This window comes from Parasteatoda tepidariorum, chromosome 4 (assembly GCF_982258835.1).
Source record: "Parasteatoda tepidariorum strain Cologne lab strain chromosome 4, Ptep-v5.0, whole genome shotgun sequence".
Taxonomy (NCBI): Eukaryota; Metazoa; Arthropoda; class Arachnida; order Araneae; family Theridiidae; genus Parasteatoda; species Parasteatoda tepidariorum.
Genome location: NC_141758.1, coordinates 10,356,592 through 10,478,487, shown reverse-complemented (window position 1 = coordinate 10,478,487; position 121,896 = coordinate 10,356,592). Strand labels below are relative to the sequence as shown.

General features: G+C 28.9%; 3 protein-coding genes and 1 long non-coding RNA gene across 8 annotated transcripts; 3 read left to right on the top strand and 1 right to left on the bottom strand.

The window, feature by feature from the left end:
- Positions 1-1,458: 1,458 nt before the first annotated feature.
- Positions 1,459-33,448, top strand: Gyg (glycogenin 1). Of its 2 annotated transcripts, none has more exons than XM_016050780.5 (7): positions 1,459-2,019; positions 15,873-16,014; positions 20,048-20,222; positions 24,083-24,245; positions 25,626-25,752; positions 28,202-28,376; positions 31,206-33,448. In XM_016050780.5, coding segments are annotated over exons 1-7 (966 nt in total). In that variant the 5' UTR covers positions 1,459-2,018; the 3' UTR covers positions 31,389-33,448. The 2 variants fall into 2 exon arrangements, with proteins under 2 accessions (XP_015906266.1, XP_015906265.1); XM_016050779.4 differs by lacking the exon at positions 1,459-2,019 and adding an exon at positions 13,289-13,431.
- Positions 33,449-42,809: 9,361 nt separating this feature from the next.
- On the top strand, positions 42,810-78,817 carry LOC107442473 (solute carrier family 41 member 1). 4 transcript variants are annotated; one of them, XM_043050849.3, is made up of 13 exons: positions 42,823-42,928; positions 45,099-45,198; positions 49,231-49,311; positions 54,275-54,644; positions 56,549-56,656; positions 59,723-59,794; positions 60,037-60,181; positions 62,816-62,962; positions 63,807-63,951; positions 64,560-64,633; positions 65,997-66,131; positions 71,066-71,214; positions 76,318-77,186. In XM_043050849.3, exons 4-13 carry the CDS (start codon positions 54,291-54,293, stop codon positions 76,501-76,503), a joined length of 1,515 nt encoding a protein of 504 aa, XP_042906783.1. In that variant the 5' UTR covers positions 42,823-42,928; positions 45,099-45,198; positions 49,231-49,311; positions 54,275-54,290; the 3' UTR covers positions 76,504-77,186. The 4 variants fall into 4 exon arrangements, with proteins under 4 accessions (XP_071038067.1, XP_042906783.1, XP_042906781.1 ...); XM_071181966.2 differs by lacking the exon at positions 45,099-45,198 and having other exon boundaries at positions 42,810-42,928; XM_043050847.3 differs by lacking the exons at positions 42,823-42,928; positions 45,099-45,198 and adding an exon at positions 46,615-46,724 and having other exon boundaries at positions 76,318-78,817.
- A 17,280-nt stretch (positions 78,818-96,097) lies between these two features.
- On the top strand, positions 96,098-103,501 carry LOC107442472 (uncharacterized). The gene is made up of 3 exons (XR_001583868.4): positions 96,098-96,307; positions 98,274-98,350; positions 100,883-103,501. It is a non-coding gene; the product is annotated as an uncharacterized LOC107442472 (long non-coding RNA).
- A 2,578-nt stretch (positions 103,502-106,079) lies between these two features.
- LOC107442475 (uncharacterized) lies at positions 106,080-116,167 on the bottom strand. The gene is made up of 5 exons (XM_016056051.4): positions 116,045-116,167; positions 115,803-115,962; positions 112,795-112,869; positions 110,496-110,590; positions 106,080-106,491 (listed from the first exon to the last, which is right to left on the bottom strand). Exons 2-5 carry the CDS (start codon positions 115,945-115,947, stop codon positions 106,204-106,206), a joined length of 603 nt encoding a protein of 200 aa, XP_015911537.3. The 5' UTR covers positions 115,948-115,962; positions 116,045-116,167; the 3' UTR covers positions 106,080-106,203.
- Between the last annotated feature and the right edge of the window lie 5,729 nt (positions 116,168-121,896).

Below are 121,896 nucleotides of genomic sequence, written 5' to 3'. Positions count from 1 at the left end.
TAATATAGCTATGAAATCAGACACAAATATCTACTCTGAAAAACACTTCTTAATAATTACTTCAAAAGTATTGAAAGTCTTGCGGAATTTTGTTTTTAATGTAAATTTGTAAATTTTTCTCCTTTTGTTTTTTACTTACAACTGTAAGCCTCATGCTATACTTTGTGGTGCATGAGGAGTTTTAAGTCGTTTAAATAAAATAAAAATAAAAAAAAAAATAATAATAATTACTTCTGAAAAATACTTTCTCTGAAATAATATTAAGTTCTTATTTCAATATGTTCTGGTGGGCAAAAGGCTAATATGTTCTGGAAAAAAATAAACATTTCGAAATTAAAATTGAAACACCTGAATAACTATTTAATGATTGGATTTTTTCGTACTAAGATGTAATGTATTTATGTTGTTCGATAGATCACCTTAATTTGAGCAGTTACGGAATCAGTCACAATTGTGTACTTCCCCTGAATTCTATATACCTTCTTCCCGAATGTACCTTCTTTGATATAATGTGGGGAAGTATCTGGAAATTATTGTCCCTCTATTACTTTTTACCCCCTCCCCCTCTGAAAATATTTAAACTAATTAAAAATAATTGTCTCATAATTATAAAATCGTTTATACAAGAGGTTTTTATGCAAGTTTTTTTTTTAATATTTATTATTATTGTTTTTGTATAATGATCGAAAAATTTAAGAATTTTAGAGTTCATTCATAAGTTATCCGTGGTTTTAAATGACTGAATTCAACATTTCTAAAAACATCAAAATCTGTTTGAAGGCTTGTTTAAATTGAGGAATTAAAAGAGCGATAATTAGTTTCATTAGGCAAACTGGTTTTGGTGTTTTCATCCCTCGTACCTCACTTGTGATTCGAGAGGTTTTGATATTGTTTTTATTTTTTCTTTACTTAAATATTAATTTGTGATCCTTAAAATTACAAACTCCCTGTATATTATACATTCATGATTTTTTTTTTCATCAGTAGCAAAAATGTATTAGAAATTAATGCAGCTATTACGCGAAAAAGTTTTTACTTATTACAATTTTATAGCGTTTTTGAGATTTAGTTTTAATATATATGTATTAATATTAAACATTATACTATTTCGTTTACTACTGTAATTAAAAAATAGTCTTGACAAATTGTTTTTTGTTGCTTTAAATTTATGAAAAAAATTTTAATATTTTAAAATTATTAAAAAGATTTTTTATGAGTCATCTTAATGAGCTGCTTTTCGCATTTTCATTTCCTACGTTCATAGAATATTCTCTGAAAACGGACAAAAACTACATTAATGTACAATAGTGAAATTTTCCAAGAAAAAATAATTTTTTTATTAATGTGGAGTTTGCATGTTTCAACTAGTTTTAGTAAAAAAAGCATAATAATTTGGAAAATGAAGACTGAGAAAGATACAGGCTTTCATTTTTTAAAAGCATGTGGCATTAGAATTTCATTCCCAATTTTCCACCTCAGCTGATAAGACGCCGATAAATTGACGTCATTACTACGATGAAGTTCCCGCGTTAACAGCAATGCAAGTACAAAATATATAATAGTAAAAATACGCGCATTTTATTTCGTAACACTACACGTTTTGATTATTCAAATTTAATCTACTTTTTTCTTCTTTTACGTATCACGTGGTTATCAGGAAAGTAACTTCTTACGTTTTGAATTGAAGGCGAAAGAGCAGACGATCTTAGAAAAACACGCAGAAGGCCGAGCTATTTTCAGTCTTGGAAAGTGATAGGGAATAAAAAAAAATACTCTTCATTCTCAAGTTCTTTTCTTGTGGGCGTTGTTCGCCAGATGTGAATTGGTGCATAAATCGAAAAGTTTCAAACTTATTTATCTTGTCTATTTGAAAGAAATAGCAAATTAATTTCAGTTCGTAGAATATTAAAGAAAGAACAATAAGTGACGTCACTGACACGTGACACAATTTATTTGCTGATTATCACTGGAAGGATTATAATTTGCTACTAGTGACAATAGAAGTCGAATTCTTCCGTAGTAAGTTTGTTTTCTTTCTTTTTTATTGAACAAATATTGCTGAATGTTTTTTTATTGTATGTTTCATCATAAAATTTAGTTTCTCTATACAATTACTTCCATTGGAATCGTAGAATGATATTCCTCAACACATTTTTATAGATCATGTTTGTTTGGAAGGGAAAAAATTATATTATTTTTTAGAAAAATTTATATTAAAATAAAGGATGAGCTCCCAGCCAAATTTGTCATATTAACTATATTTTTAAATCGGTTCTTTTATATTTGATTAGTATATCAGTTTAAAGAACATTTAAGTTCAAAAAATGAAAACATTTTATATAATTTTAAAGCTTAATAAAATGCCGAATAAAAAATTTATAATTTCTTAATATGGAATATATCATTCAACATATTTTGTATACATCTAAGCAGAGGGCAAATAAGTGTTAAATTAGGTCTATGCTCTAATCAAAATGTCAGACCTTAGCAAACCTATTAACTTTTCTAAAAAAAGTCTGGTGTTCACTGTGGCAGTTTAATTTTCCAAGTACTAATTTATAATGCACATATTAATTTAATTTTATTAAAGAAACATGTAACATTTTAACACCCAAATTGTTTATAAGATTTTTGATCATTGACAGTGATAATAAAATTAAAATTTTAAAAAATGTGAAACTTTAATTGAAGTATTTCTAAATAGCCTTTTTTACTGTACGAAGTTAATAAGGAAATAAATTCAAATACTACCATCTTGTAAATTCTTCTCTCTTTTTAATTTAAATTTTTTGTGGACGGGAAATATTATTGTGTAATTAACCGATTGGACGATAAAGGATCAAAATTTTGTTAGCTAAAACTGGATTTACTATATGAAGTAATGTAAATTTATTTTGTAGTAATATTTTGACTTATATTTATCAAGTATGGTCATATTTTATGTCCAATTTTGATGTTTGTTTTTTTTAAATCTCTTAAATGGAATTTTACAATATTTATTTATTATTAATTTTTTTACTGTCTTATATTTTCAAAAACTCATAAACATGGGAGGATTTCGGAATTTTCAAAGTTTTAGTAGGTGAAATACAAAATTTAGAAAGCTCCTAAAACTTCTTTTCACTATAAATTAAAAGACTCTACACGACTTTAAAAATATTTGTGAAGCTGATATGATGTTATAAAAGGCATAAAGGTTCTACAAGGCATTAAACATATTTACAAAAATTGAGCAAATTACTGAAAACTATAGATATAATAGTTATAATTAAGATTACCTCTCATTTGGATTAATATTTATTACATGGTTTTAGTAAATGCTTATATTTTATTTTTTAAATTTTTTATTCGAATCAGTATTTAAATACTGATAATTGAGAAAGAATATTTAGATAATGCAAGAGTATTTCGTGTATTTATCTGCTTGGTATTATGCTTTCACCTGTATAAATGTACATTTTAATCGATCGATAGATTAAAAATCACTTATATTTGTTTGAATGTCAAATTAGTTTTGATAACTATTATTGCTAGATTGTATTTATTTTATTAATTGTGTAATGTTTATTTTTAATTTTTGGTTTCATATATATATATATATATATATATATATATATATATATATATATATATATATATATATATATATATATATATATTGCATTAATATTGCAGTTAAATTTATTTATTTTTATAAATTGAAAAATTATGATAACATTGTAAGACATATTGTAGGTAGGGAGAAGGATTACCGTTGTGCTAAAGTTTAAAGGATTAAAAAAAAGTGCTAAATGTAGAAAATACTTATAAATAAAAGTTTAGTAGATAGTAGCGAAAGTTGTCCTTGGGGGCCATGGCAGCTCAGGGGATAGAGCGTTCGCCTTCCACTGGTGTAAACCTTGTTCGATTCCCAGCGATGAGTCGATGCGACCCCAGTGCCGACGTAAAATATCCTCAATGGTTGGCAGATATGGGTTAGTCCCCTTATCGTCAGGCCATGGAGGTTTTCGTGGTTTTCCTCTCCAAGCAACGCAAATGGGGGTTAGTTCTATCAAAACGCTCCCCGCGATGGCAAACTTTCTCCCTATACTTGATCTCGCCATTTTTCAAAAACCATTTTCTACTCCCCGTTTTTTAAATTTATTCTCCCTTAGGCCGGTGGTAACTGTTACTTTTGCCCAATATCATCTACAATTTTTACTTTTAGAGGCGAAAGACTTGGAGGCCTGTTCTCGGAGCAGGTGACGAAAAATTTTAGTGATAATTTTCATCATCCTGTTGCATTAATTTCGATAAAACTTTAATCTCTGATTGAACAGAGCTGAGAAATCAGTGACTTCACCATAAAATGCTAATTCAGAAATTGTTAATTTTCATTGATCAACAATTTTTTATGAACAATCGGAGCGATATATTTTATTCTTTTAGATTCGATAACGATTTTTTTTTTGTATTACAATACAATTTATAAAAGAATGAATATGACAAATATATTTTTCGTAATATTCGAAAGGACAACTAAAATTTATTCCGGTTTGCCCCAAAATAGGAAAATTATATTATGGTAAAACTTTTAAAACTATTTGTATAATTGTAGACGTTTTCGATTTGAATACTCACCACTAGTTGTCTTTAAATTTGGCATTCTTTCAACTTCCTCAATAGTTACGTAACTGATTTATTTTCCGACCTACTTTTTTTTTATATTTGAGTTTGCAAAATTTTTCTACACACTATTTGTAATTCTCTTCTACTAAGAATTATTCCAGAAAATATTCCCTAAATTACCTGTAAAAAAACTTCATTTGCTTCAGCCGCCTATAAATGGCAAATATTTATACATTTCTGAATTATTAATACATTTTTGAAGTAAATGAAGTTTTTAATCGGGTAACGTCTGCTTCAGTTTCTTGGAATTATTTATAAATCCTTCCCTAATATATTTCCATTAATTATTTAAAATAACCGGCATTATTAAAAAAAAAATTTGACTGAAGATTTTTTTTTTTTAGAATTACTTCTCAAAATTTTTTAATATATTTTTAAAGGAGATCATTTCTATGACTAACTTTTAAAGTAAAAGTTGAAGTTAAGAGTTAAAGAAAAAAAAAAAAATTCTTTTTACTGACTCAAACGATTTGTTTCCCAAAAGAAACAAAATGATAAATATTTTTTTCCTTCAAAGTAAACGGATTTTTTTTGCTGACTGAAATTATTTGCCCACCCCCCTTCAGAAAGAAGCGGTAAATATACCTTTTAACGTTATTTAGTACGTTTATTTTAACAAACATAACATTGTATATAAAACAGGTAGCAATGATTTCTTTGAAATTCTTCCAGAAGCATTTATTCCTTGAACTCCTTTCTCGGTATTTCTGCAACAAAAAAATATTATTTCTGTTTAAAAAAAAAATTTAAAAATCAATTCAAATAGTTCTAGCCATGCTCGAAAGAAAAATGACTTGTAATTACAGATAACATAAAAAGTAATTTGCTTTTTTTATGTCTTTAGTTTTGATATATTAAAAAAAACGATTTTAATATTATTCTGCAAGCATTTTAACTAAATTTAAACTAGTTTAAAATGAATTTAACAAATGTATGAAGTTTTAAAGTCCTTTAAATTTTATATGTTTTGTATTTTAAAAAAATTGCATCATGCATAATTTTTTAGTACAAAAATATATTAAATACGTGATTTACTAGATTTTTGTTTCTCATACTTTTTTTTTTCAAAGTCTCTTGATTTACAAAATTGAACTAACTGATATTGTAAGATGCTATGCATTTCACATCAGTAGCGTTCTAGACCAGAGTTACATAAAATTTTTATTTATTTTCATTTTTGGATTAAATTTTGAGAAGTAAAGCTTTAAAAAAGTATTATTTTAATCGCGTTAATCTATTTCTTTGTACTATTATTTACTAATTTTACTACATACTCATAACATTCGCAAACATTTCAACAGACAGTTAGTTTTTACTTTAATTTTTTTTTTGTTTCTAAATGTATAGTTATTTGTTTTCCTGCAACAGGGTTATTAATTCTTTTAAAATCTTTATCTTAACAAATAAAATTTTTATTTGAAATTTCTAAATAGATGAGGTTCTAAAATTTTTTTTTGCAATTTAAAATTAAATGTGTTTCAAATAATTCAATTTATGATTAAAAAAAGCTAAATTATTTACCAATAATTTAATTTAGCAAATTATATTAAAATATATAATTTTATTTTGTTAAGTCACCTGCGGAGCCACTAAATATAAAAATAATTGTATTCCTTTTACAAGCTCTCGCTTCTCAGTTTCCCGTTGACCCCATTTTCATTAATTAAATAAAATTCAATTATCCAAAAAATTAATCTTAAAATACTTGACTGAAATGTTTAACAAAGCTACAAAGGTAACATAACGTGAACGTATTATGAATAAAATTACGTTTTAATCCAATAGAATAGTCACTTTATGGTGCTACAAATTAAATAAATTTTATGCCACTGACGTGAAAGGTCTAATTTTATTATAAAGTTATACAGTGAAAAAAAAAGTGTTTAGATCCATACATGGTTTGAACAATAACTCCTATACTCATATATCCAAAAGTACTTGGAGCCAGAATCCAGATCTATTTGGAATAATCGAAATATTGATTAAACTCATTGTTTAATCTTTTTTTCATCAATAAACTCTGAAAATAGAGGATTCTTTTTTAATTTTGAGACTGCTTTTTGACATGATCAAAAACCTGTCGAAATATGTAATAAATTGGCAAAATACGTCGAAAACTGTCAAAAACCTGGGGCAAGTTTCTTTTTTGAAATTGGAGACATTTTATTAGATACTAAATCATACAGAATACTTGCATTTCATACTATATGATTTATATCTATTATATGTGACATATTTATTACATATTATATTATAAAAAATGTACCCAAAATCATTGAAATTACTAATTGACTTTTCTAATGGTATTCTTAATACTTTAAGGCCCATATTATAACAATTTGGTTTATACGAGTATTATTGGTAATAACTATGAGTTGTTAATCATATCAATTTAAATAATGATTTTAATTCTTTTATGGCGAAATTTTATATGATTTTTTAGATTAAGTTGAATTAAAGAGTTCGTCAATATCTGATAACTATTTTCTGATCTCAACGTTTTTTTTTTATTCTCAATATTTGTTGTTATTAATTGCATTCAGGGAAGCAGAATATGTCTGACCGTGCGAATAAAGCTTTTTAGAAAATATAGACAGCCTTGGGGGAAATTTTTGGTCTAAAACAATTCCTTCAAAACTTTTTGTTAAAATTGTCACTTTTGCAAAAAAACATTTCTTATTCAAAAAACACATGTCAATTTGTGTATTTATTAATTTAAGTTCCTTAATTTTAATTCATTAAATTATTACTATTTCAATATATTTTGACTCTAACGACGTAAGAAAATTGAACGCTTTGAGCTCAATAAATGTAACTAACTATTTTTGCTTCTCTAGTTCTATTTAAAAATGTGAGGAAGTTAAAAAGTAAGCCGTCTCATCAACTTCCTCAGCTTCATTTGGCAAGGTGTGATAAAAATCTTGTTGGGGTCATGCAGATGCTTCCTCGTGTTAAACAAATGCACTTCTGTCAATTACGTGTTAAAGAATAGGTTTTGAATTTCTATTATGCAGAAGAGAATGCTTATGTATTTTATCATACTTAATGAGTCATTTTATTTAAGCAAGCTGTTAACGCTATTTTTTTTATTTCGTTTGTATTTTGCTTTCGTGTTTGACGATGGAATATTGCAATTAAGATTTCTTCTCGATTAGTTAGAGCAGTAATTCCCAAATGGTGTTCTGTGGAACTCTAGGGTATCGTGGAAGAGACTATTTTTAAAGTTTTTTTTTTTATCCTTTTTGAAATCTTGTACTATATTTAGATTCTATGACAGTGGGGAACCAATTTTTTTCGATTTACACTAGCTGAGATTTTTTAACAAATCTGATATAGGTTTTCCCTCCCCAAAATATACTAAAATGACATTTTTAGTATATTTTTATCGAAATATACAAGTTTAAAAACGTTATGTGTATAAGAAGAGGCTAAAAAAATGTCATTTTAAAAAATCTAGCTGTAGTAGCGAAACTAATTTCAGATTTAAAATTACCACATCCGAATTAGGCAATATAAATATGAGTATAAATGTAACAAAAAAGTTATTCCCCAGTATAAACTATTATTAATTTATTATTTAGATCGACTTTACAAGATTGAAATAAAATTCTAATGAAAGCGAATCGGAATATTTTTTTTATATAATTATGAAAATGGCATGCAATCGTGCAAATTGCAATAGTGTTTAACATTGCGCTTTTCAAATCATTACTCTGTTTAATTAAATATAAAAAGTCTAAAAGCCAAAATAAAGTACCGTCATGTGGGGCTACTTTGTGCAAATTCGAATTTGGCACTTTTCAAGTGCTGCTATTCAGTATTATGTTTTTTTCACGTTAAAAATGTGTGGAATTTGTAGATAGAAGTCTCCACTATTACTACAAACATTTTTTCGAATTTTAAAACAATCTCTGAGTGTGTTTTGTTAATCCAATGTCAACAACTTTCCGAAAACGTCGGTTGTCGAAAAGTGTACGTGGAAACTTTACCTGTGAAATGCAAAGACGTTAATAAAACAATTGTCGTAAGTGCAAAATTTTTTATTTATTAATAAACAATTATATCATGTTAGGGTTAAAAAAATTAGAAAATTAATAACAAATAAACGGAAAATGAAAAAAAAATGCACCGTGGGGCTACTTCGTGCAAAGTTTCATTCGTTTTTTTTTTCGACAGAAAAATTGTTAGACGTTATAAAAAAAAATACCTGGAGCGAGAAATTATCGCGATTACACTTTAGAAAGGCTGCAACAATGTTTGCAAGCAGTTGCTGGTGGTATGTCGATTGCAGAAGCTTCTCGGAAGTACAAAATCCACAGAAATACTGTCTCTAATAAAATTCACAAGAATCACGTGAAAAGTGATGGTAAACTATTTTTCTTCTACAAAGATTTTTCTAATGAATTAATCAAAAGATTTAGCAAATAAAAATATATTTTATAGGACATTAGGTGATTTTGACAGAAACTGAAGAGCAAGTTCTGTCATGTTCATTCAAGCATGTTATGTTCAAATTTATCAATATTATAAATGTTAATGAATATGTAATAATTATTATTTTTTAAATTTCATCCATTTCAATGTTCAAAAATGTATATGGTTTCTTTTTGTTTAAACTCAAATGTTTTGAAATAAACATTATTTTTAAGAAAAAATTCTTTATAAAAAATGGTATTTTAACGCTGAAAATTATTATCAAACTAATATCTTTTCATATCTTGATGTTTTTGTTATTAAAAATGTCAACAATTAACTTTTTTAACAATTTTATATCAATACTAGGGGGCAAAGCCCCCTGTTCGCTACCGCTCACCAACCCCAATGATTGCTTCGCAATAATTGCTTTTTCTTGGCAGAAAACAGTTTTCCCACTAAAGTTAAAAATATTCACTTAACATGTATGTACTAAAAGGAATTCTGTTTACTTACGCTTTTGCGCCTCTACTTCCCACGTCTAAATATTACTATCTATTAATATTATAAACATTTAGATCTCTTGGTGAACAGAAGTGATTTTTTTAAGCATCAATTTTTTAAATAACATTTATATTCTTAATACATTATATTGTTCAAACAAATTTGATGAGTTCTCAACCATAATTTAAAATTTTCGCTAATAATAGCAGTACTGAAAAATAACTTTAAGTTAGGGATACAAAAATATTTAAAGGAAAACAATACCTTTACGACTTTTGTTAATTTTATGCTGATGACAGCCTAAACAATAAGGAAATGAATGGGGGAAAACTGGATCCTACCACGTGATTTTCTGGCCAATAAAAATGAGCCGACAACAATGGAAAACTGCGACACCATCATTAGAATTTTATATATAGTAAGATTTTACTAAAAACATGATTATTAAACTGAATTCCTATTTCTGCACAAAGTAGCCCCACTTGGGGGCTAGTTTGTGCAAGGTATGTTTTGACTTATTATTTGTAAATAGTACATGCAAATAATGCCAATATTGATCAAATTCACTCGTCTGAGTCCAGTTATAAATATAATATTGATAAATTTTACTAAAGTTTGAATTAACATAGTTTTTTTACATGTCAAAGTTCAAAAACTGCGAAATCCTGCACAAAGCCCCACATGATGGTAGTCATTTTAAAGTCCAATACGTTAGTCTTCATTTGCTTTTCTTCTGAAGTCTGGGTTCCGTCAAAAGAAGGTAGATTAGAGTTCTGTAGCCTGTACTTAGCATTTCGGAATTGTTTTCCCTAATCTACCTGATCTAATATAAAATTATTTTTCATTAAGTAATAACAATTAATAAGTATTTAAAAGACTTTTTTTATTATTTTTTGTAGTTTATAATAGATTTTATTTTTATTTTCTATTTTTTTTAAAATTATTTTCTTTATTTTTTTAGGGTTTTTTTTTTTTTTAATGTGTGATTTAAAAATGAAATAGGAACGAAAAAAATTAAACTTTATTAACAGTGCGATGGAAAATTTGCACTCCCCGTTTTTGGCGTTTAAATTGAGTATTCATTGTTAGATCGCCAGTCATAATTAAACTTAAGCAAATGTATCTTTTGTTGTTTTTTCATAAGTTAATGTTCATTTTACTTAACTACTGCTTTACCTAACTGAAGCGACTTCATAACCTCCACGACTTGAAACTTGATATTTAACTTACATAAGTTAATGATTAATAAGATTATTCTTTGGAGAAATCGATATCGATTTTCGCTTTATAGAAAAAATTGGCTTTTATAATGTTAACACATTTTCATAATATGTATCAATGAAATCTCTTTTATTGATCGAATAGAAATCAGAATAAATTCGTTTTTAATTCCGATCACCCTATTTCACTTGATCTATTATTTTTAATCTGTGAAAATTCAAAACTTCAGTAATTGCCGTCAGACAGCAATTTTCACTTTGTTTACCATCACTACGACTGAATTGTAATTTTAAGTAAAAATGACAATTAGTAATGCAATGATGATTTCCATGTCTATGTCCATAGTAGTTTGGTGTGTATTCAATGCAACTGGCTCACTATATTTAAAAGTTGTAAGCTATACCAGTGCGTGTTCAACTTAACTTTACACTTTGTTAACCGTTTACAACTGGTATGGTCACTAAACCATGAATTTCAAAACTATACGATTTTTTTATCCATTTACGACTAGCATGGTTTCGAAACCTCAAAAAAGAAATTTAACTGAATATTATAGCCAGGCTTTTCGTTAGGTAATGGACATTGGAGTTAGGTTGTGGTTTATCAAATGAACCGTGAAGCCTATCGTAAGAGATGGGAAGTCGTACTAGACTTTGGTATTAAATAGCTTTATGGTACTGTCGTCATCCTTGCGTGAATGAGATTTTCGTATTCGAATAGTCTAAGTTTATGAAATAGTGAGTGCAGGACACTGGAAACTGTTCATGTGTTGAAAGGAATGGAGGAAATATTCTGCTGACAAGGCTAGGACTCGAACCCCCGTTCTGTCGGTCATAAAATTGACAGATTAGCCCTCTCGGCTGCAAGGAATTAAGTGGCTTCATTTGATGAGTCCTTTTTTACACAATTTTATTCTGTGTGTGCTTTACGCTATATTTCGTTTTGCTGTGCATAAACTATATGAGCTAGAAACTTGTAATTACGAAGGAATGCAGAATGTTCAAGGAACATGATATAATAAGCTAATCTATGAAACTTAATTTTTTTAGAAATTATCAATTGTTTAACATTTAAAATATTTCATTTATAACTTATTTACTTAGTCGCATAGTCTGTGTTCGTAATTTTAATTTTTAATTAGCAGTTTTTTTTTCAAATCCACGTAATCGTTTATTTCGTAACTATTAACATATTAACTAAATGTTCTTTGATAAAATTATATGAACAAAATAATCTCTTATTTTTTGAAAAATATAGCCTTTTAAGGGAAAGAAACAATGGTGAAAGTAAAGCAATCACGGGCAGGGCCTTCTAAAAAATATACGAAGTTAAATAGAGATATAGATAAAAGAGAAGGCTTGCTTTATTTTGAGCATGCCTGGCATTTTTTCATAGTTTTATTATTAATAATCTTAAATTAGGTTATATCAGACAAATTCACAATCCTGAAAATGAATCTAGTCTTGTTTTGAATTTGTTTTTGGTGTAATAAGCGATAATAATAAGCGAAAAATAATTAAATGAGCCGAATTATGACTAAAACTAAAAACTGCAATAAACATTGAAAATGGTTGCGAAGAAAACATATTTCTTTATTAAAAATTTAGTTGTTTTCTTTTAGTTTGAAAAACTAAAATACTAATGCAATATTTAATAAATACACGTCCTTTTCATAGTTCATTCAATACATTGTTATTTGAAAAATCCTAAAATTTTTTTCCATGTGCTATTTTTTTTATTGGCATTTTACTTCAATGATATCATAAAGACAACCAAAATATTAAGTAAATAGGTCATGGATAACATCTAAATGTAATTAATTGGTTTCAAAAATGTTCTTAAAAAGAAGTCCCAACTTTCCGATTCGTTTAACTCTTCTACGGAACCTTAAAGTACCGCGGAACCCTATTTGGAAATCGCTGCACTAGAACCCAACAGTATTAATTGTGGGAAAATTAACATCACTTTAAGGTTAAAACAACGTTTTACGATCATTGCTTCAACGTTAAAATAAATGCATTACATAAGATTTTTAAGATACGAGGAGGCAGTGACCTAACTTTCTGTTGACATACTTAAGAGATAAAAAGGAGATAATTTATTTTTAAGTTTCAGTCAGTTTTAGAAGTTTAAAAAAATTCTGTGACGGAAGGAAGGAAGGAAGGAGACGCTCACTAAGTATTAGGCTATCTTCTTTCGGTATAATAAATTTGGTCCCGATAATACGTATGTTAACCAATAACTATAACCCGATAATACGTACGTTAACCGATAACTATAACATCCTGTTCATAAAATTGAAATGAGTTTAGATATTTTTAGATATTTATTCATCTTAAAATTGAATGATTGGAATTTCCATTGGTTGTAATTCGCGTTGCGAGCATGAATCATACGTTTGCTAACAGGATAGAAGGCAAATCAAGTAGTCTCTAACCATTGATAATAAGTGATAATAAATAATTTCACGATAAGAGTTGTAATATTAGTGTGGAAATATATCTTATCTCTCTAAAAAAAAGATAATTTAAAAGTAAAAAAAGTAAGTTAGGCAAAGAATCTTTCTTTTTCATGCCAAGGATCGGTTACGGTAACAAGCATTTTCAAATCTTCTCAATACGAAAAGTAATTATATTATAATTTCTTTTTAATTAAAAATGTATATGTTTATATATTGTTTACATTTTCTAGTTTTATTTTTTAACCATTCTTTTTGTTTCTTCTCTTTTCTGTATTAATTTCAAACTTAATTGAGATGCTTTTGAACTTTTTGTCCTTGTAATTCCTTGTTATCATTTACATGCATCTATATTTTATTTTATAACTGTCGTTGAACAGCCGACCGAATTTTCAGTTTACGACTACCACTTTTTATCCGTCGTTGAACAGTCGACCCAATCTTGGGTTTACGACTACTAATGTTCAACTCCGTAACCTTGTAATTTTGAACCAATCCAGAAGACAAGGAAACTCCGGGATCAGTACCCCTAGAGGTATTGATTTGTTATGGGAGTATGGAGGGCTTTGCGACTCGACAAATTTAATATGCATCAGTCACCATTTACAACACGGAGAGTCTTCGGCCTTCGGGAATCGAACCCACGAACTCTTGGACATGGGCCCAACTACGACTACCATTGTTCAACTCCGTTTCCCTGCAATTTTGAAACCATTTCAGAAGACAAGGCAACTCCTGAATCAAGTATTGAGAGAAATTTGCCTTCGCATAGAATTTTTTAATATAACTAACCCGCATTTGCGTTATAGAGAGAGGAAATTCACGAAATCCACTCACGGTTAGCCTGACGGTCTGACTGAGGATAATTTACGTCAGCACTGTGGTCGGTGCGAGCCGGGTGTGGAATTCGAATCAACCAGCCATTGCCAGAATTCGAACCCGGTTTACCTGATTGGGAGGAGAGCACTTTATCCTCTGAGCCACAGCAGCTCATTTATCTACATTTATAGCGTTTAGTAAGCACTGTCTTTAATATATATTTTTAAAATTCTTGTCAAAAATAAAGTAAAAGGCATTTGCTTATTAAGGATCGCAGTTGTCAATGTCCGTGTTTTGCAAGCAGTGTCCCAAAACTCAAAAATCTGGAACAAAACTACATAATTTTACCTTAAGTTACATTCTAAAGCACTGGAACTTATTTAGAATGTTTCAGAGAATGGATATCTAACTCTAAATCCGTACACTTGTGGTTTGAAAATAGACGGTTTTCCTTTTTTTTACGGTATTTCATAAATTAGTAACAATTTTTTATAATTCTTGGCGCAGATTGCATTCCAGAAATGAGAAACAAATTTCCTTAAAAATAATTATATTTTCCTCCAATTATGCGATTTCACTGTTTTGTCAGGTTTAGTTTATAACTCCATTTTTCCTGAATCGTTCATAATGAACTTTCATTTGAGTGCAGCATAGTCGCATCCCCTAAACTCTACATTCATAAGCTATTACATTAGTATTAATGTGCATTAAGATTTTCATATTATTTATAAATAATAAAGTGTCTTTCACTCCTATGACGTTTTGCTCTTTTGGCATACTTCTTTAGTGTTCTCTGTGCGGAGTTTGTAATTTGCGCTTCAAAAGATTTAAAAGTATTAAAACATTTAAAAATAATTCCTACTTTTTTATTTTTTTTTAAAGATCATTCAAATTTAAGAGACAAATGTGAATATTCAAGAAAAAAGATTTTTTGCAGCAATTAGAAAAAAAATTCTACTAATCAAACCTAATTCATCAGTGAAAATTTGTTCATAAACTTCATGAATGCATGATGAATCTCGTATTTAATATATAGTGATTGAGTTATTCATTTTTGAAGGAGAATTACGTGGCAGCAATTTAATTGCTGCAAATGTCATCATACGGATGGGGAGCTTATTTTAAGTTATTGTGCATTTTCGTAACTTTTATTTATCTGAATTATTTTAATTTTCATTTTTTTTTAATAATAGTATCAAACAGTCAAGACGTGGCTGTTTATCACGATTTACTGATTTGTCAATTTGCAATAAAATTAGCAAGCTCGCAAAGTTGTTCGCTTAATCAACAACTACGATAAAACGAGGCAATTTTTGACAACTTTTATTAAAAAATCATAAAATTAAAATTCATTCAGCCATTCTCTAGTGGCGAGTGCGAGGACATTTCCGATCATGGGTATTCTCATTCCTTAAAATGTGCCCTTAACCCCCCCCCCCTCCAAGTGTGCATTCGATATACTGACTCCCCATTTAGAACCGAAGAGTTATGTAGTTGTTCTGAAAGCTAGGAGGATACTAACAATACCCGATAAAGAAAGTTAAAATTCCAGTGGGCAATATTCGATTTTGTATTTATAATTTTTTTTTAAACTTTTCTAATGAAATTACTGTTTTTAAACAAGAAGGCATATTTTTTTTTTACGAAAAGTCCTGCTGCAGATAAATGCACAATAGTGCATGTATTTCCCTTAAATAAATAATAAATAAATAATTAAAATAAAATAAATGCAACTATAATTTATCATTATTTGTATTATTGGTTTTGAATAAATTTATTCTCTTTTTAGTGGATAAGCAAGCTTTTGTAACCTGTGTCACAAATGACACGTATGCTTTGGGAGCTTTGGTTCTTGCTCAGAGTCTGAGGAATGTTCAGACAACCAAAAAATTAGCCGTCATCATTACCCCACACGTCTCAGAGAAAATACGGTGAGTGACAGTTTTCCTTTTTTTTTTACTGTATTTTTATTAACTTTTTTTCATGAAGTCCTATTGTGAACTGATTGCAAGACACAGTTCCCAACAAATCACAGAAATCAAACATCTCAGGCAGCGATCAGGTCGGGCTATGTTTTTATATTGCCATGTAAATATAGTTGTGGAAACCAGCTTGATAATTAAAGTTTTTTTATCAATTGTCACGAACTTTTTTTAAAACTAAGTTTCAATGTTATATATTCAACAGAAACCTGTAATAAAATTAAGGATGACGCATTTCTCTAAGCGTTAGATTTGTTTACTTATCGCCAGCTGAGTATTTGTGAGAGTTTGAGCTCGACCTTTATTAGTTTGTAACTTCGATCTGGATATGCAATATAAAATATCTCGTGATCGAAATTCGTAAAAAGTGATATCTTATCACACTGACACTCTCAAAATGCAAGAAATCTGTGGCATACAAAAGATAAGATTTAGTGGATTTGAAATATACATTGATTTAGAGTAGTTATAATTAACTCTTTGCACTTATCTTTAGGAGGACTTTTCAAAAAAATACTGATACAAGGATTCTTAGATACCCTTGTGTAGCAATTCTCAAATAGTATTCCACGGAACCCTAGGGTTCCGTGGAAGAGTTAAAGGGGTTCCAATAGCTGGGAATTTTTTAAAATCATTTTTAAACCTGTAATCATATTTGGATCCAATCAATAATCTATTATTTACTCAATACTTCGGTTGTCTTTACGAAGTTATTTAAAGGAAAATGCAAATAAAAAGAAATAGCATTTTCTTAAACAATATTGAATAAAAGAAAGCATACATTTATAAAAAAATTTCATTAGTGTTTCGCATCGCGCTTTTAAAAATCAAAATTAATTATTTTTACTCTTTAATAAAGAAATTTGTTTCCCTAATAACCATTTTCAACGCAGAATTTTTTTGTGGTAGTTTTTTTAAGTTCTCATTTCAACGAAAATAATACTTTGGCTTATTTTATTCATTTTCATTTATTTTATTCATATAACTTACATAAATGTATCAAAAAGAAATTTTTTTCAATACTAGACTGCATTAAAATCCAGGACTGTGAATTCAACTGTCGGATATAATACCTAATTGAAAAGTTAAGTGATAAAACTATAAAATCATTTCATTTTTCTTATGAAATATTTTCAAAATAAAGCATTCTTCTATTTGTCAATGCGTTCATAGTTGTCTTTATTTTATAAAATCAGGGTTCCGCCGAAAGAAGGTTGATCATTCGGGGTTCCGTAGCCGAGGGAAAAAAAATTGGGAACCGCTGTCCTAGAGTTTTTTTCCAGTTTTTATTCCCAATTTCGTTTTTGCCGAAGCCTTACTGTTAGCTTAAAACAAAGTTTGTTTTGCTACTTCATTAGGCCGTTTTAATTAAAAGCTGTTAAACCTTTGACGCAGATAGGAAACCGGTGTCGCTTTTATATTTTTTTTTCTGGCGCTCTAATTGCAGGCAAAAATATATTTTGGTGTTTCTTATTTATAAACGAAAGTAATAGTTACTAAAAATATCTGTAAAACTATCAGAATTATTTTTGTACTAAAATATAAAATTTAAAAAAAAATCGCAATAATTATTTTTTTTATATTTAAAAATTTATCAACAGCTGATTTTGTAAATTAAAGAAATTTCAATGATGTATAACTGTTTCTCTTAGATTTAAATAACTGCAAATAAGTTCAAATTTGAAAAATCATAGTTTGGAAGATTTTACTGGTATCTCATGCTTTATTTCATAACCATGATTATTCAAGTGCTAAAAATAATACATTTTACATATTTTAACCTAATTAATGAAAATAAGAAAAAAAGTATGTTTGTTAAAAATTCTGCGTCAAAGGGTTAAGCTGTTGCCTGTTCTTCGTGACGTTGAACTAAATATTTCATCATTACTAATATTTTCCAAATAATTTATTTTATTCTTCGAATATTATTTTTTTTCATTCCATTTTAACAAATAAAATTTGTCGAAAAACATACAGTTTACTTATCAATACTTTTAAAGGTGTTTACTAAGTGAAATGAGAGGTTTCACGATCCCCAAATGCTTTAGGCGTAATCTTATTTATTTTTTTAATTTTATTTTCTCATTCTTTTCCAAATGTATCTTTTATTCGATACATTTTATGCTGGGTGTCTTACTTAAATAAAGCCGCATTGATTTTGTGCCATAGCTGGACGAAAAGAAACCAAACCGAACCTAACATTTATATTAAGAAAGTTCATATCTGAACACGTATTTAAAAGGAGTACCTAATTCTCTTCGTCTGAGAGAAAAGACGCATGGAATATGGTAAAGGAGGGGGAAAATACTTGCCGTAATCAAGTCTCCAATCATAACCAAAATATCCGCTACATTCTTATGACCTAAAATATGTGACGTTGCATGCCATTTACCGATCCCAGGAGAACAATATAGCATCAATATTATGTCAAGTTTCAATGATAGCAGTGTGCAATTCTGCCACAGACTAAAACTTTCTTTTTTGTATATACTGCTTCACTGAGGATAATCCTTCAAGTTTTCTTGGAGATTGAGGTCATGAGAAAGAACAAGCCAATCATGACAATTGCACCCTGCGATCCAAATACCACCACTGTGATGATTTGGCAGCGTAAATGAAGACATCTGGAAAATCCGATGTGGATTTACAATTCTTCTTTAAAATACTACCAAATGAGCCTCTAGCTTTTTCCAGCTGTTGGCGGAAATGGCGAAAGGTTAAGTTTAGTTTATCATCATAATCGAAGACTTCTCCAAAACATCTGTGAGCCCTCACATTGCTATCCATTTGGAGAACATTTCTTTTTCTCCTCTACTGTTTTGTTTTATGTGTCCTACAACAAATGTGCGATATAAAAACAATTTAGGATAGTCCATGTTGAAAACTATCTACCAGTTAAGGCTTCAGCTATGGTGGTAAACTTAATCTAGCCCCTCCCCCAGGTTGTTTGAAGGCTGCTGAACATCAAAATCCATTTATTGTCATTTGCGGAGAGAATCGGTTGCCCAAGTTGGATTTCCCAGAAGAGAACACTGCCTCCATTTACGTTGCAATATTTTCATGGTGTTTATTTTTGGTGCATGCCATGAATGGCCCGACCGTTTACCTGATCTGTTTTCCTAAGAAACGTGAGAGTTTTCCTTATCAATAGGACTATATATGCCAAAGTTTCAGTCTGTGTCAGAATTAAAGACTTCCAAAATTGATATGAAATTGAACATATTATCAAGTTTTTGTTCTGGGATTAGTAAATGACATGTAACATAGCATATTTTAAGCGATATTAAAATGTGGAGGATATTTTGGATTTAATAAGCCTACTTCATTTCAACAGGGCACTTTTTCTCATTTCTTACTTACGAAATGTTATTTTTTTTCTTTTTTTCTAGTTCAGGTGGAGCAGGAAGTGGCTTACTACCTGTAAATATATATTTAGATATAGACTTTAGATAAATGGCTTTATGTAAGTCGGGCATTGTAGCTGGAGCACTATTTATTTTTGCTGCTTTGAGTACGTAATAGATTATTATTGCCCCAACTCAGCATAGTTGCGACATCTTGACCTTAAACTGCAAATTCAACGAGCTTAGAAAAGTGTGCAGCTATATTTCGTATGTTTCAGTTAGTGTAAGGTTCCTGCAGGTCATAAGGTTTAAAATATTAGTTTAAATTTTTATGTTAATGTATTATTCCATCGTTCCAATTTTTTTCTATTTATTCCAATATTTTTAGCCCCCTATACAGTTTACATTATAACGCTCCTCTTTTTTGGAGCAACTAATCGGGGAGTTATCCATGGTATTTCCAACATTTCTGCATGCATCTGATTTATAGTTATTTTTAAAATATAATTATGCTAAATTATGCTATGTTTGATGCTTGTGGCGTCAAAAGTTATTCTATTTTAAAATCGTCATAAGTTATTCTATCTTAAAAAATGGCTGATCTGTATGAATAAGTGTTCCCTTTGCTATGATTTCAGAGGTCTATTAGGTAATGTGTACGACTTGGTGCAGGAAGTTGACGTCTTAGACAGTAAAGATGAAGCTAACTTGGCAATTCTCACAAGGCCGGACCTTGGCGTCACTTTCACTAAGTTTCACTGTTGGCGGCTCACTCAGTTCCAAAAGTGTGTTTTCCTAGACGCAGATATTTTAGTAAGTAGAGCACATTCATCCATTTGTAACACACTCATCAACAATGCTAAAAATACAAAAGACCTTTTGGAAAAGAAAGATAAATTCTTAAAAATTCTTCGTCACAGATGTGGATCCTTAATTCCATGTCGCCAGCTTAGAAATTTTAATAGATTTTCAAACACGCACCAAACAAATGAAGGTCTGTGCGATGTCTATTTATAAAACTCGTTTCTCTTTTCAAACAAAGATTGATTCGTTCTGTCTCTTCCCACAACACACATATTTAAAGTATTATTTATTAGGGGCTCTGCCTCCTCGCTCCGTTAAGCCAACTCCCACTATTGCTTCAACCATTTTCTGTTTCTTGACTATAACCAGATTTTTATATCGAAATCAGAAAGTAGTCAATTAAACTATCCGAATAAACACAGTTTAAATTGGGAGAAAATTTAAACATAATTATTTTTCCCAATTGCCATCGCAACTGGATGCATTGTTTAAGTTCGTGTTTACTTTCTGATTACTAAAAAAAATTTAAAAATCGTTGAATGTTTTTCGAAAAAGCGATTATTTAACAGTAGTGTGGAGTACTAATTCCTAATTATTAAGAATTCCTAATCCTATTTAATTTTGTATTCTTTATTTTAATTGCGTATGTTGACTGGTCACAATTTTGTATAAGATTATATTAAAAAATAAATATACCGTATTAAGTACTTACTGTTTATAATGGGATGCCTGCAAATGACGTAGTGTGGGTATCGCGATTCTGATTGGTTGTTGAAACGTGGCATTTGTTTACGTTAGCAACTGTTCTTCCCATTCTATTTCGAGTAAACCTAACTCCTCAAGTATCAATTCTCTTAAGTGACACATTCTACATTCTTTCACAAAGATTTCAATTCTTTCAATATATATTTCTTAACTTAAAGACTGGCACGAGGTTATGTAGAACATAAAACAAAATAATTATGTATCGAAGTTGCCAGGTACACAAATCAAAAATATATCACGGTTACAGTAAAAAAATTTAAAAAATAATAAATCTTTGTTAAGTAAAAGATGCAGACGAGAAATAATTATATTTCAACAAATTTGATGTGCGATACGGCTCTGTATTTTATTTACTTTTCGTTAATTAACATTCTAACTTACGTGGAGAAACTTAGCTCAAATTTAACACGCCATTTTGCTTATAAACGATCAGCTGATGCTGACGTCATAGGTCACATGTGTGGGTATTTGTGATCTTCTTCTAGAAGTGCAAGTACCCAATTGTCAAACTATTAAAACGTGCCTGTTCCAATTAAAGTGTGTTTATTTAAGAAAATATTGCTTAAGAATGTCCTATAATAAAAATATCTTATGAATAAGTAATTATAAAGAAAAACCGCCCTTCATTTTGAGATTTTTATTTGGAATAGAGACAAGTTGACGTTGCTTTACTTATCTGTCCACCCGCAATCCATCAATGATCAATAAGTTAGATAAAAAACTATAGGAATATGTTTCTATTGGGATGGGAATGCGTATTGTCCAATAGAAATAGTGCAAACAGATAGTTGCCATTTCAAACCACAAAATTACGACAATTTATTGATTTATTTTACTTAAGGATGAAATTCAGCCTCTGACTTGGCATCTCTACAATATTCGAAGTCTAAAACTTAAATAGACAGAATGTTTGATAAATATTACAGGTAATTATTTTTAAATTAGGGATAAATTAATAGTTAGTCGGTAAACATTACATTTAAGTTTTATTAATTTTGTATTGCTGACAACCTAAGAAATCTTGTTCAAATTAATAAACTGAATCATGTGGAATTTCGTCTTTGAGCTTTTCGTTGATTTTAAGAAAATTGAATTTTATCTTTATGAAAACTGAAATGCATGTTTTAGAAAATAGAAATGTATATTTAAGAAAATGAATACAGCTCAAAATCTGTTTTTATGAAAAAGGACATGTAAGATGTGGGATCCGTTTTTTTCAGCAGCGCATTTTGAGCAATGATCGAAATAAAAAGTTATACATAAAACAAAATTTTTAGCTAACTTTTTAAAGCTTTTCTTTAAATTGAGTGTTCAATGCGCAAAAAAAGGGACTACCTTGGATAACTTTTGATCCAATTTTGATTCTATCTCATTGGTTCGAGGGTTTGACCACAAATATGCTAATTAAATAGTGCAGCCGATATTTTAAATTGCGAAATCAAACACAAAACGCACATACCGTTTTTTAATGGATTTGGTTCTCTGCCCCCAAAATATAGGGGTTGGCCGCAATCTGGGAAATATCTTCTCCATAGTTCGATCAGGAAAGCGATCCAAAGTTTGGACCCCTTAATGTTTATTTAACTTATTGCGTATTTCGCCGTATCAAGAATTTTTTAAAGGAATTGAAATTTTTTTGCACACAATTATGAAATTCGTTTATCCAAAGATAATTCCATGCAAAAAAAAATTTTTGTTTAGTAAATATTTATTTTTAGTTTTATTAAAAAATAGTCGAAAGAAATTTTAATTGTAAGGTATACAATTTTTTACATAATTTGGTACGTAATTTTACGTGACAAAATACAAAATTCGAGGGATATCGTTCGAATAAGTTCCTGAGAAATCGAATTTTATAAAAGTCGTATAGTTAAAATTCGGTTTCTCAGAAACTATTCAAGAGATTTCGCTCTAATTTTGTATTTTGTCAAGTAAAATTGCATACTTTGAAATGATGTAAAAAATTTATAACTTATAATTCCAAAAATTTTTCAATTCAGGGGTCTGTTTAGAAGAAATTTGGGTATGTTAACGGACCCTTCACAAAATATCTTTTCATAGAAACAGACCCTTCACAAAATATTTTAACTTAAAAACCCTTCACAAAATAATTTATCTTTTAATCGGACCTTTCACAAATTTGTTTATCTTCATTATTGTTTTGTTAATCGAATAAACCCTTCCCAGGAAGGGGGGGGGAGAAAGACAGATGTAAACGAACTAAATTTTGCCTTCGGCAGACGCTTCTTCCTTTATTCGTCCGAAATGAATATTCTGCGTTCAGCAGTATAGGCTAAATACCAAATATTTGTAAGGTGCATAGCTAATTTAGTAGCTGCAATTGCTGTTTATTTATTAAAATTTAATTTTTTCAACTATAATTTTGCAGTGTTAAGCTTAATCTTGTATGTCTTTACAATTTAAAAACTCCTTGAAAAAGTTTTTCTGCAGTAACGGACCCTATTTGCACAAATTCACAAAAGCGGACCTGGTTGAAAGAATGTTTATTTTATATTCACAAATTAAGAGTAATTTTTTCACAATTTTACAAAAACGGACCTTTCACAAAATGTCTGGACAGACCCCTGCAATTGTAATAAAATAATATAATAAACAATAATAAAAATGTACTAGAATTATCTTTGAAGAAACGAATTTTTTTAATTGTGTGCAAAAAGTTTTCAATTCGTTTAAAAAGTTCTCGAGATATGGTGAAAAATAAGCGAAAATTAACATTAGGGAGTCCACACTTTGGTTCTATCTCCTGACCAAACTATAGGGACCCTATTTCCCAGATTGCGGCTAAGCCCGATATTTTGGGAGTCAGAAAACCGAGTCAGTTGAAAAAAAATATATGTTTAATCAGAGAAAAAGCATGTTTGTGTTTGATTTCGTAACTTAAATTATCATCTGCTTTAATTAATTAGCATATTTGAGGTCACCTCCTCGAACCATTAAGATCAAGTTCTAGAACGTGAAGATCCGATTATTAGATCAAAAGTCATTCAGATTGTTTCAGCTTTTTTTGGCCCTCTTTACATTTTCTTTTACCGGCATAACGTTACTTCTTTGTGTTATTAACTAACTATAACTTCTTCGTATAGGTTATTAAAAATTGTGATGAGCTGTTTGAAAAAGAAGAGCTTTCTGCAGTTCCCGATTGTGGCTGGCCAGACTGTTTCAACTCCGGTGTGTTTGTCTTTACACCCAATCATCAGACATACAAAGAGATAATCCAACAAGCCTTAGGAAAGGGAAGTTTCGATGGTGAGCTATTATTTACACCAACACCTGTTTCGCAGTATATTTTTTGATTAATAAAAGGCTATTCAAATATTACACAATCATATTTTTAGCAATTTTCGACTTCCCACCCCTTTTGCCAGAAAAATAAGTAAATAGTTGTCCTTTAAGAATGAATCGCTTCCGTAAATTTCTCGCTCCGTTTCTCAATGCAATAATCATTTTAATGTTTTTGTAAGTAATGTTCAAGATGTAAAATTACATTAAAATATCATGAAAAAATATCAACAAATGTTTATTATTAATTCTCTAAATTAAGATTTTTTTCTGTGTCATTTATTATAAAAATAAATAAACAAACAAATAAGTGAACAATATTAGGTATTTGCTGATTAAAAAACTTCATTCGCTTTAAAAATATATAAATAGGAAATAACAGTCTACATGATGCAAGCTCTCAAAAATAGGCTCCTATATTCAAGACGTGAATGAGAAGAAACAAAAGTGATATTTGCAATATAAAACATTAAATCACCAACCAAAAATGGAAAAATAAAGTTAAGAAAAGAAAGCTAAAAAACCACAGCAGCCAAGAGGGGCAAATCGGGATAAAATGCATTTCCACTCACTATGGAGAGGAACGAACAGAATAATCGGCATTCATATACATTCAGCATTTTAATTTTTAGCTCTTGAAACATGGCGACTGTTATTTCCTATTAATATATTTTTGAAATGAATAAAGTTTTTAATCTTACTGCTTCAGTTTTTTGGGTTTTATTTAAAACAACAATAGATTTAACCTTTAACGTTTTTCAAATTTACTTCCCATCGACCATGATTGTAATACTTAGTAAAATATTAATAATTGTATAATTAAGTACAATTAGGTAAATTATAACTATAGTTGTCATAAAAATATGGTTCTTCCTGCCATACACTTGGCATTGATTGAACTCATAAAAAAGTGCCATGCCGCTTATATGGCAGCATTGGGCCTTTAAGGGTGGGTTAATGCTAAATTTAAAGCCACCTAAAAATTATTTGAAAATATATTTATTTTGATCAATATGTTACTTAAACCGTAGGTGTTGGGTTTTTGCCAAAGCATTTATTAGGTACCATATTTTATAGTTAATCGATTTCACATTATTAAAATGACTTAAAATTTGGACAATGGTGTTAAGAAGATCTTATTTCATAAAATGTTTAATTTCTTAACTACTTAAATTGACATTGGTGACATTCTTTGAAAAACGTTTTAAAACAATAAAAATTCCAGTATTTTATATATTAACGATTAAAGACTGCTTAAAGCTTGCACTTTTCTTAAAAAGTAACAAATAAAATAAATATGAAAGTAATTTTAGACCTCATAGAGATAAACAATTCTTTTATTTCCAGGTGGTGACCAAGGTGTTCTAAACGCTTATTTCAGTAATTGGAGAACGGCTGACATATCAAAACATTTGTCTTTTATCTATAATATGAATGCTAACGTTGCTTATACATATCAGCCTGCATATAATCAGTAAGCCTGCTTTCAGATTCCTAATATTATTTTAATTTTATTTTGAACCTAAACTACTATTTGATCATTTCAATAAATTTATGATGATATTTAATTAATTCAACAAATTTAACTTAAAGAATTGCTCATTTTAATGAATTTAATCTACTATTTAATCAAATTATATATATTTCTCACACACGGTGATAAATGAAATTCATCCTCGTTTCTTTTTCGCGTTGGCAATAAAGAATTAAAATATCAAGCGTGTGAACAGTCACATAAGCATGAAAGCGTAAACGCATATGTTGAAACATTTCTGAATGAAAATTCACGTGGACAACGGAACACTGAAACAAACTGAACTGTACGTTGGGAAGAATTGAGAAGTTAAAAGCAAATAGATCAACTAACAGAGTGTTTTATATTATGCTTTAATTATACTTATGTAGGTTCAAAAGTAATTTTATTCAAATAATTAATTTAAATTAAGATTTTCCACTAGAACACATTTCAAATGGATTTAACTTAGTAGCGAGAATGTTATGCAAAGAAAACCATAAGATTTTATATATAGCAATCTTTGGGGTTGGGGAGCGTCAGAGAACAGGAGCCCACGAAGTTAAACTTATTAACCAACTATATTTGATCAATTCAATGCAGTTAATCTTCTATTTGATCAATTAATTAAACTTAGTAATTCACTATTTAAACAACTCAAATTCTACATTAAAAATTACTGGATTAAATAAATTTAACCTACTATTTGATAAATAAATAGAATTAAGATAAATAAATTAAGATTAATAACTTGGTATTTGATCTAATGAAATTATAATAACAAAAGAGCTTCAGTATTGAGATGTAATGGATCATCTTAAACATTAAAATGAAGAACGAATAACCTTGAATAACTTATGATCGAATTAACGAATTTTCGTACACTGAGTTTTAAAATTCAAATTTTGAATCTTCTGTCCGAAATATTTTAACAAATTCATGCATGCTGATACATAATCGTACTTCTCTGAATGAACTAACGTTTTTATGGATTTGAACGCGAGGTGTCCAAAATTTGAATTATAAAGAGTTACTTTTTATTTGACTTTACGAAAGGGTTAAAAAAATTACATCTTCTAGGAGGAGTTTGTATATTGATATAATGTAGTTTGTATAAGAGGTATTTTTGTTTTCCTATGTATCATCAACTGTATAAATCCATGGGATGAAGTATTGCACTAATTTGATTTCATGAAAAAGTTTTGTTAAGATATTTTTTCGATGATTATATTGAAGAGCTAAATGAATGATAATTCTAGGTTCATTTTGAGAGAGGGGAGAGAAATAATTTATTTTGCTGCTAAACATTAGATGTTGGAGCTTTCAGTGGATGAAATTACTTAGTGAAAATCTCTAATGATTTTTTTTTAATAGAGGAAACTTCCAAGCGCGTTTAGCCTCAAAAAACCCACAACTTAGAGCGAACGCTACCTCTCTTGTAGCTAATACCGAGCGCTAAGACTCGAACAATCCAAATGAATGTCGGAGATTTATAGATTTTGTTATTTGCGGACAATAAATGACAGCATTACGTAATCTTTAGTTCCTCACTCACAAAAAAGAGCACGATATGGACTCGGAAGCAAATTTATTTAATTCAATCAACCAATTTACTCAATGTCACTACGCACATTTAACAACTAAAATCTCTAATTCTTATTTTACCGTACAGATACTTTCTATTCTTTTTGCAAATGTAATAGGCGATGGTTACGCAATTTTCCAACTCTTCACTCTTTCCCTCTCTCTCTTCTTTTTGATAAATTTTACATTTTTCCAACGCCAGTGTATTGTAATTTCTTACTGATACGTTTTGCCATGGCGGAAAAAAAAACTTGATATGCCGAAACCATGATAACAGCAAAGTGTAGTGAATGGACAAATCACGATTATTATATTTTTAAATAACATAATTCGAGTAACAAGAGCCGTGATGGCTCAGGGGATAGAGCGTTTGCCTTCCAATGAGGTGAACCGGGTTCGAATTCCAGTTGATACGAATTCTGCATCCGGCTTTCACCGACCACAATGCTGACGTGAAATATCCTCAGTGGTAGACGGATCGTGGGTTAGTCCCCTTGCCGTCAGGCTAACCGTGGGAGGTTCTCGTGGTCTTCCTCCCCATGTAACGCAAATGCAGGTTAGTTCCATCAAAAAGTCCTCCACGAAGGCAAAATTTCTCCCAATACTTGAGCCAGGAGTTTCCTTGTCTTCTGGATTGGGTTCAACATTACAAGGCTACGTAATTGAACATTAGCAGTCGTAAACCCAAAAATTGGGTCGACTGTTCAACGACGGTTATAAAATATAATTAGAGTGACAATCTTAGAGCTAATTGTACGCAATAAACGTTGTTCTCATAGCTTGAGTGTGATTGTGCTAATTATTTATCGAGTTTAATATGTTGCAGGTTCGGAAAGGATGTGAAAATTGTTCACTTCTTGGGTCCCATCAAGCCGTGGATGGAGTTCTACAATAGTGAAACAGGTCGAGTACAACCTAACAGTCCACACTCTCAGGAACACCTGCAAATGTGGTGGGATGTCTTCATGAAACACGTCCAACCGAATCTCTCCGAAGAATGCGTAAGCACATAAGCCTTCCTATGAATTAATATCTACTTTGAAGAAGTTATTAAAGAGCTTAAATTATACTAAAATATGAATAGAGTGGAATCCAAGTGATGTGATACGTTTCGCCAAATACTCGGCACCTTAGACGTCGCGGGTTCGAACCCCATAGTAACGCTGGATTTATTTTCGTGCTGTTTTTCCTTCATTAGTTTAGTTTTTCAGCCATTATTTTTATAGAACAAGGCTGTATATGTGTATAAAAGAACAAGAATTCAGTAAAACTAATCCATAAGTATAAATCTTCGTAATTTTTTTATATTAAAAAAAGTGTACTAAAATATATTTATAATTTTTTTTCCCAATGAGCTGCACAATCGGTCTTACTGATGAGCAGACCTAGTGCGCTCTCCAGAAGTGGTATCCACTCTTTCAGGACCACCACAATGGGTGAGATACCGTTGGTCATGTTAATTTGAACGTCTAGTTTCTGCCACGCTAGATGGCAGCACCGAGACTCTATTTGGATGCTAAAGTGCACTAGGAATTTTTAATTTTTCCGGAAATGCCAAGAGCCAATAAGGCACTCCAGGGATCTTTTACATGCCCCATAATCATACGACATGGCCGCTGAGGATTTTCGGCATCCCGAAAATCCGGTGTCTGGGCCGGGGAATATGTAATGTATAATGTTTTATATAATGTATATTGAATATATACATTATATAGAAGATATAATGTATTAAATATATACATTATATCTTTTATATAATGTATATATTCAATATACATTACATAAAAGATACATAATTTATATTGTTTTCGTTTGAGGCAATACAGCTGATTCTCAGGGGTGATTGTTTTCCTGGTGTACCCCAAAATTCCGTAGTTTTCGTATCATCCTTCAGGATGTAAAAATTAAAAGCAGAACATATGAGTTTTCAGGGAATATCCCAGAATTCCGCGTTTCTAAGTACCGTTGGTTCCGCTAATCAAAAACTTCTAATCCTACGAAATTTTCACGGGATTCAGCAATCTAAGATTTAAATTTTGAATCTTTCGCTGAATCCCGTTAACGAGATGTTTACATACATGTAATTCTGGCGGTTCGGCGGATTTTCGCCATTTTGAATAGTTGGAACTGTACCCGGAATCTGCTAATAACGCGGTCCTTATTCACGTGATTATAATATCAAACATTGATTTCCGTATTTACCGAATTTAAAAGTCACACGTTGCGATTCGTATTCACCTGATTAAAAAATCGTACATCGTGATTCGTATTCACACGATTTAAAAATCCAATATCGTGAATTTGTGCTGAAATCAGTTTAGAGATTTATATTCACGCATTTTTAAAATCCAATATTGGGATTTATATTTACTCGTTTGTAATATCAAAAATCGATTTCGTATTTATACGTAATTTACAAGCTACACAGTTCGTTTTCAAGCAACCTGAAAATCATGCATCGTGATTCGTCTTCACTTGTTTTTAAAAACCAATATCGCGATTCATATTCACAAGTTTTTAAACTTCAATGCCGCTATTCCTATTCCTGCAGTATTGAAATCCGATAACACGATTTATATCCACGCGATTTTAATATCCAATATCGCAATTCTTGTAAGAACTAAGATTTTTCTCAACTTATTTACTATATAAGTGAGATATTCTTCATTTGTAGGTAAATATTAATCTTATTGCAGAAAATTATGTTGAATACGAAACATGTATGTTACATAAATTGATATTTTAATATCGATTTTTTAAAGGCTTTTCATGTTAGAATCATTCTAATATTTGTGCCATTTATCTCAAAAATTGTGACTTTAATCCATTTGTGCGTAGCATCCTTTTATAAGAACAACAGCTTTAAAAAAAGGGGGGTGCAGTATTTTATTGCTAGCATAGTTTTGTTTCGGAAAATGACGATACTTTTAATTCTGTCTACCATAATGCATTAACATGAAAAATATTTGTGATAGATCAAAGCATAGTGTCTTATTAAACCCGAAGAGGTAAGTAAAAATTTGAGGTGTAAACTTGGGGGAAGGTAGGATGCACTATAAGGATTGAGAATTGCACAGCAAAGTCAGGAATTGTCATTTTAATCCGCTGAAGACGTTTCCACATTATGAACTGGCAGTTCGTGCATATTTGAAACGATGCTTTTATTATTTATCTATACATTTTCAGCAATTGTCAAAAATCGTATTCGAATAGGTACAGAAATAGAGCATTCATCTTAATTTAATGATTTGGAGATCAACTTGGCGAGCTTGACAAGTTAATCTCTGATTCATTACGTAAAATGACTATTTATGAGCCTATTTGAATGCGATCTTTGACTATTAATACTAAAAAGATAAAATTAAGAATTAATATTCGTAAAAGCACCTTTTCAAATGCACATGAAGAGCCAGTTCATAATAGGGAAGCAGCTCTAGCGACATACAATGACATTTCCTGGTATGAGTTGCTGAGCAATTTTTAATCCTTACGTCGTGCTCTATCCCCCTTCTAAATTTGTAAGCTATACTGAATCACCCTATGCGTGCTACCACTTTTTACTTAATAACTTTATTTAAAGTCATGCATTAGACCAGTTGTTATTCGAAAAGCTGCCTTGAAGTTACACGATTTCTCCACTTCCTACGCTTTCTCCTCCCATGGTTTCAGCTAATCTTGTTTTCCCCCACTGCAATAAGTAATCAGTTGGAATAAACATGATACACCAAAAGCATGGTAATGGAGGAGGGAAGTGTGGAGAGTGGGAAAATTGCACAGTTTTAAGATACCTAATCCATTGACAGCAATTATAATTGATTTTTCTTCTTTAGACTGGAATAGCCGGCGAGCTCTCTAAGCTTCAACTGGGTGTATCAGGTTCAGGATTAACGGAAAGTTCTGAATCCCGAAGATATGCATGGGAGCGTGGTCAAGTTGACTATATGGGCAAGGATGCCTTCAGCAATATCGAAAAGAAACTTCAAGAATCTATCGACAAAGAACCTAAAAAGTAGATTGTCTGAGTGTGTGACTAACTAATCTGTGGTTTTCATCCGTCAAATTTTTATTTATTTTTTACTGAGTACAATCTTTTTTTTTTTGTCTAATATGTCTGCTCACTTTTTTGAAGGAGGAATTAATGTATCTCTCCAGCAGTGCTATGGAATTATATGTACAGTTGAAACTAACCTACGCAGTTTAGTACTCATTGAGAAAATTAATACTTTAGAGTTCGATTTATTTATTTATTTTTCTAAAGCAAACAAAAAAATAATCACCCCTAAATTGGCTAAAAAATGCAAGTGTAGCTATAATAAATTATTAAAAATATATATTATCAAGTGAACCTTAAAATGGCATCATCGTATTCTGTTTTTAATTGCTTCAAAAGTAATTATAAGATAAACAGCATTAAACACGAACGCAACTGATCTTCGAATTCTTTTAAAGCAAAAAATTGCTAACAATTAGGTTAAAAATTGTAGGGAATGTAAGTATAGTTTAAAATAGCACCCGTAACCCGGTAAGGCTATCTTTATGGAAATGAATTAAAAGAAGCGTCTATTATTCCTTATCAAACACAAATTAGTCGACAATTTGGCTTAAAATTATAAAAACACAAGTGTAGCTAAAAATGGCACCACAAGCGTTTCTAAAACCATTTTATATTTTATTTAAGCAACAGTAAAGAATTTTTAATTTATTCATTTCTGTTTTTATTTTTTTAAATTTTTGGAAGTTTTTGTTTGATAAAAAATATTTTTGAAACAGTTTTTATTTTTCATTTATTATACAAAGAGCTTTAAAACATTATGTTCCACCGCTCATATAAAGTTTTGTTTAGATTTGTTTTCGTTTGTCTTGCATGCATTATTGCATTGCATTGCATGCTTTGAAGCATATTTGTCTGCAATGCATGCGGTGTTTGATTTATTGCAAAGCATGCAGTTTTGAGTGGTTCAACTTTTGTGAGCTTGCTCTTACTTTTGCATTTTTATCAGCAACAGAAACTTTTTTTTTGTTTTGTTTCATCACTTTATTCAATAAATTCTTTTAAAAATGAAGATGCAAGCTTTTTTTTTTTTTCAAGCGTATCGGTTCTCAGCCATTGCTCGAAATTGAAATATATTTTACTCATTTGTATATTTTGAAAATAAATATAAAATCCCTTTGGAAAAAAAATAAAATCCTCTTGTTCACAAATATATTTTTTCAGAACTTTGGTCGAATGTTAGGTTTTTCAGTTTGCAATTTTTAAGTAGAAAATGAATGTGTCCAAAAAAAATTTCTTTCTTAAAATTAACAAAGTTTAACAGTTTAGTTGTTACACGCCATCAATGGTGTATCAATGAGGGTCTGATTACTGCTACATTTGGCATACTGTTCTCATTATAAATAGAATGGGTGTCTTAAGATTACGCAACTCTTCATAATTATCCTCTCTCCGTTACTATGGTATCCGAAAAATCTTTTCCACGCCTGTATATTCACATTTCTTACTGAAACGTACTACCGTGGGGGAAAAAGAAAGCTTTCCTGAAACCATGGTAACAGTGAGGAAAAGCGTAGGGAGTGGAAAAATTGCATATCCTTGAATCACCTACTTTTTTTACAAAATATAACAGCAGATATTGGAGCCCTAAAATGTGCCAATACCGAATTTATAAACATATTACAAACACCTGTGACATGCGCATAATATCAGGTGCCAAACGTACATAAAGATAAATTTATTAAAGTTTTTTTTTTAAAAAAAAATGCTTGAAAAATCGATTTTTATATTTTCTAGCTGTTGGATTTTTATCCAATTAAGTGATTACGGATACCGGACTGCCGTTAAATTACTGTTTAATGTGCCAAATTTTTTGCTACTTTACTGCGTTCTCAGTGGTCTAGTCTCGAGTGCATAAAATGAAATTTATTGTTTAAAATTGTTGTTTCTTAAAAATAACTTATCATTTCCCGCCAAAAAGGTGTCTAAGCCAAACTATTGTGTTAGAACGACATTTTTGTTGTTAAATTGGCATAATTTATGTAATTTACATTTGAGTGATTAAATGGTTTTATATTTTTACTGTCTGGAGTGAGTTATTGCTTTTATTAACTATGTTTTTATATTTAAAAAAAGTCGTTTTGTACTGTACGATTGCTTTGAATTACGGAAAAAAAGCACCGGAAGAAAAAGCCCGAAAATATAACATCAGAAAAAGCTAGCACCGGAAAAAAAGCATTTCTTTAATAAGCTCATAGATGTTAAATCCGATTTGATTTGGACCGTTAAACCGAATTTAATGTAATTAATTATTCAATCACAAGAAGATATTTATTAAATAAATTAAAATACAAAGTTTAATTTGAAGGTGGCTGAATAAAACTTTACACACTTTGTACATTAATTATAAATACAATTATATAATGTATAATAGTACTGTTATAAATAGTTAATCAATTAATAGTCGTTTCTCCAGGTGGTAAGTCTTTTGATGAGAAAAAAAAAATATTAGCAAAAGAGATCGAATATATGAAAAATTATTAGTTGTGTACTATTATATTTTATTTTATAACAGTCGTTGAACAGCCAACCCCATTTTTTGGGTTTACGACCACTAATGTTCTACTCCGTTGCCTTTTAATTTTGAACCCGATCCAGAAGACAAAGGAACTCTTGTATCAAGTATAGGGAGAAATTTGCCCTCTTCAACGACTTTTTGATGGAACTAACCCTCATCAAGAACAGGCAAAAACCTCCCACAGTTAGTCTGGCGGCAAGAAAACTCTTATGGTCCGTCTACCACTAAGGATATTTTACGCCAGCAATGTGGTTCGTGCGGGGCCGAGTGCGGAATTCGTATTGACCTGCCATCGTTGGGATTCGCATCTCATTGGATGAAAGACCCTTCAAAGCTGCTGGAGTCTCATACACTGTCAAACTTTGGATAAATTGATTAAACGAATGTCTTGCTTATGCAAAGATCTTATACAGGAACAAATGTGGACACTTTGATGAAAGCAAACTTACTCAATAATTTCTCTTAATCATGAACAAAATGCGTATGTTTGTTTCCTTAATTAAAAACATTTACTTTTAGAAAGCAAGTCTAGTAAACTAAGTTTTGAATCTATACATTGTCTATCATGCTAGTAACTTAGTGGGAAAAACAAAGGTGCACTCAGACTTTTGACAAGGACTGTAAAATAAATTCCTAATTTAGTTCACCCGGACATGTGAGTATTTAAACAGAAGTATGTACAGAGCAAGCACTCATAAAAAATTTTTATTATAAAGATAAATCTATTCAAATTCATAATTATAAATACAGAAAGAATTTTTTAAATTATCCTTTTGATTCTTGCCTTTTTACGAGGTACTTTCAAGAATTTGAAATGTTTAAGCTTCATAAACAATAGTAGTAGTTAAATTTCTGAGGTTTTCACTCACTCACGTGACTGTTTGAACTGTTTGAATCACGCTCACTCACGTGATTCAAAACCTAAACCATTTTGCAAGCAGAGAAGCTCTCTTATTCAAACTGCGGTACTAATGACCGTTAAAGCTGCAAAAAATCAAGTTATTTGGGTAGATTTACATTTGCTCTTCTCGTAACAATTTAAAACTTGTTAATGGTAAATTAACAAGTTTTAAATTGTTACGAGAAGAGCAAATGTAAATCTACCCAAATAACTTGATTTTTTGCAGCTTTAACGGTCATTAGTACCGCAGTTTGAATAAGAGAGCTTCTCTGCTTGCAAAATGGTTTAGGTTTTGAATCACGTGAGTGAGCGATTCCTGAGGTTGGATAGTGAACAGGAGTGTAGCCTACATTTTACTTAAAATAAAGGATAAAAGAAAATCAAAGCCAAGGTATTAAAAGCTTTGGTATTAAATAAGACTATGGTTAAATGAGTGAGTCATCTTGGAGGTATTTTGGCAGGGTTGGAGAGCTCAACTTTGTAAAAGAATATTCTTTTATTTATTACTAAGCAGAAAAAGTTTTTTTTTTAAAGGAGAAACTAACTTCAGCAGACGTAAAAATTGTTCACAACTGTTTTCAAAAATTTAAATTTTTACTACTAATATTACAGTAAAATCCGATAAAAAATCGAAATTAACTAAAGTGAAATGCCTACATCAGGTAAGACAAATAAAAAAAAAATAATATAGTCTGCTAAAACTACTAATATTTATATCTATTTAGAAATGTTCCCCCTTGGAGTGGAAATGACAGGAAAGGGGGCTAAAAAAACGCCGAACTGAGACTGCGTTGCCATTCATAGACGTATAGTATAGAATTCTTCCGCTAGATGGCAGATCTTCACAAAACAACTGTGAATATAGACGGCCTCAGATTGTAGGTTAACCTCTGAGCGTATAGTTTTTGTGTTTCTCTTACTGTTATTCCTTCCGCTTGTGAAATCGAAATGGAAGAACAAAAAGTCAGTTTAAAATTATGTTTGCTGCTAGAAAAATCCGCAACAGAAATTGACTAAAACACTGCAACAATCTCTTATGAAGACGCTATGCAACGGGAGAAATTTTGAATTACAAATTCTCTTCCACCGCCATTATTTAAGTAATTAAAAAATTTTATTGTAGAAAAAAAAAAGAGTTCTCACAAACCTGAAGTAATCCAAGAAGTATCAAATACTATTAAAGAATTTTTCAAAATATCAGGTAAAATCAAAGTTCTCTTCCAAGAATTTGTTTGCATCTTGATACGTACAATTTGTTTTTTCAGCGATTAAATCTTCATGGCTTACTTAAGGTTTGGAAGAAATCACTTTTTCTTTACTTTAAATATTTTATAACCGTCGTTGAACAGCCGACCCAATTTTGAGTTTAGGGGCACTAGCGTTTAACTCCGCAACCTTGTTTTTGAACCTAATCCAGGAAACAAAGTAACTCCTGCATCAAGTCTTGCGAGAAATTTGCCTTCGTGGAGGACTTTTTGAATGAACTGACCCGCATTTGCATTACATGATACGAAAATCACGAAAACCTACGGCAAAGCCTGGCGGTAAGGAGACTCTAACCCATGATTCTTCTACCACTAAGTATATTTTGCATCAGCACTGTGGTCGGTGCGAGCCGGATGCGGAATTCGTATTGATCAGCCATCGTTGGGATTCGAGCCCGGTAAAATAGTTATGGTGGGGAAAAAAAACAGAATTTGTGATGAAAAATATTTTCCGTGATATAACGTCCTCTTGAAGAGAATTCTATGAGCCGCACATTAGTTTTCGAGTGGTTTAGGCGGTTTATATAACCGTGATGAGTTGAGTGTTGAAGACCTTGCTGGTTCTTGCCATCATTCAACATTTCGAAACAAAGAAGTCTTGAAAAAAATTGTCAGAATATCCACGAAAATCGTCGTTTTACGATCGATCAAATTTCCAAAGGCACAGTCATAAGTTGGAGCTCGTGCATGCGGATTTTAGCCGAGGATTTGCAAATGAGACGCGAACTGTTCTACCGTAAAGTGCTCGACATCGCGTGCAGGTCGTCGGGCTACCGAAGCAGAGGTGCCATCCCCTCCGCAGAAGTATCTTTCCTCGTTAAACTGTGAAGTCCTAGACTTCACGCGCATGTTATCTGGCTACCAAAGCGGGGGTGCCATCCCCTCTGCAGATGATCAAAATTGTGATGGCATGTCTTCGGATCATCCTCAGGGATGTTTCCAAGACCGTTGCCAATAGCCCATTGTGCAGCTCTAGTGCGACGTAAATGAGACGCGTTTCCGCTAAATTGTCCCTCAAAAAATAAAAAAAAAACCTCTTTATACATTACCTGTCGTTCCCCATCATCTATAGTCGCCAAACCTAAACGACTTTTTCCTGTAACCGAGAAGGAAGAAAAAATCTTAACGATTATCGCTTTGATTACGTGGAACAGCTTCTCACCGGGCACTGAACGATTTGAAGCTTGAATAGTATTAGAGTGATTGCAAATCGTGGGGGGGGGAAAACTTGATAAGTGCATCACATCTAATGATGACAAAGGAATTTTCAGTGGTCGGAAATAAACCACTACAAGTAGTGAAACTAATGTAGTTTCTGCTTCTTCTTTTTTTCTCTTAGTTTGCAGGTAGTGTTCGTCTTCTTGTTGTTGTTGTGTCCAATCCTTCAGGATCTAGCGACAGCTAGATCAAATCCTTGAGACCGTGAATTTTAGCAAAATCAAGCACCAGAAGTGAGCTATCACGGATATCCGCAAGAGCAAGCCCCAAGCAATCGAGGATATAATCGGGGGAAGCCGGCTTCAGATGGCACTTGGTGCACGTTGGGAAGACTTTGCGGCCGCTTTCAAAGGTCACGCATTTTAGGTGCCCACTGATAAGTCTTGAGGCGGCCATGTTCGTCTTCTTAAAGTTATGAAGTAGTGAATGCAATTCCAAAGTAGTTTGCGTCGCTACATTTTAAGAAAAGTAGTTGCAGTTAACAACATTTGTAACAAAGTAGTTGTACTTAACTACAAAAATAATGTAGTTTTCTAACCACTTGGACTATTTTTTGAAAAATTTATAATTGTTTTTTTTTAATGAAATCTTTAAAAAAAACTTTCGTTTTGTTGAATCTGTGGTAGCTAATTATTGTGTTAATAATTAAAAGAATCGAATTATTTTGCATTGTAAATTATAAGTCGTAAAACAATCAGAATTTTTGCTTCTTTAAGTAATAAAAAAAAATACTTAGACTTATGAAGTCGGCTTATCGGCACATAAAAAATTAAAAAAAAACATTCGTTTGTTCTACTCAGTTCTATCTAAAAAAAATCTGTGGTCATTATCTGTGATCATTTTTATGTGATCATTAATTTTTACTAGACATTAAGCTGTCACGAGTTTTGATTTCATCAAATCATTTTGCTTTAATAATTGACAATGCCGATGTGAATTCTGGGTACAAAGTACCTAGCCCAGGGGCCTATTTACTCATTTACCGAAATATAATTAAATTGAGGGAAGAGAGGTGAGGGGAGTTTGCGTTTGACAAATAACATAATAATCTAATTATTTAAACCGTAACATATTATTTTTTGAATTTAACTGGAATTTAACATATTAGCGCATTACTATTTGGTGCTTATTTGTATCTCAGAATCTAACTTCACTTAATTTTGAAATTTTTTTCTTAATTTCAACGTATTTATTTAAAAAGAAATAATAAAAACTAAAATATATGTAATAAAAAAAACCTTGGTAGCTAGTTATATTTCATTTATTTCGAAAATAAGTTAGGTAGAATGAAATTATTTTTTTACCAATTTTTTCTCTTTTCTTTCCGTCTTAATGTACTTAGGCTTTCAGCTCTATTATTGTCATTTGTTTCTTTTTCTCTTTTATTTAAGGAAACAAAATTGAAGTGTATTTCTATATTGGTTTCGTACTCACATTTTTAAAGAGCAATGTAGGTGTTAAAGAATTGGATTAATTATTGAACACTTAAAAAACGCATTTTTTACTTCGTCCAAGTTCATCATCCCTCATTTCGAGATTTTTTAAAAATCACATTTTAAGAAGCTATACCTTAAATGAAAAACCTCACCGGTGACTTGTTACTTAACACATTGCTGATCGGCAAGTTCTCTGAAAATTACCCCATGTGCCCGGATATTGTTTTGAAAGCGAATCTGGAAGTAAAACAATATAAATAAACTTTAAGAACTTTTAATTTTTAATTCCGTATGATAAAAAGTATAACAATCACCTGTGTGTAATGGTGCACCATAAGTTTTGCTAATATATCTGGTTTCGTAAAGTTATAATAAATTGGCCGAGAATTAAATAGTAAAACTTGAAAAGTGAGGAAAATTATGCCTATTTTTTAAAATAGTCACCACGAGATCACTGCTAACGAAAACACGAGTTAACTCGTGACCGGTCACCAAAGCTTGACCACGAAAACACGAGTTAACTCAATATCGGTCAGCAATGTGTTAAGATAATATTTTAAAGAAAATAATCTTTAAACATAATTTGCGTAAAATTTATGACAATAAAATTATTTCTATGTTCATACAGCGAATTTTTACAACCGAACATAAAAATGAATCATGTGTTCCTCAGGTAAAAGCTAATTAGTTGCGATAACGCAAAATACATCTTCTGTTCATAACCTTAATCATTTTTTTATCTATTATCAGATGTCTATACTATAACCGTTATATGACCTTGATTATTTTGCTAACATTAAATCGGTAAAGCGAGTTAATTTTCTACGTTTTTCTCTTATTATCTTCATATAAAATATACAGGTGAATAAGTAAAATTAAAAAGAATGAAACAGAAGATGATTTTTTAATCTTGGTTTTCATTTACCTACCTTAAATGGGCGAATATTTTTGATAAATTTCTTACATATCAATACCTTTTCCTTGGCTGTGTTTTTCGGTTAAGTTTTTTTTTTATATTAGTATATTTATATTGAAGTTTAGATAAATATGTTAAAGTATTCAATGTTTTAAGAAAGGCGTACATAAAAATGCTCTCAAGTTTGTATCATTCCGGTAAGTTGGTTTATTTCTTACCGAGAAGAGCTAAATATTACTTATAAATCTCTGCTGAAACTTTTTACAAATATACATCTTCTGCATTTTATTCAGGTGCTGATTGTTGCTACGGAAACATGAAAAAACTCATTTTAAAAAAAGAGACATTTTTACATATGCTTCAAATCCGTTTTAAATATTTACTTCTCCACCTTTCATGAAATAGTTTCTCCTTGTGTTTACAGTTACCGTTAATGCTCTAAACCAGCAGTTCCCGAAAGGTGTTCCGCGGAACCCTAGGGTTCCGTGGAAAGATAACGGCGGTTCCGAGAGTTAAGATATTTTTAACCAGTAATATTAATATATACATCCGATCAATGGTACATAAATTATTTAATATTTCGCTTGTTTATATGAACTTCATGCAAAATGCGAATGAAAAAAAAATTATCAAAATTTAAATTATTTAATTTTTTTTTCAAAAACAATATATTGAATAAATTATAAAAGGTTTACGCATTTACAGAAAGTTCATAAGTATTTCTTATCGAGTTTTTCAATTCAAAATAAAATAACTTAATTCAAAAATAAAGTATTAAGTTTTTCTCATACCGTAAACCGGGGCGAGTCTACCCATCCAGGGGCGAGTCTACTCATTTTAATTTTATTTAATTTTCACTATTTTAAATTGCAAATAAAAAAAATTTTACCGACGGAGGACTTAGTTCAGACTCTAAGGAAGATGGCGCTGTAGTAGTTTGATCCGTTTTTATTTATTTGGTGTCTTTTTAACCGACCTGTTCAAACGTCTTTTGAGAGATTTGTATTGAAAATCCGCAAACTTTTAGTTGGTGCTCCGTAAGTATATTATTATTATTACTATTTTCACTTTGGTTAAGTGATAAACTTATCTAAGACTAAGATTACATTAATTTTATATGAAAAAAAAAACAAAAAGAATATAAGTTTTGCTGTTGTAAACAAAAAGCCAGAATTCGCAGGGCGAGTCTACCCATTCGTATTTAGTTTAAATAAAGCATAATAATATAATTTAGAACTTTGTTTATTTTAAAATTAAGTCATTTTAAATGAATTTGAGTATATTATTTTAATTCTGCATTGATAAATTTATCATTAATAAGAAAATTTATAGGTTAAATATAAATGTAAATATGAAATATGTTCATTTTACCTATTTTTTCAATTTTTATATTACAAAATTAACTTTTTTTATTTAATGCAAGTTAAATAAATTATTATTTATTATTACAGATGGTTCGAAATTATATTCGCAAAACAAATGGATTTAAATGTTACAAAAAATGCCATGATTTTGTTAATAATCTTTAATTATTATTATTTATTAATTATTTAATTGTAAATTTATATTAATTTTAATTTATTTTTATCAACAATAATCAGAAAAAAATGTTATTTAATAATGTTAATGATTATAAAAACAAAACTGTGATCAAAATGTGATAATCGATCAAATACTCAATTTGTGTTATTTTATAAATAAAAAAATGGAATATAAAATAAAGTTATGAATTTTACTTCATATATATCCTATATAGTAACTAAAATAACAATTTAATAGTAAAATTTGATTATTTACAATGTTAACATTCATTTTAGTAGAATGGGTAGACTCGCCCCATACGAGAGATTTGTCAGCAGTTCTATAAAAATATTCAGTAACAGCGTAACTGTTAATATTTTCTTAAATCGATTTCACAGCTTTAATGAGGGATAAATAGCAATTCCGAAACACCTATTAAAAGACTTTTTTTCTTTAATATTTACAAAAGTTTGACCACTTGAAAGTTGACGAACTGAAAAAATGGGTAGACTCGCCCCGGTTTACGGTAACTATTCTATAATATACCTCATCGTTTGAAACAGTTCTTTTTTAACAGTTCCTATGCATACACCAAGTAAAAATTCATAACATGAAATATTTCAGTCTACGCATTAAATAATTTCACAATAATTAAAAGTCCTTTTTTTATTAAGAAAAAAAAGCATTATTTTACTTTAACAATTAAAACGGCAACATAAATTTCATAATTTAGCACGTTCGTGCATTACTATTAAGTGTAAACTTTTTATCACTATTTGCTTGTTTTTGAACAAAAAAATAATAAAAAGTTAAAAGTAAATAATGAAAAAAACAGTAAAAAAGCTTGGTAATCGGGGATATTTTATTCTTTCTGAAAATAAGATAGATTTCAATTATTTTATTACCAATCTTGCCCTTTTCGCCTTGACATATATAATCCTTCATTGTGTGTTTTAAGAGGGGGGGGGGAACTTACGTGTACTTCCATATTGGTTTTGTACGCGTTTTTTCAAAGAGCAGCGTTAGATCTTAACAATTTGGGTTCATTGCATAAAATTGAAAAATCTGTTTTTGTTGCCTCCAGTTTCTTCACCTCTTGTTTTGAGATTTCTTAAAAGTCTGTTATTTTATTTAAGCTGGGTGCATTTTAAGCTTATGCCTAAAATAAAATAAAATAACTCACCGACGTTTTTTGTGACTTATGATAACATTTGAAGAAAAATAAGTACTTAAAAGTAATTTACGTAACGGAAAAAAAAAATCCTATGAGTTTATAGCAGATTTTTATAATCGTCCACGATCACTAATGGGTAACAATACACTAGTTGATCTAGCACAAAATACATCTTCTGTTCATAAACCAAATCTACTTTTTTTCTTCCTGTTATCACTCTTTAATCGTTATATGACGTCTATTGTTTTTGTATCCACGAAATCGGCTAAGCGCGTCGATTTTCTGTTATTTCTACTATTATCTCCATGGAAATTCCACAGGTGAATAAATAAAATTAAAAAGGAGAATGAAATAAAAGTTTAATTTTAGCTAGTTTTTCATTGAATGCGGGAATATTATTGGTAAATTTCTTACTAATCAATATAAATTCGTTGGCTGTGTTTTTCGGCCGAGTATTACAATATTTATATTGGAATATAGAGGAAATATTCTGAAGTATTCATTCTTTTATGACACGCGTACATTAAAGTACTCTCAAGTTTGAGTTATTTCGGTAAGTTGGTTTATTTCTTACCGATAATTAATAAATATTGCTTCTGAAATTCTGCCGAAACTTCTCGCAAAGATAATACCTCTTCTGCATTTTAGTCAGGCGTTGTTTGTTGCTATGGAAACAAGAAAACACTCATTTCAAAAAAGAGACATTTTGATATATGCTTAAAACCTGTCCTAAATATTTACCTCTCCCCCTTTATAATAGTTTATCCTTGTGATTAGATCACCGTTAATACTCTAATCCAGCGGTACCCAAAAGATGTTCCATGGCACCCTAGAGTTCCGTGGAAGAATTCGAGAATAAAAAATTAATTTTTTTTTTTGTTATATATTCACATTGTTTATAACAGTTCTTTTTTATTAACCATAACACAGTTTATTTTATTCATTTTCAGCACATGCATACACCAAGTAAAAATTCATAACGTTAAATATTTCATTCTACTCATTAAATAGTTTCACAATAATTTTTTTTTCGTTTTTGTTAGTATATTTACCGCTGCTAATGAACTTTTTTTTAATAATGCCAGGGTCGATGTTTTTTTATAATTCCGCCAAAATAAGCTCGACCATTTAGGGTTCCATAGCCGAAAAAAACCCGGGGACAGCTGTTCTAAACGGCTGCCTTGAAGAGTTTTTTCGCCGAAGAAACAATAAAAGTACTCATTATTTTTATGAAATATATTCCTACCATTTGTTAACTATAGGAGAATAAAGCGGCATGTTGTTTTAAGTGATTGTAATTGTGTAGTATTCATAATTGTGGAGAATATCAGCCCAATTTATAACACAATGCACACAGTAGACTGCTAACAGTGAGTCCCATTGTAATAAATCTCATCCAGAAAGTTTATAAAATTTTAGTTATCTACTTTTAACTTTCTAGTGAAAAGTCAGTTTAGTATATCTCTATCTATTGAAGGGTAAAAAATAACTTCTAAGGTTTGGGGACGGACTTGTAGTGTTTTAAAATTCCTATCTCCTATCAGTGGCCATTAGATAAAAACTGTGCCACTTATTCTTGTAAATAATGCAAACCAATAAGCTTGCTAAATATTTATCACTTGAATTTAGAAGTTTTAAATCAACCATTTTAATTTAAAATGTTCAACTATAGATGAAGCAGTTCGGTTTGTTTTGGAAGTACGTTATTTGAACATAGAGCTCTTACAGATCGATGAAGAATCCTTCAGCAAAAGATTTTATGGATTGCGAAAGAATTAAATAATTCTGCTTATAGAAATTACACTTATTTTCCTTTTATTTTTAGCTCACTACGAGATGACTGAGGCAGAGTGTCGTTTTATATGAATTTTTTAATTATTTACATGCAGGGGTGTGCAAGATAGCTTAAAATTAATAGTTCTAAGAGTTAAGATTCATATTTGAAACCATAAATTTTGCTACCATTAAGATAAAATTTTTCTCAAAGCTGAACAAGTTAGCTTCTTTGAATATATTCTTAACGAAAACTGTGATTTAAATTTTTTGCCCTGTAAAAGGTTAAGTACATTTTTACTTCTTTCTCTTTTTTTTAGTAAGTATTAAGAGGACCTGTTGGCAAATTTCAGGCAGCATGGTAACTTTGCCCATCAGTTGTACTGTATTGAAATCTGCCTTCAAAATCAACCTCTGGAACTATTGAAATTTTCCTCTCATCTCAATCAACCTTTAATAAAGCTTATTGAGCAAAAATGCGCTTGAGAACTAAAATAAATGTAACTAATTAATGTACGAAACATGCAATTAACACTTTACATTATCAATTTTGTTAATTAAAATAATTTCGAAAAAATTAGTAAATTGTCTACGAGAAATAAAAATTTAATTGAATTATTTAAAAAAAAAAAAAGAAAAAAGAACTCAAGAGAAAAAGAAAAAGGAATTATGTTTAAATATTTCTTCTCAAAACTGCGTTTTTCTTTTTTGGTAAAATAATCGCTTTTTTCTATTTTTTGCAAAATTTTGTTACAGAAATAAGATCAGTGAATCAAAATTTTCCTAATTAAAGAATTTCGAAAAATTCTCATTACTGTCAAAACTTAAAAAAAAAAAAAAAAATTAGAATACGTCAATATTTTTGTGCAATTTTATACTTCATTAAAATTTCCAATTTTGGGGATTCTGAAAAATGTTTTTAAAAATATTTTCTGCTATCTTATTTTAAGATTACTGAATTATATATCTGCAAGTGACGTCATCGTAGATATCCTGGCCTTTGTTGATTTAGAAATCAATCAGGTTCGACAGACAGGGCCGAGCTTAGAGGTAAGTGCTAAAATTTAGGGTCGCAAAAATATTTTAGACTGATAGTTTTATTACAAGTTTTTCTTTACATCTGCTAAATCTTAGAAATATTTTTTCGATTCCTTGGCTATATAATTCATACGAGTTGTCATAATTTACATTTCCAAATGGGAATTTCCCTTTATATCAAGAGTGTAATTTTTTAAATAACAGCATGGAACTTTTTCTAACTTTTAATCTTTATGTCATAGAATTTAATTGCATTAAAAATTTGTGAGTGTGTGTGGGGACCAATCCCTAAACTCTGCAATGAAAAATGTCAAGAAAAATAATAATTGAAAAAAAACTGGGTGGGCATGATTTTAAATTTAAAAAGTCATTTAATTTTTAAAAAATCATAGATTTGTATCACGTGATTTTTTTTAAATGATAGATTTATCTAAAAAATATTATTTATACACAAGCCCAATAACTAATTTTAGTTAAGGCTGTGATAATAAACCATTGATATCAAATCTCATTTATGATAAATGCTTTATTCATAAAATTAAGAAGCAAGTTAATAAATAAAGAAACAATATATATATTTTTTTGCAGTTAAATGTAGATAAGAATGCAAATTTTTAATTAAAATTTTTCGTTGTAGTATGTGGATTTTATTGTTTATTATCAATAGTTAATTTGTTGTTTTATTATCAATAAATATATATCACTTATACCTATTTTATTTTATACACATTTATTTTAATACAAGTCATTTTAAGACTTATTAAATATCTACTTGTAAATAAAGAATTGTTCTGCCAAGAATAATTTATTTTCGAAAATATGTTCAGATATAAACTAATTTACTTTTGATTCGACAAGTTGGTTCTCTGACTTCGAAATTCATTAATCTTTTCAGTTTGATAATAAAAAAAAAATAACTGACTTTATTTATTCAGTAATTAGTTTGCAATATATAAATAATAACTTTTTTATTAAGAATTTTAGTTACAGAATTATTCTTAAATAATATCAAGTATTATTTATATATAAACAAAGCGTATACGCTTTGTCAGATCGTTGAAAGCAAAAACAATTTTTTAAAAAAAATCTGACTGAAATAAGAAAAACCAACGTTTAATATATGCTTTGTTAAACAAAACATGATTAATAAAAATCATGATAAAATGCCGGGGGGGGGGGATTAGAACCCTAAGCACGAGCCTGTCGACACACGCGCTTGACATTATATAAAGGTATTAATTAAATCACATGGTTAGGCATAATCACTTCACTTCTTTAGTTGCAAGTGCGCAATTGTAATCCAAATTAAAAAATTTTCAATAAATTTCTCTAATGTTGCCTTAAGCTTAGAATTTTATTTAGTACTATCTATAGACCATTTTAATCGAAGAAAGCACATCAATCAAACAATTTCATCTCAATTTTTGTTTCCTAATATGGCAACACTAAAATGTAAACAGTGTCAGTAATGTTTCGTTTCGTGTTTAAATTGACGTAAGCGGGTTATAAATCATGAAATAATTTATAGTTTCCTGATGGTAAATTATTTAGATTATTTTTCTCAAAGTTCCTCTCTGGTTATTAATTTCTTCCGTTTTTTTGCAGCTTTCTGATTCGCAATTTCATTAAAAATTCTTTTTTTTTCTTCTCAATTCAACTTCGTTTCGTAAGTGTTATTAGTTATTTATAATTTCTTATTATTCATTGCTTTTCATTATTACTCGTTGGTTTTGAATTGTTTTTATATCTACATTATATAGGAATAGTTTAAAAAATAGATTCCGTTTTGCAAGTTTTATTTGTGAATGTTATTCAACTTGCTTCTGCGAAAAGGAATGCGATTGTATTTATTCGAAGTCTTACTGCAATCGTTCAATGCTATTTTTAAAAAGAAAAATTTTCTTATGTCTGAGAATTTAAAGATTTAAATAAAGTAGCATAACCCACAAATAAAAATGATCCTGGTTATGTATTTTATCATTAAGCTTAACATTGTTTACATTAATTAAAATAACTTGTCAATTTTTTTTTAAATACTATATTACTAAATTGCGTTATGATTTTACAAATACAATTGAGTGTCTGCTTAATCCTTTCAGGGAGGAAATGGTGGAATGAAAACTTCCCCACTAATTTTCTACATTAAAACAAGCCACTAAAATTTTAATATTTTTAATCAACAAGTTTAAATTTTGAAGAATTAACTGTTTTATTTTAAAAGTCCATAAGGTGATCACTATTCTTCTGATTGCTATATTATATTCTTGCAATTTTTTGGTCCTTCTAGAGTTAAACCATTTGTGAGTACAGGGTCTTCATGGGAATTTTCAAATTCCTAAATATTAAAAAAAATTAAATATGAGTTGTTGTGAACTGTTGTAAAATTGTAGATTCTACAACCTATAGGAAACTTGTTATAGATAATATAATATATAAATTATTGTAAATATGTATTATAGAGATATATATTATATAATATATATTATTATACTTTTATAATATATATTATATAAGTATAATAAAATATTATACTTATTATAAATAATATTAAAAATTCTAATTTTTACTCTTTCAAATCCAATTTTTTTTTCCGATAACCATTTTATGGCTATTATATAACTTGCAAGTTGTATGGCCATCAAAGGAAATTTTATTAGTTGTAGTACAGTAGGGAACCGATTATCCGGAATGGTCGGGACCATCGCTATTCCGGATAACTGATTTTTCCGGTTTTCTGAATCGCTACAAAAAAAGTTTTTTTAATTGTTAAACCCAACTAAAAAAAAAAATTTAAAATAATCTTAAAAATAAGAAAAAACGATGAAGTAATACACTAATGATTATTTCCAAAATGATAGTAAGGTAAACATTTTTTAAAAAAGAAAGAAAAATCGTAAAATCTTGCGAGGGAAAATTTATTTTTTTTAAAAATGGCGAGAAAATTTATCGAATTTTTGTTCCGGTTTTTTGGTTTTCCGGTTTTCTGATTTCCGGATAACGGGTTCTGTACTGTATTATTTATGTTTTAATATACATAAGTTTTGATTTTTAAATTTCCTGGTAAATATAAACAATGCTTTAGGCAATGTGTTGCAATCTTTCATCATAAGTGAAATATCTTTTTCAGAACAAATATGACTCTCTTTCAGGAGGAAATTTTTTAAGGTGTAAAAATTAACCTGTCATTTTAACAAAGAGAGTTTTCAGTGAGTGAAAACAAGTTTAATTATAGTGGATGAGAAAGACAGAAAAGATTTCTATAACTGTGATGAAGATATTTTTTAACAACTGATTAGATGATGTATATGAAATTTACGTTATCAATGAAAATGATGAAGAACGTAGAGTTGAAAATTTAAAAAATGTTTAATTATACCGTAACTGTTTTATTAAATTTATTTATTAACTTACTGTTAATTGAAAATTTATGCTATCTCATACTATGCTCGAAAACTTGAAAAGAAAAAAAGCTACAAAAATGAGATTGCAGTTGATGCCATTAAAAATTTGTTTTTAAATAATTTTCTTTGTACTATTTTACTTTATTTTTGTTTTTTTATTTCCTTATATTAATGTATATTGCGCATTAAAAATAAATTTAAAGAATGTATTTAAATCCACTAAATTTATTATAAGATAAAACTTTCCTAACTTGGTAAAGTTTTTTTACTAATTCTCTTTAAACACACGCTCTATTTAAGAAGTCTTTCCCTCTGAAGTCATTAATCAGCAAACAAACTGTATTTTTTTTTTTTTCGATTTTGATCAGTTCTTATTTATTTCAGCTTTGTAATTCCAACAGTATTAATAGAAAAAAAAATGTTTGATTAATAAATGCCTTGTATAGAATTTTCTTTTTAAACTTAAATAATAATTTTAAAGTGAAACAAGTTCGGAAAATCGATGTTATGTATGCATGAAAAATGCTGTTAAACCTGTTTTCCTATGAAACACAATAACTTTTGTATAATATTTTTTGAAAAGTTGTATAATTATTTTTATATAATGTGTGATATATATATATTAATCTTGTTTAACTTATAGAACATTTCAACTTTCAATGTGCATGAATTTTCAAGCATGTGACAGATAACTGGGATTATAAAATGATCCTTTCTTCTAAAAGTAAGTTATTTATTCATTGCACCAATTTAAGCTAATTTGATTAATATTTCTTTTTTTTTTTAGTTAAAATTTAGTTACATATTTTTCTCTTAATGAGTTATTATCATCAGTACTTTTCTTTTAAAATGTTTATATTTGTTTTCCTTGAGTTATTTTGAGAAATAAATTTATTTTTATTCGCAATACTTTATTTTTTGTATTTCGAATATTTGCTTAACCTATGCTGCATTATATTTAATTATGAATAAAGATACCATTTAGAACTAAAAAGTTTGCTTTGTAGATATTATTTAATTTTCCAAATTAGATAAAAATAAACTGCAGAATCATTCTTAAATTTATTACAGTTTTGAAAGTTATTTATAGTTCCACATTGTTGGTTTCTAAATGTTTCTTTTCTTATCTCATTATAATGATCAATTAAATTAAATGTATCAAAATAATTCGAATTTCTTATAAATATTCATTTAAATAAAATTTTAATTTTTCTAAAACTAAAGTTCTATATCATGTTATGTAGTATGGGTATGATTTTTATGTTCAAAAAAGTTAATGTTGGCATTTTTTTTTCCCGTTTTAGAATTGGCTTTGGTCATACAGTTTTTATAATATCATGTACTAATACTAATAAGATTTTTCAAATATCTGTTTTATTCATAATACAACCTATAAATATTTTCATTTTATTTTTTTAATTTTATCAAACTTTGTCAGATATTAAAAGTTTTTATACAATGATAATTAACTCTGATATCATATTATTTGAAATTTTAAAACTGCTTGGTTAAGAGATCAAAGTTGGAGATAGGTTGTGCAGGCCTCAAGACAAAATTCACTGTTGCCTTTTTTCTCCAAGCTCAAAATGTTTTATTTTCAAATTTTGTAGAATTTTTAAAAACCCTCTATTAAAAATTGATGTTAGTAAAAAGAATTATAGGTAATTTTAAAAATTAATAATTACATTTTTATAAGGAATTTTGCAGTCCCAGGCTAATGAACACTTGTCTCTATCTTCCCTTCTCCTTTAATTAAAGCCTTAAAGAGATATTTTAAGAGGATGCTATATGGCAAGAAAAACCTTTCATGGCAAATTCTGTTTCACCTCCAAAGGTATTTTAAAATTGAAACTTTAGAGAACTGAAACTTTAGAAACTGTAGGTAAACTTAGAAAAAAAAACAATAACCATGCAGCTCAAAACATTTTATCAAAATGCAAACAAAATATTGCAGAATAACTTCCCAATTAATAATCCTAAGTAATCCTGCCATAATTTGTTTACATTTTGATAATTTAAGAAAAAAAATCAACATTTAAAACTTGATCATTTACTCTAATTTTACCTGAATTCACTTTTTCTATATTTTAAATTAGTTTTGTAGGTGAAAGAAAATTTGACATGAGGGGTTTCTCCCCTGCTATAGTTTCCTGATAAATATATATTACTTTTGAGATAACCTGAATTTATATAATTTTTGTTTTAAAATAATCTGATTACTCTAGTTAATGTTATAGCCGAATGCATGATACATTTAATGCTTGTTATTTGCATGAAATATGTTTTTATATTTAATTAAATAATCTGTCCTTACAATGAATGTTATCGTAAAATATTAAGGGGTGAAGTTATTTTACTGTCAAGAATTTCAGAAAATGCATGATGACCTTTCATTACTTTTCAGTATTATTATTTTTTTATTCTTTAAAGCTTAAATGTTTTGTTTTATCATTAAAATAATAGTATTCTAGTCTTATAGTTTAGTGTATAATTTTTCAATTGTGCAATAATCAATCAAGTATTAAAAATTTTCTTGTCAAATTAAAAACTAGTTATTGTAGAACTTGCACATTTTATTAAAAAACTTGATTTACTCTATTATTTTAGAACCAAAGATAAATCTTTTAAACTTCTGTTTAAAAAAAATAATGTATTAAATTTGCGTTAGCTGAATTTTGAAACATCTGTATAGGTACAGATTATATATTTCAACTAGTGGGCTGCGCCCCCTGCTCGCTGACGCTCGCCAACCCCGGAAAATTGCTACGCAATCTTATATGGTTTGCTTCGCAAACCAAGCTCGCTTCGCTCGCTTCTAACTTAGATACATTGCAAATTCACAAAATTCTAAAAATTCAAAACAATCATTTAAAACCATATAACAACTTTTTTTAAAAAAAAAATTACAGCTTTTTAGTAAATACTAAGTCATTAAAATAAATTTGAATTCAAATAAATGACATGTAATTCGTTAAACCAATTAGAAATGTGCTATAGTATAAAATCTTAAGATAAAATTTCTAAAACTGATATCTCTTTAAAAAGGTTAAAATTTTGGCTATAATTAAGTCTATTAAAAATTGAAATAAGTGAATTGCAATGGAAAAACCTGCATAAACAAAACATTGAATTTCGGAAGAAATCACATTTGGTGAGAATGCTCTCTCTTGTCAAAAAATACAAAATAAACTGACCTCAAATAAAACTCAAAGGACTTCGAATCAAATAATTAAGGAAACTACTATCACGTATAATACAAAAGGAAAATTTATTAACTGAACAATAAAATTACAGCATCGCAGTTCCAAAAAAATAATATCACACTCACTCAAAAAAAAAAAAAAATTTACATTCTAAATAGTCACCATAGCAACCACAAAACTCTTCTCGTTACCATCTATAGACTGATATATAATAAATAAATTATTTAACACAAAATACGATGCGCATAAGCACATAATATTTTACACTCTGGTTATTTCAGTTTCCATTTTTAAAAGCGCTATATGTTGAGCCACCTCACCATGTGACATTCTTAGCTGCAATGATAGGTCAATTTTCAAGCGTTGCCATTCGGGGAGTTGTAATGAGGCTTTTTTTTATCGCCGTGTAAGAGAAATATATATATAGATAGTAAAGGTTCTAGTTTTCATAAATTACATAATTTTTACAATTCCATTTAAATTAAGTTATTATAAAATGACCTATTTATGTCAATAGGAAGTGAATTTCATGAAATCAATTATGTAAAAAAGTGAAGATATAAAAATCTTAGTACCTGTTTAACCTACACAAATGTGAATGGCGTCAATAAAAAATGTGTCTTGATTTCAAAAATTTTTTTAGTATCACTCATTTTAAAAAAACAAATGCTCATAATTTCCTTATTTTAGGCCTAAGTCAAGTCGTTTCTAGCATTACTCATTATAATCAAAAAAGGGTCAAAACTCACTATTTTATCTCACAGCAGGGTTGGAGTTTTTGCCGGCAAAAAGGGGTTTTTGCCAGGACAGTGGCAAAAACCTGGTAAAAACCGGCAAAAACCAAATTATCTAAATTGCTGATTAAATATTATTACAAAATACTTGAAACAAATTTAAATCAATCATAAGGAATAATAATTTTGATACATTACAAGAAAAAATTATTTTTAACATATTAATAATTAATATAATGGTAATAATTTTTAAAAGATTGAAAGTTTGTGAGAAAAGATTTCTTTTCATTTTAGAATCCTAAAATAAATGTTTTTTTACAAATAAATAAATATTATTATTTGCATAATATTATTATTTATTATAAAAAATTATTATTTGTACAATAATTAACTACACATATTGATAGATATTTTATGTTTTAAATTATAGTTATATTAATTTAAAATAAGTTCATTTCACTGGAAAAAAAAGAATAATCACAAATTTTCCAATCAATAATGTTTTAAACTACTAAAATGATATATTATTACATTATCATTTAATTATGGAATAATAATTTTGTTAATTTTTTTGTAATTATTTATATTTATAGTATATATTTCAATTTTAGGAATAATTTTGTATCAAAAATGTGTTTTTGTCCTCTCATCTTGGAAAATATAGGTTTTTGCCACTTTTTGCCAATTTGCTTGGCAAAAACCTGTTTTTGCCAGGACGGTTTTTACCGGTATTTACCATGGTTTTTTCCACCTGTGGCAAAATCTTGCCAACCCTGTCTCACAGTCAATATATTTTAACATCACCCAAAAAATTTTAATATTTCTCATTAAAAAAGAAAGTCAAAATTTTCCAATTTTCACCCACAGGTCATTCTTTTAAAGAATGTTATGAGAATTTCTCTCCCTCCTTCATGCAGCCACACTTTTTCTTCAATAATATCATTACATTTGACATATTATGTATAATAATCAAAATAGAGTTTTATAGAAATTAAAACATCTTTTAAAAAGTCAAACAAATTTTGTCAAAATAGGTGGCTGCATTAATACTGCAATATTTATAATGTATGAGTTTATAATTATGATTAAATTATTATAAGTAATTAAGAGTTAATTACAATTGCTGACAGAAAGTTTTTAATTCAGATTTTGTGGTCACAGAAAGTTTTTCATTTTATCTTAAGTCTAATCTGAGGTCACTGATCAACTCTCAATTGTTCTAAGCATTTAGTCTGAATGACCTATCGTCAATTTCAAGGGATGGGAGGAATCCCACACAATTACTATGAGGTAGACAATGATAACTTAACGGTATTAAAATAGATCATTCTTAATAATAGTGAAGAGTCTAAAATTACTATTTTCTTATGAGATTCTCTCACAATCTTTTTTTTTTTCTTCTTCCATAGCTACATGTTTTTTCTTAAATTTTCAAATGTGTCAGTTTTTTTCCTTTGTATTTTTTTCATAATTTTATTTTTCTTAGAACTCTTTAGTAAAATTGAAACTTTTATGCCATCTTTTAGTCATGCAAAAAAATAATATAATAATTGGATAAATTTAGTTTTTTTTTTCACCATCCGTTAATTCTTATTTATTTTAATTTCTAAATTTAATACTAATGGTTTTAAAGTTTATTTCTTATTTTTTTGCATTAGTTCAGGAATGTCTTAAGTTTAGGAATTATGTTATTAGTTCAGGATTGCATTAATATTAATTTGTTTAAAAATAATCAATATCTGTTTTACAGTGTCTTTGCCCGGAATATGACAACTGTTGAAAGTGAAGTCATTTTAAAGAAAAGAAAGATGGTGCCTCGAGCAGCAGCAAATGAGTTGGAGTGCCTGGTGGGTGACAAAACAGAAACTTACGATGAGAAAAATTCATCCAGGCAAATAACAATCAAATACAAAATGACAGAAATGAACTCAAGCAAAAGTGATTGGAACTTTGACGATGAGTTTTCAGATGGTGATACTCATCAAACTCTTTTAGAAGATAAAACTGTTGTGCTTCACCCCAAAGAATCTATGTTCTCTATAGCATTACAAGTATTTGTGCCTTATTTAATTGCAGGATTTGGGACTGTTGGAGCAGGTCTCGTCCTTGATATTGTACAGGTATTGATACACTGTAAAGTTTCAGTTATTAGTTTTTAATTATTATATCCTCCCAACTATTAATGAAAAAAGAGATTTTTTTAAATATTATTAATAAACATCCCTGATAACTCATCATATATATTAACTATCCTGATAATTTATTTAAGACAATGGGCACATTTCAATGCCATTATCAACAAAAATCTTGGTTGACAAATATATCAATAGTATGTATGTCAGAGGCTAATTTAATAACAGGTGCTAAATGGCCATTTTTTAGTTTGTGACAATCAGTGTTCAATTTCATAGTCTTACAATTTTGAACTGAACCCAAAGCACTAGGGGTCTCCAGAATCAAGCATGTGGACAAACTAGCTTTTGTAGTGGATTTTTGATTGAATTAAAACACATTTGAGTTAAATGGGGAGAAAAACCATGAAAAGCTCCCACAGTTAGTCTGACCTCAAGGGTATTCTAGTCCATGAGTTCGTGACCACTGAGGATATTTTAAGTCAACTTTGTGGTCTGTGCGACCCAACAGCAGAATATACATAACTAGTCATTGCTGAGATTTGAACCTGGGATACCTCATTAGAGGAATGGGAGCAAACTCTATATTCCAAGAACCACCACACTGCTCTGTTAAAGGCGAAGTGAAAAATCGGTTTCTTTGCCAAATTGCCAATCTCATTCTGCACTGACCCAAGATGAATGGAGAAGTTTGAAACAGCTTCACTTCTTTTAGGCTTCTTGCGTTCTCTTAGGTTTCTTGCCTAAGAACCTTTAGGCTAATTAGAAAATATTTCATTCATTATGCAATCAGCCTAATTTATTTCAGGCTGCATGCAGTGCGCCCAGATTAATATATAATAGATAGATTAATCTGGGTAACCCAATACGGCTTATAGTAATACATTATTAAATTTTTTATGTTTGCATTTTTGTATGTTTTTCCTTAACTTTATAGACAGTACTAGCATTTAATTGAATGGGCTCTTGATTAATGGAATGTTTAATGTAACAAGAATAATTATTGAATTGCAAGAAATAGGATTTTTCAACTTCAATCTTTGAGGATAGCATTCTGAATGATGAGCGAGAATTCAAGTGTCAATTTGTGCATTCAATAAATGCAAAATCTTCTATTTTGCAGCTGAAAATAGGGTATTAACTTGCACTATGATTAATTTGTACTATACTTTTTGCCTATGTATAAATTAACTAATGGTGTTTGTACTTGTGTTTGTATTATTCAATTTTAATACATTATAAAGTCTGTTATTAGATCTTTCTGCAGCAGTTCTCTCTAGTGCTAATGCCTTTCTGAGAGACATTTTTAATAGTAGCAAATATATATATTACTAATTTAAAGTAGTAGAAGCGCTTTCTGTTTACAAAAAAAGCCTTCATGTATAGATCAGAAAGGTACATATATATTTTTAACTATAAATGTAAGAATTTTTTTTTTTAAATCTAAATATAAAAGAATACATATTCTAATATTATTGGCCATATTCTCCTGTTCTGAAAAATATTAACCTTTTTAAATTTTTGCTATTTGGAAATTTCTTCTTATATTATCAATCTGAAATTCTAGCTCAAGCCTGTTATTGCAGAACTTTTTTATTCTCAAGAAAAGTCGAAAAAAATCACGAGCGTTTATTCAACCTCCGATATGCATGAATGACATTTTTTGCTGAAAGGGAAAAATTTTCTGTAGAAAAAAAATATATTTCAAAAAATTCTGCAGATAAAAAAACCCAAACTTCTTTGCTTCCCAAATAATAAATCTTTCTACAGGAACCCTGTAATGTTCTGCTACCTACGGTGTGGTTAATTTTTTCCTGTTTTGAGTACTTGTCCAAATTCTGTATGAATTGCGTTAGATTTATTTAATAATTTTTTCTCTATTTTGTTTTCAGCATTGGGATGTTTTTAAAACAGTATCAGAAATTTTTATTCTTGTGCCTGCATTATTAGGTCTTAAAGGAAATTTAGAAATGACCCTTGCATCTAGATTATCAACGCAGGTTTGTTATCTATATTTTTTCTAAACAGGATATTAATTTTTTTTATTGTTGTAGTTACATTTTTATTATTTTAAGTTATGCAACAATTTATTTTTTAAATACATGTCAGAAGCATTTAATCAGGGGTTCCCAAAATGCTTTGTTTTATGCACGCATTTCCCATTGCTTCAAGGGATGATCCCCTCTCCCATTTACGCTTTCTTTCTGTATTAATTATATCTTTCTGTATTAAATAGTTTTACCGAAAATAGAAATACTATTACTGATCTGTATAACATTGTGTCCCTAACTTTTTAGGATATTTTGATATACTATTAATTTGATTTTATTTTGGTTGCAGTAAGGTTAACTAGTACCATACAACAACAAACAAATACAGCATGTACGAACAGTCCACTATTATAACCAATTTTCAAATCACCATCAAAAGGCTAATGTTTAAAATACCAAAGATTAGTTTTATAATTAAAAAATTACTAGTTTTTTGCTTTTGTGACAATTTTTTGTGAAAAATACATTTTTCTGCTGTTTAAATGAGCACTATCTGGAAAAGAGTAAAATGGAAGATCTTTTTTTTTTATTTCTATCTGCTTTCAATGCAGAAAAAGGAATAGCATACAATCATTTCCCCTTATTACCTTCATACAACCTTAACCCTTTATGCTTATGAAGCAAACATGTGTAGGCAATAACTAACCAATTTATCTTTTTACAAAGGAAGCAATCTCCTGTTTTTAAGAATCCTGTTGCACAGTTCAAAATAATTTTTCTTTTGTTGATAACATATCTATATTGCCTTCCTTTATTTCTTATTCATAGCTTACCATTGAAATCGGCATTCAATGTAATCAAAAACCTTTGCACACTTTTACATTTGTGTTTTTTTTCTGCTATGTAAGAATCTGTATTTGTTTAAGAGGACAAACTCGCTATGATGGGAATTTTTTTTCTATTGTGAATTGTTATAAAAGACTTTTACTGTAACTCATATTCTTTTTCTATTGGCATGACAGCCCTTTGTGAGCCAGAGCCTTTCCTATGACCTCCCTCCATTATGATCTTTTCTTTGAGAATGTTCTCCAGTTAGTAATTCAGGGTGGCCACCAACCTGGAATTATCAAGGAATTTTTTTTATACTGGAAAAAAACCTGAAAATGTCAGGGAAATTTGGATAAAAAGCTGGAAAAATCAGGGAATTTCAAAGAAAAGCTGGAATTTTTCTCTTAATTTAATCTATTTATTTTACCATATGTTCTATGCATTTTTACTTAGATGGAAATTTATTGTCAAATGGTTGAAATATCATCAACTTAGCAATACTTTGCTTGCTTTAAAGTTCTCTCCATTATTACCTTGCTAAATTAAAATACCACATGAATTTAAGGAATCAATGGAATAATTTTTTAAGGAATTTATGTTCATTTTTCAAGTCCGACATCATGGAATTGCCCAGTTGTAAAAACAAAACAAAAAAAATCACTAATCTAATCTAAGGAACCATGTGGTTAGATTGGAATTCTTTAAATATTCAAATTTCAAATAAGATTTTAAAAAAAGAATAAAATTTAAAGAATTTTACATAGTTTTTTCCTATAGAATATGCAAGAAGAAATTTGACAATTTTGCATTTGCAAATTCTGAATATCTCATTAAAAAAAATAGTGCTAATTCAATGCAAACAACATTATTTAAACATTTGATTTTAGATATTAATTTTAAGGAAACTATATCAATAAATTTTATCAAGAGCACTCTTTGGATAAAACACAGTATAAAATGGCTCTAAATGTAATAAATATAACTGTAAATGTAAATAAATATACAAATTTATAGATGTATAATCGTCTGAAATTTTTTTTCTTTTGCTTAATGAAAATATATTAAACAGTACATTTCCAAGGCTTTTTTTGTCACTCTGTATTTGCTATTTGGTACATTTTTTGCAAAAACTACTTAGCGCTTTAAAAAAAATGTTTTTCATTAAAAGCATTATTTTCTGCAAACTAAACATATTGTTTCCTCCATATCTAATCAAGTTGATATATTAAAAAAATAGCATTTTAAATAAAATACCTTATGATAATTTTTACTGGAGAAATCAGGTAAATTTGTGACCTGATTTGAGTAGCCACCCTGTAATTTTTAGGACTTTGATATCCTTTTCCACACCATCTAGCCATCTGTTCTTAGGCCTATCTCTAACTCTAGTTTCCATTGACTTGTTATTGAAGATCTTAAATTTCAAGGAAGAAGGGCCCATTTGACATATGTAACCTGCAATCTTTAAGCGACTTATTTTGATTTATTTGTTGATATCAACTTCCTCGAATAGCCTATATGGTTCAAAATAATATTATCGTCTTCATAAGCCTTCTGCATTTAAAGCACCAAAGAGTTTTTTTCAATGCTTTAATTCATATTAATCCCGTTGAAATTAAAGTAACAATGCATTTTTAAAAATATTTTTATAAAGTTAACGTTAATATTTTTTTGTAAATTTGTTTTCATGTGATAATATGTGTTATAAAATTGCTTTGTCAAAAACTGGTGTGTAAGGCCAATAATTTTGCATTTTTTCATCTTCTGCAACCATTCCTTGAACCAACGCATAACCTTGAGCACTACAGGTTACCCCCACATTTACATCAATTAATGTATAAATATCAAACATGATGTTTGTTGCATTTACTCAAATTATCACAAATTGTAAATTTTTTTTCTGCATCTTTTTATTGTTTTTCTTTTCAAAAAAAAAAATACTTCTTTTGGTAGAATTTCTGAATGATAGATGCAAGAACTGGCTAATATCAAAAGCGATCTAACCATATGTAATTAACGTTATAAGAGTAGCATTCATGATGGGACAGTTAATACAAGATGATAGTTATGGGAAAGAGAAAGATGTAGGAATGATAAATCAAGGGTCGACTGCATATGTATTTAAAAACAGTTAAATTTATATATAATGTATAATAATCATATCTTGTCCTTTTTTGCATATTTTTTTATTTATTCAGCAATAATTGTTATATCTAATTAAATATTGAAACATGTTTAATATTGTAGGCTAATTTGGGAAACATGGATACTACAAAAGAACAGTGGAAGTTGGCAACTGGTAACATGGCACTAATACAGGTAATAAACACTGAAAAAAAAGGAATTTTTTTTTCGAATAAACTAATATGTTGTAGTTGTTTGTTTCAGATTTTGATATTCACTCACATTCTTAAAGCTTACATTTTTATTTTTAGTTATTAATATATTTTATACCATTTTTAGTTTGGCTGAAAGACTTTTTTTCCTAAATATTTGGTTTCATTTTTAAGTATTGTTAACTGTTTGTGGTGCTTTGTTTAAGATTTTAAAATTTTTTTCAGTGCCAGGCAATAGTTGTGGGCTTCCTAGCATCTTTATTTGCAATGATCATGGGTTGGATACCTGAAGGCAAATTTAATTTAGAGCATGCTGCCCTTCTGTGTGCTTCTAGTTTGGTAACAGCCTCATTGGCAAGTTTTGTGCTAGGTATGAACATTTGAAACATTATTATATTACTTAACTGCTCATGCTTCTGAAAAGTCACACATTTTGTTTATTTGAAAACATTGTACAATTGTGTTGTTCTTGCTTTCCCAAAAGAGTTAGCATGTGATCTTTTAAATCAAGTTATTTTCTTTTTTGAGATTGGATTGACATGTCTCCCTTGTGTTTTTTGTGACATTTTTAGGCTCAACATATTTGTTTAATGCATTCAAATATGTTTTATAAATTAATCAGTTTGTTAATAAATTCAGATAAAAAAAAATTATTTGATTTTAAGCTTTTTGCTCATTTTATGTTTTTTTTTTTATTATTATGCTTGACGAAATATACTCTCTTACAAGAATGCCCACACCTGGTATAAGGAATATATCATTATTACTTTACCCTAGCCAACAACAAAAAAAAAATTGGAAATAGAATCCTATATTTGCCAGTTTTTGGAAATCGGAATGTTAACGTAACACTTTAACATATTCAAAGATTGAGAAAGTTAGCTGTCATCACTTATCTGTATTTATGAAAATTAAAAGCTATTTCTTTTAAGCTTTGACAAATGTAAATAAAGGAAGTAAGCAATAAATATGTGCTAATTATCATGTAATTATCAAAAAAATGCAAACAAAATAAGGAAAAAAACTCAAGTTTGACTAGTAACGTTTGTAGATAAAATATACCCTTTTTTTTCTTTAAATTTGTCGATCAATGGAATGTTACATTTTCACACTTCTTCATTAAATCATTCCAGACAATCAAAAAGAGAATGGAATGTCTCCCGTTAATCCGCATCCTCTGCAATTCCTAATTCAGCACATATGCATACTAATGCAAGTGTACTGTATTGTGATCTGGTGGAGCTCTGGAGTCCAAAAAGCTCGTTTCATGTATGATGATGTGAAGGGAGAATGAAATTTTTTTATTTATATGTTTACGAACCGTTATTTGTTCATGACATAAAAAAATTTTTAAAAAATGTGATACTCCTTATATATTTAATTTGCATGCTATTACGATTAGCAAAAATTTTATTCTTTTACAGTATGTAATTTTCATATTGTACAATTTACTAGTTTTTTCTTTTTATCAAGATTAAGAAAAATGTGAACACTACGTCTAATCTAGAAAGGTTTATTAATTGTGAAAATGAACAAACGACAAGAATAAATAGAAAAGGAGATAAGAATGCAAAAAACTAAAATTAATCCTTCGTTAATTTTATAACCAGCAATTTTTGTTTAAATTTGTTTTTAGAAATTAATAGCTTATTCATTTTAATATAATTTTTCGCAATATAAAGTTCTAAACTCGTTGCTTAATGCAGATATATCAAAAATTATAGCAAGCTAACACACCCTTTGTTCAAGACCATACTTGAGAGGGGGGCAGGAAGAAACAGAGCCAACCCAACTATATTCAGTGTTGCAAAGTTACCAAAATTCTTTATTAAAGCGTTATATTAATTTTATGGCAATTTAATTTACCTGGAATCAAAAACATAGAAGTGTATTTTAAATATAAAGTTATTAAAAAAAACAAATTTCAATAAATTTTATGAATTAAATCTGAAATTTTCTATTTCCTATTATTATTATCCAAATGATAGAAGAAATAACTATTGTATTTTCCTGTTGTGCGCCAATTTTTGTTTTGCATTAAATTTGAATTATTCATAAACTTAATTACATAAATCATTATGTTAACTTTCCACCTTTTTTTTCTGGCATCCCTATTGAGTCATCTGGGCTTGCCTAGTGGATGGTTCAGTTCTGAGACACCGAGACTATTGTCCCAGGGTCAGGGCCCCGATTAGATTTTTTTTTTTTTACAAGTGATTTGAAAAGTGAATTATAATTTTTTTTATATATATATGTTTGTATATATTGTTAAGTAAAAACCTTTTTTTTCTTCATATATATGTTTGTATATATTGTTATGTTGCCTTTCCAAACATCGATTCTGTATAAATATATTACCAAGCCCTATTTGCACACTGTGTAATATCCAAGAAGAAGTGGACATAAACCACATTAGGCACTGCCCCGCACTAAACTCGGGACACTTGTGGGAGAAGTATTGGAGAGCCCGTCTCAAAATGAACGATCTATAGACTCGCTGTAGCTTTGTTTTTGTTGTATTGTTCATGTTTCCTTCTGCTTCTCATGTTATTGTCTGTTTTTCAACTACAGTTGTCTTTTGATCTGCCATTGGAAATAAAAAAATATATATATTGCTATGTATATAATTTAGGGAAGAAGTTTTTTTATTTAGTAAGTATGAATAAAAAATATAATTGCGCAAACATTTGATTTAGCTAAAATAATGATTTAGAAAAACTGGAAATTAGTTTTTTATTATATTTATGAGGATAGATATTTCAAGAATTTAGGGTAAACCATTGTTTTGAAAAGTGTTTTTAAAATGCTTGCAAAATGTAAAAATTAGACTTCTTGTGTTTGGAGGAAGGGATCCTGGTGCCTATAAAATGTGTCCAAACTTATTTTTTATGAGTTGTGTATTATTAGAGTTATTTTTCTGGGAAGCTATTTGAAATTTCTTTATTGTTTTATTAATTAAAATTAAACTTTCAGTTATAACTAATATAGTCGTTTATTTTTGTAGGTTGTGTTATGGTTGGGGTAGTTATTTGTTCAAGGAAGCTGCATATAAATCCAGATAATGTTGCCACTCCAATAGCAGCCTCTTTGGGAGATTTGACTACTCTATCTCTACTAGCTGGTATCAGCTATGTTTTATATAGTAAATTAGGTATGTATGCACATCACAAATATATATTAAATGGGCAGTTTTCCAAACATAACACAATCTAAATTTTGAGCTCTGACAGCAAGATAAATTTTATTCAGAATCATAATTTTTAATTCTGTTTAATGACAGTAAGTAGTAAATGGTGACTGATGCATGTTAAATCTGTCGAGTCGCAAAGTTCCCATGTTTCCATAACAAATCAAAACCTCTGGGGGTACTGATCCAGGAGTTTCCTTGTCTTCTGGAGGGATTCAAAGTTACAAGGCTACAGAGTTGAACATTGGTAGTCGTAAACCCAAAATTGGGTTGGCTGTTCAACGACAGATATAATAAAAAATTACAATAAGTAGCATAAATTATTGCAAAAGTATTCTATAAATTCTGTATATAAAATATTTTTTGCTTACCGAATGGTCAATTTTTGGCGTTCGTGGTAAATTTTGAGCCAATATAACACCAAAAATAAGTTATTAAATCGTGTCTGGATACTACAAATAAAAATAAAAGTTTAAAGTTCCTGCCATTTGTTAAAAGCCATGGATAAGTTATATTACTGTACGAATTTTTTTTTAGTTAAAGCAATTTTGTTTTGATGTATGTCCCAAAAAGTACTGTACGAACTATGCTACAAAGATAAAGATTAAAGTTGCTGTATTTACAGATAACCTACAAGATTTCTAGGATTAAAATTTTAAAAACTAAATGACAATATGCACTTGTTAATTTTGTATGGAAGTGATAAATTTTAGAATTTTATTTTTCATGAAAAAGTATTATAATAAGGCATTATAATAAGAATAAATAATTTTCAGACATTGTTTAATATTGGTTATTTTATTTTCAGACACTCCTGGTTATGCAATATCACTTATCATTTTCTTTCTAATATTAACCCCTCTCTGGGTAGTGGTTGCAAAAAACAATAAATATACCTGTGAAGTTTTATATTCAGGATGGACTCCTGTTATATCTGCTATGGCAATTTCAAGGTAATATATTATTTTGATATTATTTTTAGGAATAAGATAGTACGATTATAGGTTAAAACAATGTTAAAAATCTCAAAAAGTAACAGTTTTATATGATAAATCTTTATAATTTTCCAAATTTTTTTAAAATTTTTACATTTTTTAACTGTCAATACATTAACTGTATGTTTTTCAACTTTATTTTTATTAATACTTGATATAAGTCTGTATCATCTCTATTCTTAATATCTTTGCCATTTTTTTGAAGGTGTATACTATTTGTCACCAAAACGCATCGAAATTTTAATGAATTTTACTATTTATGATTTAAAATGTTGTTTTTGCTTAATCAGTCTTTTTTCCAGTTATAAACTTGAATAGATGTTCTCCATTTTCTCAGAATAAATATGCTGTGTATTTCATCCATTTGCTGTTGTTAAAAATTGTTTTTTTTAAAAAACTTTGGTTACATTACCTCTTATGAAAATAATAAAGTTAATTACAATATATTTTTTGGATCGAAAATATATTCTTAAAGCACTATTGAACAATTACATTTATTGTTTAATTTCAACAGTTTAAAATCTTAATAACCAGTAACTGTTTTCTTTATTTGTTCTTCAAATTAGTATCGGAGGGTGTATCCTTGATTTTGCTGTGGACAAATTTCATGGTATTGCTGTGTTCCAGCCCGTCATTAATGGTATGTCTCTACTTTATGATTTTAATTATATATGTATATACCTATATATCTATGTTTACCTATATATCTATGTGGGGATTTAGTTCTATAGTTTTTTTAGAAATGTTAATGACTCAGTCAATGAAATTAATTCAATGGTGAAAGACTGGATGAGTCCATTTCAGCGACAATCACTTCATCAACATCACTTCACCCGCAGATCATTTTGTCATTGGGGTTATTTCGTTGATAGGGTCTTTTAATCGAGAGCGAAGTATCGTCAACGGGGTCATTTCATTGATACGTTTTTTGTCGATAGGTTCTTTCAAAGTTAACATTAATACCCTTGTAATATATATTTGTTTAGGGGACTAAGGGTGCGCAACCTTTTTTTACAGAGAGTGACAGAAAAAAAACTTAGCTTGGAGGAACGGCTTCAGCAGCAATAAAGCTTTCTTCAGCAAAAAATTCTGTTTTGATGTCGATAGATAATAACTTAATTTTTCATTTATGTAATTATAGAAAAATTAATTTCTTTTACAAAATTAAAGAGAAATAACATCAAACATAATGATCATATTTTTGAATTAAAACTCTTTTGAAGTTTTATACATTTTATCATTTAAACGAAAATTTGAATTGTAACATGATTTTATCTTCTTTTTACTGTGAATAAATTTCATTTAGAAATTTTTTTTTAACTTTATGTAAATAACGTTAACATAAAGTTACGTTATTTACATAAAGTAATGCAGTACTTTTTTTTTCCTTCAAAGTTTAAAGTGACAGTTGTAATTTTTTATGCTAGTTATGTAAATTTTTTGAGTTAATATTTTGTTGCAATGTGGAAGCTACTCATTGACTATGTGAGGGTTGCATACGAGTACACAAACACTCACCCATGGCATCTATTTCCATTTTTTAGGGCCTCTATCTTTTATTTGCCTTGACCGACTTCTATGAGTACATATGTAGTTCTATCTCTTATTCTAAATGTTAAATCAATACACAAAGAATTTATTTTAGATTGTGGGAGATGGCATGATTTTTGCCATTAAAGCATTCTTGTACTAAGATGTAAAAAAGAAATATATATGAGAAAATTAATTAATATAAATCATGGATCTGTTTATTTCTTAAAAAACAAGCTTCTGAATTTGAAATAAAAGTGCATCTTTGTTATCCCAACACTATAACATTCTTTTAAATAACTTTATTTTTAATTTAAATGTGATTGCAATTTAAATGTTTAATGTAATTTAAATGTTTTTCTGCAAATTTATTAATTAAATAATGCAGTTTTAACTCATGCCTTCATTTTAATAAATTTAATATCCTCAGATTTTGTTATTTATATTTTGTTAATCTTATTTACGTTCATTAGGTGTTGGGGGCAACTTAGTTGCTGTACAAGCCAGTCGCATATCCACATACTTACATCAAAGATCAAAATTAGGAGTTTTACCGAAAGAAGATAGAGTTATTTGTACAAACCCTTTAACAACTTTCTTTGGAAATAGTAAGGTTTTTAAACTTCACATACTGTAGAATTCTGATTATCTGACGACTGATTCTAATGTACCTTTTTTAAGCTGTATTTTTACATTGTCTGTTTCAGAGGAAAATGCCCCCTGTTATAATTTTCATAACTAAAATAATTTGGTTATTATTTTAGTTTTTTGGGATTTTTTTTACAATGTTTTCTTGCATTTGAACATTTTTAATATCCCTTTTAATGATTATGTGCTCTTGTGCTAGATAATTTATGCTTCCTTTCCTTCAAACTCTTAAAATTGGTATTTTAAAATCAACACTACATGGTGTGATATAACTTAAGAGTGTTTTCTCATTATTTATGCTTTATAATTAACAATTATATTTATAAAGTTCAATTAGTTTTTTAATTAACTCTAATGCAACTAAATTGGTCTAATCTCCTCCAAACAAATAATTTTATTATAATTTCTAGGAAACAATTATAATTTTGCTTCTATGTGAATCTAACTCTGCCCTTAATTTTTACCCCTTCGCTTATACATGTTCTTAGCAGAATTTCTAAGCTAGCTTCAAAAAATACAATTCTGTTACCAATATTGTGAAAATTCATAATTTGAGTGATTTAGTGATTTGCATGATTAGAAATGTCTTAATTTTAAATGAATGTTCGAAGTAGAACAAAATTATTATCAGTTTTAAAGGTATAAAAACCTGGTATATGAAATTAATGAAGATGGCTGCTCTGAAATTGAGCACTTTTCATGTGCAGTAACTTATTTCTAGCAAATGTCAAAAATTATTATTATTATTTTGAACTGAATAAAGTGAAACATAAAGGCTTAGGCCAATACAGTAGTAAGTTACATATTTTCCAAGGTCAGCATTTTTGCATCAAACTGTTCCTTAGCATTGATCCTAGATAGAATATAAGTATTGTTATTGTTTGGTTTATTATCTACTTAGTATTGCATTTGGTATTTCCACTAGATAACTTCAAAATCCACTGAAACATCTTATTCCTTACGTAGAACTCTTGTTATTTTTCAGTAGAATTTCTCATCTGGTCAATTTAATATAGATGTGGCTTATCACTTTATTGTTCCATTCTGGTTAAATGGTGAGACTTAGTTAATTAAATGCCAGAGAAATGACTCTTCAATTAAATGCAAAAGCTATATTTGCTGTTTTATTCCTGATCTTATAGACTTAATTTGTGTTAATTCATTTAGTAAAATCTGAAATGAATTAAGTAATTAAAATTGTGTATAATCAAATAAGTATATAACTTTAAAAACAATAAATATTTCAATGACAGAGCATTTTTTGCCATATTTATTTACTATTCATAAACCTGTATTGTAAATACATGAGCAAATAAACCCTAAATAACGAATTTACTGTGCACATTTATAGTAAATCTATTATTTATAGTATTTTTTATTACTATATACCAGAGTTGGCCGTTGATTACAGTAATCGATTACAACTGTAATTGATTACAGATAATTACAGCTATGTAATCAATTACTTGTAATCACGATTACAAGTAATCAATTACTTGTAATCGTGATTACAACTTTCAAAAAATTTTGATTACAGCTGTAATCATGATTACAATTTTGATTACAGTAATCAATTACTTGTAATCACGATTACAAGTAATCAATTACTTGTAATCGTGATTACAACTTTCAAAAAATTTTGATTACAGCTGTAATCATGATTACAATTTTGATTACAGTAATCAATTACTTGTAATCATGATTACAAGTAATTGCGATTACAAGTAATCACAACAAAAACGATTACAAGTAATTATGATTACAAGTAATCAAAATATATGATTACATGTAATCATGATTACATGTAATTTGATTACATGTAATTGTGATTACTTGTAATCAGACTATACGATTACAAGTTATTACGATTGTATACTATAGTCAAATTTTTTATGTAAGTATTCATGCGTTTACATATTTTTATGTACATAGAATGTACGCACGCATGAACGTACAATTTGCGATTCCTATACATACAATGTATTCACAAACGTTGTTTGTACGTACAATATTCATAATTATATTGTAATATACTTAATGCAATGCGCATATGCTTAGTACATATAATTATGCATTTATGATACATGTACGCATATATGTTAGTTTGTACAAAAAGGCAATGTTTTGTATCTTTGTATACATAGACTATGTATGTATGAACGCATATGAAAATAATGTTTATGCGTTTGCATGCTTTTATGTACTTAAGTGCATATATTGTATAAATTTACGATGATAGCACGTATATACAATGTACGTTTGTGTATAAAATTGTACGTATTTGCGTACAATATGTAAAAATGTTATTTAAAAGGTACAATATATGCACATAGTTGCGTAAATAAAATGCGTACATGTATACATGCATATTTATATGTACATCGATATATGTGCACGCAAAGTATGTACTTATGTACAACTTACGTATGTACTTGTATAACTACATACTTTGTTAATACATATGCGCATGTAATGCATGGATGCACAAAAAAATAGTTATATGCACAATGTATGCATGTGCATACAACGTATACATGTACATAATTACAAGTAATGCACAAATGCGTGCGTACATTTAAATATATGTAATTACAATATACACATACATTGTGCATACATTAAAAAAAATTATATGAGTAAAGTTATTAAAATTTGTTTTAAAATTATTCTAAGGTATATGAAACTCGACCTCATATTTTTTAGAAAGCAAACGATAATTTTATTTGGAATTTCTAAATATTAATTCCACACATAAAATTTACCGTTTTTCTTACCATTTAAAACATTTCTATGAATCATCCATTATGTTATAAAAAAAATAAATCTGTATTGTCAAACATTTCATAAAAATACCTGAAAATAATTTTTTATTCAGAGAATTTCAAAATGATATAGAACAATTAAAGCTGAAATTTAAATTTAAATATCGTTTGATTTTGTCATTTAAATTGCTTGAGCTATTAAAAGTTAACTTACATGCATTTTATTTATTGCATTGTACACATATTTAGACATAAATGTAATGTACATATGTATACGTGTAATGTATGTACGCATGTACAATGTATGTACATACATTCATGTATTGTACGTGCATATATAGTACATATGGATATGCATACATGGAACATACGTGTATTGTACATGTGCGGATACATTCATTGCACATATATATTGCACATATATATTGCACCATATGCATAGATAGGGATAGCATGCATGTACACATGTAAAATTTGTACGAAAGAATTATGCCCAATATATTTATGCACATACGTACTGTATATGTACACACATATGTACATTATATGTTTATTTCATCATATGTACATTATATGAATATACATCTGTACGCTATATGTATATACATTTGTACGCTATAAGTATATACATCTGTACAATATATGCATCTCAAATGTGTGTATGTACGTACGTTATGCATGTCGAATACATGTATGAATATATGTGAAATATAAATACGCCCAATGTACGTACAATAGTTCACAAATGTATTATGCATATTTGGATACTTACATTGAGCATGAACATATTATGTACATGTACATAAATACACTGGACATGCATATCATGTACATGTATACATACATATATTGTACATCCTACAGATATACCTATATTGTACATGCATACATATATTGTACTGTTCATAAATAAATTGCACATACATGCATGGGACATACATTGTACAGACAATGTATGTATGTTCGTACAAACACAAGTACTTGTATATACATGCGTACATGAACATAGATATACATTTTACATACACAAATATTTGCATAAAATGCATATATTCATTGTGTATAAATGTACATGCCTACATTGTTTGCACATACAAATGTAATTATTATCTATATACATACGTACATATATTTTTTACCTACAATATAAGTGTATGTACATGTGTGTGATACTAAAATGTCTGAACATATGCACTAGATAAAATCATATGTACATAAATTTCAGTTACATTCATTTGTACGTATACAAATACGTACAAAATGCAGTACATGTTAATACGTGCAAAATGTATCATTATAAAATACATTCTACTATCTACTGTAAAATATAATCATTTATAAGAATACAATAGTCTTGTAATCGTGTAATTAGATTACATGTAATCATAATTACATGTAATCAAATTACATGTAATCAAATTACATGTAATCATATATTTTGATTACTTGTAATCATAATTACTTGTAATCGTTTTTGTTGTGATTACTTGTAATCGCAATTACTTGTAATCATGATTACAAGTAATTGATTACTGTAATCAAAATTGTAATCATGATTACAGCTGTAATCAAAATTTTTTGAAAATTGTAATCATGATTACAAGTAATTGATTACTGTAATCGACTATGTAATCATGATTACAGCTGTAATCAAACTTTGTAATCACGATTACAAGTAATTGATTACTGTAATCAATATTGTAATCATGATTACAGCTGTAATCAAAATTTTTGAAAATTGTAATCATGATTACAAGTAATTGATTACTGTAATCAAAAAATGTAATCGATTACATTTTTGGCCAACTCTGCTATATACCTACATAATAAATAAATTTATTATTATACACCTGTATTGTAAATAAGTTTAAAGGCGTATAGTTATATAGTAAGTTTACTTACTATGCATAATTCTTAATATTTATTTGCTGTGCATAAACTTGCACCAAAAGTATACCAATGTATACTTTTATATGTATACTTATGTAAAAGTATATCAGTACAATATCTATATGTTGTATATCTAATCTATATGCTGTATATCTAATCTATATGTTCCATATGTTAAAAGATATATGCATAATTCCATTAAAAAGGTTGATATTAAACTAGTATTTTATTTATTTATCCAGGCATTCACTCGATTACCGCCCGTGTGTTAATGTTGATGGTGATTCCGGGTCACTTGGTGTTCACTTATGGCATTCGTTTTATGAATGCTGGTCACACGTCTTTGACTCCAATGTTTTTAGCATTTTATTTGCTTGCTGCTGTGATACAAGTAAGTTATGTTTTAACTTTTTAATAATATCTAAAAATGCATTAGAATTTTTTGAGAAACTCAAATGAAAAAGTCTGCATTTTCATAAACATTTATGAAAATATGATAGATATATTCTTATTTCACAAATTGATATTCATTTATCTGAAAGTACCTGAAATTTTATTTTGTCTAAGAAATTTTATTTTATCTCTGAAATTAATTTCATCTGAAAATTTTTTTTATTTAATTGGTAAGAAATCTTCAATTTTTTCCATTGAAATAAACCTCTCTGCAATAAGTCTTTTAATCTCATATTTCATGGTAAAAGTAAGTAGTAAATGGGGGACAAAAGGATTTTCATAAAACTTTCATGGTATGTGGTTAAAATTATTCTATGCTAAATCAAATCGTAATAAGAGTTTGTGTGGAGAAAAAAAAATTTTTGTAAAACAATGTCATGCTTCACTATATTTCTTAGAATAATGTATTGAATAAAAAGAAGTGTCCAAATGTTTAACTAATAAAAAAGAAAAAAATTAAGTTAAAGTAGGCAAGTTGAGACAAGTTAAATTTTCTAAAATTGAGTTGGAACCTTACTATTTTTTTCCATGCATTAGATTACTAGAATCTTTTTTATTGCTTAATTCTGATTATAATTAATTTACTACATTTTTTTAATAATCAAAACATCTGTCTTATCAGTGTTGCCAGATTGGGCTACAAGTAGCGGATTGGGCTACTTTTAAAAGTCCCCGCTACTGAAAATTGAATTTTCGCTACTTGCTACTTTTTGGGCTACTTATTATTTTTCGAACGCTACAAATCTTAAATATGCGCTACTTTTTTTCCTTACTGAAATATATATATATTTTTTAATTTTTTCCCTTCCCATTATAAAATGATTCTGAAAGTTTGCAGCTTCTTTACCATTTTTAAAAAGGACATTTTTGTTGTTGTTGTTGAAAACGTTCTCGCTTCAGTTTTGGATTCTTAATATGTTTTACTGATGCAGTCTATAATCTTTCCATGTTTATGTTTCAAATCGTAGACTCGGGAAATCGCAAAGATATATATGGAAAAATGCATGGAGAGTATGATGGGGAAAATGTTTTTTAACTCCAACTATTATTAATCGTTTATCTTCTGGAGAAAAAAAATCACGTTACTCGCTTTGAAACTCAGAAAAATTAAAATCCAAAGTCATTTTACCTGATGAATGAAAATAGTTGTTGTGAATGACAATGAGTTTCCAAAAAATATCGTACTGTTAAATGCTTTTTAGTGAATTCATTTCACTTTTGTAAATCACGATCTATTCACAGTTGCACGAAAAATAGGAAAATTTTTATATCTCTCTATAGAGCAGGGATGGGCAAACTACGGCCCGCGGGCCAACTGTGGCCAGCCTGAAGGTTTTATCCGGCCCGCGGATATAATTTTAATTTGCCGATCAGTGGCAATATACATAAACAATATACATCCATTTTCTTGTCAACTATTTAAAATTATTTCTGTTTTTCCTTTTTTAACAAAGTACTGATGACCTTTTTACTTTCTCTATTTTTGTTCTACAAAACATAAATTGATGGAAATAGTTAGCACAGACAGCTTCAATTGGTAAAATGTTGAAAGCAGAAGTTCTTCATAGAATAGTCTTAGATTGGCTCTAACTAGCGTTTGTCTTTCTCGAGGAATCTAATATAGGTAAATTGTACTTCACATTTGGCAGACTACGCATTTTAAGATCCAACGAGCGGACAATCTAACAATCATCTGAAGCAGTTGTTTCTAAATATGCCAAAGTTTTACAAATCATTACCAAAAGCTAGTTTCCAAAATTTAATATTTCAGGCCCAGAAAATCAGCTCTATGTTTGCTTAATCTTATATATGTGAACAAGAGTTTTCAACTTTGAACCTTAGAAAGAATCATTTCAGAAGTGGACTAACAGAAAAGCATTTAGCCTTGTTCCGTAAAATAGGCACATCTCGCTTCGAACCTTAATATAAGGAACTTTTAAAAACAAAATCGCAATTTCATTCATCTCACTAAATATTTAAATTAAAACTTGTATATCGCTTTTTTTTTAAATTTTGAAAGTTTTATTTGTCCCACCAAACATTTTTTTTCTCGATTTTTGGCCCTCGACCAAAAATGTTTGCCCATCCCTGCTCTAGAGCTTAGATTTGCCCGTTGTAAATGATGAAATTATTTTTTTTAAAGGAAGCTATAATATGTATTGCTATGGTTACAGTTATTATTTTTCACCTCATTTTGCCAAATATGCAATAAATAAATGAAACAAATAAAAATTAAGTTTTGGATAGTTATCATATTAAAATCAAATTCGAATTACCAAACGCAAATGATAATCAGAATTGGTATCAAGGAGAACGGCATGAAGAAATATTTCATAGAAGGCCAAGGCCCACCCAATGATGACGATGAAACGCAAAAGATGGATTTTGTTTTTAAAACAAAAATATATACTATGAAATTTCAAATAATAATTAACTATAACAATGAAATTATGAATAAAAATGACTAAGTTAATTGAAACATAATGCACTTAGGGATCAGGAAAACTGAATAACGACAATTTTTTTAATTCGAAAATGTCAACATTTTAAACCTTTCGAAACATTTATAGTAATTGCAAAATAACTAGGAAAGATAATTACTTTAAATGATAAACACAGTAATGTATATGCTGCGTGTTATAAAAGGAGTTTAGAAAATTATTAAAGCTACTACAGTGAAACTATCGTAAACTGATCAGAAGTGGAACTACAATTTGATGGTTTTATAAGAGAAGTCATCTTATAAAAATGATAATAAATTGTTTTTACCAGTTTTGCACTTAATCATCAAAATCTTAGATAGGTGATTAACTTATAGAGATGGTCAACTTAACAGGTTTCACTGTGCAAGTAAAGTAAGCACAGCAACTAAGGCGAGCTGCGAGAAAAGAAAATATTTACGAGCATTTAGTGCAAATCTATCTTTTTATCATTGTTTTTTTTTAACTTTACAACAGATGTTACGGCTACTATAAATGAAAAAAAAAATTAGTTAAAAATATTTGTTGCTTCGTAGACGCTTCAAAATACTGTTTCATACGTGGTCCAAATCAAAATATTCATTTGTTCACTAAATTACTATCAAAACTATTCTCAATCGAGTTTGAAACAATTATTGATGCTGTTACAAAGAAAAGCAAAGTCATATTTCTCATCTGCGAGCTGAATGTTTGTACTTTGTATTGTTTCGAACTTCAGAGCAGAAATGATTAAATAAATTATTTTGCTTATCAAAAAAAGATTTTTTGCCTTTTATTTTTAAATACACACAGATGTAGGCCCATGAAGTTGAACTTTTCTGAATTTCTTGTTGGAGATTGGGTCCTAGTTAGGTCTTATTTTTAATTTCCTCGAAACGCGAGATAATTTTTATAAAAAAAAATTAGCTAGTGAGAACATTTTTATGTTCGAGTAATTAAGGTTCTTGAGGTTGGGGAACGAAGCGAGCTGAGGTCGAAACCTCTTAGTATTCTTATGCAGCTCAAAGACCGCACCAACATTAAAATATCGAAGACAGTTCCGACTGATTTTTACGCATAAAAAAAGCTGGGAAAAAACGAGCTAGCCAATGTTATTATAATTTTAGTCTTTTCTGGCAAACGGCGCTGTTTTACAGAAATATAGCCAAATAAATTAGTGCAGTAAATAAATTTATATATATATATATATATATATATATATATATATATATATATATATATATATATATATATATATATATACGATTTATTTTTGGGCTACAAAATGTTCGAATCCGCTACTTTTGGAGCTCCCATTCGCTACTTTTTAATCTTAAGTTCTGGCAACACTGTGTCTTATACTCTTATAAGAATCTTGGAAGAGAACTGATATTGTTGAATTTAAAACTGCCATCTTGTATTTGTATTAAACGTTCATTTATATATTACCACAAGTCATAAATCTGCAAATTTTTAATTTAAATGGTATTAATGTGACATATCTTTTAATCCATGAAGTGGTAGTACAATTGTTGGTTAGTTTGATGTTCTAGATCCAGCATATTAAATACTGAAAATTAAAAAAAGAATTAATTCCTCTTTTGTATCAAATGAAAAAGGTGCATTAAAATTTGCAATAGTATGTGTTTAAATTTTTTAAAAAAGCTTTGCTTAACTAAAACTATTTGCTTTAGTAAACAAATTGTTATAATTTTATCCTCTTTATTCATAAATATATATTTACATTATTCATAATTATATATTTGAATTTTTTTTATTTTATTTCCAATGAGCTGCACATTCGGTCTTGCCGATAAGCAGACCTAGTGCGTTCCCCAGAGGTGGTATCCACTCTTTCAGGACCACCGCAATGGGTGAGATACCGTTGGTCATGTTAATTTGGACGTCTAGTTTCTGCCACATTAGATGGCAGCACCGAGACTCTATTTGGATGCTAAAGTGCACTAGGAATTTAATTTTGCCGGAAATGCCAAGAGCCAATAAGGCACTCCAGGGATCTTTTACATGCCGCATAATCATACGACATGGCAGCTGAGGATTTTCTACATCCCGAAAATCCGGTGTCTGGGCCGGGGATCGAACCCGCAAACTTGGGCTCAGAAGGCCGACCACAAACCAACTGCGCCACCCAGCCACTTATATATATATTTGAATTATTATTTCGACTTATATATAAAGCTTAATCATGTAAATATACACCTGAAGTATAAAAAAAAAATTAAGTATATAAATAATATAAATGTTTCCTTTTTGGGCAAAATAGTTTGACACACATTTTTATTTATTTTTTCATGATTTGACTCAATATTCTCGGACATTTTGTTCTCTAATGGCTGTAAAATAAAAACTTTCTTACCCGGTCAGCAAGTATTCCCCTACTGGTCGGCGCTAACTAGAATATTTTTGTCTTTTTAGTGACACCTTTTTGCAATTAAACACTGAATATTGATTGCTACAAACTTCTAAATTATTTGCTATTTTGAACCTATTTATTATTTTAAGTTCATTTTTAGTATTATGCAAAGTATGATGTTTAGATAAATGAATAATTAATCTTTTAGGTGACTCTTCTGTTATATATTGCTCAGGTGATGGTGCATTGGATGTGGGGGAAGAAAATCGATCCAGATAACTCTGCCATACCCTATCTCACTGCTTTAGGGGATTTATTGGGCACTGCTCTACTGGCAGTTGCATTTAGTATTTTATATGAAATTGGTGATAAAGATTATGATGTTGGTGAATAATGCGTTCCTTTCTTATTTTGTAATGGTTTTTTTATTGTTTAGATGTGGTTTTTTTTTATTACTCTGTTAAATAGAAATTACCTGTGTTTCTTTGTTTTTTTTAATTAATTTCAGAGATCTCATCAGTAGTTGTGGGCAAAATTGGTTCTGAATGTCTTTCTAAGATATTTTCCCCCCAATTCAGGCTGTAACTAGGATTTGAATTTGGAAGGGTATTCACACTTTGATATGTATCTGTTCCTGAAAAATTAAAATCACTGATGCACATGTTTGTAAATAATTTACATACTGTTTTAAAGAGTATGTCTAGAAAGTATGGATTTAATGAAATATCTCAAGACACGCTTATTGGATTAAGAATCTATGAATACACATGTTTTTAAAAAATGCATTCAATGATGTTAGATCTGACCCCTAATTCATAAAAAATAGAACATAGGACAACTTCAAAATCATAAATAGAAACTGCCATTTAATATTGCTGGTTTGGATACTCCAAAAAAAGTACCCTGCACTTTTTTCTTCTTGAAAATTGAACAAATGCAGTAAAAAATTGGGGATTCTTATCTGAATTCTAATCTTATCTTAATTTGTCTTAAATTGCTGTACTTTTTATGAGAAAGTCGAAATCTGCAAAAATGAAAGAGGCTCTCATTTAAGATTTTGAACTTTCCCAGCGCTGCACCTAAGGTACAAGGTTGCCGTTTCAACCTTTAACATCCATAGCTCTATCTTTATTTTACTCGAGGTTGTTTTAAATTCCAGGCCAAAAGCATTGTCTGCCTGTATTTATTTATTTATTTTACTATTCCAAGTTCAGAAGGTCAATTTTTAAGTAATACAATTTTTGCTATCCTATCATATTGCATCTAGGAGTCAAAATTCTGTATGGCTTTTTTTTATTATTAAGGTTTTTTGAGTTTTGTTCAGAGTTTATTTTAAAATTTTAATTTGTTGTGGAGAGTCTTTTTACAAGGTTTGATTGTTTCTGAAAGGTCTTTTTACAAGATATGCATTTTCTGAAAGTTTAATTTTTGTGAATTGGATTTTGAAAAAAGAGTTCTGTAAAAGGAACATGATTTTTTTTTCTAGATTGATTCCTCTTTTTAAATAATGAAATTTATATTTTACAAAATATTTAAAAATAATCGCTTATTATAAAAATTTTAAATTAAAGAGACAATAAAGATTTAAAATAAAGATTGAAGGGAAAATGTCAAATATTTGGTTGAATACCCATATTCCAACTCCTGGTTACAGATCTTGAAATCATTGGATCTCATTAACCCTTTCGAACTATTGGAGGGAAAATATCAACTATGAATACCCATATTTCAGTTCCTTGTTACAGATCTTGAAATCATTGGATCTCATTAACCCTTTCAACCCAGTAGCATTGAAATTTAAGTATGAAAAGCAGTTTATGTTAATGCTGACCTACTAAAAATAAGTAAATTATGAGTTTAAAGTTTTCCTCTTTTCCCGTTTTTCTGAAAATCTCCTGGGACAATATGCCTTAATGGTCTTGAATATTTTAAAACTACCTTTATATTGCAAGGGAAAAAATAATGAAAGTGAAATATAAATGCATTTAATTATTAATTCTTACCTTAAGTTGCTGTTATAAAATAATCGAAACAAAAGCTAAAATTTTGTCTTATAATATTTTATCACTAATGAGATATATTGTCGCACTGATAAGTTCGATTGGGACAATATATCCCAAGAAACAAAATGTGTCGAAATTTCTAAATCTGATACTAAATAGGTACAATTATTACTTAATAAGAACAAACATAACTATTTTGCACAAAATATGGCAAAAATATAGTTGTACTTACCTTAAAATTCAGAAAATACGTAAATTAAAACGAGATTGACTGGCGTGCTCGCAAACAGAAGTCTGCCCTTTGGAATATGCGAGTGTTGCCAAGTGTCTTTGGTCATGTTTTTTTTTCTGATGCCAAAAGAACCCTCGAAACATAAAAAACCATGCAAAATTGGGATCTTTTTATCCATTAGGGAATAAAGTTTAATCTTTGGGACATATACATCCCGTTCGGGTCAAAAGGGTTAAAAAAAATAGGGGTAGGGAGAAGCTGATCTAGCATTTATGATTAGTAGCTTATAAAAAGCTTTACGGTATTTTTTTAAAAATCTCAATTTATATTTTATTAATTTGTTCGATATGGTATGTGATAAAAAAAGTAGTATTCGAAATTTGTATTATATATAAAGAATATGTTAGATTATTTGTTTTATCATTTTAGCATACTTATTTATGTTTTTCTTATGCTTATTTATTTTCTTAAAACTGGTGATTTGATCTCTTGAATGGTTTATTACTATTATTACCAATAAAATTTAGCCTCGCTTTGTATAATTTTTGGATTATAGTCACTATAACATTTAGATTAGAATAACAGGTTTTAGCTTGCTAAATGCTATGAACAAAACGTCGAATACAACGTGTCTATATATTGTGATATTTCTTGCAAATAAATAATGTATAATTGGAAAGATTAAATCTTGAATTTGAGCAAATTTTGTGAGAAAAATCTATACCATTCAGGAGGAAAGTGTATTTTTATTTAACTCGTTCAGGACTATAATCAAATGCCTGGTATGAGGCGATTCATGGGCCACAGTATCATATATGAGACAAGTCTTTCCATCTCCTCAGCCTAGTGACTTCTTTTCGGAACATTATATTTAATTGTTTAACACTAGCCCAAGGAAGTCATTTTAACTGCTTTTTTCAATTAGCGAAACAATGATGTATATAATGACAAAGTTTCTTAGAATCTTGTGACTTTTTGTACAACATTTAATTTTTTTATATTTACTAATAACTTGTTTTATAATTGTAAATAATATAAAAAATATTAAAAATTGAACAAATTTCATAACACATTATTTATTCTTACACAATCCAGTCATTTTGACTGCATTTTGGCAATATAGGTATATACTAAGTTTCAGTCTTTTTAGTGTTAACTAGATGTTGAAGTCTTTTATAATTTTAGGTGTTGGCCATCAATGTAAGCTTTTGGTTCCGAGTTTTTTTCCTTCCTTCTTTCATAATTTGTTCTAGGCAGGGCCCGTATACTTGGCTAATAATTTGAAATTCTTAGCATGGGCCCTGTCTAGGTTATTTGAACAGGTAAACAAATGCACAAAAAGATTGGGCACGGGGATTATTGTGCTCTGGGCTTTTGTTTACCTTTCAGTGAAGTGGAAAAGAATGGAATGCTTATTGGTTTATGTGAGTGTAGGCTTGTTGTTTGGTGTTTTCTAAACAGTATTTTGTATGTTTTGAATCAGTATTGCAGTTGTTTTTTGAAATATATGAAACATTTCATTTCATCATGTTCAGGTACTATTAATGATAATAAACTGAAAATTTCATCATTTATGTGTAGTAATGATTTTATATGAATTTTTAATTGAAATTAGGCTTAATGGGAAAACTTGTTTGTTAATGTGCGCACATAAACTCTTGAATCGTGTGGTTTTAGGAAAGTACTTCTTTCTCCTTTTGCCAGTCCTGAATTGGTTAATAAAATTGTTTGCTCTTAAATATGTTTTTACCTTTAATTGTTAGGTACACTAAAATTTATTTTCTCAAAAATTTGAGAAATGCTCCATTTTTTTTAATTTTAAACATTTATTTTAAGTAACACAATTAAAATGTAATATTATAGTAACAGTTATTTTTAACTCATCTCGTGTTGGAAAAATGTTCATAATAAATAATCTAAACTAAACTCAGTGTTCGAGTTGAGTGGTCAACCTAACGTGATCGTAATTAATAAGAGGATACAATGTTTCTGTGCATAGCAAGATTTATATGAGTTCTTGTCATGTCATTAATTATAAATTTAAATACAATGTATGTTCATTTTTTCCTAGCCATGCAGTTCCAATGTATTGTTTATCTTTATTTATTTATGTGTATATCAAATTTTAAATGTTCTCATTTTTATTTTAACGATTTTGTAATACTTTAGATGAATTATTTATTATGACAAATATTTGGTTGAGATTATTTTGATTGGTTTGCAAGTTTTTAGACACATTGGTAAAATCCACAAAAGAGACAATGGTTTTTGTCATCCTGTCTTTAAACTCTTAAGTAAACTGTCTGTCTACAGCTGAGTTTCATTTAAGCAGTATTATCATATGAAATATTGGCAATAAACTATATTGAAAGTTAATGACTTGTTAATTAAACTATTTAGGGAATTCTTGTATATAAAATGTATAAATATTTAATTAAAAACTATAGATTTAAAGAAAACTGGCCCTCTGTTTCTAATTGTCCAAAATTTAATAGTGATGTGAAATATGATATTTAATGTGAAATATGAATTTTAAACAGTGAATACATTTCAAGAAATTATCGAAAATTTATTTTAAACTTTTAATTATGTCCTAGAAATATTTTTAATAAATATATTTAAAATTATAAACATTAATAAAACACATAGTTGCTTGTTAATTTTTATATCTAACAAGTGTACAGTGGAGATTTTTGGGTATTTTTAGAATTTTGGACAGTTTTAGAAATTTTTGGACAATAAATCAGACGTGTTTTTATCTAAAGTCAATTTAGGCCGTCCAAAACCTAATCCTAAATTATTATTGTGAAAAAATGGTTAAATTAACAAATGTTTCTTTTTTCAGTCATTAAAAATATTATTAATTGGCAGTGTTATTGTGCATACCTTCTTGTATTATTTTAATTTTAGGTATTGCCTTTCATTACAAAATGTTGATTATCAAATAAATTTGTTTAAATGTTAATTAAGAAATAATTTTATTTAATTAACAGAATTTATTTTCCCAGAGATTATTAATAGGCCTAATTAATAAATAAAGGTGATTAAGGTAAAATTTTTATACACAGCTTTGCATATATATATATATTTCATAATCAGAAATTGGTTTGACTTTGACAGTCTCGTGTGGAGTTCTCTAAAAAACATAAAATTTTCTTTATTTGCTTGAATCTCTGATTGAAAGAAGCTTTGCATTTTTCTGGTTTTTATAGGAAAAAATATATATTGTACAGATTTGTGTAAAATTGCGTGTAAATAAGTAATGTATAGAAATTATATTAGAACTATTTTTTGCACAACAACCTATTTATTGTATAAACAAGGGAATGTAGAGCTTTATATATTTTTATTTCCTCCAAAAAAAAACATATATATATAATAATTCTGGGAAATGATTGTTTTTAATAGCTATTTTTTAATAGTTACTTATTTTCAATAGTTATATTTTTAATTCTACCAAAGATGACCTAATTTTACTTTTTTCTTCCTGTGTGTAATAGCGATTCTCTTGCTCTATTTGTGATAATCCTATAGATTATAAATTGTCTTCTTCGACAGAAAGTATTATTTCAAAATTGTTAATGTTCTGCTTGAATTAAATGAACTATTAAGCATTGTTATTATATTTTTATGTTCTGCCTTTGTTTTATAGATCATCATTATTTTGATGTTTCAATTTAAAATATATGACTTTAATAAACATTAATTCTTTTATTTTTGATGAATTGTTGTTTTTTTCTTTTCGTTACTTTTTATCTTCTAAAGTTGCTATTCTTGTTGTCTTGCTTAAAAAAGTATTCGTAGCTGTACTATTTAAAAATAACAACATAGTTTATTCACAATTTGTGTTCCGTGAAAAATAATGAGGAAAGAGTATGGTAAGATCGGGTATCTCGATTATGACGAATTTACTGTTTCCTGGCAAACAGACTCTGAATTATATTCTAAGAAAATGTTAAGAAGATCTTTACATTTCAATTGTTAAGTTCATTTGTTTAAGAAATGTTAAGAAGATGGAGCTATCATATTGGCGTGTTTTTAAAATTATGGCGTCTGTGTTGGTCAACAGTTCCCAAATGGTGTTCTGTGGAATGCTGGGGCTCCGTGGAAGGGTTCCGAGGGTAAGACCGGTTATCTCGATTCTGACGAAATTAGTTCTGTTTCCTGGCGAACTGACTCTGAATTACATTTTAAGAAGATCTTAGTAAGAAGATGGAGCTATCATATTGGCATGTTGTCAAATTTACGGCATCTATGTAGGTTAGCGGTTCCCAAATGGTGTCATGCGGAACTCAGGGGTTACATAGAAGGGTCTTGGGGGTTCTGAGAGTTTCATTTTTTTTAAATCAGTAATAATTTTTGAAACTTGTATTTATACTAAAACAATAAACCATTGTTTCTTACTTTGGTTATTTTAATGAAATTATTAAAGTTACATTCAAGTAAAAAAATCGAAAAATTAATAAAAATCTGCATTAGCATTTCTCTTTAAATTTTTCAAAATAAAATGACCGAAATGAAGAAAAACGAACTGAACTATTCTCAACGTTTATAAGAGTTCTTTTTCGAAAATTATAATTATACTTATTTTGTTCATTTTGTGCTAATGTCTGCACCAAAAACAAATTCAGAACTAGAGTAGATGCCAGTCCTGGCCTGCGAATTTAATTGTTTGAAAAAAAACTTATTATTATAAGAGTTTTATAAATGATAAACTATTTAATAAACGATTATTGAAAAATTTCATTATTTATGTTTTTATTTTATTTTATAACCATTGTTGAACAAGTGACCCAATTTTGGTTTTACAACTGCCAATGTTCAACTCCATAGGCTCCTTTAAATTTTGAACTCAATCCAGAAGACAAGGTAACTCCTGAATTAAGTATTGGGCGAAATTTTGCCTTCGTGGAGGATATTTCGATGGACCTAATCCGCTTTTGCGTTACATGGAGAGGGAAACCACGAAAATTTCTTTAGCTTAGTCTGACGGCAATGGGACTAACCCATGATCCGTCTATCAATAAGGATATAGTTACGTCAGCACTGTGGTCGGTGCGAGCTGAGTGCTAAATTCGTATCGACCAGCCATCGCTGAGATTCGTTTGTTTGAGGTTCAGTAGCCGTATTTAAATTGGGAACCGCTGGAGCGAATTTGTCTTAGTGTCAACTCTCTATGTTTCTGAGCTATCCTTATTTATTGGTCACTACAGTTATAAAAATAATTTTGGCCCAACTTAACTATTACTGAGGATCCACACTCCAACAAACAATAAGGATTTAGAGCAGTAGAAGCCTTGTTCTGTTTCCTTTCAATAACAGCTCAATTATTGTTTTCTTGCGGTTAGAACGGCTACTATTCTCACTATCTAAAAAAGATTTATAATATCTGGAGAAATAAAAGAAAAAACAATATTTTAAAAAAAATTTCTATGAAAGAAAATAAAGTTTTGGCAGTGACTCAAAAAAAAAAGTGGGGAACCTAAAAAAGACCAGATCAAGTGTATGAAGAACCAATATGGATGGTGTTTTCAGTAGAAATGTAAATAATAACAATCTCGAGCTGCATGCCTGCTCTAGTTCCGGTTAGAAAGTTTGCAGCTGCTTACTACATGTTATTCTGCGAGGCGATATTTTCAAACGGATAATTTTATTTTCAATAAAAGAAATAAATTGGATAATTTCTGAGCTCAAATCTGCCGTATTTCATAAGATATTAATGTTATTATGTAATTCTGGTGAGTTTGAAGCGAAAATTTGTTTTAGTTATTTAGAGATATATTGTTAAAAAAGATGACATGGTTGCTAGATTTTGAATAACTCGCTTTTTTGGCAGTCTTCATTTGGCCTCTTTCCGTAAGTTTATTACTGTTTGTTCTTGATGCAAGCTGTGCACCATCTTACGTTAGTGTTAACACTTTTAGCATTGTAAACACAGGTATTGTTAGCATTGTAAACACAAGTAATAAGTAATCAAATACATTGTTTGCAAGAATCTCAAAACACAATGATGCCAAATGGCTTTAAAATACAACGGAAACAGTAACCCGGAAATTTAGGCGGCACCGAGCTTGCAGCGTTCCCTAGCGTAGAAAACACCATCCATAACAAAACTGTTTTACCTAAAAAGAATCCTAAATCCTTGATTGTTGTTTCTTTCGATGAAGACGATAAAAAAAAAAACACTCGATTATTTATAATGCAGCGATGTATTTCTCATGCAAAGAAAATTGGATTTCAATTTGAAAAACTGTTTTCTGGTCCTATGAAAGGAAGCAGATGAATACTTCAAGTGTGAATTTTGGATATAATATTCTATATTGTCTTATAAAAGAAAATGTCAGATAAATGTCTTACTGAAATTCTTGTGTTTCTAAATTTCCTATAGAGTTCACTTTTGCACCTGTTCTAACCCCGCTAGTGGGGCAAGATAGGGAGATTTGTCTTTTTCTAGAGGAAAATCATTTGTAAAAGAAGTAGTGCATATATGACTTTTTATAGAATCATGTATTACACACACCTAAACAATTGATATTTTAACTAAGAGACTCTGGCCCTGCTCGCCAATTCTCACCAGTTTAGCTGCAACAGGCATTTAAATATTAGTTACCCGGTCTTACACTACCTTCACCGTATACCAGGGCTCGAAAAACCGCCCGTCCTCGGCGGTCAAAAATTCCCCGCGGACAACGAATTTCTCGAATCCGACGTCCGCGAGGGCGGCCATTTTCCCGTTAATGTTCGTGATACATTTTCAATTTTTGTTATCTTGCAAGAGTCTAGCGCCTCACTTCTAAAATGACCCTCTAATCTAGAAATACAGCAACATCTGCGTAAGGTGGAATTGATGTTTTCTCTGTAGCGGAAAGGGGCTTTTCAGCAATGAACTTACAAAAAAGCACATTACGTACTGGTCTTAAACAAGAAGCATTAAAAACGCAATTATGAACATCTACCTAAATGCAAAAGCCCTTTCAGATTTCTGTTCAGAAACCTCTGTAAATCATTGGCTTGATTGTGGAACTGGCAAGCGCCATCTTTGATTCATTTAAAAAACGCAGTACCCTCGGGTAAATTAACATTCCAGGTAACTTGACCTTTGTCATTTAAATTATTTCATAAAAGAAATACTAGGTTACTATTAGTATCCTAGTATTTCTTTTATTACTGTATAATGTAATCCTAGCATTTGTAATCCTAGTAACTACTAATTCATTGTGCAATTTATGTAAAGGTTTGTAATAAATAAGAGAAAATTATGTTTTTATTTATTTAGAAGCTACGGGTTAGTTTCAAAGGAGGACGGGTACATTGTTGGACATGCCGTCCTCGGGGACGGGTAAAATTTCTGAGTTTTTTCGAGCCCTGCCGTATACCCTTGACTATCATGATTAAAGTATCTTCATTATTCATTGAATATATCATATTCATACATTCATATCATATGCATACCTGTCGAATGCTCAGATAGTTTGTTATAGTGAAATGGTTTATCTAGTTAGTATAGCTTTGCCTTCAGTGTAAGGTACTTTTGACTTTTTTATTTTACTTGACAAAAAGATCCTGAAAAATGTTTTTTTAAGAAAAAAAAGATGGCGGAAATTCGATCATTGATTTTTTAAATTTATTCTGGGATGACAAGATACTCCTGTCTATCATAATAGCGAAACAATCTAAATTTTTGTTAATTTCTTCAGTTTTTTCAATATATAAATTCGATTAAAAAAGAACTTAAGTGGTAGCTAACATTAGAAAATATTCATTTAGAATGAATGCAAGTGTTCCGTTGTTTTCATAAGGGCACTTTTCACATCAATAAAGAAAGTACATTTACATTCATTGCTTATGTACAGTTAGAATTTAAAGTCAATCAGTTGAATAGCTTCTGTATAACATTTAACAAAAAAAAAAAAAAAGCCAGATATAACTAAAAGCCATGTCTTTAAATTGTCATATTTAAACTGTCATATTATTTTCAAAGGCGCAAAACCTATATCTTAACCGGGATATGTTTTTTTACTATATATTTAATTTAATGACAGAGCATCTCCTATAGCCATAGTTGGGTACCACACTTCTCTCCTAAGTAGGGAGTGGTAGGAAGAAAGCGATACGTTAAGGTCATAAATTCATTTCTTCTTTTAAATGTATTAGTTTCAAAGGCGCGAAACCTATATACCTATACGCATATAAACCTATACGTTTTTTATAAACTTGTAGTGTCAAACAAAGAACAAACTTTTAAAAAAACTGTTGCTTTCGAAACAAAACTAATTTCAGATTTGAAATCCCCACAACCGAATTAGGTGAAATCAAGTACCTACTTTTACAAATGCAACAAAAAATTTATTCGCCAGTGTGATTGAAACAAATGTAAAGTAGACGTGATGTTGGTTTTAGGCACATTTTTACACAAGCAAAATTGAAACAATTATTTATTATATCTTTTAATTATAAAATGAAAGACTTTAAATCAAAAATGTTCGCCTTAACTATTCCATATTATGATTTATTGTTTTGAAAACAAACAAACGCGTTATTTTATTTCATTCAAATACGAATCAAATAATATTTGTAATAAATCATAAGGAAGTTAAAAAATAAATCAATAAATACTGATGCATATACATTATTATAATTTTTTTTTTGTATTTATCATAGGTTATTGGTCAATAACTCTTTATTTTGATCAAAGATTTTATTGATAGAATGTACTGGTACTTTAGTGTCTGCTTCTAGTCTGTGAGGTCAATAACCTTTTACGGCGCATGTTCCTCATCTACGTTTACTTCCGTATTTGTGCGGAACTACGGGATTTAAATTACTATGTCTTCCGCATCGATATTTTTATTTCTAATTTGACATTTGCGTTCATGTTAGATATTTAAAATTTAGGATTAAAAAAAAAGAACATAGAATAAAAAAATTTTAAACTTTTTTCTTATAAAATTAAAACTTTTTACGGTGCATAAAATTTTTAATTGCAAAATGTTTTTGTTTAATAATAAAAACATGGTTTTAACGTTTAGGAAGCTTAAGTTGTGGTGCATTATTATTCGTGAAATCAACTTCCATAACCAATTTTTAATATATTATTGGTATGATACGTTTGTATTACAAATATTTCCTACAATTTTGCCTTAATAATTTTTTTTTTTTAAAGTATTTAATTGTTGAGAAATTTGGCTGTATTTTTACAACGTTAGAAATTTTAGCATCGATTTTAAAAGTCGTTCAAACATTTTAATTCGATCATCTTGAAGATAAGTTTGAGAAATGGAATTTTCTGGTTGGTTTAGCAATAGACATTTTGTTATACAGTGCGCAAAACAAAAAAAGCGGACCACCCATAATAACTTTTGATCTAATGATCGGATCTTCGCTTTCTAAGATTCACTCTAAATGGTTCGAGGGAGTGACCTCAAATATGCTAATTTGTTAGTATTGGCGATATTTTAAGTTACGAAATCGGACACAAAACGTTCTTTCTCTGAATAAACATATCTTTTTTTTCCCCGATGGATTCGCATTTCTGACCCCCAATCACAATTTTTTGTCATGTCACAGGGGATAGCCGCTTCCTTAATGTTTTAAGGACTGCAAGAGCCCTGTTAGTAATAAAATACGGATGTTTGCTTTTACGAGCATAAGATTCTTATCAAAATAATGATCAACACCCAAATGTAATGTATGTAAAAACTTCGTTGGCTTCAGAAAATTTGAGATTTTAATATTATAAAAACGTCATGTTTCGAGCCCTCAAAAATAAGTTAACATTTTAACCAGACCTGGATCAAGAAAGCAAAAGTGATTTGAAACAGGAAATAATAAGTTGCCGACGAAAAATGAAACTGAAAAAACCGTAGTATCCGAGAACGAAAAATGAAATAAAAAAGTTAAAAGAAATTAGAAAAACCGCAAAGGTTGAGAGAAGCAAATCTGGGCTAAATCAATTTCCACGTGCCTAGAGTGATGGCATTCGAGAGATCGACATTCATATGGATAAAACAAGATTCCCGAGTATCAAGATGAGCTGATGCGACAGGGGTGGTAAAAAATTTGGCATTATTGAAATTGAATTTATCCCCAAAATTTAAAGAATGTTCAGGAAATAAATGATTTCTTGCATTTTTTGATAACGGATTTATAGACCCTGTTCCTTTAGTCTGCATTTTAAAGCGCGGCTGGTTCGCCCGATGCAACCAAGATTGCAAGGCATTCTTTCTTTGATTCACTCCCGCCTGCTATGTTTTCTTTTCTTTAATTTTTGTTTTTCACTTTCCTTTTTCGTTGGCATTTATACATTTTTGTTCCAAATCACTTTTTTCTTACTCACGTCTGACAATTCTGGGGTTGATTGACACGGTTCAATTGAGCATCAATGAAATATTAACATTCTTGTACTCCTTACGGCGAAATATAAGAAAAATTTCTATTTATAATTTATGAAAAGATAAAAAAAAATATGCTATAACTATTTGCTGAACATAAAAACAAATTACAGCTCTAAAATAAATGGTAGTCCGAAATTGTCTTAATATATTTCATTTCTGTATTTAGAAAAACCTAAGGTTACAAAAAGAAAAAAAATTTTATTCTAAAAACAGCACTGTTTTGTAATCTTTTTACAATTTTATATTTTTGGTGTTTGCTTTTCACCAAAATAAAGGCATATTGAAAATTTTTCTGATATAACGATATCTTGTGAATTGTACTAAAGTTGATAAATAATATTAACAACTTTTTTAAACCAATTTTTTCACCATTATCTTTTTCAAAAGGGAAAATTTCTTAAAATTAGCGGGAAAGAATAAGTTTGAACGTCAAAATTAAATAGGAACTCCAGAATTTTTTGTCTTTTAAAAAAAACAGCGCAACCTGTTGTATTTTTTTGCGTTGCACACATAAGCATTTACTTTTCCTTGCATGAATAAATAAGAAAACAATTTAAAAAAAGCACCTAATAATTTTATTTTAATTTTTTTGAAAAAAATAGTATGTTAAGTAAATAACATCAGGTAATTTTAAGGCAGGTTTTTTTTCTTTTTATTAAATTTCTATCAAATTTACTTATTAACAATTCTAAGCTTTCTTTCATTAAGTCCTTAATGATTTGATTTAGAGTAAAACCTAAAGTAAAATACTAAAAAAATCGATTAGTATGTTATTAAAAAAAATAATCTACGTGGTAGCGTATGGAATAAAATTTTGAAAAATGAAAAAATAGTTGATAAAATACATGCGAAACACGCTCGGCCAAATAATTAAAATATTTATTATAAGATTAAGACGTTCAAGACAATAATAACATCTTGAGAAATTTTAAGATGTTTGAAAATATTGGCTACGTATTCGGCAACTCTTTGCAGTAACATGGAGTATCGAAACGCAATTTCACATAAACATCGTTGATATTACAATTTTATCCAAGAATTTATAACGATACTTTCTATAAAACTTTTAACTTCATTTTGTAATTATTTGATAATTGAAAAATATATATTATTCCAAATCAATACATACGTATGTATATTATTGAAATTATATCAATTATTCAATAAACCAACTAAACATATAAAATTTAAAAAAAAAACACACATATAACCGCATTCTATCAGAAACATGCTTTAATAAAACTCAACATTTGTTGAATAAAATGTTTCATTTAATTCTCTTTGCTAAATTACGAATAAATTTTCAGACGAAAAGAAATACTCTATTTCATAATATATATATAAAAAAAAGACTAACATTCGGTTATCAGGTGAAAAAATATGAATGAAATATTACGCTACACATGCAGAAGTCAAACTCCTAGTAATTTCATCACATTTAAATATTGATCGCGCCATTTCGATATTTCTACATTGTCGCCAAATTATTTCTTTAAAAATAATTAAATTAAATTTTTCTCGGCTTCTACTCATTAAAAACAGTTGAACCTTTAGATTTTATGATAGAAAAATATGTAGATGTATATGGTTTAAAAAATGTATGGCTTATAATTCAAAAATTTTTCATCCACAATTAAATTAAATAATAAAAAATGATAAATAATTATCAAAAAATATTGTTTGTCTGAAATTATCTTTGGGTAAATGGATTTCACGTGTGGGTGCAATTTTTTTTGAAATTGCTGTAGTAATTTTAAAGATATGACTTAAAACTCACGAAGTGAAATTTTTAAGGTAATCAAACTTTCCACTCTGCTGTATAAACTATTAGGACCACAACTTACAGATTGGTGCTACCTCGTATATTTTGAAGGTCAAAGAATCCAAATCTGTAAAAAAAAAAAAAAAAAAAACTTTTGTTTATTCAGAGAAAGTACGTTATGAACTCTAATTTCGTAAATTAATTAATAATTAGAAATAAATAGTTAGCATATTTGAGGTCACCCTAGAACATGTTCACACATCCATTCATTCATCCACATATCGTAATTTTGACCTCTGAACCAGAGAACGATCAATCTCCAATTCAATACCCCCAGAGGTTTAATTTGTTATGGTAGAAAATCCGATCATTAGAACGAAAGTTATTCAGGGTGATATTTTTTTCTTTAAGTGCACTGTACATATATTTGCGTAGTTTCAATAAGCGCTGCATATAAATTAATTAAATATTAATTAGAAAAATAATAAAAAATTTTATGTCAGTGGACATTTCTTTATTCTAACTTTAGATACAACTATTTAACCTAATTCAAATTCTACTAAAGTGTTGCAATAAAGACCTATTATTTGTATGACATATTGCAAAATCAATTAGTTTTCAAATTCACCTATTCGTAACCAAATATTTGGCAGTATCCGTCAATAAAATTCTGTAATATTCACGTTAGATCGAAGGGATATAAAATGATTTCTATTCAACTTCCACACAAACATGGGGTATAATTTCACTTAAACAGCTGTTATACTCACTCTTTGATTTAATTAAACACAACGAAATTTCAAGTACTTGCTTTTTTTTTTTTACTGAAAACTTCTCAGTTTTACTACACTTTTTTTATAAATTATAACTGTCTGAATTGATTGTTAAATATGTTTCACCTAATACCGGAAATATTGAAAGATCACAGTTCCCCCCTCCCCTATTATATATTGATTATTTTTCCCAGACCGGAAACTTTCCCAGACATACATGTTTTCGTAACTCCGAAGTTACGATTAAGAAAAATCCCTGCTTAAGAAAATTAGAGAATTGAGTGTTTAGGTTTATTGTGAAAAGGGGGGGAGGGCACACTTCTTTTTTGTTGAAAACTGTTCATTTATATGTATGTATAAAACTTAGAATACACCAACAGTTTTCTTAAAACAGAAACTCTCCTCCCCCCATTACGCTACGCTTACTTTTTATTTTGCATTTTATTTATGTTACACTATATTTTATAATCGTCGCTGAATAGTCGACCCAATTTTTGGGTTTACAACTATTAATGTTCAACTACACAACCGTGCAATTTTGAACCCAATCCAGAAGACAAGGGAACTACTGGATCAAGTATTGGGAGAAATTTTCCTTCGAGTAGAACTTTTCGATGGAACTAATCCGCATTTGCGTTACATGGAGAGGAAAATCACGAAAACCCCCATGTTTCGCTCGCCCATGATCCGTCTACCGCTAAGGATATTTAATGCCAGCAGCGATCACTTTTGACGTGCTTATGTATTAATATTATCGTGCTTTTTTTTCTAAATACTCTATTTCTCTAAATACTCGCTCTTTGGCTAAATACTCTCTTTTTCTAGGTATTATTTCTGAGTACGTATATCTAAGTTCAACTCGTAACTAAGTTTTGACTTATGCTCGTTTTTCTAGGTATTTTTTTCTATTGTTTTTATCAGCACTTATTGCTACGCATTTCCACATCTCATTTTGTAAATCCAGATATTTTTAATATGAAATTACTATGACACTCGAATCGCGCATTTATATGTGTCCTTTATTTGTGCCGCAAATAAAGGGGGCAAAAATCTAAGAGGCATCACAAATCTAAGCGGCATCCCAAACCTAAGAGCTTTCTTAAATCGTTTTTGAACAATTACTGCTACGCTCGATATTTTTAATATGTAATTATTAAGACTTGCGATTTTTGAATCAGGCATTTTAATCATCAAATATTAATTTATCAAATATTCTGATCAAATACTTTGATGCGCTGTATTTGTGCCGATTTCATCGCCAATCCAAGTTATTTTTCATTCGTTTTTAATCATTTTATTTCTTTAGTTGTTACTAGATATTTCCAAATTTTTCTTTTTAAATCTCAATAATTTTAATACACTATTATTATAACACATGAAATTCGAATCTGGGTTTCTAAAACTGTTTAATGATTTTGAACTTTGTTTCTAATTTTTTGTCACATAAAAAAAAGAGCTTAAAAAACCGTTTTAAGATTTAACATTTATAAAATCTCTTATAATTCACTAAATATAAATGTCCTAAAGCTAAAAATATACTGAACTGAATCTCAACTGAATGTTGGATCTAATTTGGAGCTATAATGCGATAGTTTTATTTAAAATCACTTTAGACCCCATACAATTTCTTTAATTAAAATATAATTTGCATTTATGTTTCTCAATAAAATATTCATACATTTTTTTTAAACTTTCATTTAAGAACATTAGAGTTAATTTGCTTTAAAATAAACTTTTGCATTACGTGATATGATGGAAAATCCATCACTTTTCCTAAGTCTTTATATTTTTTTCGACAGTAATGATTTTTTGATAGGAAGGTAATATTTTGCTTTTGAAAAGTATAATTTTGGTATTTTACAGTTTTAAATGAATTTTAAAATTTAAAAGAATTCATTTTTAAGCAAATATATTACTAAGTTGACTACAAAGAAAAAATAATAATTAAAATAATATTTTTTTTTTATTATTTAAAAGAATATAATGTCATGCAAAGATTTTACTAGGTTGACTGATAAAAAGAATTGCGCCTGAAACACTAATATTTTTGTTAAAATTCTCATAATTGCCGTCAGCATGTCTAGGTACTTGACCGGGATAGCCTGGTTGGTAGAGTTCTGGACTCAAGTTCGTGAAAACGGGAGCTCGAATCCAGCCAGCCGAAGACTCCCCGCGTACTAAATGGTGACTGGTACGCGTCAAATATGTCGGGTCACAAAGTCCTTCATGTTCTCATAACAAAAAAACCTCTTGGGGTACTGAATTGGAGATGTTGGATCGTTCTCTGGTTCAGGTCAAAATTACGATCTGTAGATGAATAGATGTATGAATGGGTCAGCCCTGTAAACAGGTGTGACATATGGTAATAGCAGAAGTCGAATTCTTGGCCACAGATGGCGCCACTGGAAAACAAGAACAATCGCACCCGTTGCCATAATGACCTATGACAACAACGTGTCTAGGTACTTGGGCAGGCACCCCTAATATGAATTACAATAAAAATTATTTTTTTATAAGTTATTTTTTAATTCACTTTTCAAGTAATGATAACCTTTAATTAAACTTTGAATATATTATTGTAATAAAGTGAATAATTTTCTCGAATTATTAAGATGAATTTCATTGAAATGTGGTCAGTTGTTAAGTGTATAAAAATGTTCCAATTTAGTACTTTTTGAAATTCCGCCGTTCTGTCGAAGTTATTAATTCTTTATTAATTAAAATTAATATACATTAATTAAAATATAAATATTTAATATTAAAATTTAAAAAAAATTAAGTCTAATATAATATATTTTGATAACATAATATATTATTTATAAATTTTGCAGTAGGACGCACTTAAGTCTATGTACGCCACTAATCTAAAATGTGTTATAATAGGAACATGTGAAGATACTATTTTCTTAAATCTCCCATTAAATTAGAACAGTGTAAATCTGCAAAACTTTAAAATTCACTTCGTGCGAAGCTAGACAGAAAAAGTAAATAACTTTGATCTGCTTATTATAACAACAACTACAATTTATAAACTTTTTAAATGCATAATATATAATACTTTTTTTTAGTTCCATATTTTCGTTTTATTTATTGTCATGCATCAATACATTGTTGCGCACACGTCAAAGAGAGATTATAAATAACTTTAGCCTCCTTTTAATTTTTTAGAGAAAATTAATGTTCGTGGAAATAGTTTTAAAATTCTAATACATTGAAATGCATATTTTTAAGTTGCTCTGAGCTGCCATTGTTTTTATACGTCGATGCAATATGTAACATGCATGTCAGACAATTGATATAAATAACTTTCCATCATTTATTTTTAGCTTAATACAACAAGAGTGCTAAATTCAAATTTTTATTTTATCAGTGGCGTAAGGTTTTGAAAATACCGATATTTTTAATATGTATCAATGCGACTCACGAATCGTGCATTTAAATGGGTGCTTTATTTGTGCTCCACAATTTAAGAGATTTATTTATTTATTTTTATCGTTCTTTCTACAGTTGTTGCTGGCTTTTCCTCGGGGTTTCGAAAATTCTGATATTTTTAATCCGGTATTAAAACGACTTGCGATTTTCAAATCGGACATTTTAATTATTAATTTTGAAGTCTTTCATTTCCGCCAATTTCATAACCCATTCATGTTATTTTACAATCATATACTTTTTTATTTTTATGTTTTGACTTTATAAACACAACAATATTATTACAAAATGCGAAATACGACTGTGAGTTTTAAACTGCTTACTATTTTTTGAGATTTGTTTCTAATTTTAGGTAGCTTAAAAAAGTAATTAAAAAAAACTGATTTAAGATGTAACATTCATAAAATTTCTTACAGTTCATTAAATATCAATGTCTTAAGTTTAAAAATATAATGAACTTAATCCCAACTGAATGTTAAATCTTATTTTAAGCTATAATGCGTTTATTTTATTTTAAATCAATTTAGACCTCATACGATTTCTTTAATTAAAATATTTAATTTGCAGTTATGTTGCTAAAAAAATATTTATCTTCTTTTTAATTTTAACTTTAATTCAAGAGCATTAAAGTTAATTTATTTTAAAATACACTTTTATGTTATGTGATGTGATAAAAAACCATCATTTTTTCCTCATCTTTATATTTTTCGATAAATCTATTTATTTTTTTTGATAAAAAGAAAATATTTTAATTTTGAAAAGCATTAGTTTGGTTTTCTTCAATTTTTAATGTTAATATTTAAAAGAATTTAATTTCATGCAAATATATTTCTTTTATAGATAAAAAGAAGAAAAAAATAGAAAAAAGAATTAATTTAAATAATTCAAATGATAAAAAAGAATTATAATTATTTAAAATAATTTAATTTAATGCAAATATATCACTATATTTTCACAGCGATTCTTTATTAATTCATATTAAAATAACTCAAATTAAAATCCATAAATTAATATAAATTGAAATAAAATGAATGATAATAAATTCTCGAATGTCTCTTCTTATTTTATATTATAATTTTAAAATTATTTATATTATAATTTGTGTTAGGATAAAAAAAAAGGGGCGCATTTAATAATCTTGCAAGGGGCGCACCCAAGTCTATGTACGCCACTGTATACCATATAAAATTACGTAGCGACTGCTATATTTCTTTATAACCTTAAATTTTATTATATAAGAAATCGTCTGCTATAGATTTTTATGCATTGATACATTGTAACACTTATGTCTACGAATTTTTAAAGGCGTAAAAAAGATCTGTCAGATGATTGAATCAGTATCCAGGGTAGAGGTAATCTACGGATCTATAGCTGCACTGAGGAGGCGAAAAGGCTGCATGGCGCAAGTCCTGGGAAAATCACCTTTCCCCCTTCTCCAGACCATTGCAGAATTCTGAAACCGGTGCATTTCATTCAATCGTCTGCTCGCAGAGTAGACGCATCACCTGCGAGTTCGATCTTGTCTAATTGACTTCTGGGGGTTAATTGTACAATTCCAGAGGCGGTAAAACCCCTCAGAAGAATAACGATGGGTCGGGACAGCTGGTAAGTAAATAATTTACGGTTACAGACTAATTTATGCAACTGTCATTCTAATGCTTTAGAATTTGATTAACCCTCTGTAGGCCTCTTTATTTTATAGGTCACCTAGTACATGCACAGAGCCTTTAACATATCTTGAATGTAGCTACACACTGTATTCATAAGGCGAGGGAGATTTACAATTATATTAAAATTTTGTTTCAATAGTAAAGAAATAGGCAAATGTTTATTCATAGAAATGAGCAAATTGTGCATGAAAATGCGATCGCTTAATTTTGTAATTTAAAAATTACAATAGTCATTATTAGGGCTGAAAAAAAAAAAAAACCTGTCCGAAAATTTTACTTTTCTTAAAATTTGTCACATTTATCTCAATTCGACACATTTTAACAAAAGTTATAGATTTAAAGTTCTCATTTGCTAAATTATTAAAGAATATAGTTTTCAGTTTATTGAGAGATTTTAAATAGCTCTCAATAAACTGAAAGGGTAAAAAATTAACAGCTGTAATATATATATATATATATATATATATATATATATATATATATATATATATATATATATAATAAATGATGGTAAATTTCTTTTAAATATTTAAGAGAAAAATATTTTATAATTATGGTTTAAATAATTTCATGTTAGTAATTAAGTTGAAGGTTAATTAAAAATAACATGCTTTTGGATAATTCAAATGGTAATCTATTCCATTAAATTGCTTAAATGGAATTAATTGCACAATGGATTGGTGATTAACTATGCATGTAATGATGCTACCATTTATTTTTTTTTTACCATAAATTTAATAATTTTAAGGATCATTTTTTCAAATTTTAGTAACAAAATTATATCACTTATCTTTGCATTAATTACAAAAAAAGCACATATTTTTTGTGTTACTGAAAAATATCATCTAAGCTTATTCTCTAAAGTTTTTTAAATTATTATTTTATAATGTTTGAAAAAAAAATCTGCTTTTGTTTTCAATAGCTGATCTTAATCTTTTTTCTTATCTAAGTAATTCTTAAAAAAAAAAAAAAAAAAAAAGGATTTTAATTTTAAAATAATATACAGTGAGACCTCCAAGAAGTAGGACAACCTAACTTTAAAGAACTTTAAAAACGTTCTTTAACTTAAAGAACTTGTTAAAGAACTAAAGAAGTTATTTACGACCACTTTTGGGAGGCCCAGAATTTTTTCCATAGACTTTGTGTTGAAGAAAACCTTTAAGAGAGACTATTAAATTCTCTCCCAGCAACTGGAACCAAATGGGGAAAAGGTCAAATAAGGAAGCACGAAAAAATATCAAAACAAAAAATTTAAGGAAGTAAATGAAATGTATTCAAAATATTTGTGTGAGGCTCTTATTTAAAGAGTTCTTTTTGACGAAACAACATCTTCAGTCAGAGTGCACTAAAGATGCAATGATTTACCCTTAGAGTTGAAAGTTAAATTAGAAAAAGTTATTTTGGAAAAAACAAGCATCTCAAACTAATCTCTTCTCATCTTTTAAAACTATATAATTTTATTGATGTAAAATTAAATGCAAATTTTAACAAAAAACATAATTTTTTGCTTATTTAAAATAACTTAATCCTTCATAAATGGTAAATTTGTTTTTACTCATTAATTATATCAGTCGGTATTGTTTTTATTGACGTTAAATTTTATTAATCTATTCTCGTCTTTTCACGAGGCCAACAGAAGTGGCATTTCAGCTTCAAGAAAATGACACTGACTAAAATTAAAATAGTTCACAAAAAGTCTTTCAATAACAATCTTGAAATCAATGGGGGTAATCTATAAGAACAACCAACTTCCCTCAACATTTTAATGTGGAACAGAGTGTGGTCACTCCTGAAAAGTTTCACTCTTCTATCTTATTTGAAATTGCAGAACTTATTCTATTAATTAAAAGTTATAAAATTATTTCTTATTATTAAGAACTGTTATTTTATATTTTTTTAAGGTATAAGAAGAAAAGAAAAAAGAATACAAAATGAAAACATATCATTATAAAATCACCAACATTTTTTTGTTATGATGGTGAGTATAAATGATCCAATAAATTTATTTTTATACAGTGTATTTAATTATCTATTGTATAATTAATTTTTATTCGGTATATAATAATAAAATAACATGTATGGTTTTCCCTGCAACCCATTAATATTAAATGACCTACTAATTTATTTATTGAGTTCATCAGACTGTTGAAATTTTATTTTCATTGTAATAAGTTTTTAGAAAGTAATTAATCTTGATAAAAAGAAATCATCAACACAAAAAATTCTTTAAAAACAATATTTTATATAAAATGTCTGATAATTTTGTTGTAATATTTTTAAAAGGTCAGAATGGAAAAAAAAAATCTTATTTCAATTGTTATTTGCAAAAATCTTCTGCGTAAAGCTTAAGAGTTGGCAGATATGGCCTGCAAGGAGACCACAATTATTCATTTAAGCGACCAAAGCTAAACATTTATTGCCCATTACCTATAAATAATTTATTTAAAAATACAAACAAGAGCAGCTTGAATTGAATTTGCAATTAAATATTATTAATTTTTTGTTTTGTTTAATTGCCTTTGGCAGATTATTCAACTGTAATATTCAATGTTTCAAAAATACTGCACACCCACAAAATGTTTAATTCTGGCTTATATTATTATAGGTTTACTTGTAAAAGGAATGACATATTTTTATTAACTAAAACTAATATATATTGATAAATGAAATTTTTATTCATGAAATCATGACAAAGTGCAAAAGGACAACTGGTATCAGCTAACGATAATATTTGTGCTATAGTTTATGAAGAAAAAAAAAAGAGGAAAGAAATAGTTGCTAGCTAAGACACTAGTGCTAATGAAATATAAAATAAGTTTTTTGTCATAAAGATATTCATTAAATGGCCTTGAATTCAAACACAATTTAATACTGTTTTGTTATAGAAAGAAAAACTTACAATTTTTAGAATTAATTGATGAAAATGGATAGAAGAATATTATTTCTATAATCTAAATATTTCAATTATCAAAGTCAGTGGAGTCAAAATTATTTCAGATAATCAAGATTCTATTTAAAATTACAGCAGTAGCTCTGCATGGTAACCTTGAGTTATTGAAATTGTCAATATACTAGTTAGCAATGATTATTTTTGTGTTCTTTCATGTAAAGTTTTTTGGTAAATTTGAAGGGACTGTTTTAATCGACTATATCAACCTTCATCTATCATAAGGTACCTTGTCATAGAATCAAGTTAACATGTCTTATATATTAGGGAATTGGTATTTAATATTTATAGTGGTAGTTATACGCCACAAATTAATCCATTAACGACCAAGAGTAGTTTTAAAATAAACACCTGTACAATAAAAAAGTGGTGGTACATATTTGTATTTCATAGTGTTGCCTGCCACTTTAGCTTTAAAAAAAAACTAAGTATTTTGACTTCCGGTCAAAATATGAATATTTATATCATTAACATATTATAGTGGACAAGACTATCTCATTTCTTGCAGAATAAATATTAATCCTAAAACAAGGGGGCGTAGCATTTTTAAAAAGTGCTTATTTTTGATTTACGTTTTTTAAAAGCCCTTAAAGGTGCTTTTTTTAAAATTTGGGGTTCGTAAAAAGTGCTTAATTTTCTATCTTTTTAAAAAGAGATTTTTTCTTTGCTATAGCGATTGTCATCAGAAATCGCCAAAAAAAAAATTCATGATTTTCAATTTTTATCAGCAATATTTATCAGAAACTAGTTATTTTATCATGATTATGTAAAGTTTTTGAAAATGTTTCTAAATTTTATAGATTTTTATGTTTATAAATTAAGAACTTCAAATGATAGAAAAAAATAATTTTTATTACTGCACAGATTCTAACTATGATTTATTTTTTTTGAAAAGTGATTAAAAATATTTTTTGAGTCCTTAAAAAGTGTTTTTGTTGAAAAATCAGGCTGGCTACGCACCCTGTAAAAGGTTTAAGATAACACTTTTTTCAGAAAAAAAACCCATCCATTTTAAAGAAAGCTAGATATAAATAGACTAAGTTTGTAAATTTTTTAAGAAGTGCTTATTTTTAATTTACGTTTTTTAAAAGCCTTTAAAGGTGCTTTTTTCTTCATAGTTTGTAAAAAGTGCTTAAATTTATATCTTTTTAAAAAAGATTTTTTCTTTGCCGTGTCAATTCTCGTTATAAATTACAAAAAAGCATGATTTTCACATTTTTCTCTGCAATATTTATAAAAACTAGGGTTTTGATCATGATTATGTAAAGTTTTTGAAAGTGTTTTTGTATTTTGTTGATTCTCTGTTTATAAATTAAGAACTTAAAACTAAAAAAAAAATATTACTGCACATATCCTAATTATGATTTTTTTTTTTATTTTGGAAAGTGATTAAAAATATTTTTTGAATGCTTAAAAGGTGCTTGTTTTTTGTTGAAAAATCTGGCTATGCACCCTGATGGATTAGTTTGAATATATCTTATGTATGAAAAAATAAATTGTGTTTTTCTCATAAAAGGTATTAAAATGTATGATATTTACTTATCAAAATTTCTTGTCTTTTAGCTGACAGTTTATAAATTCTTGATACTAAGGAACATATACATAATGAAGAACACATTAAGAGAAAATAGAAGACTAAACTTTATGATTTACTGGAATTGATTATTGAATACATGTATTTATAACGACTTGCAAGATTTACATTATATATCATGTTTATGTTTTTGTGCTGTTTTTAATCCAGTTATTCAGGAATTTTTAAACGTTCTAAACTGTGTAACATCATCCTACATACTCTCATGTTTTTGAAGATTTTAACTTTTATTATGTTTCGTGTTATTTATGAATAACTTCACTTCAACGCTGAAAGGTCTTAACTTTTTAAATAGAATTCACATTTAGTGTGACATTAGAAATAGATTAATTTCTTCAATAACTCATTTTAAAAGCCCTTCATTATTTCCACATTTTCTTTTTTATATTTTGCTTCAATGTATTTGTCAATATGTTTCACTATTCTATGGTTATTGTCTTGTGCTATTGTCTTCACTCATGTATGTGTAATTTTAAAATATGAACAGCGCCATAATATTGTGGTTGCAAAAGCAAATTTTACCCCGGTGACGAGAACTTTCCAGATGGGAATTCTCAACTATATGTTTTCTTCTTGTTCTTTGTATTTAGCTTGTTGTAGCAGCTGCCATATTCTCAGAAGTGGCACCAGTTAAGTAAACAAAGAGGTAAAATACTCCATTCATTCCGTGATTTTAAATGCTAAAAAGGAAATTTGGAAAAACAAAATATGTCACTTCTGTATATAGTATCACTACTTAATTATGAAGTGGCATTGACAAAACAGAAAAATGTCTCCATGATGGGTCAAATTTCTTATTGAATTTGAATATGGAAAGGAATCTGATGTCACTTCTGTATACTATATTATAAGTACATAATTATAAAGCGACTCTGACAGAATAAAGAAACGCTCCTTTTTTGGGTCAAAATTCCTAACTCATTAAAAGGCACTATAGAAAAATATGTCACTTTGCTATACTATAGTATAATCATACTTATGAAGTGACACCTACAAAATGTCTCTTACTTGGGACAAAATTTGTAATTTTTTACAGAGATTTTTAACGAGTCAAATTTAATTTGGCATGCTAATCGTGAAAGTATTGCCCACTAGTCTAGAAAAATCTGATACCGCTTCTGTTTGTGACAGTGTAATCACAATATGTTATAAATGATTTAAAAAAAACTGTTGTGCATATAGACTATTAACTGTTGATAATGAATGGGAATTTAATGTTAAACGAAAAGCAAACTTGTTAATAACTTGTGTGATGTTTTTTCCCGACAAAAATAATAAAAATTGTTAAAGTTATGATGAATTTAATGAGATATATCTGAAGTTACATAATTAAAAATTTGATGTTTAAAATATAGAAAAGTCATTACACAGGCACTTGAGTTACTGTTTGCATTTTCATTTAGACTTGCTTTCTAGAATGCAAAATTAAAGGCTTGCTTCTTGACAGTCGTGGTTATGGATAGATCGTAAAAATGCACAGCAAATTACTCTACATATTTATTCTCTGTTCTAAAACAGTCGGGAATAAACTTAAGTTAAAAAAATGTCGAACAACCAGATGTATATTAGACATAAAAATTAAAAGCCTTTAAGTTAATTGTTTTAAAAAAGAGTCTTTTGATATCAAAATCTGAAAAGAGTTTGAAAAATATATATGTTGCTCATGAAAATGTCCTTTAAGAGTGTCAATTTTTTAATAATTCTGTGGATAGGAAGCACCACTTTCAAGATGATGACAAGACTGTGGATTAGTGAATTTATAACTTATTATAAACTAAATTAGATGCTTTGGAAAGCTATAATAAATATAACATCTATGCATTTACATTAATAATCCGATTCTCGAGATGGCTTGATCATAATTGAATAAATATAACATTCACTTATAAGTGCTGAATAAAATATTTCATTCTTTATCTTAAATAATCTATTTAAGTCATTCTGCACTTATAGCAAGAAAAATAATACTTGAGAATCAGAATACTACTCTTATTCAGAATATTATTCTTATTCTAATCAGAATACTGTTCTTAGAATACTTGAGAATCAGAATACTATTCTTATTCTATTCAGAATATTATTCTACTAAATGGCTAGGTTTATAACTTTTTTTTTATTAATTTCTTATTAGGTATCCACAGAGAGTGGTTGTAACAAATGTTTCAAAAAGGTTTGCTGAATCGCCTACACTGCCAGGTTGCTGACTTCCACGCAATGAATTTTAAACTTTGATGCTTCTGATGCATTTAAGGGTTTCACTTTAATCATTAACTAAGCTGCACCCAAGGAAATTTAATAAATAATTTCAATATATATTCATCTATATTACAGTTTTATATATTTTTTTAATAATACTTTTATATTTGACACTGCACTTTAAAACTCATTGCACTTTTCAGACATATTATTGTTTTTGAAATATATTATGCATACAGTTGTATTGAAATTGTTGTGATTGTTTTTATGTAAGTCATGTGCTATGCATTTTTATGTAAATTTGCACTCGTGATTTTGCTTTGTAGTTTGTTTCTGATTCAAAAGTCTAATACATTTCTGCTTTTGTTCTAATAAAAATATGTTGATGATTATATTTTTTCTTTATTTAGAATTCTTTTCAAAAGCATAACTTAATATGAGGGTTATTTTTTTTAAGAGAGGGCCGTTTCGTTGTGTACACTAATAGGTGACGTGCACGCCAAAATGAGTGCTTGCGTCATGTCCTAGCATTCCTTGGGAACAACTGTGTAGATAATCTGTTCGGTCAGTTCTATGTCTTTAAAATGTTTAAGTTTAACAAATCACCCGCCGCGTATGTGGTACGGTCAGTGACATGTTTTTAATCGGCAAAAACCCTGTCTGCTGCATACATTTAACAGCAGATTTGTGAAGTTTACGAAGCTTCCTACTGGCATGCTGACAGGAAATTTTACTACTCCATGACAATGACTCTATACCATGGGTGCCACTCTTCAGTCATAGGGACTGAAATCAGTCTTGAGAAAAATCGATAGACTTATAAATTCTACCAATTAAATTAAATTTTCTTTTTTGTTCATTAGGAATGTAAAAAAATTTTTAGTCAAAATAAAAAAATTATATCATATCTTAATGAAAACATATGATGTGGTAATGATGTCAGGACTTTTATTTATCTTCTTTTTGTCAGCTTCACTAAGTCTTATTCTTAAAGTCTTGACAAATGGAATTTATTGAACTTCATCTACTTGTGTAATTAAATTTGTACTATTGCTGAATCTAAATCTGTTCGAGTTTGCTTCCCCACCATAACCTGTGCTGGCGATGTGATGCTTGTGATGCTGGCCAAAGTTAAATCAAGATTACTTTTTTTAAAAGGAAAGAAGTTAAAGTGCTAGAACAAAAAATAAGTAACTGTTAAGTGAAAAATAGAGATGAATGGTTTAGGTTGTTCAGTAATAGTTGTAAAAAAATATACAAGGTTAGCTCTTATTTTCGTTTTGTTTGCTAAAAAAAACATAAAATAAAGAGAAAAACAATTTTGAAAAAATAATCAAATGGTTGGTTTAATATGTAGGCTATTATCAAGGGAAGGTAAATTTTGGTGTCAGTGAGCTATGAATTTCTAAAAGTTTGGTAAACAACGCTAGATGGTATTATTTGGTCAAAAAATAATTTCAGTCTTGAAATTTTTTTAGAGTGGCACCCCTGCTCTATACAACTCAGTTTAGTGGACTCTTTTGGCAGGTAAGTTTTAGACCACCCCTTAAAACAGTGCGCTAAATGATTTTCATCTTTTCCGATGTTTCCAACATCATTTCGGTGGCAACCACTACAACAAAGTCTTGAAAGCGGTTGTGACTTCTTGGTTATTGTAGCAGGTAACAAATGAAGAGAATATTCTAAATCTAGTTGTAAGGTATGGTTAGTGTTGAAGCGAAGATAATGCTTTATAATTTTTAACTAATAAAATACCTTTAATAATTTCTAATTAATAAAACTTAGTAAAAAAACAAAGTAATCATTTAGTGCAGTAAACAGTTAAACAAAACATTTTAATTTTTGTTTATTATCAGCGCCACCTTTTTGAAAAGTTCAAAAAAATCAGTAAGCAAAAATTAAGACTAGAAACTTTATCTGAATGGCAATTCTACATTGAAGGAAATTTATTTTCTACGATAGTTGCTGAATTTTACAAATTTAGCCAAAGATTTAATCTTCATAGGTTCTTACCGTCACTAAATAAATAAAGTCAACATTTATCAAAATGCACGATTATCTTAAGTCTGTGTGTATGCTTTCATGTCAAACGTCTGCAATGGGTAACATCACAGAAACTCAATCAAAAAGATAATAAGAAGATTCTAAAATAAAATACTTAAAAAAAAATAAGAGCATGGAGAAAAATATAAATATTCATACTAATCTATTTTTTTCATCATTTTGCAAAAATTAATGAACTTCTTTATTATATGGCTAATTTCAATAAATTATTTGAATATGAAAACCTTACAAGAGAAAAAACTTCATGACTGAATTAAATAAAATATTTACGGTCAAAAAAGGCTTAAGAAGTTGAAGATTAAAAGAACAAAATCATGATAATTGTCTTTGAGTAACAAACAGGATTATGTAAACGTGCATAAGTATTTCTTAATAATTCCTTATTAGTCTCATCACAAACAACTTAGGCTGCATTTAAAAAATATATATATAATAGCAATTAAGGCAGCTCAGTTAATTTTTGGGATTATATGCTTTAGTGGCAATAGGTTGTAAGTTGTTCAAAATGTTAGATTTATTTTTGTGAGTATAAAGCTTTTTCAAACTTAACATTAACCACAGTGCTTTTCTTTTTCAATTTCAAAGTTACTTTTTTTTTTACCTAATTCTCAATTAAACCTAATTTGACTTGATAATATATATAAGTATATATATTTTATACCAAAAAGTGGAAACTTGCTAAACAAAAAATATAATTAAAATATAAAAAATGAAGTTTTTCACACTAATAATGGGAAATAATGCACATCTTGTGAATTGTATCCAAAATTTTTTAAAATAAAAAAAAAATTATTAAAAGATTGTTGATTAAGTTGCTCAATAATATTCATAAGATTAACAAGAGCAGCAAGTTTAGATTTTTCACAGCAAAATAATTCAATTCCTGTTTTCTAAATACAGCAAACATGAAGAATATAAAAATTTTATTTGGACTGGGATAAAATGCAATTTTATTTTATTTACAATGTACAAAGTATTACACAACATGGCATCTTTCTCTGACATTATTTCTCTGGCGTTGAGTCAAAATTTAATTGCTATGATTGTTTTTGTCAGAAACACTCTCACCTGCAGGAGAATTAAACCTTGAAGAACCACTATTATTTGTTTCTTCATGTTCTATACAGAGTTTATTTTCCTTACTTATGATTTGCATCTTTTCATTCATCTTTGTTAAAACAGTATCATCTTCCTTTTCAGACTCACTAGTATCTTCATCAGTTGTACTATCATCTTTCTCCCCACAAAAAATAATTTTACTTCCATCAGCATCATTACTATCTGAATCATCCTCAATGCTTTGTTTAATAAACACCTCCTATAAGAAATTATATCAAGTTCATTTTTGCATAGTTAATATACTTAATTAAACATTTAAAAAAACTTTTTAAGCTAATCAAATAATTTTTTAATACATTCATAAAATTCCTTTATCTCAAGATAATTGCATTTAAAAAATAACTTTTTATAATAACAGTGAAACCTCCTGGAAAGACCATACTCATGCAGCAACCACCACTATTTACGACCACTTTTGGGTGGCACAGAATATTTTCCAAAGACTTTGTGTTGGAAAAAACCTTTAGGAGACATCATAAAAACCTCTCCCAGCGACGGGGAAAACATCTGAACCAAATGCAGAAAAGGTTAAATAAAGAAACACAAAAAGTATCAAAACAAAAAATTTAACAAAACAAATAAGTAGATTAAACAGTTTTTAAAATATTTGTGTGAGGTTCTTTAGAGAACTCTTTGACGATACCTCATGTTGCAGTCAGAATGCACTAAGTCGATGCTATCAATGATTTACTTTTAGAGTTGAAAGCTTAATTAGAAAAAAAGTTATTTTAGAAAAAACAAGCAACTCAAATAAACAAACCTCTTCTCCCTTTCTAAAAGCTAACTAATTTTTATGACATTAAATTAATTGCAAACTTAAACAAAAAACATAATTGTTTCTTTATTTAAAATAGCTTTATCATTCATAATTGGTAAATTTGTTTTTACACATAACTACATCAGTTAGGAATCATTTTTATAGATGCTTTTTCACACCAAGAAAATGATACAGACTAAAATTAAAATCGTTTGCGAAAAATCGGGTACCTTTGATAACAATTCTGAAGTCAAAGGAGGCAACCTCTAAGAACGACTAACCTCCATCACTGTGGAACGGAGAGTGGTTACTTTTTTTGAATTATATGTCATATAAATTTTTACATCATTTTAAAGAATGTAATTTTAAATGACAAAAAATAAAATTTTAAACTTAATTTTTTTAAAACTATCATTAAATAGATTTTGTGCACAAAAAATTTCAGATTAGTTTAAAAAGTTTGCCATTTAATTGAAATACGCAAAAAATGAAATAATTAACAAATCTAAATCTTTTACTCCTTTCTTGACTAAATTATTGGGACCATATTTTGAAGGTTGTGGCTCCCCCCATAAATTTAGGTTCAAGAATCCAAATCTGTCAAAATAAAAGAAAAAAGGTATGTTCATTTAGAGAAAGTACATTTTTGTGTCTGATATCATATCTTAAATTACAGTTAGGTTTAATTAATTAGTATATTTAGGGCTATAGGTTTAAACCATTAAGATTGAGTCTTAAGTTGCGATAATCTGATCATTAGATCAAAAGTTATTTAGGATGATCCGTTGCACACTGTACAATCATTATCAATATTTTTTTAAAGATCTTGATGAGAAATTCTGATAAAGCACATTATTATAAAGTCACATATTTAAAGATATAAAACCTTGAGTCATGCTTAACTGCGAACAATCATCATCAATGTTTTGTTTAACCTTCAATAAAAAATTGTTATAAAGTTTAATACTGTGCAGTCAAATATTTAAACAGTAAAAAAAAATTGTCATAACAGTATAGAGAAGAATAATCATTATCAATATTTACTTTTACAAACACACCCTTAAAAAGCGGTAATTAAAGTTTATTGTTGCGTAATCATATATTTTACACAATATAACATAAAAATATCCACAACATTAATATAAAGGTGAAAAATCATTGTCTACATCTTGTTTTAGAAGCAGCTTTAATAAGAAAGTACGATTAAGATCGTTATTTTACATTCACAGACTTAAATATTATAATTAAAACATAAGTTATCACAACAGTGAGACTATCAATATATTGTTTTACAAATACATGTAAGAAATTGTAATAAAGCTTATTATTAAATAGTCATACATTTAACAGGGTACCCACTCAATTCAGAAAGAAAAAAAATTATGTGATAGGTATATCAGGTAAATTTTAATGAAAATCCATACCATATTTTATCTATACCACGCCATCCGAAAACTTTGATTTTTCATTTATTTGTAATATCAAATATTAAATTTTGTGAGCAAAAGCATATAATGGAATGAGAATGGAAACTTGAAAAAGTTTCACTAAAAGGTGGAATTTTATAAAATAACTGTAATAGATGTTCGATTTAAATCAAATCTCAATAACTGATTACTGTTATTGACAATTCTATGACTGGTTATTTTCTAGGTATGTTATAGGGATTTTCCAGGTTTTTTGTAAAAAATTGCAACTTTTCCTGACTATTCCCTGCTTTTCAGAGTAAAATAAAATTCCCTGGCAATTCCAGGTTTTCACCGTACTACCTGACCATGTAATATTACATTTAAAATATTTGCAGTTCAAAACAAAACTTGAGGTGAAGTGAAAGGTTAAAGCAAACAAAATTTGCATTCATTATTTTGAACCAACCAATCTAATTACTTTGTTATTAGAAAACTTTTGGTTTTGGAGTGATTCGACATTTTGATCTCTGATTGAAAACTACCAAATTACAAACTACAAAACTTGCTGCATTCGTAAGTTATATGGTAAAATCTTGTATTACATAATTTCAAGAGACATGGTATCCATAAAATAATGAAAAGTTGTTACAACAATTATACAAACTTTAGCATCACCTTCCCCAGAAAAATTGCTATGGCAGAATTTTACTAACAAGGGAAACTAGGGAAGTGTGACTCGCCAATTTTGAAATAAACTAGTGGGATGTATGCCTTATGAGGAATAATTTTAGGGGGCAACATTCGTTTTGGCCCATAGAAGGTCCTGTGAGAGATAAAAAATAATTCAATATATAGAAAAATCGGTATTTTATTACTTCAATGCAGATTATTAGTTATTGTAATTATCTCATACTCCAATTAATTTTGTGGTACTTTCACGTACTATATAATGCATATTTATTGTCAAAATGGATTTCGAAAATTTTATATATCTGTAGTTTTTTAGAAAAATCTGTTAGGTTAATTTAAAAAAAAAAAAATTGACATCAAATTTTTAAATTTTTTTTCCAAAAATTTTTCTAAATTAATTGGAGTATGTAATTACAAATCAATTAATTAATAATTAATTAATTGGTGATCGAATTATTAATTTGTTAATAAGCAAATCAATTAACCAATTAATTAATAATTAATTGGAGTATGGGACAATTACAATAACTAATAATCTGCATTGAAGTGATAAAAGACCGATTTTTCTATATATTGAATTATTTTTTATCTCTCACAGGACCTTTTATGGGCCGAAACGAATGTTGCCCCCTAAAATTATTCCTCATAAGGCATGCATCCCACTAGTTTATTTCAAAATTGGCGAGTCACACTTCCCTAGTTTCCCTTGTAAGAAAAAATATAAATTTCAACTTACTTTTATTCTGTATTGAAAAATGGTAAGACATGTTTATAAGACACATGTATCTTTTAAAGGGTACATAAAGCGACTAAGGGTACTTCATTCCTTTTAGGAAAATATTGTAATTATTTTTTTTTCTCAATGTATTAAAGGCCTAGAATACAAAAACCAAGTATTGATCCATTAGTCTGTGGCAGTCTGAAGCAGGTTGGACTGGTTATCAAACAGTACAATGCTGATGCTGGCTAAGTATGGCACCTGGATACGCAGTTCATCAAGTAAATGCTGCTAAATACAGTGCTCACACACAGGGTGCTGCATGGATGCTGCCAAAATATGGCCCTCAGAATGAAAGCGTAAAACACAATGCAATTTTGAGGAAAAAGTGATAAAACTACATATTTGTAAGCATAAAAAACAATATTAAAATGTGTCATATAAATTGTAAAAGCATAAAAATTTACAAAACCTACTAATCCTGAAATGTAAACAACATGCATTAAATCATAAATAGAACTGACTTTTAGTTGTTCGCAAACTCCTGGGCAATTGTTCCAAGCACAATCCTGAATTCATTACTACAAAATCATGTATCATAATTCTTATAAGCATTAAATCCTATTTACCATTTGGACTACAGGTAACTGATCGTCCCCTTCAGATGGTAGTACATCTTTAGATTTCTCCAACTCCGTTAGTAGGTCAGAGTATTTCTTATAGACTATAAACATAAAATTGACTTAAGTTAGAATCAAGGATAGTATATATATATATATATATATATATATATATATATATATATATATATATATATATATATATATATATATATATATATATATATATATACTATATATATATACGTATAAGGTAGTTTCTGATTTTAAATCACAGGCATGAGATTGCAAAAAAGAAAGGGTGGAAAAGGAAAAATACACTTGAAAAACAATTAAGAGGATGACACCAAATCTATTAATATTTTTTTAAATTTGAATGCTATTTTATGATATTAAAAATTTGAAATTTAATACCATGGTTTATTATTGTGACACAACTTTTTTTTTTACATAATAATAATTTAATGTATTTTTTTAAAACTTTTAACAAGAGCTTGTTTTTATGAAGAAAAGAAGGTTAATAAGGAGAAATAAATCAGGTTCCAAAAGTTGTAACTTTTGGAATCTGACTTATTTGTGACTGTGGCATAACTTAATAAGCAAAACAATAATAAATACTAAAAAAAATAATAAATCAACACATTCTTTAAATTAACTTTTAACAATAAAAAATGTTGAAAAAAATTAAACTTATTTTTTAAAAACAGATTGAGTGACTGATAACTCATTTTAAATTTTTAATTATTTTTTGAAAATTTTTCTAAGGATTAAATAATATTTTTGTTTAGATTAGTGATTTGCAATACATTAAAATATTATCTAAGTTTTAAATCGCTTCTTTCAGTACAATTTCAATTTATTTATTTGTATTTAATTTATTACAAAAATAGAATAAACCGAAATAGTTTAAAAATTTTATAACTATTAAAGGAATTGAAAATCGCCCCATAGAATTGATCTTCGCCCCATAAAAAGTGGGCCTACCGCCCTTTGAGGCAAACTATTTTGTTTATCAGAGACATTTTTTTTAAAAAAAAAAAGGCTCTAAAATTGAATTACTGATAGATTAAATTTACTTGAACAACAAAATTACTGGTATGAAGAGAAGCTTTGAGGGCGCTATGTAAACTAAAAGCAGGCCCTCCGATTGATACACAAAGTAGGACAAAAGCTTAAGAAATTTCTTTGGTGGCCTGAGATCCTTAGATTAAACACAAAAGCCTGAAAATTAAGACTCAAGCTTGAGAGTTGGCAGACGTGCTAATGACTGCATAAGAGACATCATGTTGAGTAACCACAAGTTTTTAATGTGTAATAATAAATGTAAAGTAATGTGCTATTAAATTTTATCATTTTTTAAATTTAAAGTCAAGCCTACAACTACTAAGAATTTAAGATCATATCATTCAAAGTATTTCTCGTTTAATGGGCAGTAAGAAATACCACAGGGGAAGTGAAAAACTTTGAAAATCTTATGTGAATTAAAATTTTTGAAATTAAAATTTCTTGAATATGAATCATGATATTAGGGGATTCCAGGGCAGTTTCAAACATTAAAAATCAAACAAAGCAAAAAAAAAAAAAAAAAGTAAAGGAAAATCAAATTGGTGGAAGAATCATGCGCATGAAAACATCTTGTTAAGGTAATCTAGCGAAAGTTTCAAAATTTACATTTCAGGCTGCAGAACTTTTAATTCTTACTTTAAATTTTTCATTGCAGTGAAAATTTCATCGAGTTTTAAATTTTGATTCACATGAATCAATGGTCTTGAGTTATATGGAGTTCAGTGATAAAAAACCATGTGCCCTGCTCCCAGTTTCTAGACATGGAGGGAACACAATCACCCCTGATAATAATTTAAATCATAATTTTGAAACTTTCGTTAACAAAGTTCTCATTATTAAAAAGCGCACTCACTTCTATTTGAAAAACACAAAAAAATCCTTGAAACTATATAGATATATACAATCAAATCTACTTCTTAAGTAATTTTTAAAATTATTACTCTTTTGTTCTGCTAACATAAATAAATTCAGCATTTTATTTAATTAAAAAAAAAAAAGAAAAAATAGATAGCTATCAACTAAAAAAAAAAAGAAAAAAAGTTGAAATTATTTGCGTTTGCTGAAATGGGAAAACATCATAAAATTTCAGTATAAATTGAAAGATTGATAAATTTTTTTGCAGAAAGTACAATTTAGACCTTACATTAAATGAAAAAAGATATAAAAATTAGATCAGTGTAAATTAAAATCTTTATAACGTTTATATCACAATAAAAAAGTAAATCGTAAAAATGATGCTTACAAGGACTTTCTCCATATGATACCATAACAGGTTTTTCCTTTTTCTTCTCAAATAATTTACTCACTCTCGCTGAACCTGCAAAATAGGAAGAAATTTTTTACTAAGTATCAAAACAATATTTTTTCTGAACCTGAAATATGGATTTACTGAATAATGCAAACTAAATAGCTCTTGGCAAGCAGTGCTGGATTAATCATTAGGCCAAACTAGGCCATGGCCTGGGGCCCCCAATGATTACGGACCACTTTAAAATTGATTTTTTGAGAATAAATAAAAAAAATTAAGAAAAACAATGATTTAAAAAAAATTCAAACATATATTAATAAAATACGACAATTTTTTTACATAGTGTTAATCATATTTATTTATTATCAGTTCACTCATTCCTAACTTCACGAAGCTTATTTCAAGACAAACTTAGATCTGTTTCTCCAAATGTTGAAACTGCTCCTCACGTTTTTCTAACTCTTATGATAACAAATTGTTTTAAAGAGCGCTCGTTTTCGAAAATGAAACGAATCAAGAGTGAGCAAAGAAGTGTCATGTTTCAAAAACGATTAGACATGCTAAGATTGATATGTTTATCGAATCAGATGTTCTCTGTGAAATCAATTCTGATAACATAATAGATCAGTTTATTGATCACAAGAGCAGAAAAAAAGAAGATTTTTGAATTTCAATTTTACAGTAGCGTTGATTTTGTAGTGCTAATAAATTAAAAAATTTTTAGTTCTAATTCACCAAAATAAAGTAAAATTTAATTAATTACTTATTTTAAATATGCTTTCTTAAATGAAAACATATGTAAATACTTTTATATTTAAATAAATAAATAATATATGACAAAAAAAAATTAATCTAAGAGCCCCAAAAATTTGAATGGCCTAGGGCGTCATACGCTTAATCCGGCACTGTTGACAAGTAAAAATCAATAGGTAGCTTATACAAAAGTTTAAAATAACTAGATTTTATGTGAAACTTAACAGGAAACTGAATTGTTAAAATAAGTTTTATTCTTCTCTTAAGTTTCACATTTTTTAAAAATTAAATATATTAGGACAGATATAGATTTTTATTAGTTACATAAAATGAACATTTTTACTCAACTCTATAAAGATATTAAGCAAAAATTTTAAACAATAAACGTTGATTGTAATGTTTTTATAATTGATATTTAGTTACAAAGACAATTTTCTTTTTTCACTCCAATTGCACAATTTTTAAAAATTAAATCTTATTTCGGATTCTATTCTTATTTGCTGAAAAAGAATTTATATTAACACACTTCAACATATATAATGAAACAGAAGTACTAAACAATATGCATTGGAGAAATTTCACAATAAGACATAGTGAATGAATTAAAAAAATTAAATTGATGTATTCTAGATAATTTCTTTTTAGTTACAAGTACAAAAGGAAAAAAAAAAAAAAACTAAACTAGAATTTTTTTTTGTTGATACTTCACTGTAAATTTTTTTGGGTAAATTTGCCCTAATAATAAATTTATACAAAAAATTTATAAATCTCAATGCCAATTTCAAAATGTTAATTCCTATAATAATTTTTATAATATATATATATATATATATGTAATTTTTATAATATTAGTAAATAATATACAATTTGATTGAATTGCTAGTTACAAAAACTAAATGCTAGTTACAGATACACACAGTAGCAAAAATTGCTAGTAACTTTTAACTAGCAGTTATTATCGTTAGTTATCTTACTTCTGGCCCAGCAATTCTTACAAGAAAGGTACAAACTAAATAAATTAAAATTGGAGTATCATCCGGCATAGCCACAGTATATATTATAATAATTATTTGTGGAAATAACTATATATATTACTGCAAGTACTGCATGGGCACTTTTGTGATTGAGTGGTTATTTATCAGGGGTCTGTCTAGGGTTTTCTGAGAGGTACCTATTTTGTGAAAATTTAGATATCATTTGTGAAAAATTAAAAATTATGTTAAAAAATCAACACAAAAATATGGACTTATGGTTTCTTAAGGGATAAAAAAATAAAATTTTAAGAAAAAGTATTTTGTGAAACTACCGTTTTTCCTAAAATAGAATTTGTGAAACTGCCGTTTTTCCTAAAGTTGAATTTGTGAAGGTACCGCTAAACGGTAGTAAATTCGGCCTGGACAGACCCCTGTTTATGTACCGGTACTTCTTCAGACAAATTACAATCTTCAAAAATGTCGTTTCTCATATGCCACAGGGATATTTCTGTATTGTAAACAGTCACGTCCACTACAATCACCAAGGTGTCAAATTAATTTTAAAATTGCAAATTAAAAAACAAGCAAACATGTAAATGTTTACCTGGAGGTATATTTATGAGTTTGTATTTTTCTATGATGTTCTTTTAGTTTTACTGTCCCGAAGTTGGGGATATTTCCGTATGGTGATCTTTTGTGCCAACTGCAATCCCCAAGGTGCCAAATAGATTTTAAACTTGCAAATTTTAAAAAAAAAAAACATGTAGATGGTTGCCCTAGAGTGGGTTATACGAGTTATACATTTCAAGTTGGTCCCTTTCTGAGATGTTTTTTTTAGTTTCGCGTGGGCCGCTGTCCAGAAGTTCCCAAGACTTGGCAATTATTCTGCCACTGATCAGGATACGAAAATCTCTCCCTGAAGTTGCCCAGAATTCACTATTACTCCGCTCCCCAGATCATGATATGTAAAGCTCCTCAACGTCACTACCCGGATGTCAACTAAGCTTGGTGATTATTTCAGCGCAGGTACCGAACTTTTTGCAACTGCAGTTGGGGGAATTGAAATGAAACAAATTCCCAATTTATTTCATTCCAATCTTTGAATGAAAATGGCTATGGAACTTTAATTTGAATGTAAAATTGAGAACGCAGTTAAATGAAAATATCTGTGCGACATACAAGCATTGAACACTAGAGATTATGCAAGAACATGAACAAATATTAAACAAATGCATTGACTACAAAAGGTTCAAAAATATGCATGAACTGTTCTACCACTTGTATCGACATATTCACAATACATCAGATCCGAAGAGGTTTTTTGCTTTACATCAGATTCTTCGATATTCGGCTCCACTTTCAGCAATCTGTTTTCTTTTGAATTTGGTGATTTCATACATATTGATTCACCCGTTGTCATATTGGAGATGAAAACCTTAATATATATTTATATGTGATAATAAGTAAACTTTCAAAACAGTTACAACTCAAAATGGAATCATTGGAAGAGAAATTACAATTAAAACTTTATTATTTTTCAGTGCACGATACTGTTTGTTTATTTTTCCACAAATTGTGAAAATACTCTTGACTGCCTATTTTTGCTCAAAAAAGAGCACTAACAAACTTGGTGCAAAAACTGTGAAAGCGCCATCTAGCAGCATAATTATTTCCAATCACAACTTCAGGGGCTCTAATCACAACAATTGAATACGAGTTGCATTGCATCGGCGGAGGATAAAGCAGTAATTTTGCGAACAAACTCTGTTGTACCAAAATTTTTTATTCGTCAAACAATAAAATTTGGCTGAAAAGAGAAGCTAAAGAGAGAAGCTAAAAGAGGGCTAAGAAGAGAAGGGATAGTTCATTCCGCTCTTAGAGCTGAAGCTACGATTTCCCTCCTCATGACGTCACTGTGTACACAGATCTCGGAGATCGCTAGCAAAGATATTATAACTTTGCATCTTTCTCTCTGTAAAAATAAGTTAGACTTTTTCTGGTTATTAGATTTCAAACTTTACATAATTAACACATTATTTCCGTTCATAAGCATAGTTCAAAAAAACTTTCTTGGCCATTATATTATAAAAATACCATTTTAAACTTATAAAAATATTTTACTAGTTGGCGAAAATGACACTATAAATGCTTTATTTTAAAAAGTTCAGTTTTAACTTTAATTATTAAGAAAAGCATACATCGACACTTTTTTATCTACAGAATCTTTGATAACAATAAGTTGAGTTAAATTTAGAATCCTGATTTTAAAATATGCCGTTAATAGCAATTTGTTCATACTTAATCATTAGGAAACATCAACCTTAAAAGCTAATTGCTGAAACAAAATAATAATTTAGGTTCATAATGGTAATTGAAATTTTACAATTGTTTATAGATATTTAAATTTAAGATAATATAATTTATAGATAGTTAATTTTAAGAGATTATAATTAAAAAAAAATCATAAATATTTCGAATTACTACATTAAAAAATATGTTATGAAATTAGGAGAATTTTAACTATGAACTATATATTTTATTTATACTTTTAATTTGCACTCTAATTTTCCTTGACTTTATCTATTTTTAATTTTTTCGCCAGCCTTTTTTTTTTCTTCTTTTTTTGAAGTAACGAGGCGGTTTTTATTTAGATGGTGAATTTTTATAAAAGCTCTTAACAATAATATAAACGTATTGCTGTTTTATATTAACTGTGTCATTTTGTTTGCGATTCATTGAATCCATTCTTTACATAGTTGTTCATTTACTTTAGTGAACACGTGGAAAATTATATTTTTTCCTTTTGTGTTTCTATCAGATTTTTTGCAAGTTGCAATCGCGCAAACTGGTATTTCGTTAATAGTTTTGAATTTTTGTAAATTCACTGCAAAAAACTGAGAAAAATCATTTTATAGAACAACAAATGTCTTGGAATATGTCACAAAAAGGAATGATCCAATATTAGTTAGAGCTAGTTAGAACGAACGCTCCGTTCTTGAAGTAAAAGTGCAAGCTTCGCTCCTCCGTGACGTCACTGGGGAAAATCGGAGGTTTGGAGCGGCGAGAGTTTCTTCTAAGGAGTGAACCAGCCCTTTTATTCTCTTAGCCCTGAGGCAATACAAGTGCTGTAAAACAGTGGGATCTCAAAGTCATTAACAAAAAAATTGTCGTAGTGTCAAACAATAAAATTTTCAATCTTGCCAATACAAGTGTCGCAAATAAAATGGGGGAACAGCCTCATAAGAGGCCATCCTCAATTTTTTCACCCATCCTATTGTAGAAAAGGGATAGAAAAACTTTTGAAATCACGATCATTCTTTTGCCACCTGTGGTATGCAGACATTTAGGTATTTCCGCTATTATCTGTCATCAGTAATGCCGATAGGACACGAATGTATCTTTCCGAAAAGTTATTAAATCGAATCGTAGATATGGGGTTGGCAGTTATCGGCAATGCCAACCTTCAACTATGAAAAGGTACCCCAACATGGAGTCGAGTTAATATGTCTTATATACTGGTGAAATGGAATTGTATTTTTGTAGTGGTGGCTACACTACAGAACTCCGCCACCAGAATTATACCTGTGATAGAATTCGATTAACGGATACCACTAGTTGATTCATTGCTGTTTTGTGAGCAGGGAGAGCTGCATTAAAATCATCGTACTTTTCGAATGACATCTGCTCCTGCACCCCAGAGTCCAAGGGTCAAGAAAACTGAAATGGGCACAGTAGGCCTTGGCCCTCTATGGGCTGTCGCGCCGCTGAGTTTAGTTTTTATATATATTTTATTAGAAGTAGATAACAGATACCCACTCTAAAATTAAAACTACACCACAGCGTGTTGCAAAAACGTACTTTACAAGACTTCATGCAATTTTAAAACTGTGATACGCCTCCAGCATTTTTGAATTTTACAATGTGTCTAAAAAAAAATCAGAAATTTAAATAGACGATTTAAAGGAGTCTTCAAGTGTAAAAACTGAAATTTTTATTTATAATACTTACACATTTGCATCGCTTAAACACAATGTTTTTAAAAGGTAAAAAAGCTTTTTTTTTTGTCAAAAATTAATTTCGAGGTCAAAATTTCTAAATATGTTAAATTTTCTTCCTCCTGTTCCTTGTTTCTGATAACAAAAATGTATAAGTTCAGCAACTTATGTAAGTTGGAAAAAAATCAACATATAATTTCATCTTTGTGATTGCTTACATCTATGTTCAACTAAATAGTTATGATCAAGAAAAAGAAAAAAAAAAGAATTTTCGTTGAATACATGTTATACTGAAATTCCAGGTCGGGATAACCTGGTTGGCAAGACGTTGGACTCGTCGTCATGAGAACGGCAGTTCGAATCTCGCCGGCCGAAGAAACTCCGTGTATTAAACGGTGAATGGTGCATGTTAAACACTGTCGGGGTCAAAAATTCTCATAACTAATAACCTCTGGTGGTACTGAATGGAGATTGATCATACTCTGGTATACATCCAGTAAAACGGGCTCTGTCGTGCGTGTGAGGCTGAAATCGCATTTTTGTCCATAGATGGCACCACTGAAAAAATTAACGCTCCCTCTATCTAAAAATTGGCTTCGTTTTATAAGTAGGCTTGCTGACATTGCCATGTGGCAATAGAAACAACAACTAAAATTCAAAAGTAATCTTAATTCTTGTAAGTATGTTATTTTTTTCAAATAAGTAAAATTTTTGTTAAAGAAACTTTAAAAAAACATGATCAATAGTAATAAAGCATTTTCTTTGACGGATTTATTCGTTTATTCAGTTTATCAGCTTATGAGTATACTCCAACAAAACGATTCGCTGAATTATTGATTCCTTAATATGTAGATTTATTGATTGATTCATATTTGTAGATAAATTTCCCTTCCTTCTGTGCTCCTTTTTAATCACCTGCTTAATCAAAATTTAAATCCATTTATTAGTAATGGTAGCCAAAGCATCGTGTACCTTGAGTAATATGCTTTTAATGTAAAAAGCAAACAATCTTAAAAATAATTATGAGTAAAATAAAATAAAATATTACTTTTTGTAAATTTCTGAAATAAATAATAATTACGTACAAAATAAAATACAAAATCGATAAATTGCCTATAAACTTATGATCGCAATTTATTACACTGACTTTAATCAGGATTCTACTTTTCCACGGAAACGTAAGTATAAAAACATATCAAAAATTTAACGTCATTCTTTCATTTACAAAAAATAAAATTTGTCAAAATTGGAGAAAAATTTGATCCACTTAACTCAGTGTTACTTAAAAGTGCACATTTTATAATAAAACAGAAACAAAAATATGCGATCTGCTAAATACTAGTTGTTTGATATGCTTTAAAAAATTCAAAATGAAATGTCAGTATTTAGCAGTGAGTTAATTTTTTTGCATAAATTGAATTTCTATAAGTAATTCATTCTAAGTTGGAGAAATAAACTGAAACACGAATTTTTGAAAATCCTAAATCTGAAATTCCTCTTATTCTATATTTACTTTTTTTAGAGATAAGAACTTTTTTTCTCTTTTTTTTAACGAAGCATCATCGTGAAATTATTTGAAATTTTAATTTTACCACTCCACAAGAGAAAGAAAATGTTTAAATAATTTTATTGCACTGTTATTTACAATAAATAATATCTCTCTCACCATCCATACTAAAGTACTTACTAGCTCTTAATTCAGCTGGTGAGTATTGATAATAAGTGACTTACTTCCTGTTTTACCCATTAGCATGCCTGCCAACTTTTAGTCCTTTCGAGTATGATTTTCCCCAGTGGTAGTGAAATGAAATTTAAATTACAATTTGTGGCTGAAACATACGGTATTTTGAAAAAGCTTATGCGGGCTACAAAGATGTTCTGTTCGGTATACCTGGGCGCCCGAGGTCAATACTGGCCCTTTTCCCATTCATCATGTACTACTCATAAAGGATATACGTCCCGCAGTGGACTGATCGTTAAGACACGGTTCTCATTAGATCACCGAAGTCAAGCATCACTGGCTGCGGTCAGTGTGCGGGTGGGTGACCCACTTGGATCAGTCTCCGTAGGGACCGAGGGTGTGCGGTATTGGTCCTCGTTAAACTGTGCTACCGTAAAGTGCTCGACTTCGTGCTCAGGTCGTCGGGCTACCGAAGCGGGGGTGCCATCCCTTCCGCAGAGGATCAAAATTGTGATGGCATGTCTTCGGATCATCCTCCGGGATGTTTCCCAGACCGTCGCCAATAGCCCATTGTGCAGCTCTAGTGCGACGTAAATTAACAACAACAACAACAACAACATCATAAAGGATATACACAGTACTGCTGTACTACTGGTTCAGATGAACCTGAAAATAAAATAAAAGAAAGATCGTCGTGGGTGATGTGTCGACATGATGGAGAGGCTCCACATCTAAGTCTTTCAGGCAAGAAGCATTGAGAGTAGTGAAACTACTTGCTCATCTTTCAATAACTCCTGAAGCTCCTTGAAGATGTTCAGGAACTTTGCAGTATTGCTAGGGGCATCTTGTGGTTCGTTCGTGAAAGCTAGTTGACTGCTCTTTGGTCTGGCACCACAACCCGTAAAACAGGCCTGATGTTCTCCTTGGCAGTTGATACCTTTGGCTGGGAGAATGGCTTCATGCATTGATAGATGCAGTGCGCTCCCGTGCACTTCATGCAAGCTGGCTCGCTGGCCAAAATTTTGGCACTTATAACACTGGGTGGCATAACGCCCTACGTGGACTTTCTCGATCCCAAGTGGTGTAGTCAGTAGTTGCTTTGTGAAGATGAAACCCCGATGTTTTGGGGTATCCTTCGTCGTTTCATGCTGACTCATGGGTGAAAGCCCTTATATAGCAAGACGGAAAAGAGAAAAACCTGGTACGTAAAACATTTCATTCCAGCATTTTTTTCGAAAAAAATGAAATATCTGTAACTATCAAGATTTCTTTTATAATTCTGGCATATATATAAAACTGCTTATTTTCCAAGATAAAGTAGATATTGTTGAAAAATTTAAAAAAAGAATAAGTAAACTCCTCCCCAAAACTAGCTATAACTGAAATGGTTTTACTACCAGCTTTTCCTCTTTTCCGTCTCGCTTTCACCCCTGTGCTGACTAGGCATTTCAGTTTCCATGGTCGTTTCAGCAGGATCCTCAGGTTACAGCTCTTTTACCTGAAAGTAGAAAGGACAAATTCTGATAAATGTGGTGGTTTCGAATTTTCTTGCTGTAATTTGAGTAATCTTTCATGTCGAGCAATTTGTTGATCGATGTCATATTGCTTAGTGATTCCATCAGTCAAATCGGTAGCGAACTCCATTCGTTCCACATAGGTCGTTAGATCGGTAAATTCAGGACGCCGCACGGGC

What these genes read in the sequence shown, in the direction of transcription:
- LOC107442473 (XM_043050847.3), top strand. Translation starts at nt 54,291, where the DNA reads ATGACAACTGTTGAAAGTGAAGTCATTTTAAAGAAAAGAAAGATGGTG. An exon ending in TGTTTTATATAGTAAATTAG is followed by an intron (nt 62,963 to 63,806) that starts GTATGTATGCAC and finishes TTTTATTTTCAG; the next exon opens with ACACTCCTGGTTATGCAATA. An exon ending in AACAACTTTCTTTGGAAATA is followed by an intron (nt 66,132 to 71,065) that starts GTAAGGTTTTTA and finishes TTATTTATCCAG; the next exon opens with GCATTCACTCGATTACCGCC.
- LOC107442475 (XM_016056051.4), bottom strand. Translation starts at nt 115,947, where the DNA reads ATGACAACGGGTGAATCAATATGTATGAAATCACCAAATTCAAAAGAA. An exon ending in TGAATATGTCGATACAAGTG is followed by an intron (nt 112,870 to 115,802) that starts GTAGAACAGTTC and finishes CCTATTTTGCAG; the next exon opens with GTTCAGCGAGAGTGAGTAAA. An exon ending in AGTTACCTGTAGTCCAAATG is followed by an intron (nt 106,492 to 110,495) that starts GTAAATAGGATT and finishes AATTTCTTATAG; the next exon opens with GAGGTGTTTATTAAACAAAG.
- Gyg (XM_016050780.5), top strand. An exon ending in TATCAGCCTGCATATAATCA is followed by an intron (nt 25,753 to 28,201) that starts GTAAGCCTGCTT and finishes AATATGTTGCAG; the next exon opens with GTTCGGAAAGGATGTGAAAA. An exon ending in CGAATCTCTCCGAAGAATGC is followed by an intron (nt 28,377 to 31,205) that starts GTAAGCACATAA and finishes TTTCTTCTTTAG; the next exon opens with ACTGGAATAGCCGGCGAGCT.